This window comes from Leptinotarsa decemlineata, unplaced genomic scaffold, assembly GCF_025532065.1.
Source record: "Leptinotarsa decemlineata unplaced genomic scaffold, Ldec_3_MD MMD2_tig00003736_RagTag_RagTag, whole genome shotgun sequence".
In the NCBI taxonomy this organism is placed as follows: Eukaryota; Metazoa; Arthropoda; class Insecta; order Coleoptera; family Chrysomelidae; genus Leptinotarsa; species Leptinotarsa decemlineata.
The window spans coordinates 6,126,978-6,271,156 of record NW_027412593.1 but is presented as its reverse complement, the minus strand read 5'-3'; the positions used below and the strand labels follow the sequence as shown (position 1 = coordinate 6,271,156).

At 35.0% G+C, this 144,179-nt stretch overlaps 2 protein-coding genes across 2 annotated transcripts; one reads left to right on the top strand and one right to left on the bottom strand.

Annotated features, from left to right (window-relative positions):
* Positions 1–36,469: 36,469 nt before the first annotated feature.
* Positions 36,470–99,301, top strand: Ns4 (Nucleostemin 4). Its single transcript, XM_074178360.1, has 7 exons — positions 36,470–36,669; positions 37,211–37,524; positions 38,352–38,492; positions 38,645–38,855; positions 92,759–93,268; positions 94,813–95,037; positions 98,991–99,301. The coding sequence occupies exons 1-7, from the start codon at positions 36,582–36,584 to the stop codon at positions 99,248–99,250; spliced, it is 1,749 nt and encodes a 582-aa protein (XP_074034461.1). The 5' UTR covers positions 36,470–36,581; the 3' UTR covers positions 99,251–99,301.
* LOC111502612 (uncharacterized) lies at positions 98,149–137,399 on the bottom strand. The gene is made up of 9 exons (XM_023156723.2): positions 137,179–137,399; positions 136,864–137,063; positions 136,699–136,803; positions 136,461–136,640; positions 127,925–128,173; positions 120,871–121,013; positions 120,675–120,821; positions 110,516–110,754; positions 98,149–99,630 (listed from the first exon to the last, which is right to left on the bottom strand). Exons 1-9 carry the CDS (start codon positions 137,291–137,293, stop codon positions 99,314–99,316), a joined length of 1,695 nt encoding a protein of 564 aa, XP_023012491.1. The 5' UTR covers positions 137,294–137,399; the 3' UTR covers positions 98,149–99,313.
* Between the last annotated feature and the right edge of the window lie 6,780 nt (positions 137,400–144,179).

Sequence of the window (144,179 nt, the reverse complement as noted above, 5' to 3'; positions counted from 1 at the left end):
CACCCATCTATCACATTCACAGTGGAGATGGAACAGGACAAATCTATACATTTTCTGGATTTGAAAATAGCAAAAGTTAACAACAAACATGATTTTTCAATTTATCGTAAACCGGCACATACAGATATTATCATTCATAATTCGTCCACCCACCCATATCAGCATAAGGTAGCAGCTTTCAACAGTATGATCCACATACTGATAAATGTACCCTTGTCAGAAGCGAATTTCAATAAAGAACTGAATATAATATAGCAAATAGCCGTCAACAATGATTATGATATTGGTCTGATACATTCTTTATTATCAAAGAAGTTATACAGTCAAGCTTTGAAAGAAGTTTACCCAATTCGAAGAGAAAAGGATAAAAGTTATAGAACCTTAACCTACTTAGGCCAACCCACTACAAATATTTCAGATTTTCTGCACAGCAAAGGTGTTAATACTGCTTTCAAAACCAACAGCAACTTGGGAATGCACATTAAAAATAACAAAGATAAAAGTTCAGTTTCAGAAAAATCAGGAGTGTATAAATTATCATGTGGGTCATGTCCGATGTTTTATATAGGTCAAACTGGAAGAACGTTCAAAACCCGCATAAAGGAACACAAATATAGTTTTCAGAACGGAAAAATAAATTCTACATATGCCAGCCATCTAATCTCAGAGGGACATGAGTTCGACCATGAATACAAACCCCTTCATTTCCAGAAGAAAGGTTTGAAACTTAACCTGTTGGAGAGTATGGAAATAAACAAATTCAAAAACTCTCACCATCTTATGAACGATCAAACTGAATTGAATAATTCGCCTTTATTGAATTTGTTCACACGCAGGTAATAATAGTTAGGTATATTTACAGGTAGACTTTCGAAAAATGTATTGATACCTGACTTTTTCATGTATATTTTTTCAGATAGATTTAATACTTAGGTAGACGAATAGGTACTAGGTTATAGTATATAAGGTTGTAATTTAGAAGTAACTCTTAGTTATGCTTGAAGAAGCTATTGTATAGCGAAACACATGTTTTTGTAAAACCCTTATAGTGAAAATCATAGAATAAACTCTATTTATTAGTTTTTTAAATATGGATTTTCGTCAAGTATCGGCCAGTTCTATTCAATTATGTTCAAGTATTTCAGCCACATAAGTTAATGTATTCTGTAGATATACAGGTAAATATCCAATTTTGATTTTAAAAATGAAAATTAGTGTTTGGTACTGAAAGAGTTTTTTCACTGGTAGCCATTGAAGGATTTGCAACATATTATACGCACAGCACGATTCTGCATCTTCTGTAGTCTGTTTATTTCATTTTGATTGAGAAAAAACAGGATGGTAAAACAATAATTCAAATGTGAGAGGATTATGGAGTTGTAGAATAATAATTCAGTCCACTGGCTCATATATGGAGATCATCTTCTTAAATAGTTGATTTGGTAAAATATTGTTTTGATAAATTGATTAACATATTCCTTGAATTTCAAGTTGCTGTCAATAGTTACACCCAAATACACGAATTTGTTTACCTTCTCTACAGGCTGATTCACGGTGGATGGCACATTAGACGTTTCTGGTGAACCAGACAACGGATCACTTTGAAAATTTAATGGAGGGCATATTCGGACATTCTCTAGCCAACTAAAATATTTTCGACAATGCGGTGTTGCCGCTTCTATTAGAAAGCAGTAGCAACTTTGATTTTTCAAATGGAACACTCTGTATATAATATTATTTTTGAAATCTCCAAGAATTGCCTGACAACTTTTCTTGATATTTCCCTATACCTATCTGTTACCGTTTTCGAAATAAAAATTAATTTCAATTTTTTTCTTCGAAAATCATGACTTCTAAAAATGCCGATATCTTTTAGTTAAGAAGTACTATGATATCGAAATTTGGTTTAGAGTTAGGTGATACTTGGACACTTTCCACACGTCAGCCTAATCTCCGTTACTTCAATACAGGGTGGTAAAAAATACAGTTTTTTCGTTTGCTTGAAAAAGTTGCTGAAATTTGATTATTTTAAATGGAACACCCTGTATATTATTGAAAATTCGGAAAGCTGCTGAAATTTGCTTTCTTTCTATGTATATCATACCTATACCTAACTAGTCAAGTTTCGGACTTATGAACATTTATTTGTGAAAATGTCCCTTCAGAATGGTATTTCCATTCGGTATTTGGTAAGCAGGCCATGATTACTATTTGACAGTAGCGTTGTGACATTCTCCTAATAATATCGACATTTTCGTCACTTCAGAAGTTGCAAATACCTTCAAAACGATGGAACAAAACTATTCAAACGAAGTTCTTATGAATTTGTTTATTTTTTTTGGACAGTGTGACAAAATTATCAGCAGAACATGTAGAAAGTTCAATGAAATGTATCCGAATCTACCGCCAATGAACCTCAAGAAATTTATACGAATTCAGAACAATTTCAATATGTTTGGATAAACTTAAAAAAAGCACCAAGAAACTTGAAATTGGAAATATTGATATGAATAATTATAAAAAAGTAAAACAATCATGTGGAATATTTCAAAATATGTTCGAATCGCTGGCCGTTTACTTCCAAGCACTTTAAAATGCGGGTGTTGACTGCTTTCGTGGTGGCAGATCTGATTTCATTGGGATCCAAATCTTCAAATGTTTGGGCAATCCTTTCTAACAATTCATCTCTCGAACGCACGGGTATTTTGTAAACTTTTTCTTTAAACATTCCCCACAAATAAAAATCTAATGGATTAAGATCGGGTGATCTCGCTGGTCAATTCCATGGTCCCAAGCGCCTCATCCACCGATCGTCAAATAGTCTATCCAGTTCTGCGCTCACTTCTCTTGTGCAATGTGCAGGAGCTCCGTCTAGTTGGTACCAACAGTTTCGATAATCTTCGAGTGGCAGATTATCCACGAAACTGTCTACAGTATTCTCCAAAATATTCAGGTAGCTTCTGGATGTTAATGACTCCTCGTATATCACGTACCTCAATTTGTTGTCCATCAACATGCAGAAGACATTAAAACTAAATTTTTCTTGAAATCCGGCTTCTTTTGTGATGTGAGGATTTTCACTGGACCAATAATGACGATTTTTTCTATTGAAAATCCCTTCTCTCGAAAATTTCGATTCATCAGTCCAAATAATTTTATTTAAAAAAAGTGGATCTTCTTGAATGCGTGTCAACAACATTTCACAAAATTCTACTCTCTGTTGAGGATCTTGAGGCTTCATTGCTTGAATTTTGGTGAATTTATAATCATGCATTTTACGTCTTCGCAAGATTCTTTGAACCGATGAATATTTTATACCCAAATCTTCTTCAGCACTCCTTATCGATGACTCGGGAAATGCGTGAAAATATGCTAAGACATTAATCTGGTTGTCTTCGAAAGTTACGGGTCGAGGCAAGTTTCTTGGTGCTTTTAAAGTTGATCCAAATGCATTGAAATTGTTCTGAATTCGTATAAATTTCTTGAGGTTCATTGGCGGTAGATTCGGATACATTTCATTGAACTTTCTACATGTTCTGCTGATAATTTTGTCACACTGTCCAAAAATAATAAACAAATTCATAAGAACTTCGTTTGAATAGTTTTGTTCCATCGTTTTGAAGGTATTTGCAACTTCTGAAGTGACGAAAATGTCGATATTATAGGAGAATGTCACAACGCTACTGTCAAATAGTAATCATGGCCTGCTTACCAAATACCGAATGGAAATACCATTCTGAAGGGACATTTTCACAAATAAATGTTCATAAGTCCGAAACTTGACTAGTTAGGTATAGGTATGATATACATAGAAAGAAAGCAAATTTCAGCAGCTTTCCGAATTTTCAATAATATACAGGGCGTTCTATTTAAAATAATCAAATTTCAGCAACTTTTTCAAGCAAACGAAAAAACTGTATTTTTTTACCACTCTGTATTGAAGTAACGGAGATTAGGCTGACGTGTGGGAAGTGTCCAAGTATCACCTAACTCGAAACCAAATTTCGATATCATAGTACTTCTTAACTAAAAGATATCGGCATTTTTAGAAGTCATGATTTTTGAATAAAAAAATTGAATTTAATTTTTATTCGAAAACGGTAACAGATAGGTATAGGGAAATATCAAGAAAAGTTGTCGGGCAATTGTTGGAGATTCCAAAAATAATATTATATACAGAGTGTTCCATTTGAAAAATCAAAGTTGCTACTGCTTTCTAATAGAAGCGGTAACACCGCATTGTCGAAAATATTTTAGTTGGCTAGAGAATGTCCGAATATGCCCTCCATTAAATTTTCAAAGTGATTCGTTGTCTGGTTCACCAGAAACGTCTAATGTGCCATCCACTGTCATTCAATCGTAGAAGTAGGTTTTCATTATTATGATCTTTCTGTGTAGTTCCACTTCATAAGTTTTAGTTTTGACTCAATCAGTTCATAATGAATGTTTTTTCCCTAGTTTCAATTTTGACTGTTTTTGTGTATTCTGGTAGAATGTTCGGTAACGCTATTTTTATATTTCGGTGTGTACTTATTTTTGGTGAATCAAATACAGTAACATCTATGTCAGTGTTTGTGAAAACTAGATCTATCATTGACCCTCCTGTAGCAGTTAAGTGTGTTATCTCATCAAATGAGTTCGAAAAACCGTCATTCATAAAGTTCTATAGTCTTGAAGTATTTGTATTTGATTCTGAAAAATTCAAATTAAAATCACCACAAATTATTATTCTCGAACTTCTTTCAGTTACATTTTCTTCACATCAATCTTCAAACAATTGGGAGAGACCTATATAAAACAACGACAATATAAATTTTTCTTTGGGATAACACCGATACTGCCGTTAACCAAAACACTTTATCAATACACTCCTTGAACACTTCAACTATCGTTAAACTATTTTCAGTCAATAATAAAGTTCCTCTTGTATGTCTACTACTACTGTTGGTTCTAGTCAATACATAGTTTTCTATACTAATTTCTGAATTAAATATATAGTCCGTAACATGCGTTTCCGACAAACATACTATTGAGGATTTTTTTATATCCACAAAAGTCCTAATTTCATCAATGTGTGCAGGTACACTTTGAGCATTGAAATATAAAATAAAATTATCTAAAGTAAAATTATTATCTATACAGGATGTTTTCGGAAATCTTCTGTTTCTAAAAAAGAATCATTTTCAAAAATCTTCATACATGTTTATATCAAAAAAGTCAATATCAATTGATTCAAATTTAATGATGAAAATATAAACTACTGTCCTAGTGCTAAATTTGTTGCTCTTATTCTAGATGGAAATGTATCTAGATGGAAATGTATTCTAGATAGAAAACGCATTGAAACAATAAGAAAAAAATAGATACCATAATTGGAATTTTATTCAAAATAATATATGTTGTACCCCTAAAATACCTTAAATTGATTTATTTTTCATTAGTATATTCCAAAATTCAATATCTATATCAGTAAGGGGTATGATAACAAATTCCTTGTTGGAACCAATTAATAAACTTCAGAACAAAATTATAAGGTATATATACAAGTTGAACTACAAGGAACCTACAGTCACCGTATATAAACCAAAAAAATTATTACATAAATTCAAATTATGCACCTTCATTAATTTGGACAAAAATAAGCTGAAACATTCTTTAACTTTCAAAATCAATGGTGACCAACACAACCATTTGACAAAATATTCAGGCAATCTGAAATTAATAAAAATGAAAACAAGTATTGGGCCAAATTCTATTTATTATAGAGGTATCAAATTTTACAATGAGCTACTAAATACTTTAAAAAATTTAATAAACAAAAATTCCGGAATAATTTTAAAAAATATTTTTTCTGTGACGGGAAAAATTTTTGACATTTTATCTCTGATGACGGGTAACAAAATGTCACTTTTCATGAAATTACTTTTTTCACGGATATATATATATATATATATATATATATATATATATATATATAAATAAAAAATGAAAAATTTTTTTATTTATTTATATCATGCCCACACGATAAAATCTTCGCTGCGAGCTCTTTCGACAGCTGGTCGTGCTGTCATCCTCTATGCACTACTCTATCTAGATAGATAGTGTAGATTTACCCAATGTTAAATTTACTAGAATTTATCTAAAGGCAATGGTTTTATGCTTTCTGTATGAAGTTGTGAATATCTTCAATAATGAAATAACAGGCCGTTTTCACATCCCTTGGATAAAAACTGTAATAAATCTCATTAGTTCGGACTCCCATTGTTCAATATGATATGATTTGGAACATCTGAAATAGCAAATGGAAGTTGAAAATATAAAGAATGGATAAAAATAAAAATTTCATCAAGCAAAAAATCCCTGGAAAGAAATTACAATAAAATACAAATCAGGCAAAATATTGAAAGATTTCAAGCCAAGTTACTGAGAAACTTAGCTAGAAATCTTTCAATTTTTTATTTTTATTTCATTTTAATTGTTCAATTTTCCATTTTTTTTTCTTAAATTTTATTTTATTTTAATTTCTTTTCAGGGTTCTTTTTTGCTTGATAAAATTGTTATTTACAGCTATTTTTTTTATTTTCATTTTCATTTGTTATTTCAGAGATTTCAAATCATATCATATTAGGCAATGGAAGTCCGAACTAATGAAATTCAGCATGAAACTTTGTCAACCATCTTCAAACAAATGTAATAAATCTGTGTATCGTCAGCATAGCAGTGAGCAGTGCAATTCACTATTGTTGAGGTATATGAAGAAAACAGAATTGGTCCTAATATAGAGCCTTGTGGGATACCGGAATTGAGGTTTAGAGTTGTCGAATTGACATTGTCAATACATCTTCTGTTTCCGTACAAGTAAATACGCCTCAAATAACTCACTTTCTGCTACTGATAAGCTAAAATAGTGCAGAATAGCCAAAATTAGTTGATAATTAATTGAAAGTGTCAAATGCACGGCTGAAGTCCAAAAGCACCAACAGTGCTTCCTCCACCTGATTATGTCATCGACAATATGAAGTAGAGCTGTGGTACAGCTATATCCCTTTCGGGTAGCAAACAGTAATTATTGATTTGAGCTTCAAGTTGAACCTCAATTGCTTCCTCTCAAATTTTTGAAAGGGTTGGCAGTACACTCATACAGTTGGTTCAGACCTTTAAGGCATTACCCGCACCACAGCAGTCTTCCATCTATCAGAAAAAAAATCATTCATCAAACAAAAATTGATTATATGAATTTTATAGTATACCCGATACAAGTGTTAATGAGCAGAAGCCGATGTTGAAGGAAAAGAAGATAGTTGAGCTCTGTTACACCGGCGACGCAAAGTACGGAAATCGCATTCAGAAAATGCCACAATTAGGTACTTTTTAGGTGCTTTTTAGGTACCAAAGTCAAAAATTAGGTACTCTGTAACTTACACCGCAACTCAATACTCAAATAATAGTGTTTCCTCAAATGTTGAGGAAACACTATTAGGTGCTAATTAAGTGCCAAATGGTGAGGATCGTAAAATTTTCTAATTAATAGACAAAAGATCTAACACAACTAAGAATCAGGTTTCTCGAAAACGAGGACGTATGCTCAATCAGACATAAACTAAGCGTGGTAATAAAGTGCTAATTAGGTGCTTGCAAGAAATCAAGATGAAAACGACCGTGAATACGCGGGAAAAAATTCGAGATACCTGATTTGAGAAATAAAATTAACAAAATAAAATAAAGTAAACTAATACATAGACCATCAAAATAAAGTGCTAATTAAGTGCTCACTAGTTATTCATAGTAAAACTAGATTCTATAATGCCTATGGGGCTCATGGACCTGAAAACCACCATGATGTATGTACTGAGTTTGTACAGCACTTTATTCTCTTGTCCTTATTTACTGAGGAACGTACTATTAGAACTCAGTACATCAGTCATGGCACTTTATTTTCTTGTCATTATTTATTGAGAAACGTACTATAAAAACTCAGTACATCAGGCATGGTGGTTTTCAGGTCCATGAGCCACATAGGCATTATAGAATCTAGGTTTTCTATGAATATCTAGTGAGCAATCAATTAGCATTTTATTATTTATATTGTTTATGTATGAGTTTGCGAGAATTTCAAGACCTTATTGTATATTGTTAATCCCCGCTATCATTACATAATGCTAGCAACGCAGCTTTGAGTATTGAGTTGCGATGTAAGTTACAGAGCACCGAATTTTTGACTTCGGTACCTAAAAAGCACCTAAAAAGTACCTAATAGTGGCATTTCCGTACTTTGCGTCGCTGGCATAACAGGGCTAGATACTTGTTTCTTGTTCCGTGTTTTTCTTACAAGAGTTGAATATCTAAACTACTGTTGATTTTTTTGTGATTATCGTTTGGGGAAAATATTCAATTTCTTCAAATACTTTAGCGTAATCGATTAAATATTTCACCCCTTCTTAACATTTCTGATGTAGTATCTCGGGCGAGAAATTGAGCAAATTTCGGTAATGCGGTTGGATACCTCGTTCACAGGCAGATATGGTGATGACAAACCTGATGTTTTTTGTCCGCTTCAGCCTAGTTCGAGGAATAATACTCTGAAAAAATTCGATTTTCAATTATCGGAAATCATCGACTTTATGTTGATGATAGAAACTATCTTGCAATGACGAGTGACCAAACAGCCCGAAACCGGTCTGCAAGTGTGTTCCAATAATCGAAAATCGATTGCGACAGTTGTATCGCCAACAGCATATGCAGGAATAACTTCAGTGAAGTGATACCTGTCGTCCTTCGTTGTATTAGCCAGGGTAGTAGTTGTTTTCTGATAGGTGTCTGTCCATTAACCTACAGTGTAGGGAGTTGAGACTGGCCTGAACGAATTGTTCCTTTAGATGATTTGATATATTTTTTCTATTCATTGTTCAACAAGTTATAATAGTGAATACTTTTATCAATTGGATTCTATGCAGTAAGTAGTATTAACAAATTGAAATCTTCACCAACCACAAAAGCTGTAACACATGGGCTGAAAAGTCCCGGGTCTTTTATATATATATATATATATATATATATATATATATATATATATATATATATATATATATATATATATATATATATACATATACTCCGAAGCCATAACCTTCCCAGCCGATTGTTGTGCTTTCTGGTGTTTTGGACGAGGTTCGCCAATTGCTCTCCACTCAGATGACGATCGTTTTGATTCCGGAGTGAAGTGATGGATCCATGTTTCATCCATTGTCACATATCGACGCAAAAATTCCTGTTTGTTGTGTTTAAACATGGCCAACACTGCTCAGAATCATCAAGACATTTTTGGTCAACAGTGAGATTGCCCTGCACCCACTTTGAACAGAGCTTTCTTATAGTCAAATGCTCTTGCAAAATAAAGCCAACACTTTTTTTATATCTGTCCAATGTCAGCTTACTCACGCAACTTCACTTTTCGACCATTCAAAACGATTTTGTGAATTTTTTAACGTTTTCTGGTGTAACTGATAGTATCAGTGCCATCAGTATCACACCGTATCAAGTGCTCACTAATTTATGTGAATTTCCATGTGGATAATGTTGATATTTTATGTTGAAATTTGTATCAATCTGAAGTCAAAAACCTGGAGAATATATGTAGTGTTTTTGTATTCAAAGAAAAGTTGAAAATTCTCATGTAATTAGTGTTTAAACAACAACATAAACTAATTAACCCAACAAAAACTATAAGTACAAAAACCGGTATAGTAGTAGAAAAAATTGGGAGTGTCTACTGAGCCAATTGATCTACAATGGTCTGCAATACCTGTAACTTAGAAATTACTCCTGGTTAAGGGGTATATTGTGATAGTTGTCAAGTAACAACACATTCTACCCTTAACTGTTCAGGAATATCCACATCTGAGGTGAGGGCCATAGTATTACAAAAAAGGAGCTTACTGTACTTTTGTGAAGAATGCCGGGAGGCTTTTAAAAGTGTTCCAAAACTGCTTAGAGAAATAAGGGACATGAGAAAGGAGATGAATACATTGAAGCAAGAAGTGGAAGATCTGAAACAAAAGGAGAAACAAGAAGTCAACAATTTTGAAGAGATAGTTATGGAACTGGAGGAAAGAAAAAAGAAATCTAAAAATGTTATTATATTAAATATTAAAGAGTCAATCAAAACAAATAAAAAAGAGAGAATAGAAGATGAAATGAATACAGTAAAAACAATTTTGTCAGAAACTGAAGTAGAAGATCTTGAATATAGAGTTCAACGTATTAGAAAATATGAACCTGGTAAAAATAGACCCCTAAGAATAGTGATGGCAAAGCCAGAAGTAGCTAAAGAAATTCTCCGAAATAAAAATAAAATTAAAACATACAAAGCAACTATCTTTGGCGATCAAACCAAAGCCCAAAGAGAATATTATAATAAAATGCAGAGCAGTATTATTCCTGGAAATTATTGGATGAGATGTATTGAAGTAAACATATCAAATAAGAGGTGGTTGATTGGAGGTCTGTATCACTCGCCCAGTTCAAGTGATGCTATATTTATTGATTGTTTGGAGAAACTATTTGAAAACTATTTTCTTAAAAATAATTTCATACTGTTGGGTGATTTCAATATTAATTATGCAGATAACAATGCTTTTTATAGTAGAAAAATGAAAAATTCATTAAATATGTATGGTTTTGCTCAAATAGTGACGCAGTGTACTAGAATTACAATAAACGCAAAAACCTTGATAGATTATGTGGTAACTAACTGTTGCGATGTTCAAGCATCTGTCTATCATACGCCTAAGATAACTGATCATTCAATGATATCTGTCAGTTGTTTCAAATCAAATATAAATATTCCTGAAAAAAAGCTGATTGTTAGAAATATTACTTCTGAGACATATTCAAACATAAATATTGAACTAATTGATCAAACATGGCTATTGAATTCAATCGATGTTAACGAAATCTTGAATGAAATATTTGATAAAACTAAAATAATTATAGATAATCTTGCACCTGAACACACTATCTCAATAAAAATAACAAGTTACCTTACTATGATTTGGAATTGAAAAATAAAGCTAAGGAACGATATACAATATGTAAAACATTTAAAAATAATTACAGCTCACCTCAACGTGAACAATTCTGGGAAAACTATGAAATTGTTAGAAATCAGTATGTTAATATGTTAAAAAAGAAAAGGATACTTTTTTATGAACAACAAATTGACGCAAATCGTAATAATCCAAGACAGATGTGGAAACATCTCAAATCAATAATAAATCCGGTTAACAATAGTAAAATGAATAAAATCATCTTTCGTGAAAACAATTTAATAACAATTAGTGAAAATGAACATGAGATAGCTGAGAATTTCAATAATTACTTTGTTAATAGTATTTCAAATATCTCTAAGAGTATCCCTCAAAGTTTGTGAGTATCCCACAAATTATTCAGTTATAAACAGTTCTTTTTCCAAATTTGAACTATTAACGATGACTCAACTGCGGAAGATTATTCATTCCTTAGACAATAAAAACAACTCTGAAGTACTGAATAGCAAATTTTTAAAAGAAACATTCGAGGTATTTGGGTATGTGATATTAAACCTGGTGAATACATATCTGGATAAAGAAATATTTCCCGATCAACTGAAGATAACTTCTGTTATTCCTATACCAAAGGTTAGTAATACAATTAAAGCAAGCGATTTTCGCTCAATTAATAAACTACCAACTTTGGAGAAAGTCCTTGAACTAGCAGTTTACGAACAATTAGTTGCATACTTGGATGATAATGAATTATTCTTAGGTAAACAGTCAGGATTCAGAAAAAATCATTCCTGTGAATCAGCTATTCAGTATACTTTCTCTAGATGGAAAAATGCGTATGATGAAAATAAATACACTGTAGCTGTCTTTCTTGACTTCAAGCGCGCATTTGAAACAATTGACAGAAACATTTTGATAAAAAAATTAAATTAATATGGGTTAACAGGCTCTGTGCTGGCATGGTTTCTTAGTTATCTTAGTGAAAGAAAACAGAAAACAAAAATTGGTTCAAAAATATCAACATTGGTGTTCCTCAGGGAAGTGTACTTGGTCCACTTTTATTTATTATATACCTAAATGATATTATTATGTTCCTGGGCTACATGAACTTAATCTGTTTGCAGACGATCCGTTAGTTTATACTTCGACTACAGAACTCAATGATGCTGTAAATACTCTCAAAGGTTCTATGAAGAACATCGAAAAATATTTACATATGAACAAATTAAAATTAAATGCAGATAAAACAAAAACTATGGTGATAACAACTAAATATAAACCGAACTCTATTGATTATAATGAAATAAAAATTGAAATTGGTAACACTACCTTGGAATATGTGTCTGAAATAAAGTATCTGGGAGTTATTGTAGATAACACTTTGAGTTTGAACAGTCATGCGGAATACGTTATAAAAAAAATTTCAAAAAAATTATATTTTTTTTCTAGGATAGCAAATAATTTGACTATTAACTCCAGAACATTAACATATAATTGTATAATTAAACCTCATTTTGAGTACTGTCCAACTTTAATGCATTTAATAAACCAAAATAGGCTTTCCCAATTTCAAAAACTCCAAAATAGGAGCATGAGAATTATATTAAGATGCAGTCGTTATACTTCCATTGATCACATGTTAAATATACTACAATGGCTGTCGATTTCAAATCGATTATTCTTTTTAACAATGGTTTTTATATTTAAAATAACCAAAAGTCTCCAACCAACATATTTTAATGAATTTTTGGTTTTTAATAATCAAATACATGAACATGAGACAAGATCTTATAATAATTTTCATATATATATAGAACTCACACTGGTGGCGGAAATAAAAACTTATTCTACAAGGGACTACGGGAATTTAACAATTTACCAAATGCCATTAAAGAGGAAAATACTGTAAGAGGGTTAAAAAGAAAATTATTGGAATACCTAGAGCGTTAGTTAGTTGAAAAATATGTATATTATATATAGTTACTATATCAATATTGGTTTTCAACATTGGGTATTATAAATTGTATATTTTTTATTATTATCTTTTTATTTAGTTTATCTTCATTATTGTTATTATCTATATACATATTTGAATTTTATTAATATTTTTGGCACTGTGGAAATTTAAATTGTTAATTAGTTATTATGTCTTGTAAGATTAGGATGTATCCTATAATAAAGATTTCTACTACTACTACTACTGCCTCATTTGGACGTCCAACGCGTTCAGCATCATCGGTGCTTCTACGACCACGTTTGAAGTCAGTAAACCAACGTTCATTTGTTGTTTCTGATGGAACTGAGTCCTTATAACACTTTTCGAACCATTGCTTCGCTTGAACGGTATTTTTTTCCATCAAGAAGCAGTGTAAAAATAAAACACGAAATTGTTTTTCATCCATTGTTTAGAAAACAAACAGAAGTAGTATCACTCTTAGCACAATATCTCAAAACCTTATGAATTGAATATCATGGAATGAGCCTTTTTCCTGAGAAAAGTACAGCGAGAGGCAGCACTAGTAGTAGGGACAAACATAAACTATTCACATGTAAAACAGTGTTATTTACGTAATATTAATTTATAATTTAAAAATAAAATTCTGATATAAAAAATTATTTTGCGTTAGTATAATGCCAACAAAGCATGGTTGTTTTGCGAATTGTACGTCGGATACTCGATATCCGAAAGAAAACGTTGTTTTTATACCATTTATAAAACCTCATATTGATGAGGTTAGATGTAAGAAATGGATACTCGCTTCGAGGAGAGTGGATTTAACAGTGCAACAAATAAATAAATATTCATATTTATGCTCTACACATGAAATGAACAGTAAATTTTTCATAGTTAATTACCATTCATTAGAAAGAAATATAACTAAATCGTTTATTAAATTATATTCATTTATTATTTTAATGGAATGTATTTCATTACCATCTATATTTGATTCATATTTCACTCGGAAATAAATATGAAATTCATAATTATTTTAAATATCTTTTTTTGCCTACAGTTTGAATCTACCGCTACTCTTTTACTAGAATCTGTATATTAACCTGTCTATTAATTCACTTTTTTTTCAGTTACTTTCAAATTACGGCATGCAAGCAAACGTTTCGATGTTACAACATTGTTATCCTTTACAGTTGCAAATTTTAGTTTTGCTCCAGGAACATTTTCTTCTGTTAAAAACATTATTTTTAATTGTATTTTACCATATGTTTATATGAGGATTAGGCAGTGTTTGTCCCTACCGAACTACTAGCGCTGCTAGTGAGTTATTTTTGGTGCTTCAAGAAAAAGGTTTATTTGAACAGCTTCCTTTTGAAGGTAAGGTTAAGAAAGGTCTAAAGTGAGTGGATATATTCGACCGTCCACCGCAACCCACAAGGGTTTATTGTGGCTTCGATTAGTTTGTATGGTGAGTGGTCTTTCAGGTCAAGTGGTAAGAGTACGGCTCTGCCGAACTCAAAGAACCTGCCTGCCCCAGCAGGGCAGGCACAAAGTATATGCTCTGCTGTTTCATAATTTTCCAAACATAGGCGACACACACTGTCTCACGACAGTCCAAGTCTCCATATGAAGATTCAAATGACAGTGACCTGTAAGAAGGCCTGTTAGACATCGTAATTCATCCCTACTGTCGTCCAACAACTGTTTGGTATCAAGCTTCGAAGGGTGAATAAACGCCTTGAAGTGAGCCAATCCTGGAAGATTCTGTCAGAAGTCAATAAATCTTCTTGACATCCAGGTGTTCAATGTTTGTTTGGCAAAGTCTAGAGCGATGCCAATGACAGGTTCTGATCCGATGAAGCTGCTTGCTGCACTCTTCTTCGCCAGGAAGTCAGCTGCCTCATTGCCTTGCAGACCAGTATGGCCAGGAATCCAGACCAGAGACAATATGTCAAGTCTTCCTATCGAAGAGACTCGTTTTTGGCAATTTGCTACCAATTCAGACGTTGCTCGGTCGGAGCCAAGAGCTTCCAACGCCGCATGGAAGGTGTTTTTGATCCATCTGTGAACCAACAACTATCTGCTCTTAATATTATTTCCTTCTCCCGGAGGATCCAGTCCTCTCTACTCGGGAACAGTACTGCATTAGAGTGCCCGTATGCACCGTGTACACTTAATCGGGATTAAAGGTTTAATCTAGATAAATGCTTTAATTTACCATGCACCGTACTAAAAGTCGGGCTTAAGCTTTCGAAAATCTAATCCTCCGTTTTTCATGGATTAAACTTGGATTAGTCTGTAGAAACGATTTTTCTAACCTAAAAATAAAAGTGTTTATATTATTTTGCGTTCTTTCTCTTACAAAAAACTCAATTATTTATAAAGCAATAATGGAAATCGAAGATCAGTTGTTTGTGGATGATGACCATGATATATTGGACATACTTAATTTTGGTTTTCCAAGAAGACAGTGGGAAGGAAGTAAATACTTCGATACCATGGACAACCTTTCTTTTTTCAGAAGATTTAGATTGCAAAAACCTACTATCCTGAATGTTCTTCATCATGTAGAAGAAGAAATTGAGTATGACAATGATAAGTAAGTAGATATCTACCTACATACTGTAGTATTTATCAGTACCTACCTAAAATATTAAATAAAATTATACTCATAGAAACAACAGTTTAACACCAATGAATCAACTCTTGACAACCTTAAGAATATATGCATGCGGAGGACACCAGCTGGCCATAGGAGACTTTATTGGAGCCCATCAATCCACAATTTCAAGGATTGTCCATCGAGTTACTAATGCCATTGCCAGGTCAAGACCCTTATTTGTAACAATACCCAATGGCAATGAAAGACTTCGTGTAGCGACAGACTTTTATAACATAGCTCGGTTTCCTCGGGTCATTGGCTGTGTGGATGGAACACATATTAGAATGCAGTCTCCAGGTAACAGATTGAAAATGTGTTATAACTGGATAACAGTGTATGTTTGTAGGAGGTGAGCAGGCTGAAGCATTTCGCAACAGAAAAGCCTTCTTTTCTATTAACACCCAGGTAATCTGTGATGCCAAATTAAAAATACGAGACATTGTTGCAAGGTGGCCGGGATCGAGTCATGATCTTACTATATTTAATAATAGTAGGATAAGAGCTCAATTTGAAAATAATGAATTTCAAAACTCAATCTTATTAGGTAAGTACTAAAGTATATAGTCATTAGTAGTTATCATTTGTTTTAATTATGTTAGCAAGAATGTAGGCCACATCTATTAAGTTTTTTAATATAAATTTAAAGGTTGTTTGGTTTAACAATTTGTTAGAAATTTTATAATAACACATCTGTTTTATTACATTTTTGTAAAAATACACCCTGTATTCTTTTAGTTTGATTACATTATTTGATTTTTTTTAGGTGATAGTGGCTATGCCAATAAAGACTATCTATTAACACCGCTTTTACATCCAGAACACCTTTATGATGAGGCCCATATACGCACCAGAAATTCTGTAGAACGTGCCATCGGAGTTTGGAAAAGGCGCTTTCCTATACTTGCATATGGTTTGAGGTACAAACCTGAATTTGCAAGCAATATAATAATAGCAACTGCAGTTTTGCAAAATATTGCAATTGAAAATAATGAACCAGTTCCCCCACCACCAGAAAATATTAATGAAGATGAGCTCAACTACCTCATAGAACTGGGAAATATTGAGGATTTACGTAACGACCATGAAGAAAATAGAGGTAATATGAGGCAGCACCTAATAAATAACCATTTTGCAAACCTGTAACGTTGTTATAAAATAAAGATATTTTTTAAATATTATTTTATAATTGAGTATGAAAAATATGTTTATAAGACAGTGTAAGTACATTCAGAAGAAAAAAATGTGTAACCTGCAGAAAAAAAAACTTAAACTAAACCAAAAAAAAAAGAGTGTACCTACATACATATCTTTACACAAGCATACAGGTGTCCCATAACTTCAGGCTCAAACTTAATCATTTAGTTGTGGTGTAAGGTGTAAATGCAGTGGTTAATCTTGAACCTATAATTTTTTCACACCACAAAAAAACAATCCTAACAAAAAACATAAATTTTAAATTGTAATAATTTTTGAAAAAAAATCTTATTTATCATCATGTGTAAGCAATGATTTTTTGTAACTAATTTCAAACTGCAAAAGTTCCAGTTTTAATTGCTTTTTTTTTGTATCTAATCTTAAATTTTCTTCTTGCAATTTTAACATCCTTAATTTATACTGCTGCTCTTCCTTTGCATAATTCTGTGATTCTACAATTTGTTCTAATTGCTTTTCAACTAATGCTAGCCTCTTATCTAGTAAGATATTGTACTTTTCAGCTATATCTGAAGATGTCAGAGCTCTTATACCTCCTATTGGTCGCCTTCGATTGAATGGTTTTGCCTTTGGGGTGCTGCTATTCTTAGTCGATACTGAGGTTGATAAGGATGTCTGAACTTTTTCAGTTTCTTTTGACTGGCAAGAGGGAGATACCATCAATTTTTGGTTCACTGGTTTTTGTAATATACCAGGCGGGCATTTTCTATATGTCTTTGCTGCCCTGTTTTCCTCTTCTTTATTCAATTCTTCTAGACCCTAAAAATCCAAATAAAGATAAGATCCTGTTTAGTAGTAATAAAGGCTCGAATAAAGGACATAAGCAAGTACTATGATAAAAAAATCTAGAAACTCACATTATTCTCAGAATCAGTTTCTTCAATTAAAGAACCAGTAGCAGGATCAAACTTATACAATAAACTCTTTTATTGTATTAGTTTGAGAATGTCCATATAGGACGAAACTGCAGTAACGTTAGTTACAAATAAAAGTGGTAAAAAACATAAAAATTTTCATTTCTCTTTTCATTACGACAGTATTTTTAATAACTATGTTGTTGAACAATACAAAAAACGAGGTTATAATTTCACTTTACTTCCTTTTGACACTAGCTTTGCTATAATATGCAATGTTGCCAAAATGTTAATCCGGATTACCTAAACCATCCGCGGTGCATTAGTATTTAATCTAAAAGACGTAATTTAGATTAACTAATCGCGATTAAATTTAAATACGGTGCATACGAGCATAGGCAGTTCGTAGTTGACAGTTGGAGGCATAAAATCAGAGGTCATTTCCAGAATGCGTGACTTCCAGTGTCAACCAACATTCTTTTGCACTTTGCATTAAATTCATTTGTGCAATTGGCAATGTGCACAAGTCTGTATGCAGTCCATCTAACCTCTCTTTCCAGAAAAATGTGGAGAGTAGGTAGCTGAATCAATTTCATTTAAATTAGGACCCCCTATTCTATTGTCGACGCCTATGGCACGATATTCGTCGGTCATTGTAGATATATGAGCCATATAATTCGATGTTTGTGTACTAGTGGTTTTATATTCAGATTTTTTATTGCTGAGTGTTTTTAGTAGATCTTCGATTTTTTCGGAAAGTTCTTGTATGATTTCTTTTTGGTGTTCGATCAGGTCGTTTAGTTCCGCTTCATGTTTGATAGCTTCTTGAGTGAATTTTTCATGTTAACTTTTCAATTTTAAAATGTGTCTATTCCTGTATTCTGCCTCTTCAACAAGATCCTGTATGGTGGTTTCAAGTAAACTTTTCCCTTCAGAGAGATTTTGATCTCTTTCTTCCTTTGCACAGCAGACTAACTTATTGTCGCCTAGTAACTTAACGTTTATCCTTGCTTTTCCTAGACAACTCTTGTGGTACACACCTAGACAATTTGTGCATGTTAGATATGACGAAAGTATCTTACAGCACTTGAACATATTCTCATGAAAGAACGGCGTTTTGCGACGATTGAGGAGATGAAAATCCATTCCATTACTCCTAATGTTGATATTTTAATCACAGGCAAACAACATTAAGTTTCGCACTACAGACTATAAACGTATATTTTGTATGATGAATAATTTTTTGCTGACTATTATTTGTGTGTTTTTAGACATATTTGTAATAAATAAAACTGTGAATTATTACCATTTTAATCTTTTATTCCTCCTTCATTATAAGCATGTTATAAATAAACAAATATCTATAAGCATTTAATATGAAGTTTTCTCAGGAATTTAATTAAAAAAGCCTTTGAATACTTTTAGAAGAGTAAATATTATACGTTTATTAAAATATTCAGGTCTGGTGGTACGCCAATATTTCTCAAAAAGTCAAGTGGTACGCAGGTGCGAAAAGGTTGGGAACCCCTGTCCTAGTAGTTATCTTTCTGAATGTCATCAGGTGTAGCCAGCAATAATAATGATACAATTCCCATTCAAATGAATCAAGCGTGTAAATTATTAATTCTACCTTCGAGGTATAGACATATATGAATACTTTTCGGATATATTTTCAGGTGATGATACCGATGGTCAATGCCAAAAAAATGTTACGAGCTGAGGTCAATATTTTCACAAGTCTATGAGAATTAAATAATTGTCCAGTTTGAATTGGGAAAAGCCACCGTTCAACTCCGTCGTTGTTCACATTCATCAAATTTCATCTAGGCTAAACTTGTATCAGATATCAAAAAATGCGTGTTTAGAATACTGGAGTCGAGATATGTACAAAAAAAAAGTTTTTCCTTTTATTGTACTAGTAGTTATCTTTGTGAATGTTTGAAAATGTGAGTTAGGAGTCATTCTGTTCATTTCTGTTCTGTTTGTTCTCTTTATTGAATACTTTCATTTATATAAGTTTAAAGTTGGATCTGGTATGATACCAGTCATGGTAATGGAATTGAAATGTTACCACAAAAGTACTTTGTGGCGATGAGATTACTGGTCAAACAATAGTTTCATTTTTCAGAAAATACGATTGTCTGTGCAAAAAATAAAATTATATATAAGGTGTCTAAAAATTGGAAAATTATTTTTGGAAAATTATTTTTTTTAATAGATTATATATAAGAGCTCTGAAAACTCCACAATGATGTAACTTCTATTATAAAAAATAATTTTCCAATTCAATGGTAATTCAATTACCATGACTGGTAATTGAATTTTTTCTTACTTGACAAAAATTTCATATAGTTTGTATCTCAGAGCATTTCCTTAATGATGATAAAATCTCACATATAAATATCAACTCTTATAATCTGGCTAATCACTTTTGTAGACAACTCAACAAGCATGGCGGTGTTGCCATATTTGTGCAAGCTGAAATCCAGTTTAATAATATAGATCTGAAAATGTTTTGCTCCGAAATCAATGCGGAATTTTGCGTGATAGAAGTACTACCGTTGAAAACTGTCATAGTTATACTTTACACATCCTGCTTGGGTGATGTTAATATTTTGACGCAATTTGAAGGACTCTTAAATTACTTAGCGAACAAGTATGATAAACTAATTATAGTTGGCGACTTCAATAGACATTTCGAAAAAATTCTAAAATATTGGATGAATTCACTTGCCTACTTTCATCTTTCAATTTAGATATAACCATATCTGACTTTACTAGACCAACTGGTTGTATCGATAATATCCTGCCTGAAATCAGATTTATATGTTAGTAGCATTATTGAACCTAATATCTCGGAGCATTACGGACAAATCATTTCTATTATCTAACTTTACCCTCTTGTGCGATAATGAAAAATCTGATCCTAATTTGGTGTCATCTGAATTTGTGAAAACATTACAAAAATTGATACACAATAACTTTCCATTAAAAAAGTTCAGGCGTGATGATCGAATGACTCCTAGTTTCTTTAACGATAATTTACGGGATATGAGAAAAAATCTAGCTTATTTAAAAACCATCTCTAACACAACAAATGATGAATATGACAAAACTGCATTCAGACTCTACAGAAAACATTATCGCAGAGCAATAACTGAGAGCAAAAGAATTTCCTTTAATAATTTTTTAATGGGATCGACCAACAAACAGAGAGACTCTTGGAGAATCATAAACCAAGAAAGGAACTCGAATATCCAAAAAAAAGAATGTCCCATTTCTTGTGAAGATTTTGCTTTTTATTTCTCTACAATAGCGGATCTTCTGATCGAACAAATTTCTTTCTGTGACAGGATTCATCCTTACTTCTTGAGGTCTGTGGTTCCACTCACATCCCTCATAAATTTGTGTTTCAGTACTGGAGTATTTCCGGAATATAAATCGCCAGGGTAATTGCCATTTTAAAAAAAGGAGACCCCTCGATCCAGGGCAATTATCGACCAATATCATTAATTCCGATTATTGGGAAAGTTTTTGAAATCTTGGTTGAAAATCGCTTGATAGTTTTCTTTGAAAAATACTCCCTTATACACAAATTCCAGTTCGGGTACACTAAAAATCGGAGCACACTTGATGCAGTTTACACTGTGGTAAAAAATGTAGTCTAGAATTTTGAAGAAGGTACTTATACTTCAATCACCTTAGTAGATCTCAGTAAGGCCTTTGACTGCGTTTCCCATGATCTACTGATAAAAAAGCTGGAGCACTATGGTATAAAAGGGCTACCACTGAAACTATTGAAATCTTACCTAACGGACAAATATATATGCGTCTCAGATGGCACGAGACGTTCCCAAGTGGGAAAAATTATGCATGGCGTTCCGCAAGGGTCGGTTTTAGGGCCCCTTCTTTTTATCATCTATATAATTGATCTTTTCTATCAATTTTTGACTAATAAAATAGTTATGTATGCTGATGACGCTACCATACTTAACACCGACGGTGTTCTACACAATCTCACAAATATAGAGGATGAGATATTAGACTCAGCTGAACACTGGTATTATGATAACCTGCTGACTCTAAATATATATAAACAGAAATTAAACTTCTTCAGCAATCATACGTCGAGTAAAGGTGATACCGTTAACCTTCTGGTAATAACACTGGTTGACAATCTAGCCTGGGGTCCACATATTGACATTCTGTGTGAGAAAATCTCCACCTATATCTTTCTTCTCTGCAAACTAAAAACATTTACAAATCGAGAAACTCTACTCAGTACTTTTCACGCCCTCATTCAATCACATCTGAATGACGGTTTCATGTTGTGGGGAAATTCAACGCACGCCAGTAAAGTGTTTATTATACAGACAAGAGCGCTGCGAGTTATGGCTAATGCTGAATACAGGGATAATTGCCGTCCACTATTTGTCAGGTATGGTATCATGACAGTGCCTTCATTATATGTATATCTATCATACTCTTCTTCACATTCATAAACATAAAGACATATTCACAACCAGTTCGGATTTCCTTACTCACAATACAACAACAAACAAAAGACATTTTACTTGAGCCTCGATATCGTCTAGATAAATCGGCTAGGAATTCTCCCAATATTAAACTTTATAATAAATTGACTGAGAAGACAAGAAATCTTGACAGGATACAATTTAAATCTGCGATAAAAAAATCTCTTTTACAATACGGTTTTTACTATGTTAATGAATATTTGATTAACGATTACTCTATACAGCCAGCTAGTCGAGACATTAAGGTCAAACCCTCAAATTTATTTATATTATATATGTGTATACAATATTTGTATTGTATATGTGTAAATTTTGTGTGTTGTAATGTTATACAAATAGCTGAATTTATGCCAGAAGTATACTTGTTTTTCTAATCTGAATGTTAGATTAGTATTTATATTTTTAAATATTTTATTGTAACCTAGTACTAAGGAACTGACTTGCTATAAATGTATCTTTGTACATAATGTAGTAAAATAAACATCTATCTATCTATCATTCTCAAGTTCTCTTCAACACTTATTCTACTTCTACTCGCATATTTATTTTATACGTACAAGAGTTCAGAAAATCCACTCTCACACTAGTAACTTGTAGCAAATGGCATCAAAAACAGCAGAACTTGCCAGAAGAGCAAACGGTGCTCGGTTTTACATCCGATCCAGAAATTAGTTAAAGATTTCTCTTTAATAATCTTTCATGGAACTATCTCCTGTAAGGTCGATAAAACTTTCTTTTAGTTCCAATTCATTTGGTGAGGTTCCCGAAAAAGGATTTCTGATCCAGTCCACTTTTGAATAATCTTCAGAGAAATACTTCTTAAGGCTTTTTAATTTTTTTTTCTCCTAACACGGCTTGAAACATATCCACAGCGGCCGACAGTAAAAGTGTCTCACCTATTGTGTGAGGCTTTCCATCTTTTGCAATTCTTAAACTAGCAAGGTATGACGCCTTTATCAAGTTAGTATCAGTATTAATAAACTTCGTCAAATATTGGGTTTCTTTCTTCAAAAAAATGTTTTTTCAAAAGATTCATTTTAGAGAAAAACGTTTCGAAAATAATGTTTACTTGCTTGTTTTTTCGGGTATATAACCTTCCACAATCTGAAAAATGAACAAAGTTGAATCACTGGAGAAGCTGCTGAAGTGTAATAAAGGGCAAACTGAAAAGTTCACCATGAAAAGTGACTGCGTAATATAAACCACTGAAGAGTCCAAATAGTTAGTAATTTGTCGTATTCATAAATTTTGCCTACAATTTGAAAAAAATACATATTCATACTATTTTTTTTAGTGGTCCACGTTTCGGAAAAACAATCTTTTTCCGTTTTCAAAACCTGAAATTCACTATAAAATTTTCGCCTCAAATTGTGAATTCAGACTATCGCATATACTATCTAGAGATTTCATTCTTTTGACGTATGCAGAAGAAATATAGCTATTTATAATTTGAGACAAGAGTTTTAAAGTGAATTTCAGGTTTTGAAAACGACAGATTGTTTTTCGAAACGTCGACCACTAAAAAAAGCTAAGTGTGAATGGGAAAGAAGGAGTTTTGCTTTCCACGTCTACATCTTGAATGTGAGAATCTTCCAAAGAGAAAAAGTGTTTGGGAAGTATTTTTCTTTTGTGTCATTCAATGTATATGTGAAAGCAGGTTTTTCCGGAGGGCTTTTCTTCCAGTTTGTGTCTGACAGTTACTTCTTTGCATGATCTACACATAGGTATTTAGGTAATTTTTTTAAATGGATTGCTTCCTCCCTTTCTTTGATAGATTCCCACGTTTTTTGTATGAAGATGGAGAATTAGAAAGCCAAAACCTCCCTTACCCAAAAATCAACTCTCCTAAAACTATGCCCCTGTCAATTCAACTAACTGTAAATATTCAATTTTTTGTACAATTAATTTTTTCAATTTGTAGGCAAAATATATGAATACCACAAGTTACTCACTAATTGTACCCTTCAGTGGTTTATATTACGCAGTAACTTTTTGGGGTGAACTTTTCAGTTTTCCCCTTAATGCACTTCAGCAGATTATTGATTTGGCTGTTTAAAAATATGTTTCTGTTTAAAATTTGTTTTTCCGTTAATCAACTGTCGCACCCCTACGAACGATAACTAGTTTAGGCACAATACACACAGAATGGACGTCTGGCAGAGACGATGCTTCGGCGTGTCACGGACGCGGCGGAAGCGTGGCGTATGCAATGCAATGCACACAGAGGGGCGAGACAGTGGCGAGAAAAGACGTCAGTAACCTGTTGGTTTTGTGGACTACAACATGGCTTCTTCAAACAGTGACGAAGATATGTTGAATCTGGTGTATATGGCTAATGTGAATAAAAAAAAGAGATATTGAATTCATCCATTGTGTCTGCAGAAGGGGAAAACTTGTTCGATGTAATGCGTGAATTGACTATGTACCCAGAACGATTTCGGAATTTTTATAGGATTTCTTGTGAGTGCTTCCATAAAATATTGCTCCTTGTGAAGGATAACCTGGAAAAAAAATCAACTAATTGAAGAGAACCAATTTGTCCGGATAAGAGACTACTAATAACTTTGAAATAAATGAAATGAATGTTTCCTGTTGTCAAATAATTTTAATTCCAAAAGCAGAATAAATGTAAAACATTTTTTATTGATTTTAATAAAGTAAATAAGTGCAAGAACAAAGTTGAAAACAATACTCAAATAAAAAATTAAACTCCAAACTCATAATTTTCAGAATCCAGTTATAACGTAACTCTCTGACTAGTTATAACATAATGTTGGGTGTTGGGTGTTGGGTTGGGTGTTGAGCACCTCTTCTCCATGAGTGGTGATGTGATCAGTGGACTGTGATGCGTCATCAAACGAAGTCATTGCGGAATTTGTTGACAGAACACTCACTGATGAGGCTGTTTATAGAGCATTCACTGAGGTGCCACTTAACAGATGTTGTTGCGGGTAAAGTATTTCATCCGCCAGTCGCAATAATCCAATTTTGAAGATTCTCTTCTGCCTATCGTTCATTGCTTCCATGTCTGGCAAAATACTATGCAAGAATGCCATATCAGGGTGAGGGTGGCTAGTAGAGTTATCCTGCTGTCGTTGCTATAGCAGTCGTTGTTTTGTCTCAAAATAGGTACACGCAGAAGTATTCACGTCCTGTAAACTTGTAACTGAGGATCTACCTCGCTTTCGATAACCACCGGTGTTGTTCTGTTCAGGTGTTGGAGAAGGCAGCGGCGTACTTGGTGATGAGTTGCTTATGAGTTGTCTGGTAACTTGCGTGGAACCTTGAGTTTCATAAGCTTCCTCATCTATGCCCTCATTTAAGATACCATCATCACTGTTTCCTGCTTCCTGCTAGATTGGCAGTCCTCCGGCAACGATGTTTCCGTTACTTGCACATGACTTCAAAAAAGAGTCCAAGAACTGAAGGTGGCTAGCCAAGTAATATTTTTTAGGTCTCCTTGCTCCGGATCCAGAAGGCAGTTTCAATTAGTTTTTATATTTCGTATAACGTCTTCTGATGTTTTTCCAACGTTCCTTGCAATCTGCCGCTGAAATGAGCAAGATTAATACATATTAGTGAACATAAATACATGCAGAAGTTAATTGATTGAAATTGGAAGAATTTTCCTCACAACTAATGAGTATGAATATCCATTTTTATGTTCCAGATACTTTGCGACTGAGTTTTATTCAAAGCCCTTTCCTACCACTTTCTAAAAGGATATTCCACAGTCAGGATGGTGGTTCATCACACTTCGAAGATCATTTGGGAAAAATTGCAACCTGTGTACATGCCAAAACCGACAGCAACGAAATGGAAAGAAGTCGCAGATCGTTTTCATTCATTGTGGAACATACCTACTGTAAAGGCAGCGTGGATGGTAAACATATTAGAATTAAAGCCCCACCACGATCAGGCTCCGCCTACATTAATTACAAAGACTATTTTTCCGTTGTTTTACTTGTAGTATCAGATGCATATGGTATGTTCGTGATAGTGGATGTGGGGTTATAAGAACGCAATAGCGATGGCCGAGTATTGACAAATAGTAATTTCGGCAGGGCTTTGCAGTCGGGAAATCTTGATTTACCTGAACCTCGTCCACTACCAGGAGACACAACGCCGATTCCATTTTACTTCACTGCTGATGAAGCATTTCCATTGATAAAAAATATGATGAGACCATTTTCTCGCAGACAATTGACAAATAACAATCAACGGATGTATAATTACAGATTGTCGAGACGAAGAAAATCAGTGGAATGCTCTTTTGGAGCAGTCTCTATTAAGTTTGGAGCTTTCAATACACTCATACGATGTAACCCTGTCAAAGTTGATACTATAGTTCAAGCAATGTGTGTTTTACATAACGCCATGAAAGAGTGCGATGGAGTTTATACAAAACCCCGATACGAAAATTTTCGGACAGTGATTCTTCGATTTCCTCACAATAGAACTATGCTGTGATGGGTTGGTCTGGTTGCAGAGATTTATAGCACCGTATAGAAGTAAACACAAGTAAGTTCACTCTCCGCCATATTTGAGTCAAGATTCCCTGCCTCGAATTTTTATGGTCAGCCAACCTACAGCGAAACCGACTGAATCTGATGAATTTACCAAGCGAGCCAAGTTGAGGCATGGAATATCATTACACAGTTAGTCGTTGTAAATGGTGGTTTTGTATTTGTGAAAAATTCGTGTCTAGTTTCAAAATGAACAAGTGTCAAGCTGTGGGTTGCTGTAATTTGCAGAGTGATGTCGGCATTAATTTTTTTCGATTTCCAATTAACGAAAAAATTTATGTTTTTCTAGTATTCATTATGTAAGATTGAAGGAATGAACATGTAACGAAAATCGTAAAATAAATTGTTATAGACCATATATATGCAGACTTTTTTTTTAAATTTGATGAAATTGAATTTTACGAATAGTATATGCCTCACAAGTATTAATATAAAATGACAAAACAATCGGAGTTCCACTGGAAATCCACAAAGGAAAATAATTATTGAACCACATTTTTTTATTTGACTAGTACCTATGTATCTGCAGGAAAAATATTACTTCTCTGCAAAACCAAAGTATCAAATGTATATTCAAATAACCTTTTTTGGAGCCTACTGTTGCATACTTTTTTACCAATTCATCCACATCAATACTGGATATAAAAAGTATTCTGATCGAAGCTGTTAGGCAATTATCGAAAATTGGATTGGGAGTCAGGGGTATTATTTCAGATTCAGGTTTTAATTTTTATACATTTGCCAGAAAAGATGTCGAAATGACTGTAGAGCAGCCATATTTCTTTGTTGATGAGAAACAAATATTTTACTTTTTTGATACTTCTCATCTGGTGAGATGTAGCAGAAACCATTTTTTCTATGACTTTGTAAAATTTGATGAATTCACAACGAGCACAAGTCATCCTGGACAACTTTACAACTTGAAAAATAAAAACAATATAGACTAACACCCAAACTTACTGTATTCTCATTCATTTTCAACTAACTTCCAAAGGATGAAGGTTAAATTAGCCAGTCAATTTTTCAGTCATTCGGTAGCTACAGTGATGAATATTGTAATGAATCTGAAGCCGGCCCTGACCGATGTCCCAGTCAGCAAACGCATGACGCATCGCGAAACAGCGCGAAAGGTCCGGATGGGCCCCGAAATCCGCAGAGAGATCCGGAACGTTCGTTGACGATATAAAAAGATCGCTCTCCGTCCCGATGAGTAGTCTGTACTTAGAAAGTGAATCGTGCGTTTGAAGAAAGGAATCTAATTGTGAAGATAAATTAAGCGTTAGTTACTAAGAGTTGTATATAAATTAGTTGTGATAGTGAAATATTGTTAAAAATTAATTTGATTAAGACAGTTAATTTTTTAATTCGTTACAATTGGTGATCAGAAGTGGATTTTTAAAATAAATTTGTGAGCGCTTGGTGGACAATTTTTGTATTATGGTGAAATTGACTATAAAACTTTCGCACTTTCGCGCAGATAGACTGGTGATTCATTGTGTTTCGCGAAGCGGACAGTACCGGACGACGGAAACATAAACTGATGGACCTTTCTCGCGGAAAATAGACTTGTGAAATAAATGAGTGTTTCGGACTCCATCAAATAAGTGGACATATTCAGTTTTGAGTAAAATAGACAGTAAGAGTTGAAATGTGTTCAAGAAAAGTGCGCCTAGTGGACTTGAAAGTCGCCGAATTGAAGCAAGAATTGGAGGAGAGAGAACTAGATTCTTCTGGAAAAAAATCAGTACTCCAGAAGAGACTATGGGACAACTTGATTGAATCAGGAGAAGATCCCGAAACATATTTATTCGAAGTTTCTGGGGGTGATTGGAGTTCAGTAATGAGCAAACTCGAGGAGAACACCAAATCGCTGAAAGATGAACTTCAACAAAATTCGAAGAGTTTGAAAGATGAACTTCAACAAAATTCGAAGTGCCTGGAGGAGAAGCTTCTGGAAAATTTGAAAAGTTTGGAAGATAAATTTCTAGAGAATTCGAATAGCTTGAAGGAAAAACTTCTTGAGAATTCAGAAGGCTTGAAGAAAGAGCTTTGTAGTGTGGCGAGCCTACTCGAAGAAAGAATAGGAACCATTGAGACAGAGATAGATAAAATCAGGAAGGAAATGAACACAGAAGTAGAATAAATCAAAGGCGGAGTTCAGGCAGAAATCAGCGAGATAAAGAAAACAATTAGCGGGTTGCAAAACAAAATTGTTAATTCTGCCTGTTAATTCCGGAACTGAAAGATGTCAAACTCAGTTCTGAACCAGGAAAGCTCTCCATGAAGCCGCCCCAGTTCAACGGAAAAACTCTTTGGGCAAATTACCGCAGACAATTCGAAGCTGCGGCCCGAGCGAATGGATGGAATGCAGGAAAAAAGGCGGTAGCATTAACATTCGCGTTGCGTGGAGAAGCAACGAATATCCTGCAAACCCTCACGGCCCAGGAACAGGAAGACTATGACCAACTTGTAAAGCATCTTGAGGTGCGGTATGGACAGGCCACCTAAAGCACGTTTACCATTCACAGCTCAAGAACCGCTGCCAGAAATCAGGAGAATCCCTACAGGAGTTTGAAGCCGACATAGCTCGATTGGTCCGTCTGGCATATCCTGCTACACCCGAAAATGTAATGGAGCGGTTAGCAGTTCAGGCATTCTTGGATGGACTTCGCGACCAAGAAACGAGGCAGGCCTTGACGCTAGCTCATCCCAAACATCTCGTGGATGCACTGGCAAGCGCTCTGGAGTTTGAGGCTGCAAAACAATCCTGCAAGAGCCAGAGCAAACTTTGAGCTATCGAGGAAGATGGACAAGTGCCTGCAGATATTGAGGCCACCATCAGAAAAGTAATGAAAGAAGTTTTGCCTGAGAGGAAAAATATAAGATGCTGGAACTGTGGGAAAATTGGACATGTGCGTAGCAAATGTCCAGCTTTCAAAGAATCGACAGTAAATCAGGAAAACTAGAGGGAGTCGATGAGAAGGGGCAATCGTCGACCTGTATCCAGCAAGCCCCCGTAAAAAACACATATGTTGCCGTTCTCCAACGACAAGACAAAGGTTTTTTCGTAGACGGCCTCATCAACAACGAGCCTTGCACCATGCTGCTAGATGCAGGTGCGACGAGAACCATTCTTGGGCCAACCTTTGCCAAAACACCGGCAAGAATTGAACCGTCACGCTGGAAGGTACGCACTGCAACAGGGGAGCCAGCCAATGTACTTGGAGAACTACCAATTGAATTGGTGTTGGGCAGCACAAAATTGAAACATCGTGCATTGGTGGCGGACATCGAGGACGATGCGATCATTGGAATGGACATAATGAATTCCAGAGGGTTCGAGCTGAATTTTCAAGACGGCGTCCTACGTGTCGGCGGAGAAGAGCTGGTGCTTCATGGAAGAAGCGAAGAGATGATTAGAGTCCTGTTGGCCGAAGACGTACCTGAGAGGGCTGAAACCATACTAGAGGCTCGCTTGGACGGTGGTGCGAGCAGCTGGAATGTGGTAATGTTCGAGCCCAAGATACATGACGGAAAAATTGGACAAAGAATCGCACTGGGGAAGACCCTGTTGCGTGTTGATAAAGTTGTGCCGGTCAGGGTCATGAATGTCAACTACTTTCCCGTGACCTTGAAGAAGAAGGGAACAATGCTGGGGCACTGTTCGTCCATTTCCTCTGTCATACGGAGTGTACGCAGTTCAGTTAGCCAAGCCAACAACTTGCCTAAAGAGTTGGAGAAGTTAATTGACATTACCTCCAAAGACATACCATCAACTCACCGATCTAAATTGAGGGAGTTAGTCAAGAAGTACCTGGAAATCTTCGATATTGGAGAAGGAAAAGGCGGCAGAACGAATGTGGTCAGCATAGAATCGACCCTGGGGAAGCCCGACCAATCCGGAAATCAGCTAGAAGACTCCCTCTTGCCAAGAGAGAAGAGGCAGACAAGATAGTCAGCGATATGGGAAAAGAAGGAGTCATCGAACCTTCCGACAGCCCCTGGTCTTCCCCAGTCGTGTTAGTGAAGAAGAAGGATGGCTCGACAAGGTTCTGCGTTGATTATCGCCAACTAAATCACGTGACACAGAAAGACAGCTACCCTCTTCCAAGAATCGACGACACTCTAGACACGCTAGCCGGCTCCACAATTTTCTCGACCTTGGATTTGAAGAGTGGATATTGGCAAGTTGAATTGGCCCCAGAAGATCGAGAAAAGACAGCTTTCACCATCGGCTCAGGATTGTGGCAGTTCACGGTTATGCCATTCAGGCTTTGTAATGCTCCAGCGACCTTCGAGAGATTGATGGAGACGGTTCTCAAAGGGCTCTCATGGAAGACGTGTCTAGTGTATCTCGACGATATAATCGTGGTCGGAAAATCGTTCGACGATCACCTGAAAAATCTGGAGGAGTTGTTTATGCGTCTGAGGAGTTCTGGATTAAAACTGAGTCCCAAGACATGCCATCTGTTCCAGAAAGAAGTCCGTTACCTTGGCCACGTTGTCTCTGGGGGAAGAGTGGCGGTAGATGAACAAAAGATCAAAGCAGTTAAGGATTGGCCCATTCCAAAAGACATACATCAGCTTCGGAGCTTCCTTGGTTTATGCACCTACTACCGCCGATATGTACTGGGGTTTGCTAACATCGCCAAACCATTGACCCGCCTCACAGAAGGGCAGATCCAGTTCCAGTGGTCTGGGGAATGCCAAGACCCATTCAAGAAGTTGAAAAGAGCTTTGATCAACGCTCCCGTTTTGAGCTATCCCCTATGTGACGGAAAGTTCATTTTGGATACGGACGCCAGCAACTGGGACTTGTAGCAGTCCTTTCTCAAATCCAGGATGGATAGGAGGAAGTTATTGGCTACTTCAGCAAAACGTTCAGTAAACCAGAGCGTAATTACTGTGTCACCAGGCGGGAGCTGTTGGCCGTAGTCAAAGGTGTAGAGCATTTCTACAAATACGTGTATGGAAGACGATTTCTGTTGAGAACGGACCATGCAGCTCTCAAATGGCTTCTGCAGTTCAAAAATCCCGAGGGCCAAGTAGCCCGCTGGATTGAGAGATTACAAGAATTTGACTTCGAAATAGAACATCGAGCTGAGACTAGCCATAAAAACTCAAATGCCCTATCACGGAGACTTTGCCCCGATGACTGCTCACATTGTCGACGAGCAGATGAGAAGGAAGCAGCTATTTGTAGAACTACAGCTATAGACGACAACTTGGAGGATGATGAGATCAAGGAAGAGCAAGAGAAATACCCAGATCTTGGTTTAGTCATCGGATGGAAGAAAAGTAATCGAAGACCATTGTGGCAGGAGGTAGCAGGTTATCCGCCAGTGGTCAAGTCCTACTGGGCACAATGGAACTCCCTTACTTCAGAAAACGAGGTTCTGAAGCGGGTGTTGGAGTCTGAAGACGGTGCAGAAGAAAGGTGCCAGACAGTGGTACCCCGGAGCAGACGACGGGAGGTGCTCAAAGAAATCCATGATGGAGTCACTGGAGGACATCTGGGAGTAACGAAGACCCTCCAGAAAGTAAGACAACGGTTTTACTGGGTTAATTGTCAAGTCGACGTCAAGGACTGGTGCAGAAAGTGTGCTGTATGCGCTGCCAGTAACGGACCTAGGATACGACCGAAAGCTTCAATGCGCCAGTATAACGTTGGTAGTCCTTTCGAGAGAATCGCCATCGATATGGCCGGCCCGTTTCCGGAGTCCCACCATGGGAACAAATACATCCTGGTAGCCATGGACTACTTCAGCAAGTGGGCAGAAGCCTATGCCCTGCCCAACCAGGAAGCCTTTACCGTCGCTGACGTCCTGGTAAAGAAATGGATATGTCGATTCGGTGTCCCATTGGAGCTGCATTCGGACCAGGGCAGAAATTTTGAGTCCAACCTGTTCCAAGAAATATGTAAACTGTTAGACATTCGAAAGACCAGAACCACAGCTTTACATCCACAGTCCGATGGAATGGTGGAACGAATGGATAAGACTATAAACCGCCACTTGTCCAAGGTAGTCTCTGACCATCAAAGAGACTGGGACCAATACCTCCACCTGTTCCTGCTGGCTTATCGTTCAGCAGTGCACGAGTCAACCGGCCAAACCCCTGCCAGTATTATAATGGGACGAGAGCTGCGGCTTCCTTGCGACCTAAAATTTGGGACGCCTCCAGAACAAGACACTGCGGGGGAAGACTATGTCAGCAAGCTTCGGCAGAGAATGGACGACATTCATGAACGAGTCCGTCTGAACATCCGGAGTGCCAGCGATAGGATGAAGGAGGCCTATGACATCAAGGCGAATGCTGGAGGATTCGAAACCGGTGACCTAGTTTGGCAGTACAATCCTAAGCGCCGTCGTGGTTTATCACCTAAGTTGCGGAACTCGTGGGAGGGTCTGTACAAAATCATGAAAAAGATTAATGACCTCGTCTACCGAATCCATAAGCCACCTCGAGGAAAGCCTAGGGTCGTCCATTTTAATAGACTGGCTCTTTATGCTGGAAATCACGACCAAGTTCGCGCCCTCAGACCACCAGAGGATGAAATGACGTTCCAGCAATTCATGTCCTTATACTCGAACGGACAGAAGGTCGTACATGGGGTAACTCGAGAAGAGCCACGAGACCTTTTCAAGGTTCCAGTTGATTACGCACTAGCTCACTGCGTGGCAGAGGATCTCCAAATGTCCAAAGGCATCGCTGTGGTATTCAACAAGAAATTCGGTCAGCCTCAAACATTACGAGAACAGAATCCAGAAGTCGGAGGAGTGCTACAGTTGAAGAAGGGTCAGAGAAACATCTTCTACTTGGTGACCAAAAAGCATTCTCGAGACAAACCGTCCTATGAAGACGTCTATAGAAGTCTTACTATACTGAAGGAGACGATGCTCGACCAGAATCTCGTGGAGTTGGCGGTCCCGAAATTAGCCTCTGGGCTCGACAGGCTGGACTGGAGGATTGTGAGAAGCATGTTGGAAACGATCTTCAGATCCAGCGGCATCCAGATTTTGGTGTGTGGTAACCATCTTCCACGACCGAGCATAAAGACTGTGGAGTGTTACTTCCATCGAACTTCACGGTGCAAATATGGAGAGTTCTGCAGGTATCGACACAAGCCAAGGATGACATTTCGGGGCGAAACGTCTTTAAGAAGGGGGCAAAGTAATGAATCTGAAGCCGGCCCTGACCGATGTCCCAGTCAGCAAACGCATGACGCATCGCGAAACAGCGCGAAAAGTCCGAATGGGCCCTGAAATCCGCAGAGAGATCCGGAACGTTAGTTGACAATATAAAAAGGTCGCTCTCCGTCCCGAGGAGTAGTCTGTACTTAGAAAGTGAATCGTGCGTTTAAAGAAAGGAATCTAATTGTGAAGATAAATTAAGCGTTAGTTACTAAGAGTTGTATATAAATTAGTTGTGATAGTGAAATATTGTTAAAAATAAATTTGACTAAGACAGTTAATTCTTTAATTCGTTACAATATTTATGCCAGTTTCAATCAGATACCATCAGCAGCAATAGGGACGGCTACATTCATTGAAAAAATGGATAAAGTGTTTGATATTTTGAATTCAAATCAATTTGACGATGTCAAACATTTTAATAAACCATTTTTCGAAACATCAAATCAAATTGATTTTCTGAAAGAAATGAAAATATTTTTCAGCAAATTAACAGTGATATCAAAAAAAGGGAAAAACACTACTGGACAAATGAGATTCATTGAGGGGTGGCAGATAACAATTTCGGCATTTCTGCAACTTTGAGAAAACCTACATAGTGAAGAACACTCCTACATATTGACGAGGAATATAAATGAGGACTGTGTGGAAAATTATTTTGGTCACCAGAGAAATACTTGTGGAAATGCCAGAAACCCAACTCCTGTTCAAATTACCAGAGCGTTAAAAAACATATTTACTCTTCAGTATTTCACACAGGCAGAAGGAATTAACTGTCTAGAAGATACTAGTGAGATTTTATCTAATATCACAGATGCTGACATAAATAGAGTGAAGATTCTTGTGGAAGTTCCAAAAAATCTCTATAAACCTTTGAGAGTAGAGACAAATGATTATAGAACTCTAGCAATTCCCGATGGCAACAGCTTGCGCTATATTTTTAGATATCTTTTAGGAAAATGTTTAGGAAAACATTCACGCACAAATTTTGCCACGGCGGCTAGTATCACACTGAATGCGTAAGTTTTTGACCTAAATTGTATAATCTTACCTTGATTATAAACAAATTCAAAAACTCTCAATATCTTATGAACGGTCAAACTAATTTGAATAATTCGCCATTACTGATTTTGTTTTATTTCCAGGTCAAAATAGTTAGTTTGAAGGTGGTTGACAATGTTTCGTGGTGTATTTCACCAGTTCGGACTTCCATTGTCTAATATAATATAAATTGATTTGAAATCCCTGAAAGAAATTAAAAAGATTAACCGAAAAATAACATTTTTATTAAACAAAAAGCTGGAAATACAATGAAACTTAATACAAGCCGAAAATAAATAAAAAATAAAAAATATTAACAAGAAATGAAACTAGAAATTGAAAGATTCCAAACCAAGTTACGTCACGACGTTTCGATTATTAGTATCCACAATCTTCACCCGAAGACGAACTATTAGTTGAAAATCGGACTTAAATATGAAAATTACAAAAAATTCAAATTTCGAATTTTGCATTGAAATCCGGTATGTAGGATCAAAATCAATTTCTAAGCAACTGTTCCAAATAACTCATTTCAGCATCTCCAACGCGAGGGGGAGCCCGGTATCTCGAAGGTTCCGTAGGTAGAGACAGCTGGATAGGCTCAATGTCATTCATCTTCTCGGCACGGATACACACATCATAGGATTAAGCCACCGTTGGTATGCCATTCAGTTAGGGAATAACTGAACCACAAGTGATTTTGTCATCCCCGTATCCAGCGGGGCTAACGTGGAAGCAGGCATCCGATGGCCGGTTTGCTCAATCTCCACATCCCAAGCTAATACACTCGCCAAAAACAGCATGCACAGTGGTTCAAGCAGTGAATGATGAACAAAGACAGCCAACCCGCCCACACTGTATACAAGGGAAATACGAAAATTTCAAAATTCTATAGGTTTGTGATATCAACGAATTTTGGGTGATTTTCTGTGAGTATTGTAATCCAAATAATATTCTGATGGACTGGTTGAGTGAAGAACAAGAAAAATCGTGGGAAAAACTACGTGATTTTGCCTCCAACTAGAGAGGAAGAATTGCTAGCATTCAAGCGATTATCAAGTCTGCAATAAAAAGGTCCCTAATAATACCGACACTCTGAATATTATCGGAAAAACATATAAAGAAACATTACCGATCAAAAATACAGGTCCGCATTCAAAATTTCAAAGGAATTGCCAAATCAGTGTTCCCTCTAGCTATCTTGGAGACAAAAAAACAGTAGATTTTTCAATATCATTCAACACTAGTCGAAAATAGATAACTCTGCCACGATTCAACATACTCTCTATCTCTTACCACTTACGAGATCTTCATGGATATACCTAAATTTGAATATCCCTGTAGATTCAAATCAAAATCTCAGCAGATATGTATAAATTAAACACCGAACGCACCTTTTTGTTTTTTTATAAAAGGCAAAGAAGAAGAACATAACCTGTCTTCCCTTGACATTTAGATTCCTATCTTACTTGACATCATAGCATTGACAGTTTTATATATTTGAATTTTGATTCACCTGAAAATACTTTAATATTAATTTATTTGTTGTTATTCATATTGCCATGCCACAGAAAACTTTCAAACGGAAAGTTCCCTTCAGTGGAAAAGCGAAAAAGGAACAACTCAAGACAAAAAAGCAATCTAAACAAGGTGTAGTAGATATATTTTCAGTTATTCATTTGGTACATTGTTGAGTCTTATACATAAATCAGAATAATACTTTAGTGGTTTTGTAAAAATTAGAGCCATGGCAGCAGAGTTGCTGGTTCAGGACTTGCATACCATACTAACTTGGTTCCGGTCCTGTTCATTATTTTAATTAAAGACATTTAATTTGAACTGATGAATTGAAAATATATAACCCTATAACATGTATTTATGACTATACGTTATTTCAGCAAAAACGTATCAATCTTGGTATTATAGATTTGGTGTTGGGAAATAACTCCAGTAATATTCATTACTACACCAAAGGTTCCAAACAGTGCATCATAAGTACTTTAAGATCCTGTTATTCATTTTTACTTTTTTATTTCTCTAATATATCACATCCCACCCCCACATTGATCCCAACCATAAGGAACACACCACAATACAGTTCTCTAAAAGTTTATATGGGATAGTTCATTTGATGTGATTTGTAACATTTTTTGAGCTTCAGTTTTACATTCCTTCAATATCATTTTTGTAGGTCCTATTCTTCTACAGTCTTTGGAAGATAAAGAGCAAAGTTCCAGCAGCATTCAGAAAACTAATTTCCAGCCTACCAAAGATATTAGATCAAAATCAAATAGATACGCCTTGCAGTTCTTCAGAGAAAGTAATGAAGAAATAGCAAAACAAAAAGAAGTAGCCCGTCAAAGTTTGGAAGCTAAGACCGAGAAAGATTTAGAAGTTGATGGAGATATATTTTTTGATGAAGTTTTAGATTTTCCAAAAAGACCTCCATGGGATTTTGAATTGAGCAAGAGCAGATTGGAAGCACAAGAAAATAAATATTTTACTGTGAGTAAACATGTCATTGACTCAACACTTAGGTATATTTGATTTTATCTGAACGATTTTCACTTTTTTTCATGCCGATTAGAAGGTTACCAAGTTTTAGCTTGGACACACTGTATAAGGAAACATAAAGAAAGCTTCATAGATTGAACTTTTACTTTGTCTTTTATCTAATCTTATTTCAAGAAATTTGTTACAATGAGATCAGTTAATGTGTTCATATACTGTATTTCTACTATATTGAAAGTTATAAGTATAATTTTCACTTTGAGTTTCTTCAAAGAAACAAATTTTATATTCTACATATGCATTGGCCGACATTATTGCCAAAACTGATACCAATTTTGTTTTAAAACTTCTTTGTATAGTATCAAATGTTAAGAAAGAAAAATTGAAATATTTCCCAAATTATGATTTGAAATTATATAATTATGAAATTGAAATGGGTATGAAATGGGGTGAAAAATCACTTTTTACTGAAACTAGAACTGAAATTGCTTCACATGCATAATCGAGCCCGTCTGAAAACAGCGTCACTTGCACTGAAAGAATGATAGATACATTTAATGAGCCATTTTGGTACTACAAAACATACAACATAACCCTCGAAAATAAAATACTTTGTTTGTATATTAATGAATCTTGCCAATCTGGTTTTTTTCAACTTCTTTGTTATGGAGTTTCGGTGATAAATCCACTTTTTGTCATTTGGAAACTCTATTTTTTTATGTGAAGTAATAATATAATATAGCACATTGTTTTCTTCATTTCATTGCCACTTCTAATTGATGTTACACCAAGTGTTAAATTTTAAAAGATGTATTTTTCAGAACTATGTTGATAAAATTGTTCAACAGTTCGAAGGAAAAGACTTGAGTTTGTTTGAGTTGAATTTGGAAACGTGGAGACAATTATGGAGGGTTCTGGAAATGTCTGATATAATTTTATTCATTGTAGACATCCGATTTCCTGTAAGTTGGCATTTTTTATATATTAAAACTCGTAAGGTAAATATTAAATAAATAGAAAATAGTGAATGATTTTTTCCATATTGTTTCATATTTTGAATATTGAGGTGAATTGCATCCATATATTCAAATATATAAATCTATAATTATTTCAGGTACTTTTGTTTCCTCCTTCATTATATCATTATGTTACTGGAACTCTCAAGAAGGACTTCATTTTGGTTTTGAATAAAATAGATTTGGCTCCTGCAAGCTTGGTTGTGGCATGGAAATCATATTTTCAGGATAAATATCCCGATTTGCATATTGTTATGTTCACAACACTACCTGGATACAATTTAGTTGGAAAACAGTCTAATAATGAAGGTATGTTGAGTAATTGAGTGATATTCTCATTGACAATTTGGATTTCGATAATGAAATCAGAAAAAGAGTAGAATGAAAGGAGGTTTAAGAAGAAATTAAACCTAATAGATTGAGTTAAACGTAATGAATGAAATCATGTCTGCTTCCACTGAACGACATTACTTTGATTTTCGAAAGATTCATTAACTCTATTGTCTAAAGCAGATTTGAAATCTAACGGGAGAAAAAAATTAAAGAAATACTGATTACTAAAAATGCCACAATGGAAATATTTCGACAAGTTAGTTAACAAGAAAAAAGGAAATAATATTTGAAAAAAGATAAGAAATAAACAGTGAATTTTGAAAAAATACACAAATAATGATTTATTTAGTGAACAAATTGTAATCTGAAAAGGAAATGATTTGAACAACAAACAGTATAAATTTCAAAAATCAAAACAATGTATCCCACGATGTTTGTATTGTTAATAAAATAATAATAATCTTTATTAAACCCAAGAAACAAAAATGTTCAAAACAAGGTCAAGTTTATTCAACTAATTTGTGATATTGATGACTTATTTATTTTGTGGAAATTCATCTTCAATTAAATGATATAGATATAGAAATGAAATACTTTGTCTAATTTCCACTTACTTAATGTATTGATATTAATACGACCAAGGTTTCGGTTTTTACACCATTCTCGAGTATTCTAACACCCTTAGAACCCTTAACGAACAAACAGATTTGTGTAGGTCTCCACTTTTAAATTTATAAAGATGACAACACAGTTAATTACAGTTTGAAGTTTATGTAGTTGGTATTAATGAATGTTGGTATATATCTTATTACCTATTCTCAGATATATATACTCCGATATTTCTCTTAGGTCAGTAGTGTTAGAATACTTGAATTTATTCAACTAGTTTATATAACTATAGGTTACATTTTAATTGGGTATTTCAGTCAAATTTCTCTACAGGCTATAAGAGCACTATATTCTGCTTTTCAAGATTTTGGAAATTTATTTTTTCCTTTGTCCCCGGACATGTCTCAAATAAAATTTTATAAATAATAATAAAAAACAGCCCTCAGTATAAACATATACAGTTTGGTCCATTTAAGATGGAAGTGCCTTATATAATCTATAATTTTCAACCGATTTGAACGATTCTTTTTCCATGAGACAGACATTCAAAAAGTCTGCTGGGACACCAAATTTTATGAATTATTCGTCATTTTCAGGGCCAACTATTGTTATTTGTCAAGGCCAAAAATTTCAAAAAATAATTAGCGATTTTTTTTACAAAAAATCTGACTACATCACTTGATTTGTGAAATTTTTAAATGATCTATGTCAATATGCTGTTTAATCAACCCACCACTTCAATTTCAGAAGTTTTATCTAAGTTCTAACTACACCCCTGGATTTAGGAGGTCTCGAGATATGACTGTTGAAAATTTCAACAAAATCTGTTCATCAATGAAAAAATTATAAGGGAGTAAAATTTGAAAAAATTGTCATTTAATGGAATTTTCACTACACCACTGGATTCGGAATGATATTTAGCAAAATATAATTCAGATTCTTGTATTCATGAAAAATATATGAAATGTATGAATTATATGAATGAATTCGATTAGGAAACAAACTGTAATGTCAATAATTTCAAATAAAAAAACCTGCATTTATTTCGAATTGCTACAAACTAGTGAAAAACAATATCTTATCCAATGCACATAATAGGATCGGAGATGATAACAAGTTAAAACTAAAATGAGTGCAATTCAAATTTTTGTAGCCTCCACCAAGACTTCGCTTGCGAACATTTTTTTTAAGTATTCCGTAATTTTTGCAGAGTAATTGCAGCACACGCTTGCTGAATTCTTGTGCACAGTTTCGCTCGATGCCTTGGTCGTGATTTGTAGACATTTTCTGTAACATAGCCCCATAGAAAAAAATCCAGTATAGTAAAGTCATTATGATGCACTGTTTGGAACCTTTGGTGTAGTAATGATAATTACTGGAGTTTTTTCCCAACACCAAATCGTTATTTTTAACACCTCGCCACGTGTTTCGATCACCAAGTGATCATCTTCAAGAGGAATATCAAACTGTTTAATCTTCCTCTTGAAGATGATCACTTGGTGATCGAAATACGTGTCGAGGTGTTAAAAATAACGATTTGGTGTTGGGAAAAAACTCCAGTAATTATCATTACTACACCAAAGGTTCCAAACAGTGAATCACAATGACTTTACTATACTGGATTTTTTCCTATGGGGCTATGTTACGATTTGATGTTGGGATAAAACTTCAGTAATATTCATAGTAAGGTCAGGCGATCTAGGACGCCATCCAATTAATCTGCTCCCCCGCCCTATCCAATGATTAGGGTAGTTTTGATTGAGCCAACTCTTCACAATTCCCGCATTATTAACAGAACAGATATCTAACTGAAAATATAAATTTCTTGTTTCTACAAGGGGAAGTTCATCTATTGCGTCCGACAATTCATTCCATAAAAATTGTGATAAATTTGCGGTATTGATGTTGCTGTCAAAAAAGAATGGTCCAATTATTGTTTCATTCAGTATTCCACACCAAACATTTACTTTTTCTGGATACTGCCTGTTACAGTTAATCACCCAGTTAGGATAATCAGTGGCCCAATATCAAATATTTTGTGATGAAACCACTGCATTTGTTGAGAAAATAGCTTCACCACTTCATAAATTGATTTTAAAAAAATGTATGTCGTTAAGGTACTCGACATGGCCCCATTAGCAAAATTCCGAACGTTTTTCTTGATCACCTGGATCTAGAGTGTGCAAACATGTTGGTTTGAATTACTTCAATTTGTTTTTTTCGCAGACATCACCTAATATTTTCCGTAGGTGAGTTTAAATCTAAGCCTGGCCACCCTGAAAATATTTGGATTATTTCTGAAACAATCTAATAGGTGTAGTCTGATTATTTCCATTCCTTCTTCCTATACCAAACTGACACAGAAAGCATTGAAATCACTGAAATCAATAAAAATGGAAACTGGACCCAAGTAATACAAAAAAGGAAACTGAGATATCTGGTCGGTCATACTGAAGAAGAGTGTGAAGTGGAAACAGTCCCACGACTTGTCTCACTTCACATAACCAGGCTCAAACCAGATACTAAGCCCGAAGATCTGAAGATATTTTTGAAAAAATCACTATTAGGAGTTGCATGTGAGGCTCATACTGCGAAAAGACCTGAAATAAGGTGACAATAAAGAAAGAATAAGGCATTTAATAAGGCATTGAGGCGAGAGGTATGGCCAAACGGAGCTTTGGTTTCTTTTTTTGCAAAAAAGAAGAAGCTATCCACGACGCTGGATCCTCAACACCAACAATCTACCTGAAGGATGTGGAAAAAACTCGATCTTCTTCCACTAATGGAGAAAACTAGTTCAGTGATAGTGATGAGAATTATAATGTCAATGTGAGTGTATTTCATTTGAACATTCGTTCTCTTGAACATAAACTAAAAAGGTTACAAGTCTTCTTAGATGACCTAAGTTACTATGTAGTGTGCCTCTCCGAATATTGGCTCGACAAGGAATTCTTGAGTCGTGCAGTATCCCGGGATATAATTTGTTCAGTTCAGTCGCCAAAAGAATATGCATGGTGGAACACCTATATATATATATATATATATATATATATATATATATATATATATATATATATATATATATATATATATATATATATATATATATATATATATATATATATATAGTTTATAGTATATGAAAGTTTTCGAAGTGAGACCGCTAAAATTAGGTTCATACTGTATTGAAAGAAATATAGAAGTTTGTGGTATTGAGCTGTCAGCTACTCACACTGCTATTGTTACACTTTATCGATCTTTTTGTGTTTCCAACTTTGCTATTTTCTTTAGTAAACTTGAAGAACTGTTGATCCATCTACATAATAATTTTTCAAAAATAATTATTTTTGGGGGATTTCAATATTGATTTTCTGACACCTAGTTCAAACAGATCTAGCTTGCTTTCTATTTTTCATTATTTTGGATTGGAATTCACAATTTCTGATTTCCCTAGAGTAGATAATTGTGCAAATAGTTGTATTGATAATATAATTACTAATATAGCCGACCACTATGGCCAAATTGATACAGAGAAAAAGATTTATCACCAAAAACGGAATATTTTCTATGAGCCAAGTTCAATTGAGGATATGACTGGCTTTCTAATTGATTGTTATACACAATTAATAAATATAAACTTCCCTCTCAGAAATGTGTCTAGGAAGTGTAAAAAATCTCCCCACTGGATGAATGAACAAATAAAAAACAGGAAAGAAAAAGTTTAAGCTATAAAAACGATAGCTGACTGTACAAATGATGAGACACACAAACAGGCTTATCTTGCATTGAACGTTGAATACCAAAATATGATACTATTAGCGAAACGATGTTGATATGATGACTTTATTTTATATTCGGAAAATAAAGTTAGAGACAGATGGAGATTCATTAATTTTGAAAAGAATGGAGATGGTATTAAACATCGTGAAAGTAAGTTCACTGTGAATGACTTCAATACATATTTTGTTTACGTAGGTGTGAGAATATCTGAGGATCTGTCACCCTCAAATTCCCGTTATATTCCTTTATCAATAACGGACAGACCAAATACATCAAGATCCTTTTTCATGGAACCCATTTTGAACAGTGAAGTTGCTGGGACAATATCTGATCCGAAAAACTCAAACTCGTTTGATGCATACGAACTTAATAGTAGAATTGTCAAAGAAACGGCCTCGTATCTAATTGAACCGCTTGGAATACTCTTTAACGAGTGTATCGAAAAAACTGAGTTCAAGGTGACCCAAGTTGTCCCAATCTTTAAGAAAGGCAGTGAGGATGCAATTGAAAATTACCGATCAATATCGATCATCCCAATTTTCGGCAAACTATTTGAAATCATTCTGAAAAACAGGCTTTATAAGTGTTTTCATAAGGACAAGCTATTCAACACTAATTAATTCGGATTTAGGAAATCATCCTCCACAATAAGTGCGGTAAATAAAGTAATCGAAAACATAATAACTTGCTTTGAAAAAGGAGAACACACTATTGCTGCTTTATGTGATCTAACAAAAGCATTCGATTGCATCTCCCATTCTATTCGGCTGAAAAAATTAGATAAATATGGCATAAGAGGAACCCCCCTGTCTCTTTTTTCTTCATATCTAACAAACAGATACCAATATGAGTCAATTGACTCAAACAATGTGTCTGACTTGAAACCAAGGTTCCCTAAGGTTCGGTTTTTGGGGCCTCTTTTATTCATTATCTATATAAATGATCTATTTTCCTCCATGTCACCTCATAATTGGTTTGTTTTGTTCGTTCTCAAAATCTTGCTATCGAAATTATTATGTTTTTCAAGTGAATCTTAATTTTTTAGTATTTAGCCTAGAGTTGCCAGCTCTAAAATTTGTACAACAAAACAGATTGTTCTATGGCATTATTTTTATTTTGTGTATTGTTAACTAATCTTGTTAAAGTTGTTTAATTTTTAATTATTCCCAATCGAGGTTTTCTAATCTTCTAATCCTCATAAAGTTCAATATTCTCGAATATCTTTTCCTAAACAACTCATTTCCATTTATTATATATTATATATTTCCATTATGTAAATATTTTAAACTATAAATAGCTTCTTTTAAATTCCTCAATTGTTCCTTGTATCCGATATCTTGGGAATTACCCGCTATTATAACCCTTCCTACCTACCAAACCTCAGTCTATCCCTACAACGACGAATATGACCCCTTCTCTAACTACCGATGTGAAACATTGCATTTTGTAAATTCATTCATTACGTTTCAAACCTTGTAAGAGTACAGTAAGAATTAAATCTTGTCTTGTCTACAGTACATCTTGCCATTTATTTTTCTCATCCTATCTCAGGTCAGCCGGTAGCCAAGCGGTTCGGCGTGGGTGCTTTGTTCACTCACTCGAATTGACTGCCGTGTTGGTCGGTGGTTCAAGCCCTAGTCTGAACGATCGATCTTCACTTGCTACCGTCCAACCCGTGTTAGGAATCACACGTTAAAAGGTAAGACCTCGTTAATCCTTAGCTCGCACAAGTTTCGACTTCTGAGGGTTGTCGTTCGTAGGGGTGCGACAGCTGGTTAACGGAAAAACAGATTTTAAAACAGAACAGATTTTATCTTTCCACAAAAGTTATTGTAATTCTTGTGTGCATTGGGTATTCATACTCACGATAAAATAATCGTGGGTCATAACAGCTTTCGTCAATGATACTACTCTTACGACATCCGTAAAAATCAAGGGTAATTTGGTGCGCGATATAAATCAAATTCAAAAGAGTGCTGACATGGTTCAAAAGAAATAATCTTATATTAAACGAAAATAAAACTCAACACATCATTTTTACATCAAACACCTCTTGGGTTGAAGGACACGGTGTTAAACTCTTAGGCATACATCTAGTTGATAATTTGAACTGGTTAGAGCACATTGAACAACTTAGCATTAAACTGTCAAAATACACATTTCTTCTTCAGAAATTGAAAGATGTAATCTCTCAGCAGGCACTATTATCAGCTTACTACGCTTTTTTCCATTCTCACATCTCATATGGAACAATTCTCTGGGGAAATAATACTAAGGCAAATAGGATATTTATGTTACACAAAAAGGCTGTAAGTTTATTATCTGGGGCTGATTTCTTAGACTCCTGTAGACCTCATTGTCTTTTGATGAAAATAATGACAGTATCTTCTATTTATCTGTATCAACTTTTGATAGATTTCCTTTGAAAATGAATCAACATTAAACAGAAATTGTGATTTCCACGGTCATGAGACTAGAGGATGTGATTTGTTCAGGGCCAGTAGATTCAGACTGAAGAAGTCAAATAGAAACTCTATCATTGTCAACTTATACAATATTCTACTTCCCCATGTCAAAAAGTTAAATCAATACTTGTTCATAGAGTATCTGAAATATCTATTGATTTCAGATTGTGTTTATTCTACTGACGAGTATATAGCTGTCTTATCCAAAGAAACACAAATAAACGACAAAACAGTATGACAAAACAGTATAATATTCATTCTTGGATAATAATGTATGTGTGTATATGTGACCTATCTTATTTGTATACATCTAAAATATCAATAAATGATCTTATCTTATTATTCTTCAAAATATATGTGGATACTGCTCCAGTTCCATTGAATATTTGGTTAATTTTATGTACTGTGCTGTTATTTATCGCTGGACGATTTAAGTGTCTTTCATTGAATATTTTAGTTACTTCTCTTTCACTTCGGTAATTATCTCCAGAAATACGTATAATTTCGATTTTTTTTTTCAATTGACAATTGGGCCATTATCAAGTTTTATTCTGAATTACAAACTTAGTTTGATAAAGGTGAATCACAAAATGGCAATTCCTGAACAAATAGTGTAACTAGTAGTGGTCTAGATTACAATGTCACTAATATAATGCCCATCTCTTGTAAAGTTTTAGAAGTAGGCATCTAAAATCACTATGCTCAAATATTGACATGGAATAAAATAAATAAGGCAAATATCGAAACAAATATCATCACTCGAAGGATAAATGAGCAGTCTCTTTTAGAATTCAAATCCTTAATACAAGCAGACACTTTCTCTTACAAAGAGGGTGAAAGTGTAGATGTCATTTTCAATAATTTTTTCGTGCATTTTCAGAAGTGTTTGGATGTAACAATTCCTAAACAAAAAATTAAACCAAAGAAACATACCAAAACCGAGAAAGTACCATTACCAAGAGAACTTCATAAAGAATTAGAAAATCTCAAACATCTCAACTGGCTACGGAAACATTCAAATGACCAACCTATTCATAATCATTACAAAATAACTAACGTGTGATTCCTAACGGTGTTAGGTTAGGTGTGATTCCTAACCGTGTTAGGAATCATGTTAAAAGGTAAGACCTCGTTAGTCCTTAGCTAGCATAAGTTTCTCAACTTCTGAGAGTTGTTCGTATGGGGGCGACAGCTGATTAACGGAAAAACAGATTTTAAACAGATAACAAAATTTCCTGTATAAAAAAAAAATAGTATTCCAATACAGTTGCCTCCTCTGATAACAAGCCAAAAGCTCTGTGGAATTTGGTAAATATCAAGACTAACCACATAAAAAAAAACAGGAAATCACCTTAAATGTAGATAATGAAATATTAGCAGATAGCAAATATTTTTAGGAAGTACTTTGCAAATTCTGTCAGAGAGAAGCTAGACTCTCTTAACCTCCCCGTTGATCTGTGCACAAAATCAGCCGTCACAATTCCTGATTCTATGTTCTTTGCTCCTGTTACTCATCCTATCTCAGGTCAGCCGGTAGCCAAGCGGTTCGGCGTGGGTGCTTTGTTCACTCACTCGAATTGACTGCCGTGTTGGTCGGTGGTTCAAGCCCTAGTCTGAACGATCGATCTTCACTTGCTACCGTCCAACCCGTGTTAGGAATCACACGTTAAAAGGTAAGACCTCGTTAATCCTTAGCTCGCACAAGTTTCGACTTCTGAGGGTTGTCGTTCGTAGGGGTGCGACAGCTGGTTAACGGAAAAACAGATTTTAAAACAGAACAGATTTTATCTTTCCACAAAAGTTATTGTAATTCTTGTGTGCATTGGGTATTCATACTCACGATAAAATAATCGTGGGTCATAACAGCTTTCGTCAATGATACTACTCTTACGACATCCGTAAAAATCAAGGGTAATTTGGTGCGCGATATAAATCAAATTCAAAAGAGTGCTGACATGGTTCAAAAGAAATAATCTTATATTAAACGAAAATAAAACTCAACACATCATTTTTACATCAAACACCTCTTGGGTTGAAGGACACGGTGTTAAACTCTTAGGCATACATCTAGTTGATAATTTGAACTGGTTAGAGCACATTGAACAACTTAGCATTAAACTGTCAAAATACACATTTCTTCTTCAGAAATTGAAAGATGTAATCTCTCAGCAGGCACTATTATCAGCTTACTACGCTTTTTTCCATTCTCACATCTCATATGGAACAATTCTCTGGGGAAATAATACTAAGGCAAATAGGATATTTATGTTACACAAAAAGGCTGTAAGTTTATTATCTGGGGCTGATTTCTTAGACTCCTGTAGACCTCATTGTCTTTTGATGAAAATAATGACAGTATCTTCTATTTATCTGTATCAACTTTTGATAGATTTCCTTTGAAAATGAATCAACATTAAACAGAAATTGTGATTTCCACGGTCATGAGACTAGAGGATGTGATTTGTTCAGGGCCAGTAGATTCAGACTGAAGAAGTCAAATAGAAACTCTATCATTGTCAACTTATACAATATTCTACTTCCCCATGTCAAAAAGTTAAATCAATACTTGTTCATAGAGTATCTGAAATATCTATTGATTTCAGATTGTGTTTATTCTACTGACGAGTATATAGCTGTCTTATCCAAAGAAACACAAATAAACGACAAAACAGTATGACAAAACAGTATAATATTCATTCTTGGATAATAATGTATGTGTGTATATGTGACCTATCTTATTTGTATACATCTAAAATATCAATAAATGATCTTATCTTATTATTCTTCAAAATATATGTGGATACTGCTCCAGTTCCATTGAATATTTGGTTAATTTTATGTACTGTGCTGTTATTTATCGCTGGACGATTTAAGTGTCTTTCATTGAATATTTTAGTTACTTCTCTTTCACTTCGGTAATTATCTCCAGAAATACGTATAATTTCGATTTTTTTTTTCAATTGACAATTGGGCCATTATCAAGTTTTATTCTGAATTACAAACTTAGTTTGATAAAGGTGAATCACAAAATGGCAATTCCTGAACAAATAGTGTAACTAGTAGTGGTCTAGATTACAATGTCACTAATATAATGCCCATCTCTTGTAAAGTTTTAGAAGTAGGCATCTAAAATCACTATGCTCAAATATTGACATGGAATAAAATAAATAAGGCAAATATCGAAACAAATATCATCACTCGAAGGATAAATGAGCAGTCTCTTTTAGAATTCAAATCCTTAATACAAGCAGACACTTTCTCTTACAAAGAGGGTGAAAGTGTAGATGTCATTTTCAATAATTTTTTCGTGCATTTTCAGAAGTGTTTGGATGTAACAATTCCTAAACAAAAAATTAAACCAAAGAAACATACCAAAACCGAGAAAGTACCATTACCAAGAGAACTTCATAAAGAATTAGAAAATCTCAAACATCTCAACTGGCTACGGAAACATTCAAATGACCAACCTATTCATAATCATTACAAAATAACTAACGTGTGATTCCTAACGGTGTTAGGTTAGGTGTGATTCCTAACCGTGTTAGGAATCATGTTAAAAGGTAAGACCTCGTTAGTCCTTAGCTAGCATAAGTTTCTCAACTTCTGAGAGTTGTTCGTATGGGGGCGACAGCTGATTAACGGAAAAACAGATTTTAAACAGATAACAAAATTTCCTGTATAAAAAAAAAATAGTATTCCAATACAGTTGCCTCCTCTGATAACAAGCCAAAAGCTCTGTGGAATTTGGTAAATATCAAGACTAACCACATAAAAAAAAACAGGAAATCACCTTAAATGTAGATAATGAAATATTAGCAGATAGCAAATATTTTTAGGAAGTACTTTGCAAATTCTGTCAGAGAGAAGCTAGACTCTCTTAACCTCCCCGTTGATCTGTGCACAAAATCAGCCGTCACAATTCCTGATTCTATGTTCTTTGCTCCTGTTACTGAACATGACGTCAAATCTATTGTGTTAGACTTGAAAAAGAATTTTTCCACTGGCATAGATGAAATACCAGCAATTCTTTTGAAAGAGTCCATTGACAATATCTCAAGTACATTAGCCATTATTATAAATCACTCTGTCATTAGTGGAGTGTTCCCAAATGAATTGAGAATATCAAAAGCTGTTCCGGTCTTCAAGACTGGGGATACACAGAGTGTGAAAAACTACAGAATGATATGTCTGTTGAGCTGTTTTTCCAAAATTATGAAAATGGCAGTCTATAATCAAATAACATACCTAACTAAACATGATTTATTAACCCCACGACAGTTCGAATTCTGACCTGGTTATTCTATTAAAAACAGCCTCAGCAGATTTTGTACAATATATACATGATAGCATCAATGAGAATAAGCTTGTGGTTGGACTATTCTTTGATCTGTCTCGTGCATTTGACACAATCAACCCTAGGTATCTACAAATAAAACTGGAAGCTCTAGGCATCCAAGGTCCAATTCAAAAATGGCATTCCCCAAGGTGGGGTTCTTGGGCCACTGCTATTTCTGCTGTATGTCAACCACATTAGTCAAGGACGTACTCACATATACGCAGACTACACAACAATCGTTGTTACAGCTGAAACTATCAATCAGGTATAGACTAAAATAGATACTGTAATAAAAGAATTTACATACTGGTGTGAAGTAAATCGCCTAATCAATAATGCAAAGAAAATGGTCTCCATTGAATTCACTAGTACCTACCTTAAAGCGCAGTAGTAAATTATCAATAAATGTTGGTAACCCAGAAGTTCACAACTCAGAATCAACAAGATTCCTAGGCCTCGAACTAGACCAAAAACTTTCATTCAATAGACAAGTTGATGCTCTGTGTGAAAAACTCAACAAGCTGTACTTTGCTGTACAAGTTGATGCTCTGTGTGAAAAACTCAACAAGCTGTACTTTGCATACTCTGAAATCGAACTTTCATAGGCACCACCCACTAAACCTATATTATTCTTTAATATACAATACCCTTAGTAGTAACATCATTGTGTGGGGGAAGAGCTACAGACACATGCAGAATTTTCATATCACAAAAAAATTCATAAGGTTAATATATGATTTGGACTATGGAGAAACATGTTCATTGAAAACAATATCCTAACACTAACATCTATCTATCTCTACAAATTATTAATATATACCTATCAGAATGCTAAAAATATGAACAGAAACAGTGACTACCGTGAATATGATACCAGACAGAAGAATGACTTCCATTTGCACCACTTGCAAAGAAAGCAACATATAAAGAGCCCTCTATATGCTGGAACACATTTGTTCAATCTTTTGCCTGAAGACTTGAAACTCATGACCAATATGAAACATTTCAAACTATCTTTGAAAAAGTTTCTCATCCGCCATGCCTTTTATTCATTAGATGAGTATAAGCAACTTAGCAAGTAGACAGTTATGTTTCAATGTATTTTAACATGTGTTTATATTTAAATATTTTATTTTTATGCTTATTTTTATTTTGTCAGGACTAGGATGTTTACGATGTTTTTTTCTTAATGTTTATATCCAATGAAAATTTTTTTTCTGTCTTTATGTACTATGACTTTCTCATGTTGTGAAGCAACCATAAGATATTAAATGAATATTTATCTATCTAATAGATAATTAACTAGTCGCAGACTACTTGCTAATTCCATTAACCCATTTAGAGCCAATATTACGCACAGGCAACAGCATATTTCGTGAAATAATTCAATCATAAAGTAAAACAATTTGGGGTAAATACACATGTTGGGTATACGCATCACCGGCATATAATTACAATAACTCTTTTGGGGGGGGGGGGGTGCCAGATTTGGTTGAAATTTTTAAAAGGCATATCTCGAAACCTCCTTAATCCAGCGGTGTAGTCAGAACTTAGATGAATCTTCTGAAATTGAAGTGGTGGGTTGATTAAAAAGCATACCTATTTTTCTAATTTTATTCACTTATTTTATTATTGGATATATTTCTTCGTAACTTTGACATAGGCCATTTGAAAACATGGCAAATCCAGTGGTGTAGTCACAATTCTACCATTGACACAAGCGGATGGTTCATTTGCAACAAATGCCATAGAAAAAGCAAATCTACTAGCCGAACAACTTGCGTCTCACTCCACAGTCGATTTTCTGGGAAAGGTACCACCCACTATTCCCACACTAAAATCCACATTACTGAAAATTACTTTTCGACAATGTCTAGTCAGGCTAATTCTGAAACAGCTCAATACCAACAAGACGTCTGGTCCTGATGAAGTGCCCGTCATTGTACTTAAAAAGTGCGAAAATGAACTCGCACCAGTATTTTGCAGACTTTTCAACCTGTCTTACAAGAAAGGAGTTTTTCCTTCTTGTGGGAAGATTGCTCGCGTTCAGTCTATTGCCAAAAAGGGCAAGAAAAATCTTCTAAATAACTATAGACCCGTCGCTTTGCTATCAACGCTGCTGTTCCACAGGAATCTATATTGTCTCCAACCCTCTTTCTATTGTGAATTAACGACTAGAAGTTATTTCAAATTAGGGTGAAAATAACCAGATTCAATTCAATGCCACAAAAACCCAAGCATCGTTTTTTGTTGAAAAAGATAAATGTCCCCAAACCGGATATAATAATGTCAGGTCTGACAAATCCACTTTCTGCTTTTATTAAGTTTGTTGGGGGATAAAATAGACACCAATATATCTTGGCACAATCATGTTGCTGAAATTTATAAAGCCGCTTCTCAAAAACTTGGAAAAGTGTTCCGAACCAGAAACCTCAACAACTTTCGATGCTAAGCATACCCTGAAGCTGCTGGATTCCATCCAGTAAAGAGCCAATCGCTTGATTGGAGACGCGAACACCACTTGTTACCTTGATAGTCTGGAACATCAAAAAAAGGTTGGAGATTTGTCTCTCTTCCATAGATACGTTTAACGGAAGTGTTCGAGTGACTTGACACATTTGATTCCACCAAGAGCGGTACATATCAGAAATACGCAATGGACTGTGGCTGCTCATCGTTTTGAGGTTTAACTCAGTACACCTCGAACTTCACTGTTCAAGAACTCTAGCCTTTAAGTGGAATAAATTTCCTGAGAACGTTTTTCCAAATGGATTTAATCTCCAGTGTTTTAAATCCAATGAGAATCACTACTTTCGCAAAGGCACCGCTCTTAGAGCGCCTCAAGGATTTTCCTGTATTGCTTGTGTTGTCATTAAAATAAAAAATGTATATCACAAAATATTTCTCAAAATGCAGCAGTACTGGCATACTATGAACACATTGAAAGTCGTATTAGATATGGTATCATCCTTTGGAATGTCAGTAGCAACTCGGCAAATATTCACTTTGTTTGAGAAAAAATTTCAATCTATCCCGAACAGTGTTGTAGGGAAATATTCACTGAAAAGATCATATTACCTCTTACAAACAAGTGTGTATGTGTACAAATGTGTTATTTTTTTTAAAGAAAACATGTCATTATCCTAAACTTTTGATAGAAATCACCCTCATAATACTCGTAATTAAAAACAATTGTCTCAATTCAATGACATGTTTTACTTTTCTACAAGTTGTAAACCTGCAGGGGTTCTTGTACCAAAGAACTAATTAAGATTATCTGTCTATTTATCTATACTTTAATTAATTTTATCCTCCAATGTCGTGACATTTTTCTTTCAAACACTTTCCAAAACATTTTCAAAGAATCCTCTGGATGTTTGAGTACCAGTATTATCCAAGTTACTAGAAAAAACACCTTCAATATGCTGACTACAGTAACAATTTTGGGATTATTTAGTATCTGCCCTGTTTGGATATTTTGTCATGTGCCTGTTCAAATCAACTTTCAGTTTATTACCCATGAACTTTTTAAATTACCACTGTATCTTCCACATCTTCCAAAGCACATTACACAGCTTTACTTCCGTCACAACTTTGTAATGTGATGAGATGATGATTTTTTATACTATCCTCAATTCATCTCTCATATTATGAGAACTATCAACAATATTCAGGAACCAAAGTAGATGAACAACACCGATATGAGCCCACTTCAAGGTCGTGCGTCGTTGGTAAGTATTTCAGAGACAAACTTTAGTGAGTGGAAGAGAGAAACGTGTGACGTCATCGACGCAGGATGGAATGAGTATCGTAGCGATTCAAGCGTGGAACTCGGCCCCCTCAGTACTTCGCCTCACGCCCCTCGACCCCCTTCATACTCCGCCCCTCAGGCCCCCTTGTCACGTGATCCTAATTAAAAAAAGTATATAGTTATGAGAATCGAACCCACGACGTCCGCGTGGTAGACATTGTTCTCAGCCTCTGCACCAATGCAAGACATTGAAAGTAACTGTGAATGATGGGTATTCATAGCGTTACTTTTGTCGGGATCGAAATTGACTAATTTTATATACTTGACCAAATTTTTTTGATATCCGTAGAATGTTAGGAAAGTTGTAATCGTCATTATCACGTTGAAGATAGGAAAATATACTTGGATTTGGAGAAAAATTAATATTCCATATAAAGATGTGTATGTGTGTGTAAGAGCGAGAGACGCGTGTGACGTAATCGAGGCAAAGAGAGATGGAGATGGTATCGAGGTTTTACGTTCCCAGCGCAGCAGGTGTTGTCGGTTGTGAAATAAGTCGTTGTTTATGGGGCAATGTAGCGTTGTCGGTTTTTAAATTAGTCGTGAACGATTCGATGAAAATTGGAAGCGCGAAAGTCATATATTAATAATAATGAATCAGATTTGAGAAGAAATATAACAACCCATCAGTTCAACCTGCAATTCCTCAATGTGTACGGGGTGTCTCAAAATACATCATTGAAGAAAAAAAAGGGTGTCGAAGTGTACAGGGTGCGTCAAAATAAATAATTCAAGAAAAAAACATGTCGGTTTAAAATATGATATCAATGTGTATACAGGGTGCGTCAAAATACATCATTGAAGAAAAAAACATGCCGGTTTAACAGAAGTCTAGCATACCAACATATCAGAAGGACACCAAGTCTCGTATCTTTGTTAACCAAGTTAGCATCATCAGAAAAAGGAGGATATGGCACCAAAGTTATCGATGAGTTATGTATTGTGGAGTTAACATTTGAAAATGGGGAATGCGACCGTTTCACAAGCGTTTCGACCGTTTTGCGTACGTTTTCGATCGTTTGCGTGCGTTTTTGACCGTTTTGCATGCGTTTCGACAGTTTTGCGTGCGTTTATTCGTTATCGTTTCATCGTTATTGTCGTAACCGTTTTCATGTTAGTCATTTATCACTTATCGATCGCGTTTAGCTAACCAAGTAAGCATAATCGGGAATTGACTAAAGTCCATGCTTTGTCGTATGAAGATTCATTTTGCGAAGTTTCAGACTCCTGAATGGAACCTTATGGAACACTCAACCTAACTTCTGTTAAAAAGTGGTGTCAGTCAGCCAATCAAAATGGAGATGATGCCAATAGGGCACTGAGTTGTATCTTCGTTGATAAGAGTCACTACATGGCGTATAGCACATCAAATGAAAGGGAAACAAATGCAGAATTCATCGACAAAGAAAAAACAATGACTATGGCAACAGGGCACTAGGCCGCATCATCGTTCATAATGTTTAGATCTCAACGTGCAGCACGTCAAATAAAAGGAGAACGAATGCAGAATTCGTATAGGAAACTCAAAAGATAACATCATGTCAAAATGGCACTAGTTACATCTTCGCAGACAGATTATGATGTAAAGCACATGGAAAGGGAATGGATGTTGAAAATGATGAAGAAACGTCATGGTGACATGTTCAATGATTTTGACATCAATGGGTTCGTTTAGATGTCGAAAAACATAATTATTCGTTTTCTCAAGCCAAAAGTACCTTATCACCTATTTCTGTTATATTAGCTGTAACATACCGATGTGGGTACTCATTTTATTTGCTGATTATGAGAAATATAATATCGAGCGTGTAATGTGGAATAACAAAGGGAGAATTGCAAATACAAAAAAAATATTGAAAAAACTTAAAATTCAATGTTATAATGTTACGAACAACTATAAGTGAAATTCAATAGCAGCGGTTTGAATCATAATCAAACCAGAAGGCGCTTTAAAGTTTTGGAGGCGAGGGATTCAAATTCACAAGACACGTTTTCACTATCATAACGTCCCCACTAAACTGATTAGGTTGGCGTGAAGATGTGTATAGTAATTAGTTGATGGTGGGGTGAAGATCAAAAGTGAATAAATAAACTATTTCAAGCCTAAAGACTATGCGCGGAATGTCTAATAAAATACACGACTGCGATCGATCTGTCATTGTTTATTATCTGACACGTACAAAAATACCCGTAGTATTCCTTATGATATTACAATTATCATTTATTTGATTCCTAAAATCATTCATATCTAGTACAGGAGTATTCCTTATGACATTACAATTATCATTTATTTGATTCCTGAAAGCATTCATATCTAATACAGGAGTTTTATATACAAGAGATGACCGCATGAATGAAAATCTAGAAGATTTTGGTCACTTTGATCACAGCGAAAAAACATGCTTTTTTCAAGCCCCTTTTTTTCAACTACCCATATGATTTGCAATGTAACGTGTCATGAAAAATTGTTTAGAAATAAGCGCATCTTCATCTCATTACCTGTCAGTTTGAAGAAACCACCGTCCACAGATATTGGAAATTTTTATTTAGTTGAACATTTAATTGATCAAAAAACCTTTTCTGTGCGGAAACAGATATTTTTCACTTGGGATATTGGTAAAAATGAGGAATCAGTCTACTTTGGTTGAAACGTAATGATTCGTAATAGCACCACCACGTGAAGGAGAACTATTTTACCTTACGAGTAGATAAAAATTGCTCGTAGACTGTAATTAGCATCATGTTAATTATGAGTGAGAGGTTAGTTGAACCGCAAAGGGGGATGGGTTTGGAAGTGTCTAACGTAAGAAAGAATTATTCATAAATTCAAAAAAATATACTACAATACTACTCAAACTACGTGATGAGTTATGGTTCACTGATTATTAAATTGAAAAATTATGATCAAATATTGTATACATGAAATGTCAAACCTAGTGAATATACAGGATATATAGTGGAATAAAATTTCTCAAACTGGATAAAAATGTTATAGGTCACTGAATATTTAAATCAATCAAATTATGCATACATGAAATATCAAACCTAGTGAATCAGTATGATGGGCATTCTTAACATCGACGGATCTCAAGTCCTTAAGATGCGATTGTTATTCAAATCTGTTTGCGGAATAACCTTTCTCAAACTGAATCATTATGTTATGGATCACTGAATATTTGAATAAATCAAATAATGCATCCTTCATAAGAATCAGCATCGGCATTCTTGACATCGACAAATCCAAAGTCCTCAGATGCGATTGTTACTCAAGTCTGTTTTTTTCACCAGTTTCAATGTGTCTGTTCGTCAATAGTAGCGAAATAAAATTTAGCGTTATGGTTCTATGAATATTCAGATCATACTATTATTGTATTGATGTAGAGGGACTACATCATCTTACGTGAGATGGGTTATAGTTCACTGATTATTAAATCAAGTTGTGCATACATGAAATATCAAACCTGGTGAATCACTCTGATGGGCATTCTTGACAATGACGGAACCCAATTCCACAGATGGAATTGTTACTCAAATCTGTTTTTTTTTTCACCTGTTTCAATGTGCCTGTTCGTCAGTAATAGCGGAATAACCTTTCTCAAACTGAATCATTATGTTATGGATCACTAAATATTTGAATAGATCAAATAATGCATTTCTTCATAACGAATCAGTATCGGCATTCTTGACATCAACAGATCCAAAGTTCTCAGATGCGATTGTTACTCAAGTCTGTTTTTTTTTTCACCTATTTCAATGTGTCTGTTCGTCAATAATAGCGAAATAAAATGTATCAAACTGAATTATTATGTATTTACTTTACATCATCTTACGTGAGATGCGTTATGGTTCAATGAATATTCAGATCATACTATTATTGTATTGATGTAGAGGAACTACATCATATTACGCTAGATGGGTTATGGTTCACTGATTATTAAATTGAAAAATTATGATCAAATCAATCAAATATTGTATATATGAAATGTTAAACCTAGTGAACATACAGGATATATAGTTGAAAAAAATTTCTCAAACTGGATCAAAATGTTATGGATCACTGAATAATTGAATCAATGAAATTATGCATTTATAAAATAACAAATCTAGTGAATCAGTTTGATGGGCATACATTCATTAATCAGTGAACCATAACCCATCCTATGTAAGATGATGTAGAGAGATTACATATTAATTCACTTAAAAATATTCATTTCAGTATTACTGACGAAGAGATACATTGAAACAGGTGAAATAGAAATTGATTTATGTAACAATTTCATTCGAGGACTTTCTCTTCGAATGGAAACCAAAGTGCTCTTTCGCATGATCTCTCAAAAATATCATTATAGTTGCTTGGCTTTACATTTCATACATTTAATAATCAGTGAACGATAACTCATCCCACTTAAGATGATGTAGAGAAATTACATATCAATTCAGTTGAGAATATTCATTTCAGTATTACTGACGACGACATACATTGAAACGGGAGAAAAAGAAATGGATTTATGTAACAATTTTATTCAAGGACTTTCTTTTCGAATGGGTAGCAAAGTGTTTCTTCATATGGTCATGTCTGGTGAAACCTTTGCCACATTCGTTACAAATATGTGGCTTAACTCCGACGTGTTGGAACCGATGCCGCTTTAAATCGGCTTTGTAATTGAATTCCTTTGGACAGTATTCACATTGAAACTCTTTGTTCGAACTATGTCTCCTAGAGTGCGCTTTCAAGAGCTCATCGGTCAAAAACTTTTTTCCACATTTGCTTCATTTGAAAAGTCTCGCCTCCCCATGAATTGAATTGTTATGCTGTTGGAGAGAAGAAGATCTTCTAAAATACCTATTGCAGAGTGAGCATCTGAATTTGGTGATTTCAGAGTCACTTTCAGCAGGAATCACACTTATTCGATTTATGTCTTCGAAACTGCGGAGGATCTCGACTCATGAACTTGACCCATCCCCTATATTATCCAAAAAATCATTAATTTTTTGCTGGGCTTCACAATGATTTCCGATTTCCTGATTTATTATTTCGACTTTGATTTTCACCAAACGAAAAATACCCTCGTCGAAACGATCCTGACCGATGATAAATTCTTGCCCATTGTTTCCTTCCTCAACGTGATTCGTGGTCCTCGACTGATTGATACCTTCATATTCCACCAAGGGATTTGTATGCTGATCAGCAGATTTCGGAATTCGCTGACTGTCCTCAGTGTCATTGTGAAAAATGATCGGGTTCGCGCAGTCTATCATATCAATCTCCTGTTCCGTGAATGTTTGATACGTATATGCTGCCGTTGCTTCAAAGGGGATTTTCTCAGATTGTTCAACCGCAATAACGCCATTTTGATCATACTGAAAATGACAGTTATTCAGTTCTCCAACGAATTGATGAACTTCTGCATTTATTAGGTCTTTTGTATTGCTAATTGCTAATGGCGCCAAAGCGTCTGAAAAAAGATCGTGTTCGCGTACACTTCAATTTCCTCCTTATCCATAAACGTTTGATACATATTTGCTAAGGGATTTTTTTCAGAATGCTGTTCTGACTGTTCAACTGCCATAACGCCATTTCGATCATACTGAAAATGACAGTCATTCAGTTCTCCAACGAATTGTTGAACTTCTGCATTAATTTGGTCTTGTACCAAACCGTCTTCTTGTGAATGATTACTGAACTGATGTTGCTGGTATCCCTCCATTTCTTAGCAGAAAATATCGTTGTGATGGAAAAGTTTAATTAATAATCTGAAATATGATAAAACCAGAACATTATCTTTACTTGGCAATCACTCGATTAACACGTATATCAACAAGTATACTAATGCTCATTACTCTAATTTCCAGACTCTTTTATAGTACCTCCATAATCGGCCGTCCAGAAGGTACCTGCAGGATGGTATCTTTACTTGGCAATCACTCGATTAACACGTATATCAACAAGTATACTAATGCTCACTAGTCTAATTTCCAGACTCTTTTATAGTACCTCTCTAATCGGCCGTCCGGAAAGTACCTGCAGGTTGGTAGGGGTTATGAGTTTCGATGGATTTTAATCAAATGATACATATCAAATGAGATATTCCACTATCATTGACGAACAGATACATTAAAACAGATTAAAAAAACAGACTAATGTACCAAATTTCATACATCATTTTACGTAAGATGGGTTATGATTCATTGATTATTAAATTGAAAAATTATGATCAAATCAATCAAATATTGTATATATGACATGTCAAACCTAGTAAATATACAGGATATATAGTTGAATAAAATTTCTCAAACTGTATCAAAATGTTATGGATCACTGAATAATTGAATCAATGAAATTATGCATTTATGAAATAACAAATCTAGTGAATCAGTTTGATGGGCATACATTCATTAATCAGTGAACCATAACCCATCCTATGTAAGATGATGTAGAGAGATTCCATATTAATTCACTTAAAATGATCAAATCAATAAAATATTGTATATATGAAATGTCAAACCTAGTGAATATACAGGATATATAGTTGAATAAAATTTCTCAAACTGGATAAAAATGTTATAGGTCACTGAATAGTTAAATCAATCAAATTATGCATACATGAAATATCAAACCTAGTAAATCAGTATGATGGGCATTCTTAACATCGACGGATCTCAAGTCCTTAAGATGCGATTGTTACTCAAATCTGTTTTTTTTTTCACCTGTTTCAATGTGTCTGTTCGTCAGTAATAGCGGAATAACCTTTCTCAAACTGAATCATTATAATATGGATCACTAAATATTTGAATAAATCAAATAATGCATCTTTTCATAACGAATCAGTATCGGCATTTTTGACATCAACAGATCCAAAGTCCTCAGATGCGATTGTTACTCAAGTCTGTTTTTTTTTCACCTATTTAATGTGTCTGTTCGTCATTAATAGCGAAATAAAATGTATCAAACTGATTTATTATGTATTTACTTCACATCCATCTTACGTGAGATGCGTTATGGTTCTATGAATATTCAGATCATACTATTATTGTATTGATGTAGAGGGACTACATCATCTTACGCTAGATGGGTTATGGTTCACTGATTATTGAATTGAAAAATTATGATCAAATATTGTATATATGAAAATTCAAACCTAGTGAATATACAGGATATACAGGGTGTCCCTGGACTTCCTCTTTTCCTCTCGGGAATGTATAGATGGGGGTCAAAATATCACCAGTACTTCATATAACTTTTTTTCCTAAAATCCTTCGTTACCAAGTAACGGTCCCTCGAAGTTACAAAATGAAAAATGTTTTTCTTTGATAACTTTTCATGTGAATATTCAAAATCATCCAAATTTTGGTAATTGACTAAACAAATGAATTCCTTCGATGAGCTTTCATGCAGGAGTCAGTTGTTTTGCTACAAAGTCAGGAACGGACTACCCCCGATAGTCCACACCCCAAAACTTTGAAATGACAGATATTTTTCAATATTTTTCAACAAATTAAGGTTACTTGGACAATTTTATGAATAAAAGTACTCGTGTGGAAAGTCGATCTGAGCAACGAGTCTTGATAAAAATGTAGTTTCACTCGACGACATCAAACCCGCTCGTCCACCATTATTTGAAATGAATAATTATCAAAGCAGAAATAATAATGATAACGTTAATTCAACAACATTTATCCTGAGATGTCTACCATTATTCGAAAATATTAGTTTTCAAGGAAAATGGAAATGATAGGTAAAATGTTCATAACGAATTTTTATAATGCAAACACGTTTAACTAACGAAACTCAAGAGCCTCAAGAGCAAACAGAAATGAAAAATCCGCTACAGAAACTGCTCGATATGACCACCTTCTCTCTCTATACATTTTCTTAGTCTGCGAAGACACCCTCTCTGTACTTGAAATAGCATTCCAGGGTCGTTTCGTATAGCTTCACAATGTAATGTTATTCTATTCAACAATGCATCTCTTGTGTGAATAGGTGTAGCGTAAACAAGGCTTTTTAGATGCCCCCACAGAAAGAAATCCAATGGATTTAAATCCGGAGACCGCGATGGCCATGAATATGGCCCACCTCTACCAATCCATCTATTGTGGAAAATATGGTTCAGATGGTCACGCACAATCAAACTAAAATGAGGAGGAGCGTCATCATGCATAAACCACATATCTCTTCGGGTTTGCAATGGAACATGTTCCAAAAGTCCATTCAAATCGTTCTGAATGAACTCCAAATAACGTTCTCCATTCAATCGGTCCTATAGAACGAATGGTCCTATAAGATGGTTTCCTATGATACCAGCCCAAACATTCACGTTGAATTTCCGTTGGTGTTTGGTTTGCAATATCCCATTGGGGTTTTCTTCGGCCCATATATGGAGATTATGAGAGTTGATAACTCCATCTCTACTGAAACCTGCTTCATCAGTGAATAAAACTCGATTGATAAAGGTCATATCCTCTCTTTGCCTATCCATGAACCAATTGGCATATTCCAGTCGTGCTGGAAAATCTTGAGGTGTCATGTCATGTACCTTCTGGATGTGAAATGGGTGGAGCAGTTGTTCCCTAATTATTCTATGAATAGTGGACTTGGATGTATGGAACTGTTCTGATAGATTTCTGATGCTCATTGAAGGATCATCAGCGACGGCTTCCAAAATATTTTCCTCCAATACAACGGTACGTACAGTCCTAGGAGCGCCCTCACCTCCTCGTTTTGGCAAAACTGTACCTACAATAATATCGAAATAAAACAACGTGCTCAAATTAATTATCAATTATTACATACCTGTCTCCCTCAAGCTGCGATCGACACGCTCGAATGTTTCTCTTGACGGTACCGTTCGATTGGGAAAATGCTCGGAATACAGACGACGAGCTTCTGCAGCATTACAAAATGCTCGTCCATAAAATACATGCTTATCTGCATATTCATTGAATGTAAACTGTTCGGCCATATCAAAAAAATTCCAAATATCCTATAGAATATTGACAATACAATGATAGTCATATGACAACGCACCACTCAACAAAACAAAATCGCATTCCAGTTTCTCATTTTTTATCAAAACTTTCTAAAAGGTTTTTTGTCAACATCTGTGAAAGAAATGGAACAAAATTATTCCCTGGATATTTTTCACCTGATCATGTGCAGCCGTTTTTGTAGTTCATTCGTTTGCTTTTTATTAGTATAGTAAATATTTTTTCCGATGTGCGTTTTTTCAGCTAAATTTAGATTCGTGTTAAAGAATTTCTCCCATAAAATTATAATTATCAGTGAAACTCCTCAACAGTTTAGCTGTGAAGAAGAATTTGAAACATTCGAATGTTGAGTTTCATGAGATTCAGATAACTGATCAACACGAAACGTGATTATTCCACACGTATTATGTACATACAAAATATGGAATGAATTCGATATTTCATAGTAGAGTAGCTTGTTAGTTTAAAAACACCACGAATCTACAGAACTTGATATTTCTTTTGAAAAAATATCTGCTATCACAATTGTGACTTAAACTTCCATATAGGTACTGTACTTTTTGTTTACGACTTCATTTTAGCATACTTTGTATTATTCCTGTTATAAATGTTGTTGAATTAACGTTATCAATATTATTTCTGCTTAGATAATTATTCATTTCAAATGATGGTGGACGAGCGGGTTTGATGTCGTCGAGTAGAACTACATTTTTATCAAGACTCGTTGCTCCGATCGACTTTCCACACGAGTACTTTTATTCATAAAATTGTCCAAGTAACCTTATTTTGTTGAAAAATATTGAAAAATATCTGTCATTTCAAAGTTTTGGGGTGTGGACCATCGGGGGTAGTCCGTTCCTGACTTTGTAGCAAAACAACTGACTCCTGCATGAAAGCTCATCGACGGAATTCATTTGTTTAGTCAATTACCAAAATTTGGATGATTTTGAATATTCACTTGAAAAGTTATCAAAGAAAAACATTTTTCATTTTGTAACTTCGAGGGCCCGTAACTTGGTTACGAAGACTTTTAGGAAAAAAAGTTATATGAAGTACTGGTGATATTTTGACCCCATCTATACATTCCCAAAAGGAAAAGAGAAAGTCCAGGTACACCCTGTATAGTGGAATAAAATTTCTCAAACTGGATCAAAATGTCATGGATCACTGAATAGTTCAATCAATCAAATTATGCATACATGTAATATCAAACGTAGTGAATCACTATGATGGGCATTCTTGACATCGATGGATCCCAAGTCCAAAAATGGAATTGTTACTCAAATCTGTTTTTTTTCACGTGTTTCAATGTGTCTGTTCGTCAGTAATAGCGGAATAACCTTTCTCAAATTGAATCATAATATGGATCACTAAATATTTGAATAAATCAAATAATGCATCTTTTCATAACGAATCAGTATCGGCATTCCTGACATCAACAGATCCAAAGTCCTCAGATGCGATTGTTACTCAAGTCTGTTTTTTTTTCACCTATTTAATGTGTCTGTTCGTCATTAATAGCGAAATAAAATGTATCAAACTGATTTATCATGTATTAACTTTACATCATCTCACGTGAGATGCGTTATGGTTCAATGAATATTCAGATCATACTATTATTGTATTGATGTAGAGGGACTACATCATCTTACGCTTGATGGGTTATGGTTCACTGATTATTAAATTGAAAAATTATGATCAAATATTGTATATATGAAAATTCAAACCTAGTGAATATACAGGATATATAGTGGAATAAAATTTCTCAAACTGGATCAAAATGTCATGGATCACTGAATAGTTCAATCAATCAAATTATGCATACATGTAATATCAAACGTAGTGAATCACTATGATGGGCATATATGCTAAGGGATTTTTTTCAGAATGCTGTTCTGACTGTTCAACTGCCATAACGCCATTTCGATCATACTGAAAATGACAGTCATTCAGTTCTCCAACGAATTGTTGAACTTCTGCATTTATTTGGTCTTGTACCAAACCGTCTTCTTGTGAATGATTACTGAACTGATGTTGCTGGTATCCCTCTATTTCTTAGCAGAAAATATCGTTGTGATGGAAAAGTTTAATTAATAATCTGAAATATGATAAAACCAGAAAATTATCTTTACTTGGCAATCACTCGATTAACACGAATATCAACAAGTATACTAATGCTCACTACTCTAATTTCCAGACTCTTTTATAGTACCTCTCTAATCGGTCGTCCGGAAAGTACCTGCAGGTTGGTAGGGGTTATGAGTTTCGATATGTATCAAATGATACATATCAAATGAGATATTCCACTATCATTGACGAACAGATACATTAAAACAGATTATAAAAACAGACTAATGTACCAAATTTCATACATCATTTAACGTAAGATGGGTTATGATTCATTGATTATTAAATTGAAAAATTATGATCAAATCAATCAAATATTGTATATATGAAATGTCAAACCTAGTGAATATACAGGATATATAGTTGAATAATATTTCTCAAACTGTATCAAAATGTTATGGATCACTGAATAGGTGAATCAATGAAATTATGCATTTATGATTATGCACTGATTATTGAATTGAAAAATTATGATCAATTATTGTATATATGAAAATTCAAACCTAGTGAATATACAGGATATATAGTGGAATAAAATTTCTCAAACTGAATCAAAATGTCATGGATCACTGAATAGTTCAATCAATCAAATTATGCATACATGTAATATCAAACGTAGTGAATCACTATGATGGGCATTCTTGACATCGATGGATCCCAAGTCCAAAAATGGAATTGTTACTCAAATCTGTTTTTTTTTCACGTGTTTCAGTGTGTCTGTTCGTCAGTAATAGCGGAATAACCTTTCTCAAATTGAATCATAATATGGATCACTAAATATTTGAATAAATCAAATAATGCATCTTTTCATAACGAATCAGTATCGGCATTCCTGACATCAACAGATCCAAAGTCCTCAGATGCGATTGTTACTCAAGTCTTTTTTTTTCACCTATTTAATGTGTCTGTTCGTCATTAATAGCGAAATGAAATGTATCAAACTGATTTATCATTTATTTACTTAACATCATCTCACGTGAGATGCGTTATGGTTCTATGAATATTCAGATCATACTATCATTGTATTGATGTACAGGGACTAGTGAATCAGTTTGATGGGCATACATTCATTAATCAGTGAACCATAACCCATCCTATGTAAGATGATGTAGAGAGATTCCATATTAATTCACTTAAAATGATCAAATCAATAAAATATTGTATATATGAAATGTCAAACCTAGGGAATATACAGGATATATAGTTTGTTATGAAATAACAAATCTAGTGAATCAGTTTGATGGGCATACATTTATTAATCAGTGAACCATAACCCATCCTATGTAAGATGATGTAGAGAGATTACATATTAATTCACTTAAAAAAATTCATTTCAGTATTACTGACGAAGAGATACATTGAAACAGGTGAAATAGAAATGGATTTATGTAACAATTTCATTCGAGGACTTTCTCTTCGAATGGAAACCAAAGTGCTCTTTCGCATGATCTCTCAAAAATATCATTATAGTTGCTTGGCTTTTCATTTCATACATTTAATAATCAGTGAACGATAACTCGTCCCACTTAAGATGATGTAGAGAAATTACATATCAATTAAGTTGAGAATATTCATTTCAGTATTACTGACGACGAGATACATTAAGACGGGAGAAAAAGAAATGGAATTATGTAACAATTTTATTCAAGGACTTTCTTTTCGAATGGGTAGCAAAGTGTTTCTTCATATGGTCATGTCTGGAGAAACCTTTGCCACATTCGTTACAAATATGTGGCTTAACTCCGACGTGTTGGAACCGATGCCGCTTTAAATCGGCTTTGTAATTGAATTCCTTTGGACAGTATTCACATTGAAACTCTTTGTTCGAACTATGTCTCCTAGAGTGCGCTTTCAAGAGCTCATCGGTCAAAAACTTTTTTCCACATTTGCTGCATTTGAAAAGTCTCGCCTCCCCATGAGTTGAATTGTTATGCTGTTGGAGAGAAGAAGATCTTCTAAAATACCTATTGCAGAGTGAGCATCTGAATTTGGTGATTTCAGAGTCACTTTCAGCAGGAATCACACGTATTCCATTTATGTCTTCGAAACTGCGGAGGATCCCGACTCCTGAACTTGACCCATTCCCTATATTATCCAAATAATCATTAATTTTTTGCTGGGCTTCACAATGATTTCCGATTTCCTGATTTATTATTTCGACTTTGTTTTCCACCAAACGAAAAATACCCTCGTCGAAACGATCCTGACCGATGATAAATTCTTGCCCATTGTTTCCTTCCTCAACGTGATTCGTGGTCCTCGCCTGATTGATACCATCATATCCCACCAAGGGATTTGTATGCTGATCAGCAGATTTCGGAATTCGCTGACTGTCCTCAGTGTCATTGTGAAAAATGATCGGGTTCGCGCAGTCTATCATATCAATCTCCTGTTCCATGAATGTTTGATACGTATATGCTGTCGTTGCTTCAAAGGGAACTTTCTCAGATTGTTCAACCGCAATAACGCCATTTTGATCATACTGAAAATGACAGTTATTCAGTTCTCCAACGAATTGTTGAACTTCTGCATTCATTAGGTCTTGTGTATTGCTAATTGCTAATGGCGCCAAAGCGTCTTCTTGTGAAGAAAACTCCGGAATTCGCTGACGGTCCCCAGTTTCATTCTGAAAAAAGATCGTGTTCGCGTACACTTCAATTTCCTCCTTATCCATAAACGTTTGATACATATTTGCTAAGGGATTTTTTTCAGAATGCTGTTCTGACTGTTCAACTGCCATAACGCCATTTCGATCATACTGAAAATAACAGTCATTCAGTTCTCCAACGAATTGTTGAACTTCTGCATTTATTTGGTCTTGTACCAAACCGTCTTCTTGTGAATGATTACTCAACTGATGTTGCTGGTATCCCTCCATTTCTTAGCAGAAAATATCGTTGTGATGGAAAAGTTTAATTAATAATCTGAAATATGATAAAACCAGAAAATTATCTTTACTTGGCAATCACTCGATTAACACGTATATCAACAAGTATACTAATGCTCAGTACTCTAATTTCCAGACTCTTTTATAGTACCTCTATAATCGGCCGTCCAGAAAGTACCTGCAGGATGGTATCTTTACTTGACAATCACTCGATTAACACGTATATCATCAAGTATACTAATGCTCACTACTCTAATTTCCAGACTCTTTTATAGTACCTCTTTAATCGGCCGTCCGGAAAGTACCTGCAGGTTGATAGGGGTTGAGGCGCCACTTATGAGTTTCGATGGATTTTAATCAAGTGATACATATCAAATGGATTTATGTAACAATTTCATTCGAGGACTTTCTCTTCGAATGGAAACCAAAGTGCTCTTTCGCATGATCTCTCAAAAATATCATTTTAGTTGCTTGGCTTTTCATTTCATACATTTAATAATCAGTGAACGATAACTCGTCCCACTTAAGATGATGTAGAGAAATTACATATCAATTCAGTTGAGAATATTCATTTCAGTATTACTGACGACGAGATACATTGAAACAGGAGAAAAAGAAATGGATTTATCTAACAATTTTATTCAAGGACTTTATTTTCGAATGGGTAGCAAAGTGTTTCTTCATTCATGTCTGGAGAAACCTTTGCCACATTCGTTACAAATATGTGGCTTAACTCCGACGTGTTGGAACCGATGCCGCTTTAAATCGGCTTTGTAATTGAATTCCTTTGGACAGTATTCACATTGAAACTCTTTGTTCGAACTATGTCTCCTAGAGTGCGCTTTCAAGAGCTCATCGGTCAAAAACTTTTTTCCACATTTGCTGCATTTGAAAAGTCTCGCCTCCCCATGAATTGAATTGTTATGCTGTTGGAGAGAAGAAGATCTTCTAAAATACCTGTTGCAGAGTGAGCATCTGAATTTGGTGATTTCAGAGTCACTTTCAGCAGGAATCGCACCTATTCGATTTATGTCTTCGAAACTGCGGAGGATCCCGACTCCTGAACTTGACCCATTCCCTAACAAACTCGAGGAGAACACCAAATCGCTGAAAGAGGAACTTCAACAAAATTCGAAGTGCCTGGAGGAGAAGCTTCTGGAAAATTCGAAGAGTTTGAAAGATGAACTTCAACAAAATTCGGTAAGTCTGGAGGAGAAGCTTCTGGAAAATTCGAAGAGTTTGAAAGATGAACTTCAACAAAATTCGAAGTGCCTGGAGGAGAAGCTTCTGGAAAATTCTAAAAGTTTGGAAGATAAATTTCTTGAGAATGCAGAAGGCTTGAAGAAAGACCTTTGTAGTGTGGCGAGCCTACTCGAAGAAAGAATAGGAACCATTGAGACAGAGATAGACAAAATAAGGAAGGAAATGAACACAGAAGTAGAAGAAATCAAAGGCGGAGTTCAGGCAGAAATCAGCGAGATAAAGAAAACAATTAGCAGGTTGCAAAACAAAATTGTTAATTCTGCCCACCCCACAGAAACGGTTACTGAAAACTCAATTCCGGAACTGAAAGATGTCAAACTCAGTTCTGAACCAGGAAAGCTCTCCATGAAGCCGCCCCAGTTCGACGGAAAAACTCCTTGGGCAAATTACCGCCGACAATTTGAAGCTGCGGCCAGAGCGAATGGATGGAATGCAGGAGAAAAGGCGGTAGCATTAACATTGGCGTTGCGTGGAGAAGCAACGAATATCCTGCAAACCCTCACGGCCCAGGAACAGGAAGACTATGACCAACTTGTAATGCATCTTGAACTGCGGTATGGACAGGCCCACCTAGAGCACGTTTACCATTCACAGCTCAAGAACCGCTGCCAGAAATCAGGAGAATCCCTACAGGAGTTTGAAGCCGACATAGCTCGATTGGTCCGTCTGGCGTATCCTGCTACACCCGAAAATGTAATGGAGCGGTTGGCAGTTCAAGCATTCTTGGATGGACTTCGCGACCAAGAAACGAGACAGGCCTTGACGCTAGCTCATCCCAAACATCTCGTGAATGCACTGGCAAGCGCTCTGGAGTTTGAGGCTGCAAAACAATCCTGCAAGAGCCAGAGCAAAGTTCGAGCTATCGAGGAGGATGGACAAGTGCCTGCAGATATTGAGGCCACCATCAGAAAAGTAATGAAAGAAGTTTTGCCTGAGAGGAAAAATATAAAATGCTGGAACTGTGGGAAAATTGGACATGTGCGTAGCAAATGTCCAGCTTTCAAAGAATCGACACCAAATCAGGAAAACTAGAGGGGGTCGATGAGAAGGGGCAATCGTCGACCTGTACCCAGCAAGCCCCCGTAAAAAACGCATATGTTGCCGTTCTCCAACGACAAGACAAAGGTGTTTTCGTAGACGGCCTCATCAACAACGAGCCTTGCACCATGCTGCTAGATACAGGTGCGACGAGAACCATTCTTGGGCCAACCTCTGCCAAAACACTGGCAAGAATTGAACCGTTAAACTGGAAGTTACGCACTGCAACAGGGGAGCCAGCCAATGTACTTGGAGAAATACCAATTGAATTGGTGTTGGGCAGCACAAAATTGAAACATCGTGCATTGGTGGCGGACATCGAGGACGATGCGATCATTGGAATGGACATAATGAATTCCAGAGGGTTCGAGCTGAATTTTCAAGACGGCGTCTTACGTGTCGGCGGAGAAGAGCTGGTGCTTCATGGAAGAAGCGAAGAGATGATTAGAGTCCTGTTGGCCGAAGACGTGTGCGTACCTGAGAGGGCTGAAACCATACTAGAAGCTCGCTTGGACGGTGGTGCGAGCAGCGGGAATGTGGTAATGTTCGAGCCCAAGATACATGACGAGAAAATTGGACGAGGAATTGCACTGGGGAAGACCCTGTTGCGTGTTGATAAAGTTGTGCCGGTCAGGGTCATGAATGTCAACTACTTTCCCGTGACCTTGAAGAAGGGAACAATGCTGGGCCACTGTAGTAGTGTAACAAAGAGACTTCTGGCGCAAATGGGAGTGGGGGTAACCTATCAGCGTCATCGAAATCGACGCAGGATGGAACGAGTATAGTAGCGATTTAAGCGTGGAACTCCGCCCCTCGGCCCCCTTGGTACTCCACCTAACCTATCGGCCCCCTTGGAATTCCACCTAACCTATCAGCTCCCTCGGCCCCCTTCAGTCACGTGATTTTAATTAAAAAAAGTTTATAGTTATGAGATTCGAACCTGGATCGTCCGCGCCGTAGACATTGTCCTTAGCCTCTACACCATCGTAAGATATTGAAGTTGACTGCGAATGTTGGGTATTTATAGCGTTAGTTTTGTCGGGACCCAAATTGACTCATTCATTATACTTGACAGCATTTTTATTTTTGATTTCCGTAGAATGTAATCGTCATTATCATATTGAAGATAGGAAAATATACTTATATTTGGGAAATAATTAATATGTCATGTAGAGATGTGTATGTGTGTGTAAGAGCGAGAGGCGCGTGTGACGTAATCGATGCGAAGAGAGATGGAGATCGAGGTTTTACCGGTTGCTGGTGCAAGCAGGTGTTGCCAGTTGTACAATAAATCAATGTTTATGGAGTAATGTAGCGTTGCCGGTTTGAAAATTAAGTTATAGAACACACAGAGTCATCTATGAGTCACTAGCTGAACTATCTATTGGTTGAAGAAGGACACTGTAAACACTAGACTCATAAGACTGCATCTGTCAAATGTCAATACATGCCAGCATGGCAGGTTCGGCGTTGCCAGTTGTACAATAAATCATCGTTTATGGGGCAATGTAGCGTTGCCGGTTTTGGAATTAATCGTGAACTACTCGACGAAAATTGGAAGCGCGAAAGTGATATATTGATAGTAATGAATCAGATTTAAGAAAAAACATTACAGATTAATGAGGCTGTATCGTTTCAAAGTGTGATCCCTCAATGTTACAAAGTATCTCAAAATACATCATTGAAAACAAACATGGCGTCGAAGTGTACAGGGTGCGTCAAAATACATCATTTAAGAAAAAACATAACATTTCCACGAGGCTGTAAGTTTTCAACATGCGATCCCTCAATGTGTACAAGGTATCTCAAAATACATCATTGAAAAACAAATATGACGTCGAAGTGTACAGGGTGCGTCAAAATATATCATTTAAGGAAAAAAACATGTCGATTTGAAAAATGATATTAATGTGTATACAGGGCGTTTCAAAATACATCATTTAAGAAAAAAACATGTCGATTCAACAGAAGTCTAGCGTTCCAACATGTCGGAAGTCTCGTATCTTTGTTAACCAAGTTAGCATCATCAGGAGAAAGAGGAGATCCAAAAGTGTCGGGAGGTTAAGCTTTGTGAACTCAACGTGAGGGCAATGGGGGAGCGAAGTATTCGACAATGACATTTCAAAAAACATGGTTATCCGTGCGTTTTCGATCGTTTTTCGTGCATTTACGATCGTTTTTCGTGCGTTTACGATCGTTTTTCGTGCGTTTACGATCGTTTTTCGTGCGTTTCGATCGTTTTTCGTACGTTTTCGACCGTTTTCCGTGCGTTCATTCGTTATCGTTTCATCGTTATTGTCGTAACGGTTTTTCGTGTCTCAATATGACAGTCATTTATCATTTAACGCGTTTCGCTAACCAAGTTAGCATCATTGGGAAATTACTAAAGTCCATGCTTTGTCATATGAAGATTCATTTTGCGAATTTTCAGACTCTTGAACGGAACCTTGTGGAACAACCAACCTAACTTCTGTTACAGAGTAGTGTCGGTCAGCCAATCAGAATGGAGAAATCAAATATCGCTCGATTGATTGTGCTAGATGAAATTGAACTGGAGAATGAGGGTCGAATAATAATAATAATAGTGATAAAACATTAAAAGCTTGAAAGTGACGTAGTCAGCGTGATAGGTGGTGGCGTGTGTGATAATGAATGAGTTATTATAAAGAATAATAGCGCAACTGTCAGAAGGGCACTGAGTTGTATATTCACTAATAATGATCAGATCGTCGCATACAGCACGTCAAATGAAAGGATAAGAGATGGAGAATTCATCGACAGAGAAAAAACAAATATGGCGTAATGAATATAATATCCAACGCCTTATGTGAAATAACATAGGAAGAATTGCAAATTCAACAAACTTGTAATTAAAAAATGTTGGGTTATGAACAACTATAAGTTTATTCCAATTGCAGAAGCTTGATTCAAAACGCAGAATTTATTGACAAAGAAAATGAAAAAAATCATTGGATACTGAAACATATGATATATTTGGATTCCTTAGGGTGAGAAGGATTCGAATTCATCAAAAAACGACCACTTCCGGTTTTCACTTCCGGTCCTCCGATTTCGATGATTTCAACATCAATGGATTCGTTTAGATGTCATGAAACATAATTAATCATTTGTCGAAGCCAAAAGGGCCTTATGACCTATTTTCATTATACTAGCAGCAACAGACCGATGTGGGTACTCATTTCAAATGATGTCATTTGTAGATTATGAAAAGTATAATATCGAGCATCTAATGTGAAATAGCATAGAAAAAATTGCACATTTGAAGAAAATCATTGAACATATTTGAAATTAAAAGTTGTTGGGTTATGAACAACTACGAGTGTAATGTAATTGCAAAAGTTTGATTCAAAACACATAATTTGTTGACAAAAAAATGAAATAATCATCGTATACTGAAACATATGGTATTTTTGGATTCCTTAGGGTGAGAAGGTTTCGAATCCGTCAAAAACAGGTCACTTCCGGTTTTTACTTCCGGTCGTCCGATTCCGATGATTTTGACATCAATGGATTCGTTTAGATGTCAAAAAACATAGTTGATCATTTTACGAAGCCAAAAGGACTTCATAACCTATTTTTGCTATACTAGTCGCAACAGGTCGGTGTGGGTACTCATTTCAAATGATTTAATGTGTAGACTATGAAAAATATAATATCGAGCGCCTAATGTGAAACAGCATAGGAAGAATTGCAAAAAGAATCATTGAAAAAACTTCGGATCGTTACGTACATCATGTCAAATGAAAGAAAAAAAATTGCAGAATGGTCAACATGTCAGAAGGGCATTAACCCACTTCTTTATTAATGATAACTGAATCTCAACGTGCAGCACATCAAAAGAAAGGGAAACGAATGCAGAATTCATCGACAGAGAAGAAGCAAATCTGACGCAACATGTCAGAAGGGCACAAAGCCACATTTTCGTTAATGATTGTCGAATCGTCACGTACAGCACGTCAAATGAAAGGGAAAGAAATGCAAAATTCATCGACGGAGAAAAAACAAATATGGCGCAGTATGTCAGAGTGACACTAAGCAACATCTTTGTTAATGATAGTTGGATCTCAACGTGCAGCACATCAAATGAAAGGGAAACGAATGCAGACTTCATCAACAGAGAAAAAAAAACGGAGACGATGCCAAGAGGGCACAAAGTTGTATCTTCACTAATAATAGTCGCATCATCACATGTAGCACTTCAAATGAAATGGGGGAAAAAAAGCAGAATTCATGTGTTTGTTGCGCTATTCAAATCCAAGGTGACATGGATCATTGTCAACGCTGAATATGCATCTAACAAAGACTCTTTGATTTTCTTTTGTTTCATTTCAGAATATGTCATCACTAATTTTTATATTCAAACCCAAGGTGACATTGATCACTGTCAATGTCGAATCTACATCCGGAGATACGCAGTTTTTAAAGCGACGAAACAAAGGCTCTTTGTTTCATTTTAAAATATGTCATCACTTATTTTACTATAAATACGTCATGCATGGGGAAATGAGTTAGTTGCATCCGTTGAAAGTGATACCAGTGACAAGTGCACCGATTCTATTTGAAAGTAAGTGTTTTAGGTTTGACTTTTTCCGCAGATGAATTTATTCAAATGTAATTAAATTGAAAGTTGTTGAGAATTGTTGAATCCTTTGATTTCCAAAATTTTTCTCGATATATGTATATATGTTGGATGATTTCAGTCGAATGTTTCACATGTCGTGGTTTGTTTGAGATAGTATTCGCATATATTGTGAATCAAAACATAAAGCTTTCATTTTTTATTTTTCACAGATGGATTCACAAAAATTGAATGCAAGTTCGATCGTGAAGAGAAAGCCAAGTATCAAAGTAGCAGATTTGCCTGTGGAGATGCCGCAGAGGATATTCACTGCCAAAATCGTGAAAGGAAAATTTGGTGAGGCGGTCTTGTTAGATTTGGGAGATAAAGTATCATTTCTGCCCCACCGAGTGACGGAGGCGTATCGTCCTCACTTACAAGAATTTTCATCAGGAAAATACGCTATTGTGTTCAAAGGGTTAATGGACATTGGGAAACCGAATCTTGTCGTTTCATTTGAGATTGTTCAAAATTAAGGTTAGTACTGTTTCCAATTTTTTCTTTGTTTTATAGGCAAAGAGTTTTTGGGTGTATACAATATTTTTCATTCGGGTCAAAAATTCTCACTCACAGATATGATCCGCATAAAGTAGTGTTTTCATACAATATTTTTCCTTCACTTAGTACGTGCAGAATATGTGTTTTAAATTCTTTATTTTGAATGACACTTGATTTTTTATTTTCATTATAAGTGTAGCAATTACTTCATGAAAGACATTACCCTCTCTGTTGCCAAAAAAATTTTTTTAGTGATGTTTTTATTGAAAAATCGAATTTATTTCAGTGTATTTTTTTATTGAAAAATCGAATTTATTTCAGAATAATACATCAACGTGTGCAGTATCAGTCAGAGTCATCTCAACAACAACATTCAAAATCGTCATAGCAACCTTTCCAGAACGAGTTTCAAATCTCAGCAGTTTCCATTTTTTTCAGTCTATAGTTGCACATTATGAGGCTAGAATTTGTGGTTATTCAGTGATTTGTTGGACAAACTGCGTCTATTCAATATATACACAACCGTAATGAATTTGGAAGACTTTGAAGATTCATCGTGGTGTGTTCCAAAATTCAAGAAAAACACGCCGTTCTCTATGGGTCATTTCGAAGGAAATTTGTTCAGCTGCAGTCTCAATAACGTTGATATTTTATATAAATGGCTTTATAATATACTACCAAAATAAATAAAATACATATCACACACATCTTTTTTTGAAAATGAAAACTTATCTTATACAGGGAAAGTTGTCAAAAATATGCAATAACAAAAAATTATATACCAGATTTTATAGAGATGAAGAAACATCATATTAAAAGATACTAAGTTGACAAAAACAGAACATTTTAGAAATAAAGGAAATAAGTTTGTCTGTCATTTTAAATTCTGATTCGTTGGGTCGATATAACGAAAAGTGGCATTTTATATCTTGAATTTTATTCAGGATATTATTATAGATGATTGACATTTGTCATTAAATTTCAAGTGTGATATTTGGAAATTCATTTCGTATTGTAGTTTTTTCGAAATTCCCATTCAAAATAGCATCCTTTGATATAGATACCGGACGAGTCTATTATGTGTAGATAACCTGAGTTTCCATTGTTCGGAGTTCTGAGTTCTTGTACATATAAACATAACAAAGTAACGATACAGACAAATATGAAAAATCGTCATAAAATAATTCAAATCCATTCAAGTGAATACATGAATTGAAAGATATTTTAACCTCAACTTCGATATTCTGAAACAAAAACACACAATATTCACAATTCCATCTTTCATTATTCCAAGTTCATAGTCATCAAAATTGATACGATTATAATATATATAGGAATATAAAACTATCTTCAAATACAGTTGCATGAATGCACATCAAGCATTTTGTCGTAGTACGGTGACCGGGGCAAAGTTACAACTTCAACATAATATGAATGTTTATAAATATTAGGGAAGGTCAAGATCATCAACAGGTATTAAGAAATTCATTCGGTGTCCAAAGCTTTCGGAATACAATGCAAATAATTTTCTTTATGACTATTCGTTCGATATTAAATATTGTTACCTCAAAATATATCGAAATCATAACACGTTTGCGATTCATTTTTTCAGTTACATTTGAAGGGTGAGTTTCAGTTTGCAGAAATAATAGCCCACACATGTTGGAAATTTTGCCATAGTGTGGTGAAAATCGTATTGAAAATTCTACGAAATATAAGCGCATTCATACAGAGTGAATTAATATTTGAAATACGTCGTTTGGAACCCCCCCCCCAAACCCTTCTCTATCGAATTCTGGCAGAAATAATGCTGAGTAGTATTGTAGAGTTAACGTTCGAAATTGGGGAAAGTGAAGTATTCAACAGTTTTGCGTGCATTTTCGAACAGTTTACGTGCATTTATTCGTTATCGTTTCGTCGTTATTGTCGTTTTTTTTCCTATTTCAATATGACAGTCATTTAACACTTAATGCGTTTCGCTTACCAAGTAAGCATCATCAGGAGATGACTAAAGTCCACGCTTTGTCGTATGAAGGTTCGTTTTGCGATTTTTCAGACTCCTGAACCGAACCTTGAGGAACAATCAGCCTAACTTCTGGTACAGAGTGGTGTCGTAAGCCAATCAGACTGGAGAAATCAAATATCAGTAGAATGATGGTTTTAGATGAAATTGAACTGAAGAATGTGGGTCGAATAATAATAATAATAGTGATAAAACATTAAAACTCAACTTGTGGTACAGAGTGGTGTCGGTCAGCCAATCAGAATGGAGGAATCAAATATCGGTCTAATAATTGTGTTAGATGATATTGAACTGGGGAATGTGGGTTGAAAAATAATAATAATAATGATAAAATATTAAAACTTTGAAAGTGACGTAGTCAGCGTAGGAGGTGGTGGCGTGGTAGAAAATGTGTGAGGATTTGTGGAAATGAATGAGTTATTAGAAAAAAAAAAGCAACTGTCAGAAGGGCACTAAGTTGTATATTCGCTGATAATAATCGAATCTTCGCTTACAGCACGTCAAATGAAAGGACAAAAAATCCAGAATTCATTGACGAGAGAATACAAAGATGGCGCAACATGTCAGAAAGACATTAAGTCACAATTTCACTCATGATATTTGGATCTTAACGTGCAGCACATCAAATGGAAGAGAAACGAATGCAGAATGTTATCGACAAAGAAAAAACAAAGATGACGCAACATGTCAGGAAGGAACGAAGCCACATCTCCGTTAATGGCAATTGAATCTCAACGTGCAGTACATTAACTGAAAGGGAAAAAAAAAATGCAGAATTCATCGGCAGAGAAAAAAACAAAGACAACGTAACATGTCAGAAGGGCAATGAGCCGTATTTTCGTTAATAATGATTTGTTCTCAACGTACAGCACATCAAATGAAATGGAAACGAATGCAGAATTCATCGACAGAGAAAAAACAAAGATGGCGCAACATATCAGAAGTGCACTAACCTGCTTCTTTGTTAATAAAAGTCGCATCGTCACGTGCAGCATATCAAAGAAAAAACAAAAGAGGCAACCAAAAGGGCACTGAACCATATTTTCGTTAATAATAGTCTGATCGTCGCATTTGACATGATTCACTCACTCAAAACTGAAATGTTTAGAAGATACCAAAGGAGATCTTACGGTGACTATAAGTTCTGGTATGCTTTGTTAGGTATCGAATGATGCGTGCAATTTCAATTCCAGCGACATGATTATTCCAAGATATATTGGTGCAGAAAGTGGAACCCCAAAAAAATAGGAGATATAGTACAACAAGTCAGTGAAGAGCGGAAAAATGTTTGAATTGACAATATTCATTGTTTATCATTTCGAATCCGTTGAATACAAGGGGTCTGGAAATAGAAAAAAACAATGTTTTAACGCTTTGTAGACGTGTTTGATGCTCTATGACCAACACTTGTTATCCATATTCTCATTATTATCCCGATTGTATGACCACCAAACATTCAATATTATCGGGATTGAAGGGAGCTGATAGGTTAGGTGGAGTACCAAGGAGGCCGATAGGTTAGGTGGAGTACCAAGGGGGCCGCTGGATGGAACGAGTATCGTAGTGATTTAAGCGTCCGCCCCTCGGCCCCCTTGGTACTCCACCTAATCTATCGGCCTCCTTGGTACGCCACCTAACCTATCAGCTCCCTTCAATCCCGATAATATTGAATGTTTGGTGGTCATACAATCGGGATAATAATGAAAATATGGATAACGGGTGTTGGTCATAGAGCATCAAACACGTCTACAAAGCGTTAAAACATTGTTTTTTTCTATTTCCAGACCCCTTGTATTCAACGGATTCGAAATGATAAACAATGAATATTGTCAATTCAAACATTTTTCTGCAGAAAAAAGCCGCTCTTCACTGACTTGTTGTACTATATCTCCTATTTTTTTGGGGTTCCACCTTCTGCACCAATATATATTGGAATAATCATGTCGCTGGAATTGAAATTGCACGCATCATTCGATACCTAACAAAGCATACCAGAACTTATAGTCACCGTAAGATCTCCTTTGGTATCTTCTAAACATTTCAGTTTTGAGTGAGTGAATCATGTCAAATGCGACGATCAGACTATTATTAACGAAAATATGGTTCAGTGCCCTTTTGGTTGCCTCTTTTGTTTTTTCTTTGATATGCTGCACGTGACGATGCGACTTTTATTAACAAAGAAGCAGGTTAGTGCACTTCTGATATGTTGCGCCATCTTCGTTTTTTCCCTGTCGATGAATTCTGCATTCGTTTCCATTTCATTCGATGTGCTGTACGTTGAGAACAAATCATCATTAACGAAAATACGGCTCATTGCCCTTCTGACATGTTACGTTGTCTTTGTTTTTTTTTTCTCTGCCGATGAATTCTGCATTTTTTTTTCTCTTTCAGTCAATGTATTGCACGTTGAGATTCAATTGTCATTAACGGAGATGTGGCTTCTTTCCTTCCTGACATGTTGCATCATCTTTGTTTTTTCTTTGTCGATAACATTCTGCATTCGTTTCTCTTCCATTTGATGTGCTGCACGTTAAGATCCAAATATCATGAGTGAAATTGTGACTTAATGTCTTTCTGACATGTTGCGCCATCTTTGTATTCTCTCGTCAATGAATTCTGGATTTTTTGTCCTTTCATTTGACGTGCTGTAAGCGAAGATTCGATTATTATCAGCGAATATACAACTTAGTGCCCTTCTGACAGTTGCTTTTTTTTTTCTAATAACTCATTCATTTCCACAAATCCTCACACATTTTCTACCACGCCACCACCTCCTACGCTGACTACGTCACTTTCAAAGTTTTAATATTTTATCATTATTATTATTATTTTTCAACCCACATTCCCCAGTTCAATATCATCTAACACAATTATTAGACCGATATTTGATTCCTCCATTCTGATTGGCTGACCGACACCACTCTGTACCACAAGTTGAGTTTTAATGTTTTATCACTATTATTATTATTATTCGACCCACATTCTTCAGTTCAATTTCATCCAAAACCATCATTCTACTGATATTTGATTTCTCCAGTCTGATTGGCTTACGACACCACTCTGTACCAGAAGTTAGGCTGATTGTTCCTCAAGGTTCGGTTCAGGAGTCTGAAAAATCGCAAAACGAACCTTCATACGACAAAGCGTGGACTTTAGTCATCTCCTGATGATGCTTACTTGGTAAGCGAAACGCATTAAGTGTTAAATGACTGTCATATTGAAATAGGGAAAAAAACGACAATAACGGCGAAACGATAACGAATAAATGCACGTAAACTGTTCGAAAATGCACGCAAAACTGTTGAATACTTCACTTTCCCCAATTTCGAACGTTAACTCTACAATACTACTCAGCATTATTTCTGCCAAAATTCGATAGAGAAGGGTTTGGGGGGGGGGTTCCAAACGACGTATTTCAAATATTAATTCACTCTGTATGTATGCGCTTATATTTCGTAGAATTTTAATACGATTTTCACCACACTATGGCAAAATTTCCAACATGTGTGGGCTATTATTTCTGCAAACTGAAACTCACCCTTCAAATGTAACTGAAAAAATGAATCGCAAACGTGTTATGATTTCGATATATTTTGAGGTAACAATATTTAATATCGAACGAATAGTCATAAAGAAAATTATTTGCATTGTATTCCGAAAGCTTTGGACACCGAATGAATTTCTTAATACCTGTTGATGATCTTGACCTTCCCTAATATTTATAAACATTCATATTATGTTGAAGTTGTAACTTTGCCCCGGTCACCGTACTACGACAAAATGCTTGATGTGCATTCATGCAACTGTATTTGAAGATAGTTTTATATTCCTATATATATTATAATCGTATCAATTTTGATGACTATGAACTTGGAATAATGAAAGATGGAATTGTGAATATTGTGTATTTTTGTTTCAGAATATCGAAGTTGAGGTTAAAATATCTTTCAATTCATGTATTCACTTGAATGGATTTGAATTATTTTATGACGATTTTTCATATTTGTCTGTATCGTTACTTTGTTATGTTTATATGTACAAGAACTCAGAACTCCGAACAATGGAAACTCAGGTTATCTACACATAATAGACTCGTCCGGTATCTATATCAAAGGATGCTATTTTGAATGGGAATTTCGAAAAAACTACAATACGAAATGAATTTCCAAATATCACACTTGAAATTTAATGACAAATGTCAATCATCTATAATAATATCCTGAATAAAATTCAAGATATAAAATGCCACTTTTCGTTATATCGACCCAACGAATCAGAATTTAAAATGACAGACAAACTTATTTCCTTTATTTCTAAAATGTTCTGTTTTTGTCAACTTAGTATCTTTTAATATGATGTTTCTTCATCTCTATAAAATCTGGTATATAATTTTTTGTTATTGCATATTTTTGACAACTTTCCCTGTATAAGATAAGTTTTCATTTTCAAAAAAAGATGTGTGTGATATGTATTTTATTTATTTTGGTAGTATATTATAAAGCCATTTATATAAAATATCAACGTTATTGAGACTGCAGCTGAACAAATTTCCTTCGAAATGACCCATAGAGAACGGCGTGTTTTTCTTGAATTTTGGAACACACCACGATGAATCTTCAAAGTCTTCCAAATTCATTACGGTTGTGTATATATTGAATAGACGCAGTTTGTCCAACAAATCACTGAATAACCACAAATTCTAGCCTCATAATGTGCAACTATAGACTGAAAAAAATGGAAACTGCTGAGATTTGAAACTCGTTCTGGAAAGGTTGCTATGACGATTTTGAATGTTGTTGTTGAGATGACTCTGACTGATACTGCACACGTTGATGTATTATTCTGAAATAAATTCGATTTTTCAATAAAAAAATACACTGAAATAAATTCGATTTTTCAATAAAAACATCACTAAAAAAATTTTTTTGGCAACAGAGAGGGTAATGTCTTTCATGAAGTAATTGCTACACTTATAATGAAAATAAAAAATCAAGTGTCATTCAAAATAAAGAATTTAAAACACATATTCTGCACGTACTAAGTGAAGGAAAAATATTGTATGAAAACACTACTTTATGCGGATCATATCTGTGAGTGAGAATTTTTGACCCGAATGAAAAATATTGTATACACCCAAAAACTCTTTGCCTATAAAACAAAGAAAAAATTGGAAACAGTACTAACCTTAATTTTGTACAATCTCAAATGAAACGACAAGATTCGGTTTCCCAATGTCCATTAACCCTTTGAACACAATAGCGTATTTTCCTGATGAAAATTCTTGTAAGTGAGGACGATACGCCTCCGTCACTCGGTGGGGCAGAAATGATACTTTATCTCCCAAATCTAACAAGACCGCCTCACCAAATTTTCCTTTCACGATTTTGGCAGTGAATATCCTCTGCGGCATCTCCACAGGCAAATCTGCTACTTTGATACTTGGCTTTCTCTTCACGATCGAACTTGCATTCAATTTTTGTGAATCCATCTGTGAAAAATAAAAAATGAAAGCTTTATGTTTTGATTCACAATATATGCGAATACTATCTCAAACAAACCACGACATGTGAAACATTCGACTGAAATCATCCAACATATATACATATATCGAGAAAAATTTTGGAAATCAAAGGATTCAACAATTCTCAACAACTTTCAATTTAATTACATTTGAATAAATTCATCTGCGGAAAAAGTCAAACCTAAAACACTTACTTTCAAATAGAATCGGTGCACTTGTCACTGGTATCACTTTCAACGGATGCAACTAACTCATTTCCCCATGCATGACGTATTTATAGTAAAATAAGTGATGACATATTTTAAAATGAAACAAAGAGCCTTTGTTTCGTCGCTTTAAAAACTGCGTATCTCCGGATGTAGATTCGACATTGACAGTGATCAATGTCACCTTGGGTTTGAATATAAAAATTAGTGATGACATATTCTGAAATGAAACAAAAGAAAATCAAAGAGTCTTTGTTAGATGCATATTCAGCGTTGACAATGATCCATGTCACCTTGGATTTGAATAGCGCAACAAACACATGAATTCTGCTTTTTTTCCCCCATTTCATTTGAAGTGCTACATGTGATGATGCGACTATTATTAGTGAAGATACAACTTTGTGCCCTCTTGGCATCGTCTCCGTTTTTTTTTCTCTGTTGATGAAGTCTGCATTCGTTTCCCTTTCATTTGATGTGCTGCACGTTGAGATCCAACTATCATTAACAAAGATGTTGCTTAGTGTCACTCTGACATACTGCGCCATATTTGTTTTTTCTCCGTCGATGAATTTTGCATTTCTTTCCCTTTCATTTGACGTGCTGTACGTGACGATTCGACAATCATTAACGAAAATGTGGCTTTGTGCCCTTCTGACATGTTGCGTCAGATTTGCTTCTTCTCTGTCGATGAATTCTGCATTCGTTTCCCTTTCTTTTGATGTGCTGCACGTTGAGATTCAGTTATCATTAATAAAGAAGTGGGTTAATGCCCTTCTGACATGTTGACCATTCTGCAATTTTTTTTCTTTCATTTGACATGATGTACGTAACGATCCGAAGTTTTTTCAATGATTCTTTTTGCAATTCTTCCTATGCTGTTTCACATTAGGCGCTCGATATTATATTTTTCATAGTCTACACATTAAATCATTTGAAATGAGTACCCACACCGACCTGTTGCGACTAGTATAGCAAAAATAGGTTATGAAGTCCTTTTGGCTTCGTAAAATGATCAACTATGTTTTTTGACATCTAAACGAATCCATTGATGTCAAAATCATCGGAATCGGACGACCGGAAGTAAAAACCGGAAGTGACCTGTTTTTGACGGATTCGAAACCTTCTCACCCTAAGGAATCCAAAAATACCATATGTTTCAGTATACGATGATTATTTCATTTTTTTGTCAACAAATTATGTGTTTTGAATCAAACTTTTGCAATTACATTACACTCGTAGTTGTTCATAACCCAACAACTTTTAATTTCAAATATGTTCAATGATTTTCTTCAAATGTGCAATTTTTTCTATGCTATTTCACATTAGATGCTCGATATTATACTTTTCATAATCTACAAATGACATCATTTGAAATGAGTACCCACATCGGTCTGTTGCTGCTAGTATAATGAAAATAGGTCATAAGGCCCTTTTGGCTTCGACAAATGATTAATTATGTTTCATGACATCTAAACGAATCCATTGATGTTGAAATCATCGAAATCGGAGGACCGGAAGTGAAAACCGGAAGTGGTCGTTTTTTAATGAATTCGAATCCTTCTCACCCTAAGGAATCCAAATATATCATATGTTTCAGTATCCAATGATTTTTTTCATTTTCTTTGTCAATAAATTCTGCGTTTTGAATCAAGCTTCTGCAATTGGAATAAACTTATAGTTGTTCATAACCCAACATTTTTTAATTACAAGTTTGTTGAATTTGCAATTCTTCCTATGTTATTTCACATAAGGCGTTGGATATTATATTCATTACGCCATATTTGTTTTTTCTCTGTCGATGAATTCTCCATCTCTTATCCTTTCATTTGACGTGCTGTATGCGACGATCTGATCATTATTAGTGAATATACAACTCAGTGCCCTTCTGACAGTTGCGCTATTATTCTTTATAATAACTCATTCATTATCACACACGCCACCACCTATCACGCTGACTACGTCACTTTCAAGCTTTTAATGTTTTATCACTATTATTATTATTATTCGACCCTCATTCTCCAGTTCAATTTCATCTAGCACAATCAATCGAGCGATATTTGATTTCTCCATTCTGATTGGCTGACCGACACTACTCTGTAACAGAAGTTAGGTTGGTTGTTCCACAAGGTTCCGTTCAAGAGTCTGAAAATTCGCAAAATGAATCTTCATATGACAAAGCATGGACTTTAGTAATTTCCCAATGATGCTAACTTGGTTAGCGAAACGCGTTAAATGATAAATGACTGTCATATTGAGACACGAAAAACCGTTACGACAATAACGATGAAACGATAACGAATGAACGCACGGAAAACGGTCGAAAACGTACGAAAAACGATCGAAACGCACGAAAAACGATCGTAAACGCACGAAAAACGATCGTAAACGCACGAAAAACGATCGTAAATGCACGAAAAACGATCGAAAACGCACGGATAACCATGTTTTTTGAAATGTCATTGTCGAATACTTCGCTCCCCCATTGCCCTCACGTTGAGTTCACAAAGCTTAACCTCCCGACACTTTTGGATCTCCTCTTTCTCCTGATGATGCTAACTTGGTTAACAAAGATACGAGACTTCCGACATGTTGGAACGCTAGACTTCTGTTGAATCGACATGTTTTTTTCTTAAATGATGTATTTTGAAACGCCCTGTATACACATTAATATCATTTTTCAAATCGACATGTTTTTTTCCTTAAATGATATATTTTGACGCACCCTGTACACTTCGACGTCATATTTGTTTTTCAATGATGTATTTTGAGATACCTTGTACACATTGAGGGATCGCATGTTGAAAACTTACAGCCTCGTGGAAATGTTATGTTTTTTCTTAAATGATGTATTTTGACGCACCCTGTACACTTCGACGCCATGTTTGTTTTCAATGATGTATTTTGAGATACTTTGTAACATTGAGGGATCACACTTTGAAACGATACAGCCTCATTAATCTGTAATGTTTTTTCTTAAATCTGATTCATTACTATCAATATATCACTTTCGCGCTTCCAATTTTCGTCGAGTAGTTCACGATTAATTCCAAAACCGGCAACGCTACATTGCCCCATAAACGATGATTTATTGTACAACTGGCAACGCCGAACCTGCCATGCTGGCATGTATTGACATTTGACAGATGCAGTCTTATGAGTCTAGTGTTTACAGTGTCCTTCTTCAACCAATAGATAGTTCAGCTAGTGACTCATAGATGACTCTGTGTGTTCTATAACTTAATTTTCAAACCGGCAACGCTACATTACTCCATAAACATTGATTTATTGTACAACTGGCAACACCTGCTTGCACCAGCAACCGGTAAAACCTCGATCTCCATCTCTCTTCGCATCGATTACGTCACACGCGCCTCTCGCTCTTACACACACATACACATCTCTACATGACATATTAATTATTTCCCAAATATAAGTATATTTTCCTATCTTCAATATGATAATGACGATTACATTCTACGGAAATCAAAAATAAAAATGCTGTCAAGTATAATGAATGAGTCAATTTGGGTCCCGACAAAACTAACGCTATAAATACCCAACATTCGCAGTCAACTTCAATATCTTACGATGGTGTAGAGGCTAAGGACAATGTCTACGGCGCGGACGATCCAGGTTCGAATCTCATAACTATAAACTTTTTTTAATTAAAATCACGTGACTGAAGGGGGCCGAGGGAGCTGATAGGTTAGGTGGAATTCCAAGGGGGCCGATAGGTTAGGTGGAGTACCAAGGGGGCCGAGGGGCGGAGTTCCACGCTTAAATCGCTACTATACTCGTTCCATCCTGCGTCGATTTCGATGACGCTGATAGGTTACCCCCACTCCCATTTGCGCCAGAAGTCTCTTTGTTACACTACTCACTGTTCGTCCATTTCCTCTGTCATACGGAGTGTACGCAGTTCAGTTAGCCAAGCCAACAACTTGCCTAAAGAGTTGGAGAAGTTAATTGACATTTCCTCCAAAGACATACCATCAACTCACTGATCTAAATCGAGGGAGTTTGTCAAGAGTTACCAGGAAATCTTCGATATTGGAGAAGGAAAAGGCGGCAGAACGAATGTGGTTCAGCATAGAATCGACACTGGGAATGCCCGACCAATCCGGCAATCGGCTAGAAGACTCCTTCTTGCCAAGAGAGAAGAGGCAGACAAGATAGTCAGCGATATGGGAAAAAAAGGAGTCATCGAACCTTCTGACAGCCCCTGGTCTTCCCCAGTCGTGTTAGTGAAGAAGAAGGACGGCTCGACAAGGTTCTGCCTAGATTATCGCCAACTAAATCACGTGACAAAGAAAGACAGCTACCCTCTTCCAAGAATCGACGACACCCTAGACACGCTAGCCGGCTCTACAATTTTCTCGACCTTGGATTTGAAGAGTGGATATTGGCAAGTTGAATTGGCCCCAGAAGATCGAGAAAAGACAGCTTTCACCATCGGCTCAGGATTGTGGCAGTTCACGGTTATGCCATTCGGGCTTTGTAATGCTCCAGCGACCTTCGAGAGATTGATGGAGACGGTTCTCTAAGGTCTCTCATGGAAGACGTGTCTAGTGTATCTCGACGATATAATCGTGGTCGGAAAATCGTTCGACGATCATTTGAAAAATCTTGAGGAGGTGTTCATGCGTTTGGGGAGTTCTGGATTAAAACTGAGTCCCAAGAAATGCCATCTGTTCCAGAAAGAATTCCGTTATCTTGGCCACGTTGTCTCTGGGGAAGGAGTGGCGGTAGACGAACAAAAAATCAAAGCAGTTAAGGACTGGCCCATTCCAAAAGACATACATCAGCTTCGGATTATGCACCTACTACCGCCGATATGTGCTGGGGTTTGCCAACATCGCCAAACCATTGACTCGCCTCACAGAAGGGCAGATCCAGTTCCAGTGGTCTGAGGAATGCCAAGACTCATTCAAAAAGCTGAAAAGAGCTTTGATCAACGCTCCCGTTTTGAGCTATCCCTTACCTGACGGAAAGTTCATTTTGGATACGGACGCCAGCAACGTGGGACTTGGAGCAGTTCTTTCTCAAATCCAGGATGGACAGGAGAAAGTTATTGGCTACTTCAGCAAAACGCTCATTAAACCAGAGCGTAATTACTGTGTCACCAGGCGAGAGCAGTTGGCCGTAGTCAAAGGAGTAGAGCATTTCTACAAATACGTGTATGGAAGACGATTTCTGTTGAGAACGGACCATGCAGCTCTCAAATGGCTTCTGCAGTTCAAAAATCCCGAGGGCCAAGTAGCGCGCTGGATTGAGAGATTACAAGAATTTGATTTCGATATAGAACATCGAGCTGGGACTAGCCATAAAAACGCAGATGCCCTATCACGGAGACCTTGCCCCGATGACTGCTCACATTTTCGACGAGCAGAAGAGAAGGAAGCAGCTATTTGTAGAACTACAGCTGTAGACGACAACTGGGAGGATGATGAGATCAAGGAAGACCAAGAGAAAGACCCAGATCTTGGTTTAATCATCGGATGGAAGAAAAGTAATCAAAGACCATCGTGGCAGGAGGTAGCAGGTTATTCGCCAGTGATCAAGTCCTACTGGGCACAATGGAACTCCCTTACTTTGGAAAACGGGGTTCTGAAGCGGGTGTTGGAATCTGAAGACGGTGCAGAAGAAAGGCACCAGACAGTGGTACCCAGGAGCAGACGACGGGAGGTGCTCAAAGAAATCCATGAGTAACGAAGACCCTCCAGAAAGTAAGACAACGGTTTTACTGGGTTAATTGTCAAGTCGACGTCAAGGACTGGTGCAGAAAGTGTGCTGTATGCGCTGCCAGTAACGGACCTAGGATACGACCGAAAGCTCCAATGCGCCAGTATAACGTGGGTAGTCCTTTCGAGAGAATCGCCATCGATATCGCCGGCCCGTTTCCAGAGTCCCACCATGGGAACAAATACATCCTGGTAGCCATGGACTACTTCAGCAAGTGGGCAGAAGCCTATGCCCTGCCCAACCAGGAAGCCTTTACCGTCGCTGACGTCCTGGTAAAGGAATGGATATGTCGATTCGGTGTCCCATTGGAGCTGCATTTGGACCAGGGCAGAAATTTTGAGTCCAACCTGTTCCAAGAAATATGTAAACTGTTGGACATTCGAAAGACCAGAACCACAGCCTTACATCCACAGTCCGACGGAATGGTGGAACGAATGAATAGGACTATAAACCGCCACTTGTCCAAGGTAGTCTCTGACCATCAAAGAGACTGGGACCAATACCTCCACCTGTTCCTGCTGGCTTATCGTTCGGCAGTGCACGAGTCAACCGGCCAAACCCTTGCCAGTATTATAATGGGACGAGAGCTGAGGCTTCCTTGCGACCTAAAATTTGGAATGCCTCCAGAACAAGACACTGCGGGGGAAGACTATGTCAGCAAGCTTCGGCAGAGAATGGACGACATTCATGAACGAGTCCGTCTGAACATCCGGAGTGCCAGCGATAGGATGAAGGAGGCCTATGACATCAAGGCGAATGCTGGAGGATTCGAAATCGGCGACCTAGTTTGGCTGTACAATCCTAAGCGCCGCCGTGGTTTATCACCGAAGTTGCGGAACTCGTGGGAAGGTCCGTACAAAATCATGAAAAAGATTAATGACCTCGTCTACCGAATCCATAAGCCACCTCGAGGAAAGCCTAGGGTCGTCCATTTCAATAGACTGGCTCCTTATGCTGGAAATCACGACCAAGTTCGCGCCCTCAGACCACCAGAGGATGAAATGACGTTCCAGCAATTCATGTCTTTATACTCGAACGGACAGAAGGTCGTACATGGGGTAACTCGAGAAGAGCCACGAGACCTTTTCAAGGTTCCAGTTGATTACGCCCTAGCTCATTGCGTAGCAGAGGATCTCCAAATGTCCAAGGGCATCGCTGTGGTACAAGAAATTCGGCCAGCTTCAAACATCACGAGAACAGAATCCAGAAGTCGGAGGAGTCCTACAGTTGAAGAAGGGTCAGAGAAACATCTTCTACTTGGTGACCAAAAAGCATTATCGAAACAAACCGTCCTATGAAGATGTCTGGAGGAGTCTTACTAGACTGAAGGAGACGATGCTCGACCAGAATCTCGTGGAGTTGGCGATCCCGAAATTAGCCTCTGGGCTCGATAGGCTGGACTGGAGAATTGTGAGAAGCATGTTGGAAACGATCTTCAGATCCAGCGGCATCCAGATTTTGGTGTGTGGTAACCATCTTCCACGACCGAGCATAAAGACTGTGGAGTGTTACTTCCATCGAACTTCACAGTGCAAGTATGGAGAGTTCTGCAGGTATCGACACAAGCCGGCCCTGACCGACGCATGACGCATCACGAAATACCGCGAAAACTCCGGATAAGTCCCGAAATCCGCAGTGGTCCGGAACGTTCGTTGACGATATAAAAACGTCGCTCGTCGTCCCGAAGAGTAGTCTGTACCAAGAAAGCGAATCGAGCGGTTAACAAACGGTGAAGATAAATTAAGCGTTAGTTACTGAGTGGTGTAAATAAATTAGTTGTGATAGTGAAGTATTGTTAAAATAAAATTGATTAAGACAGTTAATTCCTAATTCGTTACAATACCTATTCCACAGTGAGCATCTGAATTTGGTGATTTCAGAGTCACTTTCAGCAGGAATCACACCTATTCGATTTATGTCTTCGAAACTGCGGAGGATCTCGACTCCTGAACTTGACCCATCCCCTATATTATCCAAAAAATCATTAATTTTTTGCTGGGCTTCACAATGATTTCCGATTTCCTGATTTATTATTTCGACTTTGTTTTCCACCAAACGAAAAATACCCTCGTCGAAACGATCCTGACCGATGATAAATTCTTGCCCATTGTTTCCTTCCTCAACGTGATTCGTGGTCCTCGCCTGATTGATACCATCATATCCCACCAAGGGATTTGTATGCTGATCAGCAGATTTCGGAATTCGCTGACTGTCCTCAGTGTCATTGTGAAAAATGATCGGGTTCGCGCAGTCTATCATATCAATCTCCTGTTCCATGAATGTTTGATACGTATATGCTGCCGTTACTTCAAAGGGAACTTTCTCAGATTGTTCAACCGCAATAACGCCATTTTGATCATACTGAAAATGACAGTTATTCAGTTCTCCAACGAATTGTTGAACTTCTGCATTTATTAGGTCTTGTGTATTGCTAATTGCTAATGACGCCAAAGCGTCTTCTTGTGAAGAAAACTCCGGAATTCGCTGACTGTCCTCAGTTTCATTCTGAAAAAAGATCGTGTTCGCGTACACTTCAATTTCCTCCTTATCCATAAACGTTTGATACATATATGCTAAGGGATTTTTTTCAGAATGCTGTTCTGACTGTTCAACTGCCATAACGCCATTTCGATCATACTGAAAATGACAGTCATTCAGTTCTCCAACGAATTGTTGAACTTCTGCATTCATTTGGTCTTGTACCAAACCGTCTTCTTGTGAATGATTACTGAACTGATGTTGCTGGTATCCCTCCATTTCTTAGCAGAAAATATCGTTGTGATGAAAAAGTTTAATTAATAATCTGAAATATGATAAAACCAGAAAATTATCTTTACTTGGCAATCACTCGATTAACACGTATATCAACAAGTATACTAATGCTCAGTACTCTAATTTCCAGACTCTTTTATAGTACCTCTATAATCGGCCGTCCAGAAAGTACCTGCAGGATGGTATCTTTACTTGGCAATCACTCGATTAACACACTTCATAACGAATCACTATCGGCATTCTTGACATCAACAGATCCAAAGTCCTCAGATGCGATTGTTACTCAAGTCAGTTTTTTTTCACCTATTTAATGTGTCTGTTCGTCATTAATAGCGATATAAAATGTATCAAACTGATTTATCATGTATTTACTTTACATCATCTTACGTGAAATGCGTTATGGTTCAATGAATATTCAGATCATACTATTATTGTATTGATGTAGAGGGACTACATCATCTTACGCTAGATGGGTTATAGTTAAATCAATCAAATTATGCATACATGAAATATCAAACGTAGTGAATCACTATGATAGGCATTCTTGACATCGACGGATCCCAAGTCCACAAATGGAATTGTTACTCAAATCTGTTTTTTTTTTCACCTGTTTCAATGTGTCTGTTCGTCAGTATTAGCGGAGTAACCTTTCTCAAACTCAATCATTATAATATGGATCACTAAATATTTGAATAAATCAAATAATGCATCTTTTCATAACGAATCAGTATCGGCATTTTTGACATCAACAGATCCAAAGTCCTCAGACGCGATTGTTACTCAAGTCTGTTTTTTTTCACTTATTTAATGTGTCTGTTCGTCATTAATAGCGAAATAAAATGTATCAAACTGATTTATTATGTATTTACTTCACATCCATCTTACGTGAGATGCGTTATGGTTCTATGAATATTCAGATCATACTATTATTGTATTGATGTAGAGGAACTACATCATTTTACGCTAAATGGGTTCTGGTTCACTGATTATTAAATTGAATAATTATGATCAAATCAGTTAAATATTGTATATATGAAATGTTAAACCTAGTGAATATACAGGATACTCCTTCATATGATCTCTCAATAGTATCATTATAGTCGCTTGGTTTTATGTTTCATCATTCTCAAGTGAATATCTTTCTTAGTGTATAGAAATATTTATACTCTGTTAGGAATGCAAGTAAGAAGGAAAAGAGGAAGAATACGTATGGCTGCAGAAGGGACCCAACAGCTATTTGATATTTGCAAAAAACTAGTAAAAGACGAGGTCGACTTGAGTTCTTGGCAAAGCAAAATTAAAGAAGAACTTGAAGAGGAATACATTGATAATGATGTCGAGAACTTGGAAATTGGAGAAACTGTACAACTCAAAAATGTCGATACCCATTATCAACAGTATGAAAAGTTCAATAAGGGCATTCTGACAATCGGTTGTGTGGGTCAGCCGAATGTGGGAAAATCGTCATTGATGAATGCTGTGATGGGCAGAAAAGTGGTTAGTGTTTCAAAGACACCAGGCCACACCAAACATTTTCAGACGATTTTTCTCACTCCCAACGTTAGATTGTGCGATTGTCCTGGTTTAGTGTTCCCTTCTAAAGTTCCAAGACCACTCCAGGTGCTGATGGGTAGCTATCCAATCGCCCAGCTGAGACAGCCTTATATAACAATTAAATACCTGGGTGAGTTGAATCTTTATTTGGTTACTAAGGTTACGCGAGGTTTACATCAAATTAGACATAATTTAAAATGAAACATTGGTTTTTGACTTCAAAGTCAAGACATTTTCCCAATCACCAGAAATAGACTCAAGCAATTTATTTGCATAATATCTCATTGCATTGCATCGTCTGGAAAGACTTGAAAATATAAAAATACATACAAAGTGCACTTGAAAATACAATATAGTATATGATTTATTATTGAAATTTGAGATTGAAGAAATTCATCAATGTTATAGGGACACATGCTTCATCAATAAAAAAAAACCTTATCACTTTTTTTACTAAATCGAATGGGCAGGGTGAAAACATTTATTGATAACAGCTGTTTTGACACACTGTGTCATCATCTGAACTCCTACTTTTTTAAATTGAATTTACACATATTTGGAGCTGAAACTGTAGAACATTACAGAATTCCTTAAGACCACCTCCCATTATTTTGTACTATTACAGTTATGGAAGATTTCTGAAGGAGTTTTTTGTTCATTCTTTTTGTAGTAGGTAATAAAAAAAGCCGTTGGTATTCATTCATACATTTAGCTGCCAAAATATTCCAAATCGATTCATACATTTTCAATAGTTCTCTTGAAAATTCTCAAAGACTATTGATTTAGTACAGACAGTATTGGACCTGCATTGTCTGAGAAGTGTTAACAGATTTGAAATTTATGAAAAAAAAAATCATAGTTCCAGTCATAAAAGCTGGAATTGAGAATGAAATTCAAAAATTGAAGATGCTAATTTGTAAAGAAAACAAATTATTACGACCTGAAACGAAAATGAATTAATAAATGAAATGTGAAGTGTATGGAAAAGATGAAAATAAAAGAAATAATGCAAAATAATCAAGTAAGGAAGATAAATGATGAAAATTGCAAAAAATTAAGAAAACATTACAAACCAAGCTACTTCATATTTTTCAATTACAGAAAAAATATTTCATATTTTTTGATAGTATTGTTTCTTTGCAATAATTTTTTCACCTTCCACAATCTGAAACAAAATTAAAAACTAATTGACAATTTAGTGATAAATAGAACATTTTTATTTGTATAAAATACTTTGAATTAACGCAGTACCAAGTACAGTAATTTTCCACAATTTGACACCTTTCCAAAATGTCTTGAAACTCTACCGATTAAAGAAAATTTCAAGCACTGGTTGAATATTTTTTCTGATTTCCACTTTCAATAAGTTATCAGTGTTCATCAAGTACTTTATTGACCAGAGTTTTATATATAAACCAATTTTGTTCGAAATATACTCAATATCGAAATGTATGCGCACAGCAAACAGACAGACGACAGAATAAGTTGTTAATAACATTTCCATTTTCTATAAATGCTATTTATTTATTTTTTTCATATTCTTTCATCTTTCGATAATATCATTCACAACCTCCACAAGAAACGAGCATAGGTAATAGATGAATGTTCAGATAATTTTTTTTGGCTTTTTGAATATTCCTCTTTTCAACAGTCCAAGCAAATGTTTTGTTTTAGCCGAAAGGTTGGATTTGGTGTCTATGTTGAGGATTGAACATCCTTATCAAGAAGATACTTGGTCTGCAATGGACATTTGTGACGGCTGGGCAAAAAAAAGAGGTTACCTAACTGCAAAAACGGCACATTTTGATTCTTACAGGGCAGCAAACAGTTTGTTGAGAATGGCTTTAGATGGAAAGATTTGTTTGTGTTTGAGACCACCATCATATACTGAGAATAAAGGTGAGTATTTGAAATAATCGAAGTAAATTATGTAGTCCCAAAGAAAGATTTTTAATGGTGTCACAACTGTTATGCAGTTTTCGATGGCATACTACACCTGGTAGAAATATTAGAATTGGGTAAGGAGTTTTGAAGTGTCTTTAGAAGAAATAAAAATCATCAACTCCCTTGCGTCATTTTCCTCAGCTGTCAAATCACGTCACTGATTAGTTAACAATAAATCTGGCATTTATTTTTGGAGAAAGAAAGAACAGTGACTTTCATTGACGACAAATTACAGAATAGGTTTGACAAAATGGTTAAGGTTTTCACAGTTGTGGCTTTCAATGTCACTATTTTTATTCGGATTTGAAGGCCTATAACTTTTGAAATTTCTTCCTGGCGTTTTGGCGTTTCGCAGGCGCGAGTAGCTAGTTTCTTCAAAGGTTCATACATCTTGAGTTTATCTCCGATAACTGGGTATTCCGACTGCGTAAAGCATGTTTATAGTAATTCAGGTAGTTTGGATGCTAATTACTGTACTTGGATTAGGTAAATTGTCAACAACATTCGTTGATCCTCTTCCACACTGAGGCGTACTTACTTAAAAAATTAAATTTCATTAAAAACAATTCTTGACATCAATTTTATGTACGTCACAACCAAGGCGTGGATTCGAATTCTTGAGATTTGATTGAAAAATTAAGATGTTCTTTAGTAAGCTGAAAGGGCGCCAGCCAATTAATATTCTTATATAAATTGACGTGGAATGGGGAATCAAACAAAAAATAAATGCAGATGTATGAATATATAATTAATCAATAAATATATGAGAAATTGCAAAGAGGTTTGCTACTCTTATAAATATGGCATAAATATTATTGAATTAACAAGTAGCAGGAAACTAAATACATATGAAACGCTGAGATTGGTTTCTAGTGAAACCAACAAATAAGAATACATGATATGAACATCAAAATTTTATAATGAATATAACTCAATACTTTTAATCAATGAGGATTGTTCAATCAACAGCTGTCGATTAAATCACAAATAGGTATACATGAACAATATTTAAGGATCAATAATCATTCGGTAACAATAATGAATAAAACGCATAAACTTCTATACTTCAATAGTCCACTTGACATTGAAAGAGAAGACATGTAGGTACTCACTCTGTCTCAAGAAGTAAGTTTTCACGTACTTATTTATCCGGAAGGGGTGAAATTCCACGAGTCTTCCTGAAATTGCAGACCAGACCGAAATTATTCAAAAAAATTGTCTTCAACCACGCTAGTTAGTGGCGTATCTCGCATCGAATTTCTTATAAAATGGACATCGGCTCTCAAGGTAGACAATACAACGACATAACAGGCAGTTAACGATCAAGATATAGATGAAGCCAAATTTTCCAGATAAAGTTGAATCAATTGAATTTAACGTCAACTTCTTGATCTTTTTCCTTCTTTTAGACCTGAAACGAGAACGTCGTTTCTGCAAATCTACCGAAAAAAACTAGAAATTGTAATTTTTTTAATTATTTACCTTAGATTCTTTTTAGACCTTTGAAGTTGAATAGGTACACCAAGTATGAAACTTATTTTATCGAACAGCACCGACCCTTTGCTCGATGTTCATTCACTGAAGCTTCCTACCGTTGCTTCAATTGTCCTCTGTCTACCTGCACGCCATTTCAATGAACCTTTTTCCTGAAGTACGAAAAATCACTCTCTAGCAGCGCTAGTAGTTCGGTAGGGACAAAACACTGCCTAATCCTCATATAAACATATGGTAAAGTACAGTTAAAAAAGAATGTTCTTAACAGAAGATGTTCCTGGAGCAAAACTAAAATTTGCAACTGTAAAGGATAACAATGTTGTAACATTAAAACGTTGGCTTGCATGCCATAATTTGAAAGTAACTTGAAAAAAAAGTTAATTAATAGACAGGTTAGTATACAGACTGTAGTAAAAGAGTAGACTGTAATAAAAGAAATTTAAAATAATTATGAATTTCAGATTTATTTCCCAGTGAAATATGAATCAAATATAGATGGTTATGAAATAAATGTAATTAAATGTAATAAATGGATATAATTCAATAAACGATTGAGGTTATATCTCATTCTAATAAATGGTAATTAACTATGAAAAATTTAATATTCATTTCATGTTTAGAGCATACATATGAATATTTATTTTTTGCACAGTTAAATCCACTCTGCTCGAAGCATATAATCCATTTCTTACATCTAACCTCATTTATAAATGGTATAAAAAACACGTTTTACTCCGGATATCGATTATCCGACGTAGAATTCGCAAAACAGCAATGCTTTGTTGGCATTATACTAGCACATAATAATTTTTTATATCAGATTTATATTTTTAAATAATAAATTAATATTACGTAAATAACACTTTTTTACATGTAAATAGTTTATGTTTGTCCCTACTACTAGTGCTGCCCCTCGTGACACGTTCGCTGTACTATTCTCAGGAAAAAGGCTCATTGAACTATCGAAATGTATATACAGGTTGTCCCAGCCTCTCATAAATGAACCGTTACAACCCGCCGTCATGATGTTTGTTATTCTTGAACCACAGGTTTGAAAACACGAAACTCATTGCCCCCAACCAGAGATACCATAGTTGACTGGTACGGGATGCAATAGAGATCCTCAAACACATGGATAATTTCAACAGACAAAAAGAAGCTGTGAACATCAACCGAATATGGAATTTCTTCATCAGGGATTCAAAAATAACAAACATGACGGAAGGTAGAAAAGGGTCAACGAATGTTATTGATAATGACCTTATCCATGTACAGTAATTAGCACACCAAACTACCTGAATCAACATAAATATGCTTTACGCAGTCGAGATACCCAGTCATCAGAGATGAACTTCGAAATGTATGAACCTATGAAGAAGCTAGCCACTTGCGCCAGCGAAACTCCAGGAAGAAATTCCAAAAATCGACGGTCTTCAAACCCGAATGAAAATAGTGATACAGAATGGTTTTATCGTCACAACGAAATACTTTCATACAGGTAATATTGTTTTTTGTTTCTTCCTTAAAAAAATAATTAGGTGTGTTGCCAATAAAGTTAACATAATTACCATAAATATTAACAAATTCTCTATATTTCGACGCATATCGTACCACTACTTACAAATAAAAATGACACTGCGGAAATACTTCCAAATTTGAAATATAAATTTTGAGAATTGACAGTCAACAGGCTGTAGTTCCAATTAAATAGAATTCATGACAGAAAAAGCAGTTGAAATCAGTTGGATGAATGGCGATGTATGATGAAACAGTCTGATTGAATTCTGATTAAATCAATGAGTGTATCCATGTAAAAAACGGAGAAGTATCGTTTGTTAACAATTGTGAACTATTCCAATTCTTTTCTCGGAACATTATTCAGTCTTTTAGTAGGTTTATTTATATCGTCCAAGATGTCATCTCATATAAAATGTATCCCAGTTAAATTGACTGAAACTTGACAGAAATGTTCTTCAAAGCTATAAAACAGACATTCTATTAAAAATTCAAAACTTTTTCTTACATTCCCACATAATTGGGTCTGGCAAATGCCTCACAACAACTACTTCTCTAAATTACATTCAGAAATGTGATTTTTTTTTCAAATTTATATTCAAAATATTTATACATCCTTTCAGCACAGATACACACATCTTAGGTTGAGACCGTGTTACCCAACAGTATAGTTGCTTCCCTCTTTCAGAGTTCAGGCATTAAAGAATTTTTCAATTTGGTTTGTTTCAGAACATCAATTGGGATGTTCAAAGAATTCTTTGACGTACTGCAATAATGAAAATATCTCAGGACTTTTAAATGGTTATGAAATATCCTATAGTTCTAGATAAAAATGTTTTAACCAAAATCTTAATTTTATACCATATATTCCTTGTATATAATGAATAAAAAAATTCTAGAGTATTGGATCTCACACCCTGAAGTGAAAACTGTGAAATGGATTCAAGCTCGATCACCAGAAGATGAAGTCACTGAAAAATTTGTCCCTTACGAGAGTGACACATCAGATTGCGAAAATATTGTGGGTGATGATAAAGTAGTAGGACAGGACTCGGACAATGAAGATGAAGAGGACAGTGAATGCAGTGAAGATAGTGGGGATGATGAAGGAAATTTCATCGGGACAAACAAATTCGCACCACTAGGTCCAGATGAGTAATATCAACTACTGAATCATTATGAATTTTCCAATAAATTATTATTCACTGTATATTTCCAAAACTTATTTTTTTAATGGAAGCTTTTTTTTCTTCGCAGTAGCAGCGACATTGAATTCATCAGTTACTAAATTTGCTGCAACGATTTCAGCACTTTGCTTCTTAATATCATCATGAGTCAATACGTGTGAATCCAGAAATACAGTTTCAATTAACGATTCTTCGCTTATAACTGCATCAATATGTAGGGGTCTGCTTCTGTCGTGCATCATCGCTTCGAACATTTTGAAACCTTCTTCCATCGTGGTACCAGAAATTATTTCTTTAGAGTATGCAACTAGTTTTGAGAGTTTTGTTATAAGTTCTGGAATGATCTTGGTACCTGAAATAATGGACATGATTTATTTTGCTAACAAACTATTTTTTTACAAAAAAATTAGATGGGGTCAACTCAAAGTGTCAAAAAATAAGTTACCCGTTAATGACACTTTGAAGGGATCAGTAAAATTATTTGATGATGATACAACAATTATATATGAAAAAGAAAGGTTTTGGCTTTCTACTTCTCCATCTTTATACAAAAAAATGTGGGAAACTTCCAAAGAAAGGAAGGAAGAAATCAATTTCAAAAAATGAACTCTTGTGGAATTGGTCGCGGTAGTAGTGCGCCCGACTCACAACGGAAGGTCGTGGGTTCGATCCCGCTTCTACCAGATATTTTTGTCGAGATAATTCATCTGGTTGAAGCTGGGATGATTCTGCAACCGTGTTAGAAATCACACGTTAAAAGATAAGACCTGGTTAGTCCTTAGTTGACACAAGTTTCTCAACTTCTGAGAGTTGCCGTTCATATGGAGGCGACAGCTGATTAACGGAAAAACAGATTTAAAGAAATGAACTCTAAAAATACACTGTGTCCAAGATAAGAATGAGCAGCATGGGGATATCGAAAACGGTAAGTGATACGGGGTCGATTGAATTAGAGAAAAGTAGCGAATTTATGTGCCCAATAATATGCCATTTAGGAAGTTTTAATATTCCGAGTAGTTTCGAAGATATCCTAGAAAATTTCGTTTTTATTTTCTCCTAGCTTAATTTTTAAAGGAAATGTAAAACGAATAGCACTTTGCCAAGGCCACTTTTTAGGGAGTACACAGTAACGTAAGCAGAATTTTTCTGTGACGTTTTGTCTTTTAGAAAACATCAGAAACTTTATATTATTATATGGGCCGAAACTAAAGTATACTCTGTATACGACTCCATTTTTCATTATGAATACAGCAACCTATCACACAATATGATTTCATAACCATTTCTCGCGCAAAATGAAAAGTGATTACTTAACCTGCTTTACTTCAATTTATTCATTTATTATTTATTTATTTATTATTTATTTATTTATCAGTTTACAAACTCTACAGATCATGGCCCAGTTACAGAGTAGGAAAGGTAAATATCACAAATAGATTTTTACATATAAGAAAATGACAAAAAAGTTATGTAAAAAAAAATCAACAAGAGTTATACAATTACATACAACCTATTTCTAAAACTAGTAAGATTTTGGAAGAAGATATCACAGTCATTTTGTACATTATTATAGGCATTGCACATAGCATTTAATGGGGCATTTTGATAATAAGTTGTTCTTACGGATTCAATATAAAATGTGCGAAACAATCTTGTTTCATTGGCAGGTACATTGAAATTGATTTTTGATAGGAGACAGGGATCATCCACTTCCAATGTATCATCTTATACAAGTATATTAAGAATGCAAATACTCTTCTTTTCTCGAGGGTTTGTATGTTGTACTTTTCAAGTAGCACTACTTTGGAAATATCAAGGTCATATTTACTTGTTTCTTTGAAGTGAAGATATCTCAGGAACTTGTTTTCAACTCTTTCAATGCTATACTTATGACAATTTTAGAGAGTATGCGCTGGAAAAAATGATACATAATGTTCTGTTGTCATAATAATACTGTTTGGAAGAATTTTTGACATATTACCGTTCCTACTTTTACATCTTGTCGCCTACCTAATTTGTGTTAAACATGGAAAACGGCAGCTTTTCGAATACTGAAAAATTTGATATGTTATCATGTTACATTTTGTGCCAAAGAAATTTTGTTAATGATGAACGTGGATACTCTAATAAATATCCAGAGAGGCGACAACCTGATAAATAAATATTCAGGTTTCAAAAACTACACCTCACGATTTGATCTCCACAAACTTTATTCGAAAAATATATCACAACATGTTTCGCTAAGACATTAGCTTTTTCAAGTGATTTATACTTCAAGTTATTCTTACAATAATATTTATATACTACAGGTAACCATAATTGAGACTACTTCCAAAAAATTACCTGAACTTAACGTACCTGTTCAATTATGATCACCTGAAGCATATTACCTCACATCTACAACAACAATAATTTTTTCTCAGTTTTTAAGAAAACAAGTTCAATAATGGTGATCTATTCAAATCAAGTTGGTCATTCATTTAGAATGTTTGAATTTTTAAGTTTATTAATTTTCATTGCTTTCAAATGATTCAGTTTCAAACTTTTATTTTCTATATGCAAAATTTCGAACTCTTCGTTGAAGATATGATTTTCTTCTAGAAGATTTGAATATATTGAATTTGTTTTCTTATTGACATAGCTCGTATGATGTTCCTGGATTGGATTCCTAAATATCCTGCCAGTTTGACCAATATACACCAATATATTTAGGGTTGGGATTCTCGGTACGAATTTAATTCGGCCTTTTCTCTATCAAAACAATTTACCAAAAGAACGGTACGTAAATTTGTTAGTAAATGATTTGGAAGATGCTCCAGATAGTTTGCCTTTGGCAGTTACTCACAGCTGCTGGTTTCAACAAGATGGTGCTCCAGCACATAACGCTAGAATTGTTTGTGATTATTTGAACCGTCGCTTCCCAGGACAGTGGATTGATACTCATAATGATACATTCTGGCCTGCAAGGTCCCTCTACCTAACCCACTAGACTTTTTCCTTTGGAGATATATCAAGAATCAAGTTAACTCTCATAATTGTCAAAATGAAGAAGATTTGCTAAGATTGGTTACTGCATCCTTTAACAGTAATATTGTTCCAAATATGTTAACTCAAGTTTTAAATTCGTCTGTGACACGAGCGTACTTGTGCTTAGAAAATAACGGTGGGTTATTTGAAAATTTGTTATGTTTCTGTTTAGCCCCTTGTTATTACATTACCTACAATTACATTTTATAAACTAAACTTTTGATATTGCGACTCATCTTTGTAGTCAACAATGAAAAAATTCCGGCAAGAGGTAATTTAAAATTCCTTATAAATAAGACTATCTAAAATTGAAGAAAAGCATGTTAAGTAATTATTTCATTTTGCGCGAGAAATGTTTATGGAATCATATTATGTGATACGTTGCTGTATTCACAATGACAAATGGAGTCGTATACAAGGTATACTTTAGTTCCGGCCCATATAAAAATATAAAGCTGATGATGTTTTCTAAAATACAAAACGTCGCAGAAAAATTCTACTTACGTTGTCGTGTACCTAGTCCTTAAAAAGTGGCCATGGAAAAGTGCTATTCGTTTTACATTTCCTTTGAAAATAAAGAAACTGAAACTAAAAACAAAATTCTATAATTTCGGTTTTTCTCGGATATCTCCAAAACTACTCGGAATATTAATAAAACTTTCTAAATGGTATATTATTGGGCACATAAATGCGCTACTTTTTTCTAATTCAATCGACCCCGTATCACTATCACTTACCGTTTCCGATATCCACATGCTGTTCATTTTCATCTTGGACACAGTGTATACCCCTTTCAATACAATTTCAGAGTGCTACAACAATATAAGTTGAAAACATGAAAGAACTGATAAATTGATTAAGGCTTTCGCGGCCAAGATTTTCAGTGATACGATCTTCGTTCGGGTTTGAAGGCTGTCGTGGTTTGGAACTGTATCCTAACGTTTCGCCTGTTTCTTCTTCCGAAGAAGCTAGCCACTCGTGTTGGCGAATCGTTAGGATACAGTTCCAAACCACGACAGCCTTCAAACCCGAACGAAGATCGTAACACATGATAGAACTAACCGATATTTAATGAAAATCCATTATAACGTATTCAGAAAAACACATTTCATTGTGAGATTTCCACTTGAAAGTTTACAAAACCGCAACACGTATTTCGCTATACCATAGCATCTTCGACTGTGACGCAAATCATGTATCGCGGTTTTGTAAAGTATCGAATGGAAATATCACATTAAAATGTTTTTTTTTACTACAATATAAGTTAATTCTAAGTTTCACAAAATATTCATTATATGCAACTTTCATATTTACTTTATCGAGTATATATGTTGAAGCCCTCTCGTGTATTGGGGTTCATATGGAATTACTATAAACTTGTTATTAACTCTCCTCTTTTTGAAAAGTCGAAGATTTACGAAGTGCTTCCCTAAACTTGCATTTTCTAATTATCTTGTCAACTATATCTGGGTTAAAACCGTTTGCTTCAGCTACATACCGAATCACTCTCTTTTCATTGTCGTACTTATCTTTCTTTAAAGGAAAAGTTTATAACCTGTGTACCAGAAATTGCAGTGCCGCGCTGTGCAGTGCAGTGCTGTACATTTCCAATGATTCGAGTCATTGGAAATGTACAGGAAAGACAGTTTAAACCCGCTTCAAGGAGCATTGTGCACACATGAAATACGGAAGGATAGAAAAATCCAGTATCGCCCAACATGCTCTAGACAAGAACCACAGAATTGGTGAAAACAATCTGAAACTGATTAAGCATGTGCATGACACCAGGCTACTCGATGCATGTGAGAGTCTAGAAATAGCAAAATGTAAGAACAGCATGAATGGCGATAAGGGACCCATCCCGTTTAGCCCGCTTTTTAATCTTCTGTTAGGAAGAGAATAATTACTAAGAACTTGCAGGTAGTTAATTACCGAGAAATTCCATATTGGACTTCAGGTATACAACCTCAGGTAACAAATTTTAGTATATAAGGATTAACCAGTATCAATTTTCTTCTCCTGAGGATGTTAACTTTGTTTGCGAAACGCGCGTCGAGTGCAAAAATATCAGTTTGGTGTTAGGGCAATTGATATCGAAAAAAGTTATTCAACTTTCACACCAAATGTTCCAATCTTATCGTTATTAACTATTGGTGAGCCAAAAGAAAATTATAAGAATTGCCCATTTGGGCAACATAACACACGCGAAGCCAAGTTTTATTGAAATGAAAATCTTGACGTTACCTTGTATATATGTAATGGAGACAATTCTATGGATACATCAAAATAAAAATAAATATATTTCGGGAACAGATCTTCATGGACATGATACACGAAATAAAAATCAATATAGGATGCCAAAAGTAAATAACGAAAAAACAAAAATACAAACTGAATGTTTGCCAATGAAACTCTACAACCAAATACCAGTTTAATGGAAATATTACACAATTAAAAAATTAAAATAACAACTGAAACAATCATTGCTACTGAATCCAATATATGATATAAATGAAATTTTTCTTCATTCATGGGTCTAAATATTTATATTTTTGCTAGTCAAAAGTGTGGACTACAGATTTTCTGATTAATGTTTCTATTTTTTCCATCTGTGTGGCTCTAAAGTTAAAACTGTTCATATATGTATAAATGTGACTGATTTTTGATACACTAACATATTTTTTCAATTTCAGTTATTTTTTTTAGTTTGAGAATACTCTACAATATTATGACGTACCTAAACAAAAAACTGTTGTGTGACTATTGTAATATACTGTTTTCTGTAAAAAAAAATTGAAGGTGAATAAATATCTCATCTTATCATAGATATATGGTTATTGAATCGTAACAAAAGTCAAATCGTCCCAATGGAAAAGACCAGGAGAGACGAAACCAAAAAAAGCACGCGATATTCGATCAAATGTCAAGGGGTTTGCTCACTGTTTTCTTCGATTACCGTGGCAACCGTCATCATGCCTCAGCCACCGTATTCACCAGATTTGGCCCTTTGCAACTTTTTCCTGTTTCCAAGATTGAAGAAACCCATGAAAGGACGGTGTTTTGCAACGATTGACGAGGTAAATACCGAATCGTTGAGAGAGCTCAAAAACATACCAAAAAGTGCATATCAGAATTTCTTCAAGATTGAAAAAAACGCTGACACAAGTATTTTATCCGGCGGGGACTACTTTGAAAAGGACAAAATAGAAATTGATGAATAAATGAATATTTTTTGAGAAAAATTAAAATTCACCTTATTTTTTTAACAGACGGCATACTCACAACTACATCATCTTATTTCTATTAGAGGATCAGTCAATGAAACCGTTACCAAATAAAACTATCGAATGTGTATATAAATCATCAAACTCCAAACCTACTATTAATTTGTATAAACCAAAACACTCGAACCACCAGTACACATAGCGGTCGATTGAGTAAGTAGAAGAAACCACCCACCTCAACCGACCGGCTACCGTCCGATTTGTTCAGTGTTGAAAAAATTGTTGTTCAATGAATTCAATAGCAAATAAATAAAAATTTCAAAGATCAATTTTATACAAATTAGTAATAATCGTAATACCTAAAGTGGGTCGGAAAACCCACACCCTAAATCAGTACGACCAATCAACCTTACATCCTTCCTGTTGAAAGGACTGGAGAGGATACTGGAAGGATACATCAGGAGGATGGCATTATATGCCACCTTGTAGTGAAAATCTCCCAATCCTTTGACAACAAGGAGATTGTGGTTGCTGTATTTCTCGATATTGAAGGAGCATTTGACAATGCACTACCTAAATCTATATGATCATCTCTGGCTAGGAAAGGTTTAGAATTGACCATAACTGGCTGAATCTATGCCATGCTGTTAAACAGAACTGCAATGTAGGTCTCCCCTTCTGTGGTCTCTCCTGATGGATAGTCTGCTTGATGCTCTCGACAGAAGAAAAGTAGTTCTGCAAGCTTATGCAGATGACCTTCTCATCTTGGCAAGGTCCACGTTGGAAAGGATAGCTTGTAATATCCTTCAAAGCACGATGGACGTTGTTCACAGTTGGTGCCTGAGGGAGCAGATGTCTGTCGTCAGTCAACCCCAGCAAAACTGTGATAATCCCCTTCACCAGGAGGAGAAAATTGGTCGATCTAACACCACTTTCCCTCAATGGTGAGGTCATTCCATTTGGAACGGAGGTGAAATATCTTGGCATTGTTCTTGATAAAAAAACTCACCTGGAACGCTCACTTGGAAAAAGTTTTACACAAAGCCAGACTGCCCCTATGGATATGTCGAAGGATTTGTGGTAACACTTGGGGTTTAGGTCCCAAACAAATCCATGGGAATTATTAGATAATTGTCAGACTAATGATCATTTATGTTGCAATTGCCTGATGGCCGAAAGCTTTACAGAAAACGGCCCAGGCGAAACTCTCTGGCTTATAGAGACAGGATTGTTTGGCCATCAGTGGTGCCATCAGTATCACACCATCAGCGACCATGGATATCCTTCTAGATCTACCTCCTCTCCACATTTTTCTAGAGAGAGAGTCTGTTGGTTGACCCTGGAAGTCACAGCATTCTGAAAATGACTTCTGACTTTATGCCTCCAACTATCAACTGCCTTATAAAGTACTGTTCTCGAGTAGAGAGGACTGGATCCTCCGGGAGAAGGAAATATTGAGAGCATATAGTTAGTTCTTTCGGTTCCGGTACAGGTGTTTTCAGTTGCAGACCCATGACAGAGATATCACCCTGCCTAGGAACCTATGTGACTATATTTTAAGCGGAAATTTACGCTATTGAATTGTGTGCGAAGAGATTGGAAAAATCCAACCTCATACACCAGTCAATAAAAATATTCTCGAACAGTCATGCGGCGTTGGAAGCTTGTGGCTCCCACCGAGCAAATTAGTAAAGTAAATTAGTAGCCAACGACTCTCCTCGATAGAAAGACCTAATAGATTGTCTCTGGTCTGGATTCCTGGCCATACTGGCCTGTAAGGCAATGAGGCTGCTGACTCCCTTGCAAAGGAGTGTGCTGCAAACAGCTTCATCGAACCTGAACCGGTTATTGGCATCGCTTTAGGCTTTGCCAAACAAATATTGGACACCTGGATGGCAAGAAGATTTATGGACTTCTCGCAGAATCTTCCAGGATTGACTCACTCCAAGGCGTTTATTCACCATTCGAAGCTTGATATCACAGTTATTGGACTACAGTAGGGATGAACTACAATGTCTAACAGGCTTTCTCACAGGTCACTGTCATTTGAATCACCATATGCAGAGACTCGGGCTGTTGGAAGACATTGTGTGTCGCCTCTGTTTGGAAAATGATGAAACAGTAGAGCACATACTTTGTACCTGTCCCGCTGGGGACCGAATCAGTTTTTTAGAGTTCGGCAGAACCGTTCTCTTACCATCTGACCTGAAAGACCACTCACCATATTAACTAATCGGCTTCGTTAAGAAGTTGGGTGTATTTTGTCGAGTGTGAATAGGTGTGAGTCACAATAAACCCTTGCGTGTTGCGGTGGAGGGCCGAATAGACCCACTCACTTTGGACCTAACCTAACACCAGACAAATAAAATGTTCATCAGTCAGTAATTTCAAAGATAATAGAAATCGATTTATCAAAGTGAACATTGTATTAACTTGTGAGAAACCAGCTTCAGATTGGGAAGGTGAACCTGGCTATTTTAAATTTCAACGTTTGAATAAGTCTAAAGGAATAAATATGACATTTTCATCCACCCTGCTTTTTTGGTTTTAGATTTGACTAGCCAGTCTCCCAAACTGACGTTTGAATAAGTCTAAAGGAATAAATATGACATTTTCATCCACCCTGCTTTTTTGGTTTTAAATTTGACTAGCCAGTCTCCCAAACTGACTTGTAACCGGCTATCATAAAATTTATATTTTGTAGGGTTGTTAGTTTCAACTTTCTTTTGAGGGGGAGGGCACAGTAATTTCGTTTTCAGGCTCTGAGGTATTCTGCACCTAAGATAGGTATAGATGTAGGCAGTTTAGTTTATTCATTTGTAAGGTTTCTTTGCATATTTCTTTCATTTTGCTGGAAATTGTTATCCTAAAGTTCTATGTCAAATATTAATTGAATGTAACTTCCAATTATATTCAATCATCTATCCATTTTTAATTGATGTAAATCAAATGGGTGCATGCAAATAGAAGAATTTCAATTAAAATAACTACATTCGTCTTTTCGGTCATTCACGTATCAGACCCGTCATAAATAAAAATAATATAAACAATAATAACAGTCCACAGTATAAACATATATTGGACACTTAAGACAGGCCTTATATAGAAAATAATAAACGTATATATACACCTATATATACATAAATATACATATAAGTAAATTGATATTTAACTAAGGTAAAATAAATGCAGTGTACGCAATAAATATCAACCCCTATTAGTTAGTAGCTCCTTTATTGGTTTTTTGAATGGTATGATATGCAACTCTTCATCTTGAGGCAACGTATTGAATAACATTAGGTATGCCATTATAAACAAATGATTCTTTGAATGTCGATGTTTTAGGTTTTCCAACTTTGGAATTAGAAAATTTCCTTTACATGAAAGCTGCACACAGCACTTCAAAATTACATATGTTTCATGTAGACACTGCTATTAACAGCCTATCTGCCATTCACTCCCCTCTACATTCCCAACTAATATATATTAAGATGTCACGTTACTCAATTCACCTAGGAAGCTTTAAAATTGTAACATTCCATTCTTCATTTTATATTGTTTGCGAGACAATCTGAACACAATTGGCCTTTTTGCCAATTTTGAATTGTAGATTGTAACATACCAAATATTTAAATTTCTGTTTTATATTTTCAAAGATCTGGGATTCCTCTAATCAGTATGCAGTGGTATTACAAATAAATCATAATCAGAATGCTGACACCCATTCAAAGTCCATATTGTTTATTTGCATTATTTTTGTTCATGTTAAGGTTAGGTATACAAATAGATGTCAACTAGTGATTAACGTAGAGTGAGCGGTGAGTAATGTCTGAAGGGGCTGACGGAACAGGTGGTAGCATTGGCTGAACTTTGAACCGATTCTATGTGTGAAGGATGAAATTTTGAAATGGTGTTTTGTGTGCCTGGCTTCAGATAGAGAACATGTAATGGTGATATTAGTAAAATTTTTGAGAATCATCTATAAGAATAAGTTACATCTTTTGAGGTATTTATAGATATGATGCCCCACGTTGGTCACTATATTCTGGTACCGTTTCCTTACTCGTTTCTTGATTTAGAGCAAGAAAGCGGTACATGTGTCCAGTTAGAATGACTAGTGTACAGGTCGGTTCTTGATTTTTTTTAATGGAAAATCAATCACAAATGCTGAAAGGGGTTACCAAATTGAAAAGTATTATTCGGAATTTGTTATACACTCCTCTAAAAAGATCCATTTGATTCTTGAGATCCAGGATTCAGCAGTAGCCACATAAGACCTATGTTTTACAGTATAGCCAGACACATCCAAGACGATCTCCTCGTTGTGTATAAGGTATTCCTCTTTTTATGCTATTAGTGGTTCTTACACTTTGATATTTTTGTGCTTGTATGCTTTTTATGCTTGTACGCTCTTCATAATTTTGTACTCTTATGATTTTTATGATTCCAATGATTTTGTCTGACAAAACTCAAAAAGTTGGAATTTATTCAGATGGATGATCCTCAGAAATTTTACTTAAATTATTACTATGTGACCCCTATATGAAGAATAGATCTTTTCAAAATTTCATCCTTCACACATAGAATTGGTATCAGTTCAAAGTCAGGCAATGTTATCACCTGTTCTGTTGCGTCCCTTCAGACATACACTCCGATTCTAAGAACCACATTACTAAAAGTAGATATATGTCTGTATTTCACTTCTCACTCTATGTTAATCACTATGAAAAACAACTCTATGACTGAACAATAGGTGTCAGTATTCTGATTATGATTTATTTGGAGTATTACTCTAGACCGCTCAAAAGAATCCTAGATCTGTGAAAATAGAAATTTAAATAACTGGTACAATCTACAATTCAAAGTTGACAAAAATAGTTTATTTTTGTTCAGATCGCCTAGCAAACAATATAAAATGAAAGTGGAAAAATGAAATGTTACAAGATAAATCTGGTCTCGTTCTTCCAGTTTTGATAGAATACATACCATCGATCTCATCTTCATCTGGTTTCACCAATTCCTCTCCCTTTTTAGATATAATTGTAATACCGGATTTGACAGCCAGTCCTGTATATAGCAGCCTTGATAAATACTGTAGTTGTTTCAAAGAGATTCTCACTTTAGCTAGTAAGTTATATCTATTGTCAATTAAAATCTGGATTTGTTTTCCTTTCTGAATTTGTTCTTCTGTATTCATAGCTAATTGCTGTTTTTCTGCAATATATCTATAAACAAAAAGTTAATTTTAAAGTGTACGGCATCTAATGGCTAAATGGATAATTCATTAATATTTTCATTCAAGTAGAAATTAATGCAACGAAAACCAGGGTATCACTGTCGAAGAGGATGAATGTGTCTAAACCGGACATCAAGCCACTCAATTCTGCTACATGCATTACTTAATTTGTTGGATATCGAAATGGACAATCACTTTACTAGACTAGCAAACGCAGTTTCTCAGGAAACTTGCGCTAGCAAGTTGTACACAATTTAACAATAAATAAACGCTTAATGCAGGTCAAATAGGACCTTCTTTTGAATATTGCTCACAAAACAAAAAAGAGTTCCGCTCCTAAGCATTCCCAAAAGCTGCCATATTCTTTCCAGAGAGGAGACATATGCTTTATTAGAGACTTGAAGAATGTACCAGTCCAGTCAATGACCTTTTGCCGAATGATTTTTTTTACCCTCTACTTCAAAGTCATTCCTGTATCAGGGGTTGCCACCCCTTCTCGGGGGGTAAAGAATGTTTCATTGAAAATAAAACCGGTCAATAAAGTTGTTTCGTGAAAAATGAGAAAGAAAACTCTATGTTTTTTTACCGGTTTTATTTGTATCTAGTGTTGTTACTGCACATGATTTGAAAATGTCCTTATAGGACGAAACCACAGTAGAGAAGTAAACACCAGTAAGTTCACTCTCCGCCATATTTGGGTCAAGATTCCCCACCTCGAATTTTATGCGCGGCCGAACTACAGCGCAACCGACTGAATCTGAGGCGTTTACCAAGCGAGCCAAATTGAGGCATGGAATATTATTACAGAGTAAGTCGTTGTAAGTGGTGGTTTTGTATTTGTGAAAAATTTGTGTCTAGTTTCAAAATGAACAAGTGTCAAACTGTGGGTTGCTGTGATTTGCAAGGTGATGTCGGCATTCATTTCGATTTCCAATTGACGGAAAAATGTATGTTTTTCTATTATTTATTATGTAAGATTGAAGTAATGAACATATAACGAAAATCATAAAATAAATTGTTATAGACCAGGGGTGGCCAACCGGTCGATCGCGATCGACCGGTCGATCGGTCGATCGCGACCATTAGTCCAGTCGATCGTGGAAAGGCAAAAAATATAAATAAATAGACCAGACTGCGCAACGTGATTTAGACTAGCAATGTGATTTAGCTTTCTTGGCCGATTTTATTAGAAAACTGAGTACATTAAATCTGAATCTACAAGGCAAGAATAAAACATTAACAGAAATGATGAGTTCTATTGCAACATTTCAAAGTCAAACAGCGTCTGTGATAGTTGACATAGAGAAGACAAAATTTGAACAATTTATAAACATCAAGGGCCATATGGAAAAACATCCTACCTACAATTTCATTTCTGAGAAGTACACGACAGAAATTAGGACAGTGATAGCAGACTTCGAAATTCGCTTTAGTGATTTCAAAAAAATTGAGAAATTGGTTCAATTCATCAGTTATCCGTTTAATGATTCCATTGATCATAGTGATATCTATGAATTGGCTACAAAATTCGCAGATATAATTCAAATGGAATACATTATGTTACAAAACGAAATTATTACTCTGCGCTGCGACATATTTCTAAAAGCAAGATCATTCTCAGGTCAAGATTTCTGGGCATTGGTCTCCAATGAAAAATATCCAAATTTGAAGAAATGTGTTAAGCAACTTCATTCGTGTTTTGGTTCAACATATTTATGTGAGTCAGCATTTTCCTACTTAAAACAAACAAAAAGTAAACACCGTTCTCGCTTGACAGACGCTCATACATTGGATTCTTTAAGGTTGTCAATTTCCAACTACAAACCAGATTATGCTAAACTAGTGGAAGATACTGCGACGCAATGCTCATACTAATATATAGATAGGACCTATAAATGTTGATTAAACATCATCAACTCAGACTTCCATTCCAAAGTAGTGAGTAAATTTAAGGAAACAATCTCATATGTGATACGAAAGAGACTCCTAAGACTGTCCAATAAAAAATATTTTATGATTGTGTACTAAACACTATGTTGTTTCATTTAAGATTTCAAGAAGTATGTAAGTGGTAGATCGCACAGGGTTTCATCAGTAAACAGTAGATCTTATGTCTAATCAAGTTGGCCACCCCTGTTATAGACCATACCTGTATATTGAAGTCATTAATATGCAGACTTTTTATTATGAATTTAATTTGATGAAATTGAACTTTACGAATAGTATATGCCCCCAGTTCTACTGGAAATCCACAAAGGAAAATAATTGTTGAACCACATCAAGTTTTGATTTGTATCTGTAGGAAAACAATTACTTCCACTGAAATATTTGCAAAACCAAAGTATCAAATGTATATTCAAATAACCTTTTTTTTTTTGGAGCCTACTTTCCATTTATATGTTCCAGATAATCTACTATGAATAGCAAATATGTCTTTTCTTAGATTCTGTCATCAACAAAAAAAATTAAAATTTCATTCGATTGACACACTTCATAATTAGCAAACTAGGCAACCCAAAACTAAAAAAATCTGTATTTTATATTAAAGTTTTGATTTACAACAACCAACCCAATAATATAAAAAAATATATTTCAGAAAAACGATTCAAAACAAAATGAAATTCTACAAATGCCTTAGTAGTCATGGCAAAAGGCATACATTCGAACTGGAAACAGCCTTTGCATACTTTTTTACCAATTCATCCACATCAATACTGGATATAAAAAGTATTGTGATTGAAGCTGTTAGGCAATTATCAAAAATTGGATTGAGAGTTAGGGGTATCATTTCAAATTTAGTAATTTTTATAAACTTGCCAGAAAAGAGCTCGATGTGACTGTAGAGCAGCCATATTTCTTTGTTGATGAGAAAAAAATATTTTGCATCTGCTGAAATGTAACAGAAATCATTTTTTCCATGACTTTTTGAAATTTGATGAATATACAACGAACAAAATTCATCTTGAACAACTTTACAACTTGGATAAGGAAAAGCAATATAGACTAACACCCAAACTTACTGATTCTCGTTTATTTCCAAGTAGCCAGTCAAGTTTTCAGTCATTCGGTAGCTACAGCGATGAATACCTATGCCAGTTTCAATCAGATACCATCAGCAGCAATAGGAACGGCTACATTCATTGAAAAAATCGATGAAGTGTTTGATATTTCAAAGTCAATTAGATTTGACGGTGTGAAAGCTTTCAATAAACATTTTTTTTAGAACATCAAAACAAATTGATTTTCTAAGGCACCAGTCAATCTAATAATAACACTGATGATTTTCAAACAAGACTCAACCTCTGACGGAAGCAAGAAACTCTTTCGAAGGTTCGAAATAGATGAACATTTCAATCTATCAGACCACTATTATAATATTCACTGTGGTTCTGGCGTTGAATTTGGTCATTATTACGCATTGGTCAAAGACGAAACGGACTGATTTAAGGTTGACGATAGTCATGTAACGAAATGTTCTGACGATGTATTGAATCTATTGGAGCCTCTGGAGACCCTCTTCATTTTGTTCTATGAGAGAAGAGAGAGTACATTGGCAAATCAAGATTTTCAGATGATGTGGGGCTGCAGGTTTTTCCGGGTTTTCCTGCAGCTGAAAAAGCAAATGCGCCACTGGAATCAATGAAGTCGCCCCGAAGCGCCAATTAATTTTTATTGTTGTTTTTATTTTTATCGTTGTTTTATTATTTTTTAGCAAATTAACTGTTACATCAAAAAAAGGAAAAAACACGACTGGACAAATGAGGGGTGGCAGATAACAATTTCGGCATATCTGCAACTTTCGGAAAACCTACATAGTGAATTCTACATATTAACGAGGAATATAAATCAAGACTATGTGGAAAAATATTTTGGTCAACTTAGAAATACTTGTGGAAATGCCAGAAATCCAACTCCTATTCATATTACCAGAGCTTTCAAAAAACATTTACTCTTTTACTCTTCAGTTTCACACAGGCAGAAGGACCTAACTGTCTAGAAGATACTAGTGAGATTCTATCTAATATTACAGATGCAGACATAAATAGAATGAAGATTCTTGTGGAAATTCCAAAAAATCCCTATAAACCTTTGAGATCAGAGACAAATGATTATGGAACTCTAGCCACTCCAGAAGGCAACAGCTTGGGCTATGTTTCTGGATATCTTTTAAGAAAATGTTTAAAAAAACATTCATGAGAAATATGTACAAATTTTGCCACGGCGGCTAGTACGACACTGAATGAAACAAATGTAGGTATATAGTCATTTCAAGGCATATAGTAATACAGTAGCCAAACAGTTTGGAAGTTTATATATGCCTCCAGATTCATTTTTACAATGTATCATTCATCTAGAGACATAATCTCTTAATCATTTCAACAATTTATGTGCCACTGATGGTGATAATTTTCCTTTGGATTATTTATTTTATTTTTTCACGAGGGTAAGAATTTATTATACTTTAAAATTTACCAATAGAAATTTGAAAACAAATGTTAAAAAAAATCAAAAACTCATCATTCTGAAAAACCTTTAAAATATATTAGCATTAGTTTTTGACCTAAATTTATAATCTTACTATATAAAACATACGTTTATTTCACCACCTTGTCTTATTTTTTATAAATTCCTAAACAGTTCACAATTATATGAGACATTTATTGGGAGCTCCTCGTAGCAATGATGAAGTCAGATCATGGTCACATATTTTTTGATCGAACCTCGTGCAGAGGTGCACAACAGCTCTTAGCCTACACCCTTCTGCCCCGCCACATGCCAGCAAAAAATAAAATCTCGACCCGAACCATCAAAGAGACCGACGGGAGTGAATTTATTTCTGTTCACTTATGTACGGTGACGAAACTGCAGTATAACCATTAGTTACGAATAGATGTGGTAAAAAAAAAACAGAAAAGTTTTTTTTTTCATTTTTCATGATGATCTCCTTCCGTGTCAATAAACCAACGTTTTCAGACGGTTTTTCGCGAATAACTCAAAAAGTGAGAATATTATCGAAAAAATCATTATGATGCCTGTATACCTACCAAATACAAACGGAGTAATAGCTTGTTGAAGGTTAGTTCTCATTAAACGTTAAAATTGAAAATTTCAACGTGAGGTAAACAAAAAGCGTCTGAGGGAAAATTCATAGAAACTTTTTTTAGAGTGCTTTAAAAGATTAAGCGAGTTGGTCCCAATTTTTTCCGTCAACAGAAAACGTGAAAATCACCCCTTAATAGTAAGGCGATAGACATTCAAGTAATAGTTGAAGTTTTTGTTGAAGTGTTTATTGTAATCAAGAGATATAAAGTTAAGTTTGATTATACAGTATAGTCAATTATTGGTCAACCCACGAGGAAAAACGTAACAATATTCTAGAATTCAGTATTCTGTCTTCTTAACCACCCTAATCGAAAATAATCGTTACCACTTTACATTTCACTTTATTTATGAACTTGTAATATGCTCTAGCAGTTTGAGCGGCTTACATTGCCTGATTTTGAAAAGATCTGAGCTTGAAATAAAAAGAGCATATTTGTAATTTGGTGAAAAATTGTCTTTTCTTGGAAATGATTCAAAAACTAATGGAATGTGGCTTTAATCTGTATCCGTCATCTCCATTATACGTGTCATTATAGTTTTCCATTTATTTTAAAGAAAAGGTAATTTTTTGCAAAATTACAAAATGCTCATGTCACTTCAAGCTTATTAAAAAAAAACTAAGCTCTGTAAACCGGTCAAACTTCTAGAATATGTCACATAAAAGTTCATTAAAATAAAGTAAATTGTAAAATAGTAGCGACTCTTTGCAGTTGGGTTTTTAATTATGGGGTAATTTTCACACATTTTTTGTCATATAAAAAATAGAAACCAACTCGCTTAGTTTTGAGGATACGGATTTTTATGAAAAATAAAAGTAAAGGAATAACGGGTCCATTCGGCGGACTAAATACTATCCGGCCGAATACCGGATAACGGTCAGACATATTAGTACCCGCCTAGACGAGCACAAGTACACACAGCATTGAAAAGCGCGAAAAGTACGCGTGAACCCGCCATTACTAAAAGTGCGCGAAAAATCGGCAGAAATGAGAGCTTCAGTTTCAGTTGACACAACATGAAAAGTACTTAGACCACGCCACTGAAGATGACTGCCGCAGTTGCAGTCGAAACGTTTGGAGATTGTTACCAAAACCTGGAAACCAACCAAAACATACCGGATAACTAACACGTATCCGGTCGAATACCGGAATTTAAAAAAAATAGATAATAAATTGCTTTATTTTGTTATTATCACTTGAGAAATTTACAATCAGTTTTGAGAAAATAAATCTACAACTTGGAAAATGAATTAGTACTTTTCTTATTATACATTAACGATGCAACATTTATCAATATAGAAGGAAAATTTATCCTATTCGCCGATGATACCACAATATTGAGGCATAATAAAACTTTATGTAATTTCCACGAGATAAAAAAATAAAAAACTGGCGTGACTCCAATCTGCTGTCATTGAATGTTTCCAAAACAAACCTAATATCATTCTGCTGCTTCATTGACATCATACCATTAACAACAATGGACGCATACAAGATGACTGAAAACAGACCTAGTTCTAAAAATTTTCAGGGGTAATAAGTAACAATGATTTCAAATTCGCCGGTCACATTGTAACCCTCAATAAAAAACTAGCTTCAGGGTGTTTTGCAGTAACAACAACTTATACGTAACTTTGTTTGTCTGCCGTTAAATCGACTTGCTTCTGACTCAATTGCAGGCTGTTTTCACTATTCAGAAAAAAGCTATAATGCACAAAAAAAATACCGTCAACCGGGGTTATATCGGACGATATTTTTAATTATCTGTCTGTATTTCTTTTATTATACAAAATTAACGCTAACTAATGCATTCTATAATAAGAAGTTAACCTAGTAAACATATTTACATAAAAAAAATATTTTAAAAATTGTCACGATTATATTTATTTATTTTTTTAAAGTGTGTCCGATATAACTCCGGTTTTGGGGGAATGTCGGAAGATTCCATTTTTACATTGAAAAAGAGCGCGTTGAGCCTGGTATCCGGTATAGATTTGGTTAAAAACCATTATCGGACAATTGAAAAAAAATTTGACCATGTAGGGTTCCAGATACAGGGTGATGTAGTAAAAATAAAAGTAAAAATCGATATAATGGAAATAAACGTCTTTATTCATAAAACAAAATCTCGTAGGAACGTCAAAAAATAAAACAGAAAAACTTCAAACATTAGATAAAAAACGAAAAATAACATTCTGAAAACGCAAGTAGGTAGGTATACCTACTTGATACCTTAACTCTGTAACTGCAGACCTTCAAACCCGGAAAAACAAAGGAATCTTCATGACCTTTATAGGATCTGAGGCAATTCACATTAATATACCTTTTTGCAATCTTTTCAATTTGCGCAACGAATTCTTTGGTCGTTTCTTTCTTGGTCCCTTCATTGTACAAAAACTTATCTATAGCAAAACAGCCTTCTTGTAATGTATCACTGGAAGTTTAACGTTAGGTACTTCCAACAAGGATTCATCGTTCGGCACTTTAGACGAGGAGTCGTCGTTAACACTATCGTTTTCTGAAAAGATCGCAGAGTTTGTAGTATCATTATTGGCATTTTGTTGAGACGTTGATGCGTTTTCATCAATGATATCTGCTTGAGAGATAGATACCGTTGACGTACCACCATTCACTTCGCATAGGTCTTCAAGACCCACCGATTTGCCGGCGGGGACGTTAATCTTCGACTTACGTTTGGGTCTAGTCGTGGTTTGATCCAAAGGAACAACAATCGCGTTCATCACTTCTGTAAATGACGCTCTCAGTGCATCATCTGTGCCTCCTGCTGGTTGTTTCCGAATCCTTTTCAAAACTTGTTCTGGATCGAATGGGATTATGCCGGATGCTTGGAAACCAGACCGTATATTATTCGAAATGCTATCCATCGATTTTTCCAGAAGCTTCTTCAGCAGCGAAGGAAATACAGATTTTGGCACAACTCCTTTATGGGTCCGTTTCCATTCGGTCAGAATTTCTCGCCACACCCGTTTTAGAGGTGCAAATACTGCAACGTCCAGTGGCTGACATAGGTGTGTCGAATTCTTCCGCAAAAAAACAAACCGAATATTCTTTTCTGTGCAACTTTTGATAATGCGGTAGGAATGATGGCTTGCCAGGTTGTTGCAAATAAGAACCTTCTTGCCCTCCTTTCGTCACAGATAGGGAAGGGCTGTTTTGAGGAATCAGTCCTCAAAACATTGAGTATCGAACCATCGAACCATTTAGTGTTCTGTTATATTGCGTGTTTTCGGGTCCACCTTCTATCTAGTCTGGGTAGAGGTTTGTACTTTTGTACACAACGTATGGAGGTAAACAATTGCCATCTCCAGCCGTAGCAAACATAACAGACGTTGACATCTTGGAAAAATCCATTATCCTTCGCGCATGCTTCTCTCCACGAGGAATAAAAACTAGTTTTTTATCGGGATCATCTGATAGGTTTGTTTCATCCATATTAACAATATTTTCAGGTGAAACCCCCTGAATTGTCCCGTTCAAGTGCATAAAGTATTCTTCAATCGTATCTTCTGTGATTTCAGCTTTCACTCGTTTAATATTTTCACAATTACGAAGTGATAATTCCTTGTGTCGCCCCATAAAGTGTTCAATCCAGTCATCACCAGGTCTATTATCGTTAAAACATTGTATATTTACGCCCTTACTGTTCAAATAATGGTGCACGAAGTCCTTGATTGTTTGCCTCTCAAAAGGATATCCGAATTTTCCTGCAGTAGTCATGGCATTTACTATCCAATGCTCTTCAGTCACTGACAAAATTGGGGGCCTCCTGAGTTTGTCAGAATGCTCACCTCTGTAAATATCGTAAAGGGTAATTTTTGGTACCCCGTGCATTTCTGCTGCTTGTTTGAATGAATATCCACCATCTAATACGGCCTTCAATGCTCTTTCCATACTTTCTTGGAAATAATTGCGCCGATAAGGCGTTCCCAGTTTATGAAGGTGTTTTCATGGCATATCCGATATTACCCCTGAAAAACACACTTTCAGTTAATTTCGATTATATGCAAAAAAGAAGGACGCAAAATGAACTTTGATGTTATGGGGGTCTTTATAAGATTAAAAACAAATATTAATCCCATTGCACCATGTAGCTATCATGCACAGGGTTCACACGCCAGAGGACACTATTTGGCTGTCTCAATTAAAAAAAAAGTGACTCTACTAATTAATTTTTTGTGAGCTTACCTTGATTTTCTGATCGATCGCGAAACACATGTACGACTGGTAGGTTATCCGTTAATCTAGGGATATTTTTGTTTAGTAACCGAACTGTCACCCAACTTCTCTAGCGCGCTCAATTTGAAATACAACCACATCGTCCAATATAACCCCTGCCATCCGATATAACCCCGGTTGACGGTAACTAGTGACCAAGAAATCAGAAGATTTTAGATTATTGGGATATCTTAAAAACTCTAATTTATAACATATTGTTTGATTAAAAAGATCTAGTAATATAAGAATTTACAGTTTCAAATGTTATTACATAATCACTATTACATATCATTAAATTCCATTGAGTATTTCTCAAAAAATAAGTGTCAGAACATTATATATGAGATTTACTTGAAATTGAAAGGACTAATTGAAATATTTGCTGAAGATTGCATAGTTATTTCATAATAATAAATCTTTTCTTCATACATCAGAGTATCGAAATGGTTGATTTGTCTTAAAATTAGTTGGAAATTCGCAAAGCCGTTTTTTATTGATTGGTGATCAATATTATGTGTAGTCTGCTTTTAAATGAATTTGTTGAAAATATTCCAAAAATTGTATCACTCACTGGTGTGTGGTATCAATCATTGTATTTGCTAGTTCTGAGTGTATAATAGCAGCATGAGCCGTCTTTTTCTTCAAATCTTCCCGATTTTTTTCGCATTTCTCGACAAATTCTGTGAGCCTATTTTTCTGTCGAAGTTGCTCTTTAATGCTAGAATATTCATTTTTGAATTACGAATTTCTGTGTAAGTAATTATTACCAAGGGTAAATCGAATCGATAGAGGGGGTGAAGATTGCATCTTTTAGCATAATCAGTGTATTCTCAATTGCCTCTATTTCGCCTTGTAACAAGTTAAAACTAGGAGATTCTTCTAGTTCCACTATTCCTAAGTTTATGTCACTCTGAAAAAAAGCATTATAATAATAATAATAACTTCGTTTTCGGATCATTTACATGATATAGGATATGTCATAAATAAAGTTTTATTATATATATATATATATATATATATATATATATATATATATATATATATATATATATATATATATATATATATATATAGTTGAAGGACAGTATTTGCTAACTTGTTAAGAACAAAACTTGGAAAATATATTTGGGTGATCAGCAGAACGGAATTGTACTCTTATAACACAAGTTATAGGTACCGATATTTTGATAAAATTTATCATCTTCAAAGAAAGGCTACAAAAGTTGTTTGATATTGTACTATCATCATATAATATATCATATAATAATGATAATATTTATTCATCTATGTTGCATAGAAAGTAGAATCAACATCTTGAAGGTAATGATGAATATATGAATAAATTGCAAGTCCACTGAGGGTTTAACGCTGTGTGTGGTTAAATTAACAAATACGAAAAATAAAATATTGTTACATATCACAATTACTTACATGAAAACAATTTGTTGTAATAGTAAAAAAATATTATTGTCATACATTCCGGTACTAATAGACAAAATCAAAGTGTTTCAAATAGTTAAAAAAAAACACATACACAGCTCACAGAAGTTCATACTTGTTTGTGAGGATAGCAAATATTAAAGTTTTACACATTATACATAATAATTAAAAAGATTGACCGAAAATAACAATTTTATTAAACAAAAAACTGAAATTACACAGAAATAACATACAAGCAACAACCAAAAAAAAAATTGAATTATTAATAAAAGCAGAAAATAAAAAAATATTATTAACAGAAAATGAAAACTAAAAATTATAAGAATCCAAACCAAGTTACGTCACGACGTTTTCATTATTAGTTTCCACAATCATCTTCGGGTGATGACTGGACTATTTCCTCCGAGAGATGACTATTTATGAGTCATTCGAGTACTTTCACTTATGTCAAGGTCTTTCGTCCCTCTATTACTTCTGTAATTTTTTCGAAATTGGTCCATTCGTTATTGGGAAATTAAATGTTGAACGTTTTATTTAAGAAAAAACAGAAAATTCGCTGTCGCTCATTTCATTGAGGAAATCAACAAAAGTAATATCAATGGCAACACAATCAACGGATAAAGGGTTCCAAATGACATCCGTCCATCTAGTTCCATATAATAATACAGTCTACTTTCGAAAGCGTTCCTTACATTATTGACTATGTCCGGAGTCAGAAATCGGCATTCCCGAACAATTTACTGTCGCAGGTCTTCTAGATTTGTAGAATTTATTTAATAAGTACTAAACGTTTTGAAATGGACGTCACTGTTAGTGTTTTCTGCACTACTACTTTTTGTTGCATCTAGTTGTCGCAGAACAAAAAGTGGATAGTTGGCCACTGTCACTTCGTCACGAATTATTATTGTCATCTTTGTTCACTGTGTTCCAACATGGTTTATTCTACTGAAGAAAGAATAGAAATTGTTGCAACCAATTATCGAAATATAATGAATGAGCTTAAAACTACTGCAAGTATTTATAATAGAAATCATTCGGACCAAGGCCGTAGCCAGGGGGGGATCAAGGGGATTGATCCTCCTCCGAACAATGTGAGGAATACTAAATAAGGGCGCGAAAATGTGAGTATTACGGCAGCTCAAAGTGAGTAATTTTGACATCTTACATTGGCAACACTGCCAATGTAGTGTCTGTCTTACGTGATCCAATGCGAGTACGGAGATATACGCGAAGTAATAGTGCAGTATGTGGAATTATAGTGTTGCGAAATAGTGAAGTGAAAGTGAGTAATGATATGATTTTTTAATATGAATTAAAACGATTTGATGCCTAATAGTAGACAATTCACTGGTATTCATTCTCTTTAAAATCTTTATTGAAGTGAATATTTTTGTACAAATGGAATTATTGGCTCCTTTTTATAATTGTTAATTTGTTACAGGTCGATCAACAATCGAAATGGCAAAAAGGACGCAAGAAAATACATTATTCAAATATTTATTTAAAAAATCCTAACTTGATGCTGATAGTGAAGCCAGTGAAGGTTCTACTGAAAATCAGTGTTCAAGTGATTTCGACAGCGATATTGCTACAAGTAGTTCTAGTACTTCTGGTGCCGTTCCTGGGACTGTGGATAATGTTCCTCGGCATTTTTAGATGTGGGATACTATATGGGATCAAACATAAAAATTGATGATAATTTGAAGTACAGATTGTTGAAATATCCTTGGATGCCAGAAAAGACATTTAAGTTTCCAGTAAGTGACAATAAAAGAAAGCTAAAATTTCAAATTCAATGGATTGAACGCTTCTCGTGGTTGGTTTACACGAGTACAGGGCAACAAGGTGCTTTATGCAAATACTGTGTATTATTTGCCAGAGATTGCGCAGGAAAAGGCTCTCATCAGCAATTGAAATCCTTAGTTACTAAGCCACCCACTAAATAAAGATGCTATACATGATTTCAAGCATCACAGTGAAAGTCAGTATCACAAATCTTCTGTATTATTGGCTGATAATTTTATGAAGGTGTATAATAAATCTCAACCAAATATAACGAGTTAGATTGATAGCAGATACTTAGCGCAAATAGCCGAAAACCGGAAACGGTTCATTCCGATTATTGAAACAATTGACGTCAGGAATTGGCTTTGAGAGGTACGTGCGACTCAGGTCCTATAAAAATCAATGATCCTGAGCCAGAAACAAATGATGGAAACTTTCGTGCTATCGTACGGATGAGAAGCAGATGTGGAGACTCAAATCTAATGAAGCACATGGAAAATATGACGTTGAACGCTACCTACCTAAGCCCGATCATACAAAATGAACTTATTCCATTTTTTGGTGAAATAGTCAAAAAAATTGTGCAAGAATTCAATACCGCGACATTTTTTTGAATCCTTGTTGACGAAACTACTGATGTTTCACAACAAGAACAAATGTCAATTTGTGTGAGATATGCCGAGCCAAAAGATAATGTGTTTATCTTGCTTGAAGATTTTTTAACTTTTGTAACAGTTGAGGATACAAAAGGAAAGTATTTAGCTAATGCAATTTTATCTGAATTGAAATCTTTGGGAGTAGATTGCGAATACTCAATAGGGCAAGGATATGATGCTATGAAGCTATTGTTGATACACTAGACGACTTAAGCACTGACATGGATTGTGAAACATCGTCAAAGACTAATTCTTTTCTGAGATCAGTCATTTCAAGTGATTTTGTTATGTTGCTTAGGAATGTTGTTCCCATACACACTGACACTATTCCATTTGCGATTTGGCAGCAGCTTTACAACATGTCGATTTAATTATGAAGACTATTGAAGATATTTGCCAAAATATTGATTCAAACTTTGCTAAAATTTTCCAGAATGCACAGAATTTGCTCTCTAATGTAAACGAAGAGATTAAAATTCCGCGAATAACGTCACGCCAAGAGCATAGGGCAAACTACAACACAAAAGATACTGAAACTTATTTTAAAATTACTATAATGATTCCACTTTTGGATGATTTCATTGATCAACTTCAGTCGAGATTCCAAAATCATAAAGCCACATTATCATCTCTCAACTTTTTAATTCTTTCTGTGTGTTGCAAAGAACAAATCAATAATAAATATCAAGAATATTCCTTTGAGTTCTATAAAAAATATTTAGAATTGGACTTTGTGAATGCTGAATTAGACATGTGGCGGATAAAATGGCTGAAAGAATCTGAACTAGATCGACCAACATGTGCTATAGAAGCTCTCGGAGAATGCATCCAGTTCTCATTTCCAAACATTCACAAACTTTTAAAGATCTTGGCGACTCAAAACTTATTCAAGAAACTCCACAAGCCAGGAACGACTAAATGGTTTGGCGTTAATGTCAATCCACCGTAGAATTGACATCGACACCGAGGAGGTAATTGATTTGTTCGCTGCAAAAGAAGCTAGAAAACTAAATTTGATTTTGTGAAAAATGTTGATATTTCTGTAATGGTTTTCTAATAAGTATATATGATCATGTAACACCATTTTCTTTCTTTCGTTTATTTTTATATTTCATGTTTTCAGTTAATGGATAAGTTACGAACTTCAGGTTCTGTTCACAACAAAAAACATGAAGTATCCCGTCCTGTCAGAAATGACGGAGTTGAAGTTGCAGTTTTAGGACATGTACAATTGGATAATCGACAATCTATCAGACAAGTACTTAGAGCATCTGGTGTATCAGTTACTAGTGTTTTTCGGATTTTGAAAGCCTACAAATTCCATCCTTTCAAAATGAGACTAGTTCAGGAATCAAACGAGGATGATCCTGATCGTCGACTTCAGTTTTGTGAGGTGTTCGGAGAGAAATTGACCAATAACCCAAACCTATTATACAATACATGTTTTTCAGACGAAAGTTATTTCATGTTGAATGCTGGAGTGAATAGACATAATTTTCCTTACTGGAGCGATGTGAATCCTCTTTTCGTGATGGAAACACATTCAGAAACTCCACATGAATTGAATGTCTGAGCCTGTATGGTAATCATATTGTTGGACCATTCTTCGTTGAAGGTACTGTCAATGGAGACACATAGATACGTATATCTATTAAAAGACTGTGTAGATCCTATGATTACACAAACTTTCGATAATTGTGGCAATTTGCACCCCTACATTTTGATTTTCGGGTGAGACAGTTTTTGGACGAACATTTTCCAATGCGTTGGATCGGCAGAAGGGGTCCAGCTAGATCACCCTCATCTCACACCGATGGATTTCTTTCTGTGGCGACACCTGAAGTCGAAAGTGTACTAAGTCTACAAATCTAGAAGACCTGCGACAGAGAATTGTTCGGGAATGCTGATTGCTGACTCCGGATATCTTGAATAATGTACGGAATGCTTTCGAGAGTAGACTGTATTATTGTATGAAACTAGGTGGATATTATTTTGAGCAATTTATCCATTGGTTTTGTTTCCACTGATATTATTTGTTGTTGATTTCCTCATCAAAATGAACGACAGCGAATTTTCTGTTTTTTCTTAAATAAAACGTTCAACATTTAATTTCTCAATAACGAATGAACCAATTTCGAAAAAAATACAGAGGTTATAGAGGGATAAAATATCTTTCAAATGAAGTATCACTCGTCCCCCCCATGCCATTGAAAAAAATAGAGGGGTAGTTGCTGACCGCAGGGGGTGAAGTTTCGGGTATGATTTTCGTATCAGAATTAGTCCCCCTAGAAATAAAAATTGACGTTTCCTTTGAAATTTTCGATTACATGTCCGTTTCTGACTTACAGGGGAGGTCAAGTTTTCGTTGAACGTTGATTCAAGGTTAAGTTGACATTTTGTTGTTACAGAAGACAGGTCTATATCTATCCCTGGTCCTTGGTCTTCCACCATGTGTAGGAATATTCAATACAAATGAAAAAAAAAACAACACTTAAATAATATTGTGCTTATTTTTTTCTACTATTATTTTTTCTATCTTCACGGACCGAAATTTCCCAGCTTTTCCAAGTCAAATGAACAGCGAAAAGTTGGGAATTTTGTAAAATTGTCACTTCAAAATTTGTGGACTGTTCAACTGTTCTTTTACTTGGGAGAAATTAAACTTTTTTGAAGTTTTCAAACAACTCAGAATTTCCAAGTATGGGATCTCCAAGTTATGCATGTTGAGAAATCCCAACCTTGTCCTGGTTCTTTCCCTTTCCTTATTACCTCTCCCTTTCTTTTCTCTTATTTTTTTTTAAATGTTTATTAATTTTTTAACTATTATTTTTTTCTATCGTCACTTTCCAACTTCTTCCCAAGTCGAAAAAGCAGGGGGGAGGTTCCCCCCCTGCTTTTTCATTACATCATTACAATTACAATACATTATTACAATTATTTATTGTTATTCCGCCGTGGATGTGGCCGCTATTAATTTAAAATACAGGTGTATTTTAAACAATTAGGTACCTACCTGCTGTCAAATACGTAATGATTAGTTTAAATTGGAGGGAGTAAAAAAAGTTTTTTTTTGTGCGATTCAATGATTATATGAAAGTAGTTGTTTCGAGAGAGCTTCCTCTTCCAGATTATGTCTGAAAGTTACTGGAAGTTGCTAACTTTTGACCTATAAGAGCTAGGAAACCAGTGAAAATATTTTAGTGAAAAGTAGAAACTATAAATCTAAAATAACTTTAATTTTACCTGTAATATTTTTATTTTATTTTTTTCATTTCATGTACCTATTCTATATATCCAACAGTTTCACTAGATTGTAAACTTATAGTAATAAATGTCAGATCTGGTTCATGGAATCTACATGTATACGTGTAGATGATAATACACGGTATCATCAATTTGAAAAGGTATCACTATCTATATTTCGACTCTATAGAAAATCTAAAAATATACAAAACACGTCAAACTTAAGGGCGACATTTTGTAGTTTTGGAGTGGACACAACCCCTGAATTCTTAAATGAAAAATGGGGTTGAGTGATACCTCATTTCATAGGTCGTTCAGCTACTTTTTTAAAAAGACCACATACTAGACCCGAATTGGTTTTTATGCATCTTGGTTCCTGTATTATGTTCCAATAGTTACCTGTAGAGCATACTTTTCGGTAGGCTGAGCAGGTCGCTTTACAAGTTGACGTTCATGAAGTTGAAAATTTCAATAAGTCATCCCTGTTAACACGCCATACAAACCAAAATATATGTGGGAATCGTAAAAATCTCATTTTATGTTCATCTCCAAAAAATTCATAAAAAAAGTGCATTCATCTTGGACCTGGCTGAATTAATCGAAATAAGATATATCAACTAGGATCATAGTTAAGCGTAATGCAATTTAAACGTGTCGAAATTATATTGATGCAACTGGGTCTCATAATCAAACTCACATCACGTCTTAACAAATTCTTCAAATTTTGTGAAAAACTCTTGACATTCTCCGACACCACTGTCAAATCCTTCTTGCGTCGCACCATATCTTTTTTGACGATCGTCTCAAGGAATTGGTATTCTTGCCTCCTATCATCCAAGTATTCTGTTCCCAACTGACCCATTCTAGTAGCTTTTATCATACATTTTCCCTGGCTCAATCCATCATTGCGTATTGACACCAAAATAGCATCAAAATACAGTGCATCCTGAAAGCAGAAAGTATCATTCTTCAAACTCAAATCACTATACAAATTCAAGTATCAGTTATCAGAAGAAATGAAACTCAGGTTAGTTAAAGCTCTTATTTACCCCCATATCGAGTATTGTTGTTGGGTGTATTACAATTTTTTGTCGCAATATAACAAGCAGAAGTTACAATGCTTGCATGCGATTCGTATGCTGTATACGGTGAACATGTCACACTATTTTTGTTAAAAATGAAGAAGCTGAATGTGACGTACAGAGTCCAATATTTGATATTTTTTTTTTGTTTAAGCTGTTTCAAACTAAAACAACTAGTTATTTATATACTTTATTAAGCAGGCATTCTGACATACATATGATCAATTTAAGAATTAACTCATTCAACATACCTAGGCACCGTACTTCCAAATTTCAAGGATGTTTTTCTTATATAGTCCCTTCTTATCTGAATGAAATTTTATCACTTTTAAATCATAATATTCATCAATTTAATACAGAAATAAAATCACAGATGCTTACTGCTCAGTGCTAATTTCAAAAATTTAAAATTCAATATATGGTAGTGCAATAAAATTATTAAATTGACCAAAATAATTATAAGAATATTAATAGTTATAAGCAACTATATGAATAATTTTGTTTTCTTCTCTATCATTGTTATGATAGTAAATAAGTATTTTTATAATTATTTTCTTACACTCACTGTATATTTTTTGGGAGGGGTGGAAGATAGTCTTCAGCTAACCTTTTTCCTTTTATGTATAAATGTATTTTTTATGCATAATAAACATTATTTTTATAAAAAAAAATTGTTGAAATATGTTATGGAATCGGCCGATAGGTAGGGGAAGGATGGATAATGTGGCCCTGGCAGGTAAAGTGGCCACCTGTTTCCGGAGCTATGAGCTATCTGTCAAAGATATTGAAATAATTCATTGGTTGACGCCATATTGCCTCGGTAAACTCCGGCCGGGTCAATGCTCATCTTCAGATTTTATGGTGAAATAATTGTGTTTTGTGGTATCTGAGGTGAGTGATTTGAACGTAGTTAAAAAGTAATGTCATCAGTTTCACGGAAGGACAATGCACGATTTTATCGATTTGGTGGATTAATTGAGCTATTTATTTCGCTGCAAAGTAGATTACTATAACCTCATTTGTCATTTCTAGTATATTTCATTTCACCTCATGCTAAATCGAGTAAAATGGCCCGCCAATAGGTAAGGTAAAGTGACATGGTGGACCACTTTATCTCCTTAATGCTTATTTCCAGAGGCAATGGATGAAGCTATACAAGCTGTACGAAAAGGTGAAATGGGCTTCTTGAAAGCAAGCTAAACTTTCAGTATTCCTCGAACAACGCTCAAACGGCATGTTTAAGGAAAAAATAAAGACGCCTCGTCGTCCAATTTTCAGTCCAAATCAAGAAGAAAAATTGGAGCAACATATTTTGGAACAGAAAAACGTTGAACCAGGACGTAAATATGAGTACCCAGATAACACCAGCTGCAGTTACACCAACGACATTTGATCCTTACTTAAACCCACAACCCAAAACGTCCTTCGCAATATCGCCTTGCAAAATATTTTCGGTTCCCAAACCATTGCCTAAGACTAGAAATGTGAATAGAAAGAGAGGGCGTACCAGCAGCCAATATAAAAATGAGTTGTAAGAAGAATCAATACACCAGAAACAAAAGAAAGCTACAAAGAGAGTGAAAAAAGCTACTATCGAACCAACCCCAACTGAAACTGCCAATAAACTTAAAACTGAAATAAAAAAATGTAGCACGAACTTTGCTAAAATACAATATGTGTAAAACATTTAAGGAGATGATTCCTCATCGAACAAAAGATAGGATCTTTCATATAAAGAAACGTCATTGGAGCATCCCTTGTTAAGATACAGCCCCTTAAAGGAGTACATAAAATTTGTATAACAATTTTTTTCACAAGCACTGAAAAAGTTACAATATTGAAATTAACTTGACGTTTTGTACTACCAAAAAGATCCTTAGTCAGTAATTTATTTGGTTTAAGAGTCTAAGGGGTGAGAAACGCAAACCCTAAAATTTATTTCCAATGTAACTTTTTGTCTTATTATTTGTTTACACCCTGTATAATGACGACGATAATGACACAGATGATAACCCTGAATGCTTTCACTGTAGCGAAGTTTGGTCTAAATCAAAACATGAAGATGGTTGGATACAGTGTTCTAGTTGTAAACGACGGGCCCATGAAGCGTGCTCGAGTTGTGATGACAACGATGGCAACTTTCATAGTAAATTTTGTTCCTAAGAATATTTTTTATTAGGTACGATTATGAATGAACAAATACAAATGAAAAGGTTGTTACTTGTATTCTACAGATTAGTAACTAAAAGTTGATTTTATTTATTATTAATGAATAATTGAGAAGAAGGTAACAAAGACTTGATTTTTTGGCAATTAATATAAAAAGCTGATGTTGATAAATGAATAAAGACTATTTATGATAAGTGAACATGAGTATATTTAGATTAAGAAAAATAAAAGACTGTTAATTGTTTCGAATTAATATGTAGAATTACATTACAATACAATACAATAAAAATTGTTGTTCAAGTTGAATATTTTTTCCATGCAAAATATCAATAAATATTAATGAAAATAACATAATTTTGATGTTTTATTTGAAGTATACCACTTTACCCGTTTATGAATATGTATATGCCATTTTACCCGACCAGGATAGTTAAAGTGGTCAATTTCCCATTTCGACTTCAATCTTAAATTATGCTAAAATTATCAGAATATTGGTCTGTGAACAATATAATATCGAAACTTAATAAGTACACGGATAATAATAAACAAACGAACTGTAAAAAGGTTGACATTTTTTTCGGTTGGCGTGGGTTGAAAGCTTAGGGTGGCCACTTTACCCTATCTTCCCCTACTTGATGAAAATCCATAACGTATTTAACACTTATTACCATCATAATACCATGTAACCTTGAATAAAGTCAATGTGAAGTATCAGATAACTTGTTAATATTCCTGTGCGAAGTATTTTTTCATTTTTTCAAAATAACTCTTATTCAAAGTACAGAATTATAACATCACTGATAATTTAATATTTTTCAGTTTTACCAAAAACGAAACACTTGTTTCGCTATACAATAGCTTCTTCAGGCGTGTCTATACAAAAATATGTAAAACTGTTTAATGGAAAGTGCTTCTTGAATACGAAATCATCAACACAAGAAAGCTTATTTTCATTTTCTATCTAGCTCCTATTTATACCTAATTCGTAAGTTCAAGGTATTATCAGTATGAATGAGAGAAGTTTGGTGGAGCCTTCAATTAACTTCAATTATGTAATTTTTCACATATAGGTGAATTTTGTCAGATTTCTAGAGATTCTGGATTAAAACTGTAATACAAACCTTTGTCGACTGTTTAAAAAATAACGGAAACTAGTGTGGCTGAGTTATGATTTATTGAAAAACATCTCATGATTTAACAACCACTTTTTGTAAGAAATTATAATCTCAGAGAAAAATAACCCTTAATATTGCGAAAATCAGGAAAGAAATACTCTAAAATCGACAATAAAATAATGCGCCAAATGCAAAGAAAGATTTTGGAGCATCAATATGTTATATTGTGCTTTTTCAGAACTTTATTCAAATATTCGGTTGTTTCAGAAGTTTTGTCCGTTTATATGAGTCTACTTTAAAGTGTAATATCTCAGTGAATACATATTCAATTCAATCGAAATAAGCGACATTTGAATCAGTGCAGTTTTGGTTACGTAACAAAAGTCGATTACGTTCGTCATAATTAAAATTTTGTTGCCTGATTCCGAGCAACAAAAAACGGCTTTCGTCGACTTCATCAAGGGTCCTGATTGGCGAAGGTTCTACCGGTGAGAAAGTTATCGAATTGCTTGTAAAAATGGTAGTCGGTTGGCGAGATATCTGAGGGGTATACAAGGTGAGGCAGAACTTCGACGCTTAACTCGTTTACTTTTCGGACGCCGATTTTGAAACGTGCGGACCGGTGTTGTCGTGTAGTAGGATCGGACCTGTTCTATTCTCCAGTACCGGCTGTTAATGACGCAATTTTTGGCGCATTTTGTCGATTTCCATCACAGCTGTGATGATTTTGCCCGGATGCAGAAATTTATAGCGAATCACACCAGCCGCTGACCACCTTGTTGGATTTTCGCCTTTAGGAAGTGCCTGGGTGACTTATTGGTGTCCAGCCACTGTCCTGAACGTCCCCTCTAGTCATAGAGTTCATCACATGTGACGACTCAGTTCAAAAAAGAATCATTATGGTTGCGGAAAAGCAAAGAACAGACTTCGAAACGTGACAAATTCTGTCGATCGTTCAAATCGTTGAGCACCCACTTTTCAAGCTTTTTGACCTTTCCAAAACGTTTGAAACCATCAAAATACCAAATAAGAGCCGACGCCCAGTTCTTCCGTATCAGTCTCCACCATGGTCCTTAAATCCTCATCCTGGATTATTGTAGATCGACCACTTGGGGGCTCATCTTCGAAGCTGAAATTTCCGGAACGAAATTTCGCAAATTAACGTCGAACAGTGCGTTCATTAACACTGTCATTGCCAACTACATGGTTAATTTTTTGAGCTGTTTTGGCAGCGCTTTGGTTCAGTTTGAATTTGTAGAGAAAAATTCATCATCATCATAAGCTAAAGAGAGACAATAAATTAAAATTTGGGAAAAAACAAACAGCATCAATGTATAGTAATATAGTCTACAAAATTCTCTATCGATCAGCATACCTATACCACGACAAAGTATAATAAATATTTATTGAGATGTGGAGCTACAAAAACACATGACAAAACTTGTTGAAATAAATCATTTAATAGTAACGATAAGATTCAAATCTCAAATTATATTAAATTGCAAGGATATATTTTCATATCAAAATTTGTGATATTTCATTTTGCAATAGATATTATTGAATCATAGTTGAGATTTGTGCATAAATAAGATTCAAAAATCCATGAGAACCTTTGATTTGTTGGCTTTTTCTTTCAGTTATATATATATATATATATATATATATATATATATATATATATATATATATACAGTGTGACCCATTTAAAATGGAACCACCCCTGTAGAATGTGCATTTTTCAATCAATCTCAATTTTTTTTTATTTTAATATTAAGCATGAAAAACTGTATCTTGACACTAACTTTCACAATTTTAGTTTCATTTCCAAGGCACTCTATGGTTTTTTTTGTTTGTCAAAAACGGCAAAAGTTTATTAGGCAATTTTTGTTTTCAAATTTGACTACACCACTGGATTCGTAGTCGTTATAAATCAAAACTGTCAAATTTTCATTAAAAAATATTTGTTAACAATGAAGTTACAACAACTTCAATTTTGGAAACAAAGTATTTGTTTGTAATTTTTATTCAGATTATAGACATATTTGAGATCTGACAACACGGTCATCACCAAGTAGAACACCAGTGAATTTGTACAGTGAAAATCCGAAGTCAACAGCTCAATGCGTTCTACAGTTATAACTCCTGAAGAAATGGTAATGTGAGAGATTTGTGGTGCAAGCGTTTTGTAATAAAAATCTGACTACGCCACTGGATTTGTGGATAATATTCCCTTAAAATCATTCATTTGAGTGTAGGTTACGAGAAGTGTATTCTAGAATAACAGAAAATTAAAAATTCATTTTCAAGTTATGCAGTACTTAGTACATTCTTCCGCATAGCCGCTAAAATCAAATTGATTTAAAGCATGGAAATCATTTATTCAATAATAAAACAGAGAGCAGGACAAAAATTGTTCCCTGTAAATTCTTCATAACTCAGCTAAAACAATCTTTTAGAGGAGATATCAATAATTTGAGGAAGCTGAACTCATTATGCAAAGGTTTTATAATAAATCAACAGTAGGCTGTGATTTTGACAGTTAATCATAAATAAAATAATAGTTGTTAGTTACGTGCATTTAATAATGGCTTTGCAATTATCATTAGAAGAAAGAATTGAAATTGTGAGAATTTCTGGGGACAATTATCATAGTGAAAGAGAAGCAGCTAGGATATTCAATCACAGACATCCAAATCGACTTCCCATTGACAGAAGCACCGTCAGTAAAATTAACAAAACATTTAAAGAAACCGGTGCAGTCAGCAAACATATTTTAAAAAATGATCACCGAAGAAGAAATTTAAACGAAGGTGCTGTTTTAGATTATTTTAGAAACCACCCAAACAGAAGTTTACGAGTCGCCAGTTTGGATTTAAACTTACCGAGAGAGACTATTCGACGATGTCTTAAACAAAACAAAATGAGAGATACAAGAAATTTTTTAAACTGCATAATGTTTAGTGATGAAGCTTCTTTCAGCACCAATGGGGTAGTTTCATCGCAAAATGCTCGGTATTGGGCTACGGAAAATCCGCACTGGATCATAAATTGTAAAAGTCAATATTCCGAAAAAGTTAACGTTTGGTGTGGTACAGTACAAAATAGAATAATAGGTCCATATTTTTTTGATGGAAACATAAACGGGCAAAATTTTTTGGAATTTCTAAATAACCAATTATCGAACGAAATAGATGAAATGCCTCTTGCGGAACAAGTAAATTTATATTTTCAGCTCGACGGCTGTTCCGTGCACAATTCGAGGATTGTTAAAGAGTGGCTAAATAACCAGTTTACAAATCATTGGATAGGACGAGGTAGTGACTTAATTGAATGGCCACCTAGATCGCCTGATCTAACAATATTAGACTTTTTTCTGTGGGGTATTCTGACACAAAAAGTATACAGAACAAGACCAACGAATCGAGCTGAACTCATGCAAAGGATACGACAAGCTTGTGCCGAAATTACAGTTCAACAAATAAGAAATAGTGTAAACAATATTCGGAAGAGATACGATAAATGTATTGAACTTAATGGAGGATTGGTAGAAGCCACAAAAATTTGAATGTTTAGTTTTAAATCAATGTTTATTTCAGTATCAGTTTTTTCTTAATGGCAATTAATTGTTGAATAAATACTTTGAAACTTGTTTGTATACATTTTGTTTTCATCAGCTATAGAAGAAGGTAGAGTAAGTTCAGAATCTCATAAAATGTGATTTTCCAGGTGCGCTGTTACAAAAGTACTATTATTTATTATTGGGAAACTTCCAAAAAGCTTACAAGTATGACCATTAATACTTCAGGATTCTATCAAGATTTGGTAAAAGCGCAATTGGGAGATCCCATGACATGAGATTCTGAACTTGGTCTACTACTGCGTAACTTGAAAATGAACTTTTAATTTTCTGTTATTCAATTATTCAATTTTTATTTTAATTTTCACTTCTCGTAACCTACACTCAAATGAATGATTTTAAGGGAATATTATCCACAAATCCAGTGGCGTAGTCAGATTTTTATTACAAAACGCTTGCACCACAAATCTCTCACATTACCATATTTTCAGGAGTTATAACTGTAGAACGCATTGAGCTGTTGACTTCGGATTTTCACTGTACAATTTTCTGTACAATTTTCTGACAGTGTTGTCAGATCTCAAATATGTCTATAATCTGAATAAAAATTACAAACAAATACTTTGTTTCCAAAATTGAAGTTGTTGTAACTTCGTTGTTAACAAATATTTTTTAATGAAAATTTGACAGTTTTGATTTATAACGACTACGAATCCAGTGGTGTAGTCAAATTTGAAAACAGAAATTGCCTAATAAACTTTTGCCGTTTTTGACAAACAAAAAAAACCATAGAGTGCCTTGGAAATGAAACTAAAATTGTGAAAGTTAGTGTCAAGATACAGTTTTTCATGCTTAATATTAAAATAAAAAAAAATTGAGATTGATTGAAAAATGCACATTCTACAGGGGTGGTTCCATTTTAAATGGGTCACACTGTATATATATATATATATATATATATATATATATATATATATATATATATATATATATATATATTTCTGGTCGTGAAGATTACATTATACATTATATTTATTATTTTCATTGTTTCAAAATTTCTAAAATTTTGTGTTTAGTTTTCTCCTGCGATAAAATTGCATAACTTCATTGACATTTTACTAAAGAAAAATAACATTTCAATATGTTCAAGAGATATTTTCTTATGAACTACTCTTGCTCCAACTGAATTATTTATTTAATATATTTTAGCGAAAAGTTCCCATATGTGAGGCAATACAGTTTAAAAAACATATTCATTTCATAATAATAGAACCAAATTTAAAATCATACCCTTTTCATAATTGCTATCATTTCCTTGTATGAATTCCGAATATATATTGCAGCTTCTTTTTTTAGTATAGCATCTTGCACTTTACCCGTTATCAAATGAGCTTGCCTTTCGGATGGTAACATTGTTTGCCAAGTTAATCCATCATATTTCAGTCTGTCCTCATATAAAGCATATTTCAGCTGAAAATATTAACAAAATAGTTCCGAGAAACATGACATCCATATTTATTTTTTGTACCTTGAATTCAATCAACTTATCAGACTTCAGTTTCATTCTATATTTCAAACGATCTCTTGTTTTCCTCTTTGTGAAATTAACCTGATGTACCATATCTATAACTTTCTAAAATTCATTGAAAATAAACTGAGCTCAATTCGTAAAAAAAATATTTTTATTATTTACCTGTGGCTGGGCGTTTTGAAATGCTAGTTGCATTTCTCGATGTTCGGCTAACGTATTCCGTAGTTTTTGCTTGTCTCCTCTGATAGCATTATCCAAGTCCCTCCTGTTATTTTCTATATCCTTCTGTAAAGCCTTCAACTCCTTAATTTGTTTTTTCTTTGCAATAACATTGTCCATCTCAATTATTTTCTTATCCCTAGCTAAAAACAATTCATCGTCATCATCATATTCCAATTGCAACAAATATGAAAATAAGTTTGAAAATTAATCTCTGATTTCAGCCCCTTCATAGAAGGGGTTCAAAGGATTACTTACTGTATAAATTTATTAATCCCTTGTATTGGGTAATTTTATCTTTTGTGGTCCATTTTGTTGACGTCATACCATGCAATTTTACTTTATTTGCCGACAGCATATTTGTGCTATTCATTTTTGGGAATTAATTGCATTGAATAATGAAAATAAAATACAAGTAGATTGAAGTTCAAAATGAATTTGACTTTTGAATCTGTCAACAGAGCATGTTGACTGCAACTACCTTTTTACTTTGATTATTGGTAAATAAACAAAAAAATTAAATGGAAGAGTGGAATGATGAGTTTCACAAAGAGTACATTGGTTCCACGATATTGGAGATATATCTGTCTCATTTTTTGTTGGTCACTAAAGAAAATGAGATACTATTTGAGAGAAAACCGTTGAAGTATGCCAAAAAATAATTATACAAAAATATTTAAAATACTAAAAGTATGTGGATTCAAATTGATGGAAATCGAATGTTTTTTGACTCTTGAGTTATTTCATAATGAAGTCGAAGCTATGTCCCGGGTTTGTTGACCGTAATTTTTCAGGTTTTTACTCGACATTTCGTCTACAACTGCGGAATACGTCAAAGGTGTTACAAAACACTATCTCAGATTATTGATCTGCTTCGTGATAGGTTCTCAATCGAAGTACTAAAACATAGTTGATAGATCAGTAGCTGTCAACTTTTACTGGGACGTACCACTAGCTTCATTAAAAACGATCATATCCAAGATATTCTGATATTCCAGGAAGGCTAACAGTTTCCAAAGGAATCGAACCCTCGATTCATGAAAAAATTAATTCAGAAATTCAAAAGTATAAGAAAATTTATAGCAAATGAAATGAAATGAGAATTATTATTATTTAGAGATTCATTATTTAGGATTCACTACCGCCTGTGATTGTTGTCCATGAATTCTTCAACAAATTACAGTACAGAATAATCCAACTTTGCTATTACACTATTATGAACTTTCATTTGGTAGGGGAAGGGAGAGTAAGATGGCGAACGTAACAGTTATTAATTAATATTTTTTGCAAGGTACTTCTTGGAAGCAAAATTACTTTTGAGTAGCCTTGATAGAAGCTTAAGGCATAAGATTAGGGTTTTTCCGTTACTCTAAGCAGGGCCGTAGCGAAAAGAAAAACCGGAGGGGAGGGAATCCAAATTTTCCCAACCCCACCAGCGAAATTTCCCAACTTTCGAAGAAATGAAAGCCGAGGGATTAGTTACTACTATAATATATTAATTTTCTTACATAGCTATCCAAAGATTGGCTGAATGCTTATGCCCCTTAGGGTATGCACAAACAAAAATAAATTTTGGTGATTATAAAAATAATATTGGGAATTATTTTACTATGGACCAAGGGCCTTGGTCTTCCACCATTTCCACAATGTATAGGAATATTCAATACAAATGAAAGGAAACAACACTTAAATAATATTGTGCTTATTGTTTTCTACTATTATTTTTTCTATCTTCACGGCCCAAAATTTCCCAACTTTTCCAAGTCGGAAAAACAGCGAAAAGTTGGGAATTTTGTAAAATTTTCACTTCAAAATTTGTGGACTGTTCAGGACTGTTTTCTTACTTGGGAGAAATTAAACTTTTTTGAAGATTTCAAATAACTCAGAATTCTCTTCTAGTTAAGTATGCATGTTGGGAAATCCCAACCTTCTCCTGGTTCTTTCTCCTTTCTTATTACCTCTCCTTTTCTTTTCTCTCATTTTTTTAATGTTTATTCATTTTCTTACTATTATTTTTTCCTATCTTCGTGGCCCAAAATTTTGCAACTTTAACTAATTTTTTCCCAAGTCGAAAAAGCAGTGGGGGAAGCTCCACCCCCATCCCCTCCATGGTGACGGCCCTGACTCTGAGTCTATTGGAAATTATTGTTACTTCAATTTTTTCAGTCCACTGCACCAGCGGCGGCTCGTCAGAGGAGGCAAGGGGGGCTTAGCCTCCCCATAAAATTTGAGACTATTCATCGCAATAAATTAAAAGATATTGACAAATAATTATGATTATTTTTTTCTAAAAATGCTTGGGTATCATTACTCCACCATTAATGTTTAATATAAATACTTAATATGCCCGAAAAAACACTATCACTCACTAGTAGTACGTACCACACTGTATCCTGCTTCAACAAAACTCAAACACACCGCCCATGAACAAATAACGAATAAACCATCAACCCGAAATAATAAATGCCATACGTCGCAAAGGAACCAAGCCTCCGACCGCTTTAAAAAACACAGGCTCCACGAGACCGATCCAACCAGCGACATACGTCCCGATTTTTACTTTTAGTTGCAGAAATTATAGCTTTAGAGGAGGCTAGCCTCCAGTTGGTCTCCGTTAGTGTATGACTGCGTTTGTTTTTTATTTAATTATTCGGACGGGATGCCGTGACGGACCGGGACTGAAAAATATTTCGGTAAATCGTTTTAGTGTTTCTTGATAATATTTGTTATTTGTGTATAAAACAGGCAGTATTGTATTATAGCAGTGCTTTTTGGTAAATTTTAAAAGTGTTTTCTTTCAATTTCAAGGTGTTTTCAGGTTTTCACTTTTCGGTAAGTTTTTTTTCATTTATTATGGATAAGTTGGAAGAAATTAAAAAATCTGACGATATAATCGATTGGTTGCTGACAAATAATTTCAAGTCTTTATCTTATGATAATAAATTTTACATTCTTAAAACTCCGTTGTTTCGGTAAAACTCCACCGACTCATAAGTGACGTGATATGCGTGGTTGTCCATAAGTAGGAGGACTGGGTGGTCTTTTGAAGGCCTTACTTTAGCAGCAAAGTGTTACAACCATTTTAACCACGTTTGAGTATTCATCCAGCCAGATTCTGGGTTAGCGACGCCAACTGAGCCCGTTGGCGCTCAGAAAATGATCTTGCATCCTCGCTTTTGGGAATATAAATAGAGGTGGGACATAATGCCCGGTGGCACTAAAACAACAGGCAACGCTAACGTTGGTGTCCCTTTCTCCTGACGAAACCGTTGCTACCCTACGCTTTCCAGTAGGAGAAAAAACTAAAGTTCTCTCTCTCTCTCTCTCTCTCTCTTCCGTACGGCGCATTTAGCCAGCTCAATTCGGGGGGTTACAAGTTTGTCTCATCGGTGATCATGCTGATTTTTCTGAATATCTTCGTGTGCTTCAGGAGAAGCGGACTTTGAAACAGACAGCACAAACAATAAATTATTGTGATTGAAAATGGAATGGAAATGAATGCAGCTAAAATGATTCGAGTGAGTGAGACTAAATGATCTATTGTCGCTACTTGGAGTAGTTTCCCTAATTTTGAAAATTTATGAATTATCTCTACTATTTTCTTTATTAATGTGGTCCATCATAACCCCATTTCTGGGTTGATGGACTGCCCCATTCGGATGCAATAACATGTCATTCAGTACTTTCCTATCCACATGCTTCAAAATATGAAATATTCTTAAAAGTCATTTTCTCTCTAATACTTTTCTGCCGTCCGTACAATTCGTATTGTTTGACTTGTAATTACCCTTACAATGAAAACATCTCTACACAATTTTCATTTTGTTCTTCCGTATCATTTAACTGTGAACAACTAAAACATTCACGTTTACCTTCACACTGCTTACTAGTGTGGTCATATTTATAATAGGCACTCATAGCATTGACTTACTTGAGGTTTATAAGGTGTGACAAAGTGTGTCATTTAGCATAATTCAACCTTTCCTGGAAATGTGATAAGTACAGTAGTTGTAGGTTTATACTGTTTTTTCGTCTTCTACCACCCTCCTGTTACTACAGTCAATCTGTCGAAAAAAAAATAGTAATGGCTAAAAAATTACCCGATAGATGTAACTTGGTGAGTCGTTAGAGAATGATGAAAGAAAGCTAACCTAGCGATGGCCAACTGCTACCTGTAACGGTTTTTGAAAAAACTCAAAAAATTTATGAAATGCATTTTTCTCGAAAACTATACATTTTACAGAAAAATGTATTTAACAAAAAATGAAGAGGGTATCATCGATATCTACAATTAATGTCATTGGTGATATGTTGTACAACAAAAAATGTATGCAGTAGGTGGCCCTAAAGTGACAAAAAAAGTGTTTTTCCATTTTTTTGCCCTGAAATTTTCATTTTTCAGCTACGATCCAAATAAAAAAATTGTTCCTTTCAATTTTATAAACAACTTTTATTTTGAATTTTTTTTCATACTTTTACCGTTTCAGAGCTGCAGCATAATAGTGAAAATTTCACTATTATGCTTTCACAAAGTATGAGGACAGCCACGGAGCAGATAACAAATTGATTTTTATTTTTTTTATCAAGAAGTAATAATCTATATTGTTTATAACATATAACTAGTGAAAATTACTATCAATATTAGACCTTTATGGTGAATAATGTGTTAAATAGTTGTAAAAGTATTTTTATTTTGATATAAAAAACAATTTAGTGTTTAATTGGAAACGTTAAAAGTTATAACGATTTCATTTTTTGCAAAATTTGGATTAGGTCGATAAATAAATAAAATTGATGTCATACATTTTATTGCTAAATACATCAATATTTCTTTTATAATGTACATGTTTTCATTTTATAACAATTGAGTAACACCCACGTTTCACTCGATTACAATAAAAAACAATTTTTCAAGGGTTGCGAAAACCTATCAGCAGCAGGAAATGGGTTACGCTGTTGCAGCGCGTTCGTGTTGGGTTTACGGACGATAGCATTTGCTGTGAACGTCTGGGACTAGGATACCCTCGTCTTCCAGTATTTCGTGAATTTTAGAATCACCTCTAATTATTGCTGCTCGTATTAACGACTGCCGACCTCGGATACCCACGTGACGCACATCATCTACAACATACTTGTCACAAATGAAACAAAAAGTAATGTTTTCACTCATTTTCACAGAGCAAAGTTTTGATGTCTGTACTCTCCGAAACTCACATACGTAGCAACTGAAAAATGTGCGTTTCTTGAAGAATAGAGCAGATGACTGAATCAGCCCTTTTGTTCAAACAATGCCAAACATTGCCGGAGAAAGTGACAATAGGACCGACAAACTTACCGTTAGCACACTGTGCTGTTCACACAGCGCTATATTACACATATCTTTGAAACGGTAAGTTGTTTAAAAAAAGTTAGAATAAAAGTTGTTTATAAAATTTAAAAAAACATTTTTTCTATTTGTATCGTAGCTGAAAAATGAAAATTTCAGAACAAAAAAGTGGAAAAACACTTTTTTGAAATTTTAGCGCCACCTACTGCGCTTATGTTTTGTTGTACAAGATAGCACCAATGACATTAATTGTAGATAACGATGCCTTCTACATTTTTTGTTGGATACATTTTTGTGTAAGATGCATAGTTTTCGAGAAAAATGCATTTCAAAATATTTTTGAGGTTTTTCAAAAACCGTCACAGGTGGCAGGTGGCCATCGCTAGGTAAGCTTTCTTTCATCATTCTCTAACAACTCACCAAGTTTCATCCATCGGGTAATTTTTCAGCCATTATTTGGAAGATTGACTGTACTATGTCCATTCTCCTCATCTCAAGGGTTGGAAATGACTTTTTATCATATGTTAATCTCTTCATCTAAAAAATTAGTAATAATTCCTCGGACAATGCCCTTGCAAGTTACGTAATTATATGGTATATACACTTTGTATCCCCTATTTTTAATAGTTTCGTTATTAACAAAATTATTTGCATTGATTCTACTACTGAATTCTATGCCAATTTTATTGATACCTTTATTTTTATTCGAATGATATTATTTGAATTTAAGTCAAAAATCTCATTCGTTACTTTCAGGTCCAATCTTATTTCCAGATTGTTGTGTAGAAATATTAAATTCGTAACTATTATCTGTAAATGATTGTGAATTAAATATATTTTCTACCTCTTTTTCGTTGCTGTCCCCCCACCGCTTTGAAAAAGAAATTATCTTCTGGCTACTTTGCAATAAATGTTGTATCCCGTCTGATCATCTGCATCAACTGCCTTCTCTTCAATCTTAAAAACTTATGTAATAGAATAAACACCATTCTGGGGTTCTAGCAGTCAGGTGCTCTTAGAAAGTGTACTTGTGCTACAAAAACGAGTTCCAAGAAGTTTTTAAAAACTTTCAAGATTCATGTCGACAATTCTTCAAAAAAATAATGACATCGTTTCAAATTTTCATTTCGGAAGCTATGAGCTTGCTTCATAAATGTAGAAATAAATTTGAGAACCCCAACAAAATTAGGAATACTCGTCAAGAAAAAATCTTACTTTTCCACTACCTGGTTTATCGCTAATGAAACAATAAGTTCATAAATCAAAGCAAACAATTCATTTATTCACGAGTTCAAGACCCAGTTCACTCCATTCAATTTTGAAATTAAAAAATAGATACACACGATGCCCAATACAAAAGTGCAGAAAGAATCAAAAAATTGTACAACCAATAATCAAATACAGATTAAATGTTCTATTTGAAAGACGTTCGCAGAAACTACATATTCCACCCTAAATCAAGCTGCCTCTGAAACTGAGACTGGTGCAGAAGTACAGAAATCGAGGTCCTTTTTGTTTGCCGCTTTTATAGTTTGCGGTAGGAAGGAATAAAGGTACTATAATTTGTTCTACAGTGTGGTTGAGAAAATGTTGTATTTCTAGTTAATTTAGGGAATAGGCTGAAAATCCGATCTTGGATAGCAATGAGGGACAATAAACATTTCCATTATTAATTTAAAAAAATATCTTCGTCTTCAGTATCCATTCTCTTACGAAGTGCTTCAAGATCTATGAGAGTATGTAGTTCTCAGGAGTAATTCTGGATTTCAATGCAACCAATCTTAGGAATGTGGCTTGCATATGATGGGTTCCATACAAGAGGTAAGTATTCAAGATGAGATCCTACCAGAGAGCAGTACAGAATTTTTAAACATTTGATATCAGTGGAATCTGAGGTGCATCTTTTTAGGAAGCCGAGCATTTTGAGAGACTT

Excerpts from the sequence above, each read along its gene's own strand:
- Ns4 (XM_074178360.1), top strand. The coding sequence starts at position 36,582 with ATGCCACAGAAAACTTTCAAACGGAAAGTTCCCTTCAGTGGAAAAGCG. Across the intron at positions 38,856-92,758 it reads AAAACAGTCTAATAATGAAG|GAATGCAAGTAAGAAGGAAA; the intron begins GTATGTTGAGTA and ends ATACTCTGTTAG. Across the intron at positions 93,269-94,812 it reads TATAACAATTAAATACCTGG|CCGAAAGGTTGGATTTGGTG; the intron begins GTGAGTTGAATC and ends GTTTTGTTTTAG.
- LOC111502612 (XM_023156723.2), bottom strand. The coding sequence starts at position 137,293 with ATGAATAGCACAAATATGCTGTCGGCAAATAAAGTAAAATTGCATGGT. Across the intron at positions 128,174-136,460 it reads TGATAGCAATTATGAAAAGG|GATGCACTGTATTTTGATGC; the intron begins GTATGATTTTAA and ends TTCTGCTTTCAG. Across the intron at positions 121,014-127,924 it reads AGAATTTGTTAAGACGTGAT|AGTGACATAAACTTAGGAAT; the intron begins GTGAGTTTGATT and ends GCTTTTTTTCAG.